Consider the following 121,896-nt stretch of genomic DNA (forward strand, 5'->3'; position numbering starts at 1 on the left):
TGTTTGTCAATGCCGACAGCTAGTGCCTCCCATGATCTTGCCGTCAACATACAGGCAAATATCCCATACATGTCCCCGGCACCCAGTGCCTTGCTGTAGTGCTTGATGCCTTCTAAGTCAGCTGCTATGATGGACTGCCACAGGTGAGAATAATCCAGCCGAAAGTCATCCGTAAGCATCTGAAAAAATGAATTTTACAGGAAACCCAAAGGTTTGCAACACCTGACATAGCAACACCAACCAATGTTTTCTCACTAATTGCAGTAATAAAAAAAAAACACGTCATTTCCACGAACACAATCTCTGTTGATCTTAACAATATTTTTTTTTTTCTTGAAATCAAGCTGTTCCTTTGCCTTATGATCTAGCTAAAAATATAGTCTATTCATTTGCCCTACAATGCATCAAGAACATATCAACACGTCATTTCCACGAACACAATCTCTGTTGATCTTAACAATATTTTTTTTTTTCTTGAAATCAAGCTGTTCCTTTGCCTTATAATCTAGCTAAAAATATAGTCTATTCATTTGCCCTACAATGCATCAAGAACATATCAACTTTGGTGAAGAAGAGGGTTTTTTTTTTTTTTTGCATCAGACAGTGAAACTCCAGAATTTTAGGCAACGGGTATAACACACTATGCGATTGCTTTGTCATACTAAATCCAAGAGCAGTCTTGTGCAAAAGGCTAACACATTCTACCACTACTCTTCCACTTTGTAATGATAATCTAGAAGAGATGCAGTAAATGTGGCAATCATATGTGACCGTGCACCACAAAACAAACCAAAAGTCGCACCCCTTGATTTTACGTGAAGACTCAAGAAAGGTGAAATGGGTGAACCGAGTCAATTTTGAGTTTTCCATATTTTCTGAAAGAGCTTTTCTTCTTCTACATTTTTCTTGAGTTTGGGATCATAAATTGAATGAGAAAGTGCATTTTCTGAAGTTTTTCTACAACCCCTGTTTTGCTAGAGTATTGTGATCAGGTTTATCTAAGAGGCCCCTTTCATTTCATGAAAATCCTTTGCACCCTCTTCAGTTTCAACTCTAATAACTTATGAAAGGATGATGCTATTGCTCTGAAAGTTGACATTGATCATTGTCAGAATGTCGTAATAGACCATGCTCAATTTCAGCTTAATCTGATAATCCCTTAATTGTTGGTGCTTCAGTGGTTAACATCATGTTTTTGTCCCTTTCATGGCACAGGTAGCACGGCTTAGTAAAGATTAAACACTTGAATAGACTCTGTACTTCAGAGCCTCTTTTCTCAGTTAACACTTTTCAGAGTGTGTGCTTTCTTTCCAGTATTAACTCTTTATGTGCCACGTTCGCACCTCCGACTCAGTCGACAGCGTGCCAACTTCGCATATTCTGCTCAACAAACAAAGCCACCAAGACTGATCGATAAACCGCTAATTACTGCTAATCCGCGGCACTATGAAAGCGTTTCTCGTGCGTTTGTTCCTCTCATATACGGCTTGCATTCTATGTGGTGATCGACTATCAAGCGATGTTCCCAACTAGATTTACTCGTACATTCTATGTTTCTGTCACGGCTTAATGTGCAAAAGTCATGCCTTTATAGTAATGTAGCAACTGGTCATTAAAAGAAAAAATTGAAAATAGAGTCGGCATACAATTTATATCGAAACAAAGCTTGGCATTCCTCTTTAACTTTGCTTACTATTCTTAACAGAAATTTGTAGAAGTTATACAAATTGGAAAAACAGAATTCTTTCTCAAAGCATGACTACCTTCGTGTCTCAGAATAACGTGGCACACAGGGGGTTTCCACCATGGCACATAAAGAGTTAATACAGGTTAGGAAAATCCATTGAATTTAGCTATAGATAATTTTAAAGCTTAGAGTCTGCTCTCTCAGAATCTGCCCCTAACTAAAAATCCACATCTGGCGACTTTTTGTTTGCTTTGTGGTGCAGGGTCACATATGGTCACTGCTGGTCAATTCCCACATGCACACGGTAAGGAGAGACCACATAACACTAGCTGACCAGTGTCCAGCATACCTGATATAAGCCATGGTCGAGGAGTACGATCTCCACTTCCATCTTGTCATTGTGCCTCACAAGGACATTGCCAGGATGGGGGTCACAGTGGACATACCCGTGGACGAAAATCATTTCGCTGTACATTTTGCCCAAATTTTGTGTAATCTACAAGGAGAGAGAGAGAAAATAGGAGAAAAGAAAACATGTAACCGCAAATATGGAAATAAGCTCCTTCACATATCTACAGCCTGATCCTGCAAAAAAAGAAAAAAAAATGCAACATGTTAGTGGTTAAATGTAGCAGCTCAAACTCGTGTAAAAATGACAGCCTATATCGCAAGTGATATACAGTTGTACAGTGCACTCCCGTTAATAAAACCTGTTCAACAACACGATTATAACGAAATTCTGGTTGTAATAAAGTAAAAATTCAAGCTGCATCATTATCAACTCTATGTGTTTCATTGTTTATTTCAGTGTTTGGTTATAATGAAATTTTGATATAATGAAAGAAATCTGCCAGTCCTGAGGACTTCGTTATAACGAGTGTCCACTTAGTCGATACTCTTATGAAGTCATTAATTTACAAGCATAATTCACTGCCTGTGATTCCTTCTAATGCATGTTTATCACTGCACTATGAAACTTCAATCATAACCTGGCCCATTCAGGGAGATATAGAGACAATGAATACCAGACACAACCAGAATGGTTCGATTATAGATATTTGAGCAAATTTTTTACAATCATTTAAATTGATATAAATTCAATTTTAGCATGGCGTATGGACATGAATTAGGAATGTGCAATTGTTGTTCAAATCCTGGAACCAAGTGGAATTTTTTATCCAACATTCCACAGCACAAATACTCTAAAATATTTTTTACAGATATTTCCTTCACACAACTCTGCCATAAGACAGGGCTGCACACTAATCCATTTTTGTTTTCTACTGGTCCGAGCTGTCTGTTGGACCAATAGGTATACAGTTTTTTCATGGTTTACTGGTCCATTCCTGAAAAAGTTACTAGTCCGACAGTGATTTTTACTGGTCAGGGACCGTCGGACCAGTGCCAGTGTGCTGCATTGCATAAGAGCACACTTCCAAAGACTTTAAAAGGACCTTTTCTTCATTCGTACATCACACTCTGTGACAACAGAACTTGCCTCATTCACATTGATGCCCATCTGGTCCATGAACTGCTTGCTGTCCACCTTACCACCATCGCAATATTCCATCATCAGCACCCTGGGCGAAGAATGCTGCCAGTAAACCTGTGGCACCTGAATTGGGATGACCAAGCATTGGGACCAGCGAAATGAAGGTTAACAAAAGATTTTGAATTGGGAGAATAGCTTAAAGTACATAGTATATAATTTCAGGGGAACTTTTGTAGGAGGCACTAACTCTTTGACAAACAAAAGACTAAGTGTCAAAAGGCATAATATATGATATGCATAATCTTGTTTTTTACTGTTATTATTATGTTACTAGCAGCACCCGTGGAAATCCACGGGTCTGAGGGATTTTATTTTTTTTCTCATAATACGATTTTGCACATTTTTATTGAAGAAATAAAAAGAAAAGTCTTCTCATTCTTTCGTTAATGAGCTGTCTTCTAAATGACCACCCTTCCCAGAAATTTTATAATACATTTTTGTAGTATATGCGCGGCGATCCGGTCCATTGGTAGGGATCATTCCCGCCACTACTTGCTTTTATTATAGAACTTGAGTTTCGAGGGGTTATTTGCACCCGTTGAAGTCCAACAGTTGTCTTGTTGCCCCTCACCCCTCCCCCCCCCCCCTCACGCACACACACATTTCCACCTCCGCAGGGCAAAAAACAAAAACATTCAGGGAAAATTACCAAAAACGCAAATGAGATTCCCCGAAAGTTCTGCCCACAGGTTGTTCCCGTCGAAACGGGAAGATATTAACACTATGACTTTGATTACCCCCTGCTCTTGCATCCACGTGGGCACCCGCGGGAATCCACGGCTGGTCTCAAGGCCTCGGTTTGTTTTGTGTGTTTTTTTTTTTTCATGTTTCTTTTCCCCACGTTATGAGAGAAAAATAAGATATTTTCGTCTTCATAATTTCGCTCCCTCCTTTTTGTTTTTAATCACTAAAACTTGGCTTGATATATCATATAGAACTACATCTGCTTCAGACTGTACATTATCATAATTAATATTAGGCCTACAATCATTGCTCCTATTATTGTTATTATTATATTATTATTATCATTATCCTTATTATTATTATTATTATTATTATTATTATTATTATTATCATTGTTATTATTATTATTATTATTATTATCATTATCACTGTTATTATTTGGGGAGGGGGAGATCATAGTCATCAGGTTTAATAGGTACCCGTGGGAGTAGGGTCTCACGACCTCGTATTTTTTTTCTTTAATATTTTTCCCATGTTATGGAAGAAAGACGAATATATACATCACTGCATTCGTCTTCATTTGCTCCCTCTTTTTTTTGTCACCAAAACTTGGTTTGATAGACCATAGAACCACACATTCTATTTTCACTTGCAATTTTAAAAATAGGCGGTCGGCAAAGCGAGGTTTTCCTCTACGTCCGCTCATCTTATGAATATGTATGATTACAGCAGCTCTGCAGTAAACGAATGGACACAGCTGCGCGTGTAATCTGATATAGAAGGGTACGATCGGCAAATATATTTAGCCGCGTCCTAAACAGTCTGCGTACAATGACATCGGACTTGAGAGCAAACGGCGAGCAAACTAAATGACGTACCTGAGCTGCATATAGTATTCTGCAGTTGTGCAAAATACAATTAAATAACAACGTTCGTTGTTTTCATTTGGGGACGCCGAACTGTACGTAAATGCCCTTGCAGTCCATATCACGCACACACAGATTCGTGTAACCATCGTCAATACATTACATACAGTACACGTAACAGGCGGAGGCAAAGGTACATCACAGAACTATACACACAGTGTAGAGTGTGTAGAGTTCTGCGAGGTACATTGTGTGTGTGCGTGCGCGTCCGCCGGAAGATGTCAGAGATTTCGCTGCACCATCATCTTTAGTATCCCCCAGTGTCTCTGCAAGCTAAAAGATGGGAGATCGAGAAAGCAGGAGGCCAGCGCAGGTTCCGTGAATATTGAAACGCTCGGCTCTTTCGTCACGCACAAAAATGCATTATGCATATAGCTAATTAATTTTTCTTTTTCGTCCTCGACGTCGACACGGAGGCGGAGAGGAGACAAAACCCGCGCCATTCGATGTAGGATACTCTCCTGCGGCCGACGGCACCGGTCGCAGCTGCCCGGAGCCGACGGCTCGGGAGGAGATAGACAAACCAGCAACGCCGGAATAAAACAGGAAATACATAAGGCCGCGACAACAACAACAACTTCGAGTATTATAGTATAGGATTCCATGCACAGCTGATTATCTTTGTTTTACAGACACCAGTTATAATACTTGTGTTTTCAAAAGCACTCTATCCAAGATGATACCAAGTCCTTTCATTCACTCATCATACACTATCCCTTTAAGAAAGTTTCAGTTCAAGGAAAACAAACTAACAATCAAACTTGTGCGGGAATTTACATGCAAGGACAAGAACCATTGTGCCTGCTGTCATCATTCATCACATCACCTTCAAAAACTTGAAGTGTTGCAGCATTTTGGCAACCTTTTCTGCATTCTTGCCCTCTTTGTGGAAGTCCAGCTCTAGTGGCAGTTTCTCCCGCATTTCCTCCGCCAGCCAAAGAAACTCAAACTCTGGGAAGATCCTTGCCACGGCATTGAGAAGAAACTGCAAAATGATTACCAATGAATAAAGTCAAATAGATTAGATTTGCCTATCTCTTTCCATCTCTTTTTAAGTGGGTCAGAGAAGGTAGCCACACACATACACATGCATAAAAATTCATTCAATGCTCAATATGGACTGTTGAGCATATAGTCAATATATATATATATATATATATATATATATATATATATATATATATATATATATATATATATACAGGGTTCGACACTAACGGTGGCCCAGGGCCACCAAAAACGCACATCGGGCCACCAAAATTTCAGAAATGATGCATTTGGTGGCCATCAAAAAAGGTAGGATGTTTGCCTTTGGGCCACCAAAAATAAAAGTTAGTGTGGAGCCCTGATAAGTATAATATATATATAAAATATATATATCTATTAATTGAATGCACAAACATTTTTGACAGTATTGGCACAACTGATCGCTACTTACGCCTTAACTCCGCAAGGAACAGTTGGGTACAGTTTGGTATCAGGGTGAAAATCTTTTTGATTTGGTGCCACACTTTCGTGAGAGCAAACTTTCTTCCTACCTTACATAGAACAGGTTGCATGATAGCCAATACAAAATAATATTATACAGTAACAAATAGCATAATAAAGTAGCTTAACTGCATCCAATGACATTGGGAGCACTGAAAGATCTGCTAAATTTTGCTTTTTGCCCTAACAGAGTGACTGGTCAAAGGAGTCAATCACATACCTCGACTGTTTGCATATCCACCTCTGAGTAGGCCTTGACATTTGGGTGCTGGACTTTGACGGCTACTGGGGTTCCATCTTTCAAGACTGCCGTGTGGACCTGAGCCAATGAGGCAGTTCCAACAGGCTCTGGGGAAAACTCGTTGAACACATCACCAACCTAATGATGTGAAATAGAGCACAACAACAACTTGACTATAGTTGCTAAATCACTGACAAAAAGACAACAAACACATGATTTTTAAACTATTTGTGACCCGCGACAACGGTTTCAGGCAAAAGTCGCAAGAGCAAATTCCCTCCTCGGCGGGGTACAAAGATTTTGACCATTATTTTTGTCAATTTCGGTTTTTTGCAGAAATCGAATATTTGATATGTTTTCTACATCTACACAAAATTTCATAGCATAAGACTAAGTTTTTCCTATCGAAAATGGAATTTTAAGCACCCTATATTGGATCGCACTCGTCAGTTTCGAGCTTCTTTCGAACGCCGCGCCAATATCCCCAGTGTTGCTACGGCGCAGGGTCTGCATGCGATTGGCTGGTGCGTCGCATACATTTACATAATTCGGCTTTCGGAGACACCAGTCGCAGCGTTTGGGGAATGCTTTGTCCACGCCTGCACGATTACATGCTCCATTGTTCTTGCTATAGTGGTTTATATACGCTCGCTCTGATGTAGTGCGTGCTCTTCGTTTGGTTTTCTATCCAAACTATTCTAACGCAATGTTCGACAACGGAAGTGAAACAAAAACCATGTAGCATGACATAATCGTGTGAAAAGAAAACTAAATATTCTCAAATTTGTATACTTGTACATGTCGTAAAAATTATGACAGCAGACTGACTCAATGGAAGGTACAAAGTAGATAAGAGGAAAGGAGCAGTCACATGTGACCAATTACATTCAAATACTACATGTCAAGATCGCATCAAACTAACGAGTCGTGTTTGTTTGTTTTAATTTAATTAGCACCACCAAACAAAGCAACATATATGCATGTCTTGTAAAGGTAAAACAAACAGGAAGCGTGACCCTTGCCAGCACTAGCAATTTTCTGCCTTCAAATCAACCACAATGAAAACGCGATGTACATATGTGGATTCGCCACCGCTCCTGTTACATGCACACAGCACACGTGTGGATGCCATTGCGTAATGCGTGCACCATACACGTCATGTACATGTACACTATACATGCAATTATCGTATTCCCCATCCTGAAAGACGTACTGGTAAACAAACCCGAGCGAAACGCATTGTTTTTCGGCTCCATACGCTGAGCTCCGAGGAAGGTGCCCGGGAAATTTGACTCTCTCAGTGAGCCAATCAGAAGGCGATGTGGTTGCTAAAGGCGGGGCTTAACATCGATTGGCACCATCATACGGATGGGTGATTTTCCCCTCGCATCGCCGCTCGGACATTGTCTTTGAGAAAGAGGTGAATCTTCAAAGCCTGTTTTCTCGCAATTTTGTCAGGCTAACAACTTAAAAAGTGCATTTTATTTCTCTTTCTATGCCCACTTATGGTGCCGAAGAATACAAGTGTTTTATATCAATGCAAAGCTTAGGAAATGGGCAATGTGATTCAGTGAAAAAATGAATTTTCAAAATTCCCGACTTTTGCCTGAAACCGTTGTCGCCGGTCACATTTATTCTTTTGATATTGTTGAAAAACCCTCCAGCCTCAGAGTTGTGAGGTAGCTTTATCGTTGCTTCACATTATTTGCCAATGTAGTTGCACATGGTATCATTAAAAAAAAAAACATGTAAAACTTTACGATTACACATTCTTTAATCTTCTGCCCAGTACAATGCAACATTTACAATTCTGTTTGTTCACTGTATTTTTTAAAGTTAACTTTAATATAGAGTGGTTATTCCTTATGGCCAGTCTTCAGGGCCAGTCTAATTCACAGTTTGAGCTTTGTTGTGTCTAATTCACAGTTTGAGCTTTGTTGTGATCCATTCTCTTTTGCTTGCAATCGGCGAATTTGGCAAATGTAGTGGGGAATGTAAAAGACAACTTCTGGCTTTTCATCGTCTTTTTGAAGGCAGAATACTGACATTTTCGTTCTTACCTTGACACCCAAGTCTTCCTCAACCACCCTCGTGATTTCCTTGAATGAAGACTGCGGGGCATTGTTGTGGAGGACCTTCATGGTTTCAACATACTCCTTGGGTAACAGGTAGTCCAGTGCACCGACATGCTGGCCAAGCTTGATGAAGACCCCACCATTAGAGCAGCACAGTCTGCACAGTCTCTCTGCTGACCGCTGGTGAACCTAAAGTTTAAAAGGGCAGGTTACATGGACATGAATAAAAAGTCATGGGATATGATGACAATGGTTTTTGACAGTGGATACTGATACCATCACTTGGAAAGAGTAGATGACAACTATAATTCGTGTGATTTCTATGCAAATATCAAATTTTAAAGGAGAAAAGTTAAGACTTGTGCACCGATGTGTAGCTTTAAGTACATTTGGTAGTTTCTTTTAGTAAATTAGAGTAAATGATGATGGGTTTTATCTTAACCTTTAAATGTGCAGCATACACAAAATAGGATTGAACAGTAATTTCCAGGTGAAAAATGACACTTGCCTGTTTATGAACTTGTAAAAAAATAATTGAGTATGTTTGATATTATGAAGCTTTTGCATGAATTACAAAATGGTAAAGCTGTCGTAGAATATCCATCATAATGACTCACCTTTGACATGCAATCTTGATAGACATCAGACCCTTTCTCCTTTCCCATTAAACTCAATTTGTAGTCAACCACAATTGCTCCTGCCTGGGAATCAATATAAACAAGAAAAAACAAAATTCGAGTACTTAGATAGTTGAAAATAATTCTTTATGTGCTTGCATTGAATGAAACTTACTGGTTTTATTGGATCATGTTGCATAAGATAGAGGAACTTTACATGAGTGATGACATGGAAAGTTAAGATATTCATGATCCTAACCATTTCAACATTGTCATCATCATTTATACTTTTATGCCTACTTTTATCTATCTGAAGTAGTGATGGCCAGAATAACTTATTCTATTACACATGTCATCAATCTTTATAGACATCACCACATGGATTTACAGATACAAGATTACTCAGGTCCTTTAGCTGTGACACCAACAGGATGTATGCAAACGCTACTACAAATGCCATTATATTGCCTCTTAGTAACTGCCTGCAATGTGCAGTCAGTGTCAGCTGCAATTGACCAACATCATTAGAAACTAATGGTTCTGTCACTACAGTCACCTCACTGCAAACTTACCGCAAAGAAGGCTCGACCAAATCTGACAATGCCAACAGATGACCAATCAATATAGCCCTGTTTTGTTGCCACTGTTACACCTATCCCACCAGTCACACCTAGAAGGGACCCAGTTACCCATGGGTTGCGAAGGCTGGATCTTATTAGCTTGGCAGCCATCTCCCTACATTAAGTTGTATGCACCTGCAGGAGAGAAAGAAATAACTTTCAAAAGTAATGTAGCTAAACATTTGAACAATTCATCAGGATCTGTGCTGTTTTATAGAAGCCACTCCACAATACTTTCCTTGGAAAAAACAGAATTTGAAGTTACTTGATACTGCACCTAAATTTCTGAAAGTTTTACCACATTAAATTAATTGCATTATGCATGAGTATGAGATATATATACCACCTCAAAGAATTTAAGTAAATTCTTGTTATGTATATTGCAATGCATCAAATTTGGTGGTTGCAAAATTTTTTACATAATTGCACACTTTATTTAGGTGAGCACAAGAACAATTTCATTAACTTTTATATCTATATTCTTACTGATACATAAGTGACTATAGATACCTACTATCAAAAACTCATTTCAATAGTGTTTATCATTCTAGTTTCAATACTTTCAGTCTGTCACTTAAAAAAATCTGATGTCTGCCCGGGCTGGCTTAAACTTAAGTCTTCAAACGGAGAGAGGTAAAGTGATAAAGTAGAACTTAGAATATCTCTAGAATCAAGAGAAGAACTCTGTGCTAGATCTTGAAGGGGCACTCCAGCTGATTTTCGTAATTTCACACCAACAAGTACATAAAAAATAAATACTGCAATAGATTTGCAGAATTTATTGTGATCCTTGAGCAGACAAAACAATATTCTGAAGTTCTAAGAAAAAAAAACACAATGAATCATACTGAACAAGGATAGCAAAATAGGACTTAGGAGACCAATTTCTAGATCACGTAGATGTTCAAATGCATTAAAAGTCTTAGAATCATCCAGAGTTCCCCTCTAACGAAGAAAGATTCAACAGTAACACTATTAACATAAAAATTGCATAACATGTCTCAGTCCATCCCACAAAATCTTGAATTTATTCACCCTCTCAAGCCTCCATGTTCATACTTGGTTATCATCCTGTGAAGGTGAGAGCAGCGGGTACAAAAACCACGAAAAGGTGACAGTCGGATCCAGTCATAGAATCTACATTATAATATTATCAACCAAAAAATAGATCTGTATCTAGTCGTCGGGAATACTGTATGTTCTGCAGAGACTGCATCTGCATCTGGCTTCATGGATCGCCTCGAGAGTCGATAAAGTAAAAAATTTGATGATCAAAAGACTCCTCCAGACAGTTCAAGAGAACCATAGAAGCCACCTAAAGACTACAAGTAGACTCCTAGTGTAGTCCTATATGACAGAGATCTTTTTAAATTCACTTGCACAATGAATGAGCACATCAGTTCGGGAAACCCACTCACAAGGGGGGCCCCTCCTTATAAGTAACCCGTCCCCCTTATAAGTAACCCCGTCCCCCTTATAAGTAACCCCCGGGGCACCCCTTATAAGGAGTCTCCACGCTTCTTTGCAATGCAACGCGAAAATGAAAGGACTGCGGCAATTCGCTTGATTATGTCCATAAAGCTTCACAAGTTTCCTAGTTACTCACGAAATTTGAGCAAAATCGGTTTGAGGCATCATATCTAAAATCATGGATTTAAATGCGATGTCAAACGACCCCTGCGAATGCTGAAATGCGAGCGATTACTGGCGTGAGTGTCGCCAGGCGCGGCGGCGCGGCAATGCTTGAGTGCAGACGTGGCGACTGAGTACGTACTCAGTCGCCACGTCTGCGGATGATCTGCACTCAAGCATTGCCGCGCCGCCGCGCCTGGCGACACTCACGCCAGTAATCGCTCGCATTTCAGCATTCGCAGGGGTCGTTTGACATCGCATTTAAATCCATGATTTTAGATATGATGCCTCAAACCGATTTTGCTCAAATTTCGTGAGTAACTAGGAAACTTGTGAAGCTTTATGGACATAATCAAGCGAATTGCCGCAGTCCTTTCATTTTCGCGTTGCATTGCAAAAAAGCGTGGAGACTCCTTATAAGGGGTGCCCCGGGGGTTACTTATAAGGGGGACGGGGTTACTTATAAGGGGGACGGGTTACTTATAAGGAGGGGCCCCCCTTGTGAGTGGGTTTCCCGAACTGACATGCACATTGCCCGCATTTGTGTAATTATGTAAGCTTCTTATTTTACACTCGAAACAGCACTAAAGGCTTGCAGCACAAGCAAATTACATCCACTGTCAGACACACCACACCACAACCAAACCTTCATCCAGTTGCTGAACAGGCTTTGATGAGAAGCACCGTAGAGGTAAAAGTAGAAGACAGATTTTCTGTCTAACATTATTATTGCATAATTTCAATAAGCAGAACTGTCACGATACGTCGATTAGCATAAGTGGGACTATTCACCTTGAGCCGGGCGTCGAGTCTGGTTCGAACACGATCTCAAAATCATTGCCATTTCTTTTGACGCAACAAGAAATAACTCAAGGTTAGCCTCTCATGGCATTCTGAAAGCGTAATGTCAGCTTAAACAAAGGCAGAACTTACACTGAAAATGGTAAAATACGGCATCACGATGAAAATTGTTGCCAGGTGCTACTTCTGTTACTCAGCATGTCAGCGCACGTAATCGTTACGCAATAGAAAAATTGTTTATAGTCTTTCGTCAAGCCGTTTTATGTATTATCATAACGTTTACTAATATTCTACTGACATAGAAATATCAGAGAGGTAAACAAGTACACTGTATCACGATACACGTACCATCCTCCGCTTGGACAGACCATGGAGCTGTATAGGCCTATCTCCACGGACAGACTGACACCATCATCAAAGGACCACGGAACATTTTTTAGTGTTTGTGTGTGTACATTTCTTTTCATTAAGGGGATGGTACTCACTGGTTTCCGTCTTGACGATCATGATTTTGAGATGAGCTAGAATATCCTTTGTAATATGAAAGAGTGTATAATTTTATAGAGGAATTCAGTTTATTCTATGAAAATACGTATGCAACTTTGTTTATTGTATCATTTTTTTTTTTTACAATTGACAATCTCATCATTTTCGTTTCTGCATCGTGTATATTTTCTAACTTCATTCATATGATTATATTTCAAGGAATTTGTTGGAATGCTCCAGCATTTAATGAAACAAATGAACGATATGTAAAGAGACAGAACCTATGTATCGTAATTGATTATGTTTATGATCCTCTTTTTTTTTTTCTTTTACACGGACTCCCACTTTCAATTTCCTTCTCTTTCTCTCGATCCCACCCTCATTTCTGCCTCTCTAAACCCCTTTTGTCTTTCTTCTCTTCCTCCCTTCGTCTCTATAAACTTTAATAAAACTTAAGGGGGGGGGGCGTGCCCGGTGTGCCCCCGCCTGGATCCGCCACTGCTTGAAACAACATTAGGCCTACTCTATCCCCCATACCCCCCCCCCCAACCGTTGCATTCTGCTTCTCCTATTTTGCTATAATGGGTTCCATGGTCCATTAAATTTGTCTTGTTTGGCTTCTTTTGTTTTGATCTCCTCCAAGACTACACTAATTCCTTTGACCATCAGGATATCGAGAGCAAAATTGATACACTCCATCGTCAGGGGCCGCGGCACATTTTTTTTTTTTGGGGGGGGAGTGGGGTGCAGGACCAAGGGGGGTCAAGGTCAATAGCCATGTCAGTCCCTGCATGATCGATGAGTCAATTCCATGGAGTAGTAGTACAATTATTGTATTTATAGCGGAATATAGTAGTAGTGGTAGTGACAGTCGTATAGTCGTACAGTTGTAGTAGTAGTAGTATACGGTAATAATGTCCCCCCCCCCCCAAAAAAAAAAAAAAACCAACAACAACAAACAAACAAACAGATTTTCGCATTGATAACACCCAATTTGATTAAACTGTCTAAATGCTACGCCAGGGTGTTAAAATATAACATCTTATAAATAAGCTCTATTTTGCAGAAAACCCCATTTTAAGCGGTAACGGAGAAATGTGAATTAGTTGTAAAGCATGCCATGAGTCTGATTCTTCCAAGTTTAGCACTTCGATGCTCTTGTGTGTGAATACAATAGACAGAACTTGGAGGGAAGAGATTCCTGACATGCTTTACAAAATTCCTCATATCTCTTTGACACCGAAGCAAATCGAATTATATAGTTTCATACCCTAGCTGAATCTGTATTTAGATTGATTCACTGTTTTTAAAGATATCATTGCGGAAGGTCCCGTTGTATTTGGGGGGGGGGGGGGGGGGCATACGGTAGTATAGGAGCTATAATTATACTGTAGACAGAAGGATCCGTCTGTCCGGAGGAGTCTTTAATATTTTTTTGACGTTTTCGCTCTCGAGGGTCTCCGTGAAGCCAGACGCAGTTTCCCCGGAACATATTATCCCCGACGACCAGATACAGACCGATTTTTCGGTCAAAGCTATAATAGTATAGTATGCTAGTAGTATATATACCAAGGAGGTACTAGGCGAGCTCGCCTAGTACCTCCTTGCTCATAGTGGCAGCGTCCAGCACAAACACGGCACGTCCTCCGGAGGACGTGCCGTGTTTGTGCTAGACGGTCTAGCACGAACTTCACGCCATGTCATCCACTGTTCATGATGTGTTCACGCCGAGTCTAGCTTTCATACTGCAGTGGTCTGAGATGAACACGACACGTCCTCCGGAGGACGTGTCGTGTTTTTGGCCAATATGAAAAGGGTATTGATTTAGGCTGCCAACTCTCTATACCGGTATACCGGTAACGACTTTTTAGGTCGAGCCAATAATGATAATTAAAAACGTCTGAAACACAGACTACTATGGCTTGCGAGGTGCTGGGCTTATAAGTATCGTATTTCGAGTGGAGCTCGGCCAACTCGGAGGTCAGTGGCTACCCTCGTCAAGAGTACGAGTGTACTCAAATACCCATGCACAGTGCAATGTATGTGACAGTGGTGGTGAAACATAATGTCAATATCCCTTGCACGCTGCTATGGTTGGTGCGTTTCGTAAACATAAAAGGAGTGAACCTGCAGCTTACGAAGCGGAATGACAGCGTTCATCCCTGTTGCTCGTCTAGAGGTGCGACAACTAGCTCTGACCCTCTGAATTTATAACTGGCGCCCTCTGGGGCTTCGAGCTTCATCTTGAGTCAAGTTCAAGGCAAGGTTAGTCTCCGGTAAATTAACAGCATGCACCAGGGGCCCGTTGCATAAAACTCCAACCGGATTTTTTTCCGGTTGAAATCACAAAATTCCGGTTGGAAGCTCCCAACCAGAGTTTTTATGCAACGGATTTTACATCCTTATGTTAGCAACCTTAAAAAATTCAGGTTGGGCAAATCCCAACCTGAATTTTTTTAAGGTTGCTAAAAAGTTTTATGCAACGGGACCCAGCTGATTTTGCTAGTTGCTGTCGGCAGGCGCCAGGCCCAGCCAGGGAAGGTGCAGGCAGGGAGGTGTGCTCCGGGATCCCTGGTATGAGAGCATAGCTAGAGCTAGAGAGACTTTCACACCTCCCTGCCTGCGTATTGCCCCTGCCCTGGCCCGTGGAGCTCCAACGGATAGCTTCGCTTTGCGTACTGCTAGTATACCATGGCCGCCCACCGTGCTGTGTGGTACATTGCCATTGGGCACTGGACGGGGTTATGTAACATCCTATCCCTGGCCAGTAGGGCTTGTGTGTGTGTGTGTGTGTGTGGGTAGGAGTTGTTCCAAGGCAAGGGGCATTGGACGCCATGTTCATTCAATCAGTGGTCTTGCATGCTTTGGTGTGGTTGTGGTTCGGACCCATCTGATTATATATTTGTCGTGTGTAAAATCTTGAAACTATAAAACACACAGTAAGCGAGCGCCTTGCGCTGTAAACAACACAAAGTGCGCTATAAATTCTTCACTGCATGCTGAACCGTTCGATTACCATGCATATACATTGTATCACTAAATGTTTATTTTTCTCACTATTTTAATTGAAAACTTTCTCAAAATACCTTACCACCATGAGAGTGCAACAGATCGTTGAATTTCAATTCTAAACTAATTCAAATACATCCTCGAGAAGGAGGGGCACTCCATCCTACACCTTCCCCCCGCTATGTATACACTCTAGTCATAATCTATTTACGCAGTGAAAAGACGAAAACAGCAGATATCTGATGTCATTCATGTTTGAATGGTCTCAGTTATACGTAGTTCAAGGGCGTCACCAGCTTTTTTTCAAAAGGGGGGGGGGGTGCGTTTTGACACAAAATGTAACGAGATTTTTTGGACGATAGACATTTAGAATTCAGGAAACACTCAATCCCCAGACTTTTAGGGTTTTTTAGGGAAACCAAGCAGGGAAAGGGCACCGGCGTAGCTAGGATTTCATTGCATTTCATTTTTTTTTTTTTTTTTTTTTTTTGGGGGGGGGGGGGGTATTAATATGCGAGGGAGCGAAGTGACCGAGCCCGAGCGAACAGAGCGAGCAAGGAGGGGGGGGGGGGGGGGTGGGAGGATGTGGAAGGGGGTTGTCCCCCCTCCCACGGTGAGAACTTTTTGCATTTTGATGTTGTAAATGGTACAATTTGATGCATGTTTTTGCTTGTTTTATCGACTTGAAACAGTCCCACTTGTTGAATGTAGCAGTATATTTTGATGTCGATTATTATTGAACAACTTTCCTATTAAATAGTATCATCAAAATAAACTTCCTGTTTTTATATTTACACTGAAAAGGCCTATCATGAACGCGACCATGCAAGCAAGAGCGAGAGGAGTGAGCAAGGGGGAGGGTGTGGGAGGGGGTGTCGCCCTCCCACGGTGAGGAGTTTTTGCATATTGATGTTGTAAATGGTGCAAGTTGATGCATGTTTTTGCTTGTTATATCGACTTGAAACAGTCCCACTTGTTTAAAGTAGCAGTATATTTTGATGTAGATTATTATTGAACAATTTGCCTATCATCCAAATAAACTTCTTGTTTTAATATTTACACGAAAATCATGAACGCGACCAAGCAAGAACAAGCGGAGAGAGCGAGGGGAGAGTGTTGGAGGGGGTTGTCCCCCCTCCCACGGTGAGAACTTTTTTTTTTTGGATGTTGTAAATGGTGCAATTTGATGCAGGTTTTTGCGTGTTTTATTGACTTGAAACAGACCCACTTGTTTCAGGTACCAGTACATTTTGATGTAAATTGTTATTGAACAATGTGCCTATAAATAATTATATCATTTAAATAAACTCCTTATAATGAATAATGTCATGAACGTGACCGAGCCCGAGCAAGCGGAGCGAGCGAGGGGGGAGGGGTTCGTCCCCCTAGCACGGTGAGAACTGAAATTGCATTTCGATGTTGTAAATGGTGCGATTTGATACATGTTTTTGTTTGTTTTATCGACTTGAAACAGTCCCACTTGTTCAAGGTGGCAGTATATTTTGATGTAGATTATTGTTGAACAATTGCCTATAAACTAGTATCATCAAAATAAACTTCATGTTTTAATATTTACACTGAATATCATGAACGCGACGAAACAAGAGCGAGCGGGGAGTGAGCGAGGGGGAGGGTGGGTCCCCCTCCCCTCCCACGGTGGAACTTTTTGCATTTTGATGTTGTAAATGGTGCAATTGGATGAATTTTTTGAGTGTTTTATCAACTTGAAACAGTCCCACTTGTTTAAGGTAGCAGTACATTGTGATGTAAATTGTTAATTAACAATTTGCCTGTAGAATGGTATCATTTAAATAAACCTCTAATTCTTACTCTGATGTCATGAACGCGACCGAACCCGAGCAAGCGGAGCGAGCGAGGGTTTAGGGTGTGGGAGGGGGAGAACTTTCTGCATTTTGATGTTGTAAATGGTGCAATTTGATGCAGGTTTTTGCGTGTTTTATCGACTTGAAACAGTCCCACTAAGGTAGCAGTATATTTTGATGTAAATCAGTATTAAACAATTTGCCTATAAAATGGTGTAATTTGAATAACCTTCTTGTATTAATTCTTACACTGAATATTATGTATGAACGTTGTCTGTTAAGCAATCAAACAGGAAAAAAAAAAAACGTGCACACGAGGGTGTACATAAGGGGCATTTCTCCTCCCAAACGAAGATGATTTTGTATTTTCAGACCTGAAATTCAGTGATCTGGTGCAAACTTTTGGTACAATACAACTGTACTTGAATTTTTTGCAGCCCCCTCCCAAAAATGATAATTTAAACAAATAGTTTTTTGGGTTTTTTCCCGGTGAAATGTTAATGGCTCTTATTCCGAATGTGCATCAACTCTATGTATGTACAAAGTATAGTGAGGTACAGCATAGTGGGAGGATGTGGGAGGGGGATACCCCCTCCCGCTCGACGGAGCTTTCGAGTTCTTAGAATTGAAATAAAGTGATCTGAAGCACACTTTTTGTGGAAAATCCGGAAATTGTCATTCCCCATATTGTACAAAGTCTATAGAAGGGACAAGGCAATGGGAGGGTGGTAAGATACCTCACCCATATTCGATTATATTTTTTCCGCCTTCCAAATCCCCGGTCAAAATCTTGGGGGGGGGGGGGCGACTGCCCCATGCCCCCCTCCCCCACTTGGCTACGCCATTTGGAAAGGGTTAATGTTAATTGAACGGAGATAATATCCCCTCCCCCACGACGGAACTTTTGCATTCATTTTTATTAAGTAAAGTGACAGATTTGGCGCACACTTTCGATGAAACGTTGATTTGTAAATCTGTCATTCTATGGGTGTATTAAGTCTTTTGAAAATAGACCGAATGTGGGAAGGTTTGAGAAGAGGTATCCCCCTCCCACACGAGAGAGACTTTGCTTTTTTAGAATTGAAATTCAGCAACTTGCCATCTGGTGCACACTTTGTGTGAAATAATTGGACAGATTTCTAACAACAACAAAAAAGGAAGGAAATCTTTTCATCTCGGGAATTATAATTATGTGGGGTGGGGCAGATATGGTGCGCTTGCCCCTCAAACATTTTATGGAGGCAACTTTTTTTTTCTGTCAAAAAGCAAGAAAATCTGCTCATCTCACTAATTATCAATTATGGGGTGAGGGCAAAATTATCATTATGCTTACCCTTCCTATGTTTTTATGGGGGTAAACTTTTTTTTTCTGGTAAAAAAAAGCAAGAAAATCTTCTCGTCTCGGGAATCATGGGGGGGAGGCAAAATGATATACTTTCCCGTCCTTTTTTTTTTTTTTTTTTTTTTTTTTTTTAATGAGGCTAAGGCTCGCCTTGGGCGCGCATTATCAATATGGATTGGTCAGAAGTAACGTGCTGTACATAGACCCTACATGCTTGTAAGTAGCACGCGTACAAGCAAACGTGTACGTGCTCCGTACCGTACGGATATACAGTATACGGTCGATAAATAGTAAACACTGTAGAATATACTCGTAGATAATGTATAAAATCAGTGCTGACAGAGCCCAGGATGAGAATTGTTTGTGCCCACGATTTTGTTTTGTAGCGTCCGGCGTTGAGGTCGCTCGCAGACTGAAGTGGTAATTTTTTTATTTTATTATTTTTTTTTTTTTTTTTTTTTTTGTCTGAAAGGGCGGGGGGGGGGGGGTGCGTCCGCACCCAACGCATCCCCCCCCCCCCCCGTGACGCCCATGTAGTTGTTTCTCAAGCTTTTCATGTAAGATTTTCTTTGTATTCCCCAAAATTGTTCTCCAGATCTTTAATTTTTAGTTCTATATATAAGGAGTGTTATGCAAAAGCTCCGTCGTATGGGAAGGGGTGTCGACACCCTCTTCTGACCATCTCGTAAGACTTGGTACACTATAAAAATAATGAAAAGGCGCACGCACGGAAAATTTAGCCATTTACACACCATGAATATTCAGTTATACGTGGGATTAAACATTTTCCATTTATTTCCCTAAAAGTGTGGACGTGATCGTTGAATTCCTGTTTATAAAGATGCCAAAGCTCCACACCATCCCCTTTGTTCCACGCATAAACTTAGTATACACAATGACAACACACACGCGGAAAAAGGGTGATTGCAGATACCATAATTTAGCCATTCTTCTTTTTGATTGAACATTGCATTGTTTGTACTCTCCCAAATAATTGTTCACCAGATCGCTGAATTTCAATTCGATTTGCATGCCAAATGTCCCATACGTAAGCAAACTTTAATTATATAGATGAAGGACTGTTTGAATTTCAGGACCTATAGTTTTGTTAATCAGGGGTTAAGGTGAATAAATTAGAACTTTTGAAATTATGATTGGTCAATGTAGAAAAACTTTGTAAACATACCGTACTGAAGTCTTTACTAGGCCTATATGACACACTTTATTCTGTGAAAATGCATTATTTTCATTATCAACCACCTGATCTTGTCCCATCAATTGCAAAGTGATGTCCATAAAGCTTAAAGGAACATCTTCAAAAACACATTCAACAAATTTTAACGGATTTTTTTCCCCATTGACTTAAGGTTTGTGAGTTCTTTTGTTGCATAACTTTGCATAATTCAATATTTTCTCTGTTGGAATTGAATAATTAAACTCCTTGCCTACAATATTTGGTTTGGTTTCATTTGGTTTTATTTCTGCCTTTTTCCAAATCACACATAACAAAAGAATACGCATATTTAGAAATTAACATTACACGACACATAAGCCAGCATACTGTCTTACAAATTAATTCAGAGTACATAATACACACACACTGTGAACATGACAGTATTCGATGTATGAGACGTGTAGCATAATATCATTCACAAAAATGTTCAGAAGCGAATCACAAAATAACGATTGATTATTCATTCAGAGTATGTCTTGTCGTTGAGATAAACGATATTTCAGAAAAAAAAGAGGGGGTTATTTAAATAAATTGATTTTAAAATTAAACATTTTTGGCTATAATAATAACAACAGAAAAGCAGGAGACTGCGATCATGAGCAGCAGCTTGACATGGATTGAGGCCTCGGGGTAAAATTCGAGACTTAACCCTTTCCATGATCCGGGAAACTGGTGGCCTGTGTATTAAGGCTATGGGGAATCCGGAATTCAGTATGGAACGGGTTAAATTAGATTATAGATTTACATAACTGTATGACGGACGTGTCTACAAAATAGAATCAATAATCAAATCCAAAATATCTTAGTAATTTGTGAGATCAAAAATAAAGGGAAATTTAAAATAGTTATCGTTTATTTGTTTTCAATCGGCATTCTTTACTGTAATAGGGCCCTATTACTGAGCTGAGGTGGGTGCTGTGCTGTGCTGTGCTGTGCTGTGCATGCCTGAAGTACAATTTGTATTAATTCAACATTTGGGTATATAATACATGATTGGGTTTGTTTCTAGTGTATTTTTGTGTCACATGTATGTCTGTATACTTCTGTATACAATATCAACAATTTTTATATGCAGCAAATTACTAAGCTTATAATATACCGATATAAACTGTTTATGAGTGCACGTAAAAACCCCAAAATTTCTTATCACTCATACATCACTATATTTCGATAAAAGATAATTCTTCATAGTTTAAGTGCCTTAAAAGAATATGATTTAGTGGTTTTCTTGATTTGCTCTGGGAGATTATTCCAAACGTGTGGTCCATGGTGTCTAATTGACTTGTTAGCTGTAACCATTTGCCTGGGACTGTGGGGGTGATAATCTTTAGAATGTCGAGTTAGGTAAGCGTGGACGCTGGAGTTCACATTGAATATACAGGCTGTGGTTAACGAGGAAGGGAGGGTGTTGGATGTGTATTTGTACATGAATATTGCGCATTGTAAAGCATGAATATCGTTTATATTCAGGGTTTTCAATTCAATTCAATAGGATATCAATATACTATGATATCAATAATACATGTTTACTACTCTTGAATCAAATCATGATTAATTTGAGCATCTTAGGGGACATTATCCTGGACTTGCCCTTGAACATGAATTCCAGACATTGTTAGTGGGGCAAGCTTATGCTATACCTAACCAAATGAGATTTTAAAAAAAAAAAGGTATTTTGTACTAATGTGCATAAATTATGAGCTATTATTGTGAAGAGGCTTATAACAGGATAGAAATTTGTCTCAATGCAAATTATGCACACATCTATATTAAAGGGATGGTGCAGTATTGGTGGAGATGAGAATTGGGATTTTAACTTTTTGCGAGATACCAAGAAAACACTTATGATATAGTACAGAGCATACCATTTTAAGAGGAATTCAGAGTTTATTTTATGAAAATCAGGTTTGGAATGACTTAAACATCAAAAAAAAAAAAAAAAACCACAAAGTAAAACAAAGCGATTGTAATAAAGTGTGGGCCCCACACTTTATTAGAATCGCTCTTTTTTGGATGTCTCAGCCATTTCGAAACCAATTTTCGTCAAATAAACGTTGAATTCCTCATAGAATTTAGAGGTTTCTCATTATCTCACCGAAAAATCTTAGAAACCTGAAATTAGGACCCCGTTTACAGTGAGCAAAAAGGCTGGGCTCGGCCGCGGCCGAACCCGGCCTTCATTTCAGTGTAAACGCACAAAAGGCCAAATGCAGGGCTAAAATTGGCCGCGCATTTGGCCACGCTCTTGAGGTGGTCTCGGCCGCGGCCGAGCCGCGGCCGAGCCCGGCCTTTTCTCAGTGTAAAACGCAAACTGGGCCAAATGCGGTAACAAATTTAATCTGGCTTCCAGACCCTCTGTCCGTACTAATCGCTATTTCGCTATTCAGGATATTAAGGCCCTCAACGTCGAAAACTAATATAGTTTAAGGTGGTTTTGTCCTGCAAAGAATTTTTCCTTCGGCAAAGGCGGCGACTTCGTCGCCGCCGCGGAGTCCAGTTGGCAAAGGGTCTGGAAACCAGTCTATACCAAATTGCGTGTTTTTGTTTTTGTTTTTTTTTACAAGCAGAGCGCCACTACGACAAAATATTGAAAGGTTTGAATTAAAAGCCGGGGCCGAGCCCGACAGTGTAAACGGACAAAATTGCGGGGCTCGGCCCCGCGATTGAGGCCTGGCTCTGCCGCGGCTCGGCCGCGGCTCGGCCCAGCCCGCACTGTAAACGGGGTCCAGGTCTCAACCAAAACTATATGATCCCTTTAAAGGCGTTATTTACTATTTGTAGATGAAACAAAAACCCAGCTTTCGTGCTTCAAAATAGTTCTAAAATGTGAGTTAGGCATAAAAACAACCATTGTAAAAATTTTAATCAGGATAATGTTAAGCATTATTGAATATACAAAATGTGAACAATAGTTATGATAAAATTGTTTCTAGACTAAACCGTCTACAGTAACTGTTATGGTTTGATGAGAAAAACAGTGATATCTCCATATATTTCAGGTTTTATTGCAAAATTTTTATATGATAGGATGTTTTGTGATACAACTGACCTACACATACGCATCAAATGTGATAATTCAAAAAATTTAAAAATCACTGCTTCCAAATGTAAACTGTACCTTTAAGCCTCATGTCGTGTTCAGATATTTGGCTTTCGGCTTTGTTATTGTTATTCGGATGCTGCTATGTCCTCCTTTGTGTTGTACTAGTTTTGTTTGTGTGTGTGTGTGTGTGTGTGTGCGCGCGCGTATCAATGTCATATAACACTGACATTGATATGAGCAATAGCTGAATAGAGTACAATTTTGTTGGAGGCAATTTCAAAATGACAGCATAATTAAGTTTCTTTAAATTAAACATTAATTTTTCAGTAAGGTTTCAGATTTTGCTCTATTTTCAACCCTCTAAATTACAAAACTTTAACTTTGCACAGAAGTCAATTGGTGTGTATGGGAGTGTGTACTTGACACCCAGACAATTATGGTCCTGGACAATGACCAAGATTTGAATGCTCCATTATTTATTCATGAGAAATTCCACTATCACAGCTAGTCTTTATTCATTCTGAAATGAGGTGTATGCAAGCACGTGGAAACATGTGCTTACTTTTTCATGTGCATGCATTTCATCCTTTTGCTAGGAATTCAGACTATATCAGTGCCCAGGCAATCCATCATGAATAAGTAATAAAGCATTCATGTACCTTGGAGCAGAGCTCTGAACAGGTGGTATCCAGGTCCATTGTTCAGGGTCATTGTAAGTACACACTCACATACACATCATTAGTTCCTGTGTAAAGTTCAGGTTTTGTACAGAGGGTCAAAATTTGACCAAAACCTGGAACCTAACTTTGAAATTAATCATGGATTTCATGAAACTGATCGAGGTTTTCATATTCAAATCACCTCCAACCAAATTGTACACTATTCAGTTATTACTCATATCAATGACAGTTTTATCTGATATATAGTTTTCCAGCTATAAGCATCAAAAGTGGGACATGTTTTTTGTAACACCTAGTAGTTAAGAATTTCAACTTAAGAATTTCACCAATTACCACAAATGTATATAAAGATTATTATCTATGGGCCTATGCTTTGCTGTTGGTTTGTAAATAATGTAAGTAGTTGTAAATTGCATACATTTTTTTTTCAATTTTTGTTATTACACTGTACCTTGATTTGATTTTCTCCAATACCCTACATTTGGGTGACATGGAAAAAAATGCCAGTGTTATTGTCATCTGGGTAGACAGGGACAAGAATTATCGGTTCATGATTTGATTACATGTAGTTAGTTCTTGTTTTAAAGACACCAGTGGCGGATCCATGGGGGAGCGCACCGGGCGCTCGCCCCCCCCCCCCCCCCACCTAACTTTTTGTTAAAACAGAAGAAATAAAAAGGAAAAATGGGGGGGGGGAGGTGCGTGTGCCCCCTTTAATTTTGAAAAGCTACCCCCTCTTTACGGAATTCCTGTATCCGCCCCTGTATACAAGTCATGTACATCACTGAAACATCTATAATAATCCCGGATAATAAACAAAGTTTAAAAGATCACATACACTGTATTGCATTTTTTTTTTCAGCTCTCTGCATATTCATTAGTCATCAAGTAGTTTCCCTGACCGGTGTTTACTTTAATAGTCCACTGCCTGGACTGCCTTCGTGTACGGTGTATACTAGCATGGTCTATTGTACAGTGTACTAGCAATATCGCACACGGAAGTACCGTCGTTGAGGGCGTGCAGTATAAGGAGAGACCCCCGAATTCGGGGGCAGCAATTTGTGGACTCGCGCGATGCGTGGACTGTCGCGATCGAGAAGACTTCGCGCTACCGCCAATGAGGGCGTATGAGAGAGTGAGAAAAAAGAAAAGAGTCCCGTATCGGGACTAGTGTTTACTTTGTACCGGGACTACATATCACCCCACCACCCAAACAGTTTGTGATATATCCCCAGCTGGCCCAGTCCTGCGGTAAAAGCTGGATACGACAGCGATCATACAGTATGCTACAATGGTACTCATGTTAAACGCATATCTCATATCGTACACCAAATCGAACTTTGCTCCTCATACTTCATAAGTTTGTGGCGACGAGATAGAGCACTCGCGTGTGGAAGGAGTGAATTTTTAACACTGCATCGTTTTATGACATTGTACTTGCTTAGATTCCGTCGTGAAATCGACAGCTCCTGATACTGTACTGGATGGGCGCATAACAACCGGTCATGGCAGACTCGAATAACCACCTTGTGTTCTTTTGCAATGGGAAACGGGTTAGTAACTTATCAGCATGTGATGTCATGAAACAACTATTTTCTGTTGTATCGTATACAGATCGTTATCACTTCAGTCGTCTTATAGCTGCACATATCTTGTTCAATGTATATACATAGTTTTCTACATGAATGATTCGGCTGAAGTTATAGCAAAATGTGTAAAGTCCATCATTAGGAAAAAGTATATTTCAACGTGATGTATAGCGTATTAGTTTCAAAGCGGTGTCCCGAAATTGGCAAAAGCCCTTCTGTGCCTATTTTAATGTTTATTGCTATAAGAGTCTAATTGTTTCTATACTTGTTAATAAATGCGTAAAAAAATATCCGTGTATATATACAACATTTAGGACACTGCGGGATGTCGGCTAATTTTTAATTGTCACATGTGTATTCGATCGACCTCGGAAGAGAGAGAGAGAGAGAGAGAGAGAGCAATACAACAATGAATGTAACCTCAGTTAATATTCAGTATACCAGTGACGAGAACACGAATGAAATCGAGCTATATCAACATGTTTAACTGTCTATAGAACTAGCAAGTATATCCTGTTATATAATTATATATATATTATGTCAATACAGTGCATCTCTTTTTCAATCTGAGAAGTCGTTGTCATTGCCTTCCTAACTGTCTGCACAATACGTAATTCAAATATTCTCCTTACAGGTAGTTGAGAAAAACCCAGGTCCAGATATGAATCTTCTCACCTTCCTGCGAAATCGCCGTATCCTTATTTGTAATTATGTTTTTGTTGTTTTTGTTGTTGTTGTTGTTATTGTTGTTTTTGTTTTTAGTATTCTGCCCGTTACTTTCGAACACAGAATGTGCCTTATTTATGGCCTGCTTGGGAATATTATATCGGAGACAAAACTCATTCATCTTGCATTGTGTAATGATGTGATTAATGTGTAACTTGGCGGCAGTTGCACATTATAAATTGTTACGTTCTTGCTCAAAATGACTCCTTTTGATTAGCAGTCTCCATAACTTCAAGTCAGTCACTCAACGTGTTAGTTATAATAGATGTATATGCCTGAGCGTTTTCCTGTTTGTGTGTTGTGTGTGTGTGTGTGTGTGTGTGCTTATGTATGTGCAATTTAAGTTGAGAATTTCATGTCACTTTCATGAGAGACTGCTTATGATGTTCCATGACGAGAAAACTACAAACATAGTCGGTCTGAAAGGCAGCAAACTGGGGTGCGCAGAAGGAGGATGCGGATCGTGTACGGTTATGATCTCGTCTTGTGACAGCTCATCGCCGGGAAATGTCAGGTAAGAAATTCAATATTGCATCTATGAATGATAAATGTTATGTATATGTAGCACAACATTTTTTCCCCTAGCATATTGAAAGAGTACTTGACTTACCTCTTTCAGAAAGCAGGAGGAAGAATGTTGCCTTTAACACGTGTCTGTTACAACCCAAGGGAATGTACGCTTTTCATGTTTTAAAAAAATCATTTTGAAGATTTCTCTTAAATATTTTCTACACATCATTGTCCTGTAGTAATTAGATAGTGTTGTAGTCCTCTCATCAAGCCGAAACTCACCGAAACTTTTCAAAACTATTCATAATTTGTAAATTTATAATAAGTGTTGAACGGATTGTCCGATTTTCGTCAAACTTCACTGGTGTGTTCCATCTAGTATCAATATTGCTGCATTCACTCAATCCACGTTTATATTTTGGAACCTTTTCCATTACCGAGTCATCAATAAAAACACCCATTTCGTGTATGTTCTGTAGGCACCGAGCGGTGAATGCATGCCTCGTTCCAGTGTGTTCTGTCCACGGTGCTGCCGTTACCACCGTGGAAGGGATTGGAAGTGTGGAGACCAAACTACATCCCGTTCAGGTATATGTTGCTCATCACTAAATCGTCCCCATTATATTGTGATCCAAATCCCAGTTCCACTGATTCCACACTATTCTGAAGTGCAACTCGTAGTTACGTTGACGTTGATGAATAACATTCAATTATAGGGAGAAACAGTACAATTCTCAACAATCTAAAAGTCGGAGCTGAAATGAGATAATCACAGAATGTGACAGTTTGACACGTTGATAGAGAGTAAATCGCGCACTTTCGAGCTCGTCAGGGCATTTTGTGTGTGTGTGTGTGTGTGTGTGTGTGTGTGTGTGTGTGTTGTTCACATAGATCATCAGATATATACCTACCAAGTTTCACTGTAAAATGCCAAGTAGAAATGGAAATGGAGGTATGTATACAATAAAGTGATTTCAGAAAATTGACGTCGCGGTTGAGTGATCACAAAAGAAGAAAGGCTATGCAATTCATGTGTTGAAATCATGACAAATAAGCAGAGGTGGATCCAGGGAGAGTGCACCGGGCGTGCACCCACTCTTTACTTTTTGTTAAGACAAAAGAAATAAAAAGAAAAAATTGGGGGAGGGGTGCGTGCGCCCCCCTTTAATTTTGTAAAGGCGCCCCCTCTTTACGGAATTCCTGGATCCGCCCCTGAATAAGTGATGTAAGTTTCAAATGATAGGAAATCAAACTTTTTGAGATAATCGATAAAAGAAAATCATTTACATAAAGAAAGAAAGAAAGAAAGGAAAAATCAAAAATTCGGACAAAAAGAGGTGATCGGGGAGCATTAACGGATCACCTAATAAAATGATTATATGTATCAATTACATTGCCTCACAAGTCTACCGAATACCAATAACCTGTATAATACTTCTTCAGAAATTAGTGGTCTTCTTGAAGTGAACATGAAAAATAGTAAGTTTTATTCGTAACGCTATATGTTTGCAAAATTTTGATAACCTAACGGTGAGGTGGAAGGATTGTACGCGCTGAATTTTTGTCCGATACATATTTTTTTTTTTTTTTTGGGGGGGGGGGAGGGGTGGTACCAATGACCCTATGATGTGTCTTTATTCATTTCTTGTTCTATTGGAATTTTTTACCTCAGGAGCGCATAGCCAAGGCTCACGGAACCCAGTGTGGTTTTTGCACCCCTGGTATGGTGATGTCTATGTACGCCCTTCTGAGAAACAATCCTCGGCCGACGATGGAAGAGGTTCAAGCAGCGCTTGAAGGAAATCTGTGTCGCTGTACGGGCTACCGACCCATCCTTCAGGGATATAAGACATTTACGGAGGTAGTATTAGATTAGTTACATAGTTGCGTTATTGTAACAGCCACTATATCGTTTCAAAAGTGTCGCAGAATTGGTAATGATAGAGGTTCGATTCATACAAGGGAACTGTCTCATTGGTCTGAAAATGTTATGATATTACATATTGATGTACAGTTATATAGTTAAATCTTGATAATTGCTGAAGAAACTGTTTGGGAAACATTATACTCTGACGGATACAGTATGTAACTGTCAACATGATTTTACTTTTCAACTTCAAGAGTCAAAAGACATTTGTTATACTTGTATTAATGGTCTGTTAATGGCTGATAAGTACAACTAATGCAAACATGATTTTATCTACAATATCCAAAGAGGAGTCACTTAACTTCCATGTTATCAGACAATAAACTTTTGAAGGTACATCAAACTACGCAGTCTGCACGTTGCTAAGAATATGATATGTTTACTGCATAGGACTTCTGTTGCGGAGGAAAATGCAGAAGTGACCAAGATCTACAATATGGAGGCAAGGGTGACAACAGAAATGACGAAGACACGGTGAGAAAGATTGAAGTATACAGAATTCGAAAATGTGAAATATCAAGGGGGTCAAAGTCGCGCAGCTTTATGAATTATTTACAGATAATCCTTGTTAATCAACGAATGGGTGATTACAGTACGATGATTATCTACACAGTATAGAGTTTCCACGTTGAGTTCGTCCTCGTGGTGAGTCAGAAGACGCTTAAAGGCCACCACACACTATACGACTTTCGGTCGCACGACTGACCGATTTGGGATCTGAAATAAATCACAGAAGCCTCAGAATGAACGCGTTTGTTTATTTCAGATCAAAAGTCTGTCAGTCGTACGACCGAAAGTCGTCTAGTGTGAGGTGGCTTGAAGATTCACCTCCCCACCGTAAGCACGCGTGTGAGTTGGTTTGTACACAATTTATCTTTATAAGCAAAGATTTATTTTAGTGTGTTTTTATGATTATTATTTTGAGCCCGGGGGGTTGGCTGAAGATAGTGAATGATGAATGGATGATAACATCTAATGCATTCTCTTCCAGCTTTTCAACATTTTTAGATACACTGTATACCTTTTTCCCCATGCAGCCTGCTGTTCTTTTCGACCCGAATGACTTGGCAAAGTATGACCCCACCCAAGATATCATTTTCCCGCCAGAGCTAATGGTAAGATAAGATTACAAGTACCTTATATTAGAAATGATAACCAGTTTGCTTGTATTAATGTTTACTATAGAAGGGGTTTTAACTCTGTCCCTCATTTACAAACACGAGCAACATTTGTGAAGACAGATTAAAATACAAAGTAAATTCTACCCGAGCATGTGTAAAATTTATCAGTATTTCTCCCCCGTTTGGTTATCCATAGACACATGAAAAGGCAGTGCTGTATTATTTGTCAAGTCAAGTTAAACGTTTTGAAACATTGACGCGATTGGTAAGTTCAAATTATCAATCGCTAAAGCGTCAGCACTTTTTTATACCATCAGGAATATATCTTCTTCTTTTTTTCATACACATCGATAAGTCCACCGTAGTGCGTATCAGCATGGCACAGAATGGCGAACATGAAATGCATTTACGTTTAAGATAAAATATGATGTACATACTCTTATGACACCAAAATAAAATGCATTTCAGATTTCATGTAATTACCATATGACGCAGTTAAGTTACCTCGATTTGTTTGAAGATTTCGTCATTGCGGTTCTTCAAAAGACGTATTTTGTATATAAACTGGCTGAATTCCTGTTAATTTAAACAAAATAGAAAAAAGAGTTCCCGCAGAGCACACTTGTGTGTTAAAGGATTTGTGACACAGTGGTACTACACCATGGATAATACCTTGACGATCTTTTCTCTATAACATGATTAGCAACAATAATTGTTAGGATCATTTGCTTTTCTATAGTTTACACATTCCGTCTTATCTGATTCAATGATCATGAAAGTTGTCTTTCCAACTTAGATCATTTGAAATAACTATAATGTCCCTTATTATGTTCAGCTTGCGTCAAACGACATCCAGAAATCGCTCGTCTTTCGAGGAGAACGCGTGACGTGGTACAGACCAGTCAGCCTACAAGAGGTGCTGGAACTCAAAACAAAGTTCCCGGATGCCAGGCTGGTGGCGGGAAACACCGAGATCGGTAATGATGCACACAACAGCCATACTTTATACCACCGGACTTAGTTTGCATTTTTACCTTGCATTGAGGAAAAGAGGATATATTCATTTTCATTTTAATGTCACTGCAGTATGAGGCCAAACAAAAACAAAACACATAAAAAAGAGAGAAAAAGGAAAGAAAGAAAGAAAGAAGGAAAACACAAACACACACGAAATTGAAGAACTGATAACCCACATCCAGGTTGTCAAGGATCATGTTATATAAAATGAGTTGTTGAATCCCGAAGATTCCAAAGATGTATGTGCAGACATGATGTCCTCACTGGAAACTGAAGGCATTGCTTGTCATTAACACTTCTGTACCACTTTGTCCGGACTACCTTGCTGAACCGCCGATTAACATCCTTTACCCCTGACATTTGTCCTAAGTATTTTTTTTTTTTGGTTTATTTTTGTTATGCGCACTCGTATCATGATATTGACAATAATTTCATTTCTTCCATATACCGAAGGTATCGAAATGAAGTTTGGCAACCGAGTGTATTCCACGCTCGTCTCCATTTCACACGTACCGGAACTTACCTCGATGGAGGTCAGCGATGACGGGGTCGTGATCGGGTCGTCTGTCACTCTCTCTCGGCTGGAGCAATTCCTGAAGCCTATCATCCACAACCACCCAGGTGTGATAGTAGGATAACACTGTTGTTCATTAACCAGTAGACTTCATAAAAATGCGTCTGTCTTCCAAGATTTATGTTCAGATAAGAAATACGAGCTTTCACTTATCAATTGACTCAGTCAGGCGGTGCAGTTTGATTTCAGAAAATGAGTTCCGTTCTACTCATAGTTTCCTATATGATTTTCTTGATAAGTGTTCCACGTCTTAACAGAATTAGGTGAGGCAATGGATTTACATAATCAAAGAACCCTCAGAAAGGTAGGATATTACATCTCCCCAAGGTATGCCAAACGCTTCATGCTTGTTATAAAATTTTGTTTAAAAACATTTTACATTGCTTTGGATATTTTTTCTGTAAGGTTAAGGAAATTCAATACAGCAATGATACAAGATTTGTTTATATGTCTGGAGATACAATGTAATGGTAGGAATCTGATGAACGCATTGATGTGATTATGAATAATGTTTGTTTGATTGTCTTATTTTGTTGTGAATTCAAGTGTCACTCTCTTTGCGTCAATATCACTTTGATTAGGAATGCTATTATCCCACTAATTATCTTCATTGCCATCGAATTTTACCTCGTAGTTTTTCGATGCCGCTCTTTTTTCCCCTATTGACGGAAGATATAAATATCCAGTTCCTAGCCTAATTGTTATCATGTTTGTTCCCGATCCTAATACGCAATGTTATAGTAAGGAGGAAAGTCTGAATAATATTTCCGTTTTCTCCGTCACTTTCTGGTAAACGACTGCTAATCACTACTCCTTTCTCAGGGCACAAGACTAGAGTGTTCTCTGCTATTGTGGAGATGCTTCGTTGGTTTGCTGGTTCGCAGATTAGAAACATGGCGGTAAGCGTGGTGTCAATAAGTTTCCGTCGTTAAGTCAGCTGATGACTCTTAGTTATAAGCATTGCATGTAAGACGCCGTTTAATCTAAGGGCGCGTGCATGCTGTAGTTGAAATTACGAGACATGTTCATGTGTGCAAAGTTCCATTAACTATGTCAGTGCCATAACAGGGACTGCATAACGTTATAATGTGTGTGTGGAGGTGGGGGCGGTTGTCAGGGGTTGTGATAAATGATTCTTGGTCAGCGACCCCCTGAACAATAATTACCTTCTGGATAACTTTCCCCTCCCATCAACTACCTCCCAAGGACAATTACCCTAAATACAACTAGACCTAAAACCATCAGTACCAAGACAGAAAGAGAAGGTAGGCCTACATAAAATTATAGAAAGATAGAGGTAAAAGTGAATGGAAAAATAAAGGGAAAATGAAGAAACGGTGTGGGAATAAAGGGAAATGATAACAACAAGAAGCAATATGTCTTCTGAATAGGGTCTTCTAAGCTGCAAAAGGTACATGGAGTTAAAATTATGGTCCAATTTACAGAGCAGAGTATGCCAGTCAATTTGTTGGAACATATTTCATTGAACCCGTAACACTGTTTGTTTCATCGTCTCACTCTGAAAGGCTGTCGGAGGAAATATTGTGACTGGTAGTCCAATCTCAGACCTGAACCCCATCTTTCTGGCAGCAAGATGTAAACTGGAGCTGGTATCACAGTCGAGAGGTATGTGTAACTGTATTATCCAGTGGTGTTACTTTTTTGGTGACAGTGCCAATATAAGATCTTATGTAATGTGCGTCGATTTTACTGATACCATCCGATGTTGGTTGGCTTCCACGTTTTCATGTTCAACTAGGATAGCTAATCGTTTTATCGCATTATTATTTGCAACGTCCTTGTTGCACAAGGAACTACTGGTACACTGCCAAAGAGACAGCATGATTGCATGAAAGAAAACATTGATAGACGCTCACAAAGCAAAGATTTGATGCACAGAAATAAATCCAATCACAATATGTCATATCGGGACAAACAGCATAACGAACGCCATAAACCCGGAGGTCCGGCAAAGGTCACATGCTGATTTGCATTGCACACAATGATTAAGTTGAAGGATGGGAAGATATGTAGAAAACAAATTAAAGAGAAATTAACAAACATATAAATCTTGCTTCACCCAGAAAATAAAACAATTTCCTCTTCATAGCGCAATAAAAAAGAGAAGTTGGGGTAGACTGAGAGGAGATGGGTGAGAAGGAAGAGATAATGAGCGAGGAGTGAGAGGGAGAAGAAAAGTGGGAATGACGGATAATGAAGGTGGGAAGAATAAAGTAAGGACGGGTGTGGAGTGGAAATAGGAGTCAGAGAAAGATAAGAGCGGGAGGGTGTTGATAGATTTATATGGAATGGAGAGAGAGAGAGGGAGAGATAGGACGGGATCAAGGAACGGGTTGATGGAGTGTGGAGGAAATGAGGAAAAAGAAGGGGGCAAGCTATACAGAGAAGAGGATGAGAAGAATAAGATAGAGCGAAAAAATCTGTCAGTATAGCGTCAGGAGAGAAAGAAAAAGGGAAGCGTATTGCCCAATGCTGCAAAACATTTGTCAATCATTTAAGCAATCATTCTGTTTATATGAAGTCGTTAATGTCAAGGTGAATTCTTTTTGATATGTAATGAGGTTCTCGCTATGTGACGATGGACGAGAATTTCTTCACTGGTTACCGCCAAAACATCTTGATGCCGGACGAGATTCTCCGAGCAATAACCATCCCATACACCCATCAGGTTAGCATTTATCCACAACTTATCTGTATACAGAGCTGCCAAGTAGTATTCTTACCGTGTTTAGTATGTTTGTACTCATCAATCTGAAATCATATGCTTCCTTTTCCGAAAGATTGATGGTGCGTTCTTTTTTAAATTTGATGTCTTGTGTGTGCATTTCTCCCATTTATTTACCAAAATAAAATTTTTGTATTCAAAAGTGATATTATTGTAATGCGCATCAGTACCTGTATGCGTCATGATAATGATTCATGAACTTTTGCTGCAATGCTGACAAGACTGCTTGAGTGGTTCACAGACATGTTTTAGTTCCTTCCAATTTACTAGCAAATAAATCATAAGTACATTTAAGAGAAATTGTAAAGCTTCATACAAGCTTCAAATAATGACAAAACCACTCAGATATGAGTGGCGATACATTTCACTTGCAATATCTATCTGACGTTGAAAAAGAAATGTTCACAGAACTCCATTGTTATGACCATTATACCTCGAGTGATATCGTAGCAACTTCAACATCTGGGGAGATGAACACACCACCGTCGTATAAATTACACGCTATATTGAAGGAAAGCAGCATGGCCATTTACGTCCCTACAATCAGTGAAGAAATGTTTTTATCCTGTTTGAACACAAAGAACGAACATTTCTTCGCCTTCAAACAATCCCCACGCCGTGAAGACGACATCGCGATCGTCAATGCCGGGATGAGAGTTGTCTTCGGAGGAGGTGAGAACGCGGTCGTTGACGATGTCAGTCTGGCGTTTGGTGGCATGGCCGCCACCACGGTGATGGCCCTGAAGACGATGGCATTGATGAAAGGGAGGTGAGGAATCGATTTCTGGAACACACAACAGGAACATACGCATGCGAGTTGTGTTCACAGAAAGACACATTTTTATTCCATCATCTTAAAATATCAAACTGGCTGAAATCAATATTTCAGCAGACGGGTTGGTTTACAAAACATAAAACTATGATTTCTGCGTTGTCCGCCACCCCTGCGCTATTTTTACAATCATTAATGTCCAGGGTTGATCTCTCTTGTTTTCATCATTATTCGTTCTGAATATGAATCGAAGAGGAAAAACCTCATGGCTCATTCAAAACGGGATGTTTAAGAAGTACATTCTTTTTGAACTTTTGAAACTTTTAAAGATATGTTCAGCGAAATAATGCAAAGCTACCCGATATTTTTTTCCCTCAACGTTATCCGTAGGTCATGGGACAACAGCATGCTAGAAGCCGCACTGTCTTCACTGGAGAACGATCTACCGCTCCCTGCCGGAGCGCCCGGGGGTATGGAGACGTACAGAAAGTCTCTCACCCTGAGCTTCTTTTTCAAGTTCTATCTCATGGTCCTGGACCAGCTTGGTACTGATCAGGTTAGTACTAGAAATTGTTGTTCACTTGTGTAAGTCCTGAAATAACGTTTTAAAAGAACACATGAAGTCCTAGTATATCGACATAATTATAATGAAGGAATGAGGACGGGGGTGGAGGAGGAGAACCCCCGGAAAGACGCGAAGGTGTCAAATAATGTCGTTGTGTCCACTTGTGCAAGCTGGAGGCTACGCAATCCACATCGTGACTCACGTTACATAACTGCCAAACTTACATTTGTGCTTGTTTTTGTTTCTATATTTCTCGGGTGGTGGTTGAGGGTGAAACCAAACTGATGACCTAAACCACACGCGTAGTGGTCTAGTGTCAACCAGTGAACAACGAATTTCCGTAGTGGACAAAAAAAAAAAAATGTAGTTCAATTTTATTCTTGAGTGACGGTAGCGTTGTCCCCTCTCTTTCGTAAGCCCATTCTTGAAAATAAAAAAAACCCAACAAAAACACACCCTATTCTGTGATTTCAGAGTTTAGTGTTCATTCATATTTATTTTTTGAGTGATGACAATGTAAGTGATTATTGTGTCTGCACGAAACATATTGTGACTATCTATGGTGTAGCAGTAAACAGCATGTTTCATTCATTCCATAATCAGCCATCTCACCGCCACCCTTCCACCACACTTGTCCACTGTTAAGTTCTTATCGTTCTCTGGTTTCTTTCTCTCTTCATGATCTTTGATACGCCGACAGCTACTTTCTGTTCCTACTTCCTTTCCGCTCTCCCCGTCATTCATCATCACCTCATCACACCATATCAGCAATATATTGTAAACAACACCGGAAAGTCACCGGGTCATGTTTTGTAGATATAGTGTACAGTGATACATCAAATGTACATGTGTTGGATTGATATACTGGAGAGCAATGAATAAAGCACACTTGCGTTTTGACTCCAGAGCAAAGCAGTCATGCCTCCTTCATTTTCTCACTGAGTCTTAGAGTCCGACTTCATCCTCACACACATAAAAACATAAAAAATGGCGACGAGGATGCTTACTCCGCCTGCTCCCTTCGATATTTCGGCCAGAGCATCGCATGCTTGGTCGAAGTGGAAGATGGCATTCGAGTACTACATTGCCGCTACGGGAGTCACAGAAGATGCAGCAAAACGGGCAATTCTTCTTCACTGCGTCGGACCAGATGTGCAGCAGCTTTTTGCCACGCTGAATGGGGGAACATCTTACAACTCTGCTATGTCAGCCTTGACTGGCTATTTTGTGCCAAAGAAAAACGTTGCATTCGAGAGACACTCATTCCGCCAATGTGAGCAACGTGACAGCGAGTCTGTTGATGAGTACTACATGAGGCTTAAGACGCTCTCCTCCACGTGCGAATTCGGTGCCAACGAGGACGACCACATTCGAGATCAGTTCATTGACAAATGCAACTCCAAGTCGCTACGCCGTCGACTGCTGAGAGAGCCGGACCTTAAGCTGACTGGTCTTCTCTCTATCGCTCGTGCTGCGGAAGCAGCCGATCGCCAAGCCTCGGCGATGGAGATGAAGAACTCGACCCCCTCCACTGAACACGTAGACGAAGTGACTACTAGACAGAGCTATCGAGCGCCTAATGACAGGCGTGGTCGGCGGTTCTCAAATCGCGGTCGACACCGCAAAGGAGGAGGAAGAGGATTATACGCGCCACAATACTCGCGCCAATCCAACTTTGGACCGTGTTCTAACTGTGGGATCAACGGACATCAACCTCCAGATCAACAGTGCCCAGCTAGAGGACAGGAGTGCAGAAAGTGTCATAAAATCGGACACTATTCTCGAGTTTGTCGCAGCAGCAGCTCGAAAGGCGTGAATTCAGTGGCTGAAGAACTCAGTAATTTCCAGCCATTCGACGACGAGATCGCCAACCACCACGACAACGGTAGTGAGACTGGTGAAACGCCTGCCACGGACACCCACCGTCTCTTCACCATTGGGCAGTCGCGAAACAAGACCCGCGTCAAAATAGCGGACATCGAAATCGACATGCTGGTCGACACCGGAGCGTCGGTAAATATAATAGACGCCCGCACATATGAGTGGATGAGAGGCCGCGCATCACCGACTGATCTGCGGTTGACCCCCACTCATATTCGCCTGTTTCCGTACGGTGCTACAACCCCATTGCCAGTGATTGGGGAATTCAGCGCTAGGACTTCGTGCTCGACTCAACTTTCCACGACAGCACGATTCGTTGTCGTGCACGGAAGCAGTGGATGTCTTCTTGGGCGAGACACAGCCGCAGCGCTACAGCTAATTCGAGTCGCAGACGAGAGTGTACAAGAGACAAATCACAACGCCAGCGCCGTTCACATTGACGCTCATCTTGCCAGCCACCACGTCGATGACCTCCAGCGTCAATATCCAGAAGTTTTTGCCGGTTTCGGCAAGCTCACCGAATACAAGGTGCGTGTACATGTTGATCCGGACATAGCCCCTATTGCTCAGCCAGCCCGTCGGATACCGTTTCACCTCCGTGAAAAGGTGGACCAAAAACTTCAAGAGCTAATCGACATGGACATCATCGAGCCTGTGTCAGGCCCGACATCGTGGGCGAGCCCGCTTGTGGTAGTTCCAAAGCCAAATGGGGACATACGAGTCTGTGTAGATATGCGAAAAGCCAATCTAGCGGTGAAAAGAGAGCGCCACCCGATCCCCACCCTAGACGAGACCCTTACCGCACTCAACGGTGCCGCGGTATTCTCTAAGCTGGATCTAAAGTGGGGATATCACCAAATTGAACTCGAAGAGACCTCACGAGATATAACGACATTCGTGACGCATCGTGGTGTGATGCGTTATAAGAGACTGATTTTCGGATTGTCATCAGCAAGCGAGGCATATCAGTATGCCATACAGACCGCATTGCAAGGACTGGAAGGCGTAAAGAACATCTCGGACGACATCGTGGTGTTCGGGAGGGACATCGCCGAGCACGATGCCCGCCTCCACGCCGTGCTGAGACGACTCAGCGACCGTCACCTCACCGTGAATCCGGAGAAGTGCATCTTCCGGGTGCCGAAAATCAAATTCTTCGGCTTCGTGATTTCGAGAGACGGCATCGCAGCCGATGACGCTCGAATAGCGGCCATCAAAGAAGCTCGACAACCGACAAACTCCTCAGAAGTTCGCTCGTTCTTGGGATTAGTGAATTATTGTGCGCGACTGATCCCAAATCTTGCCACCATTGCCGAGCCCCTTCGCCGACTCACTCGCGCGGACCAGGCATGGATTTGGGGTCGTGAGCAGCAGCAATCATTCGACCGACTTCGACATGCCCTGACGAGCGAGGACGTCATGGCACATTTCGTCACGAGAGCACCGACCGAGCTACGAGTCGATGCCAGCCCCGTCGGTCTCGGTGCTGTTCTTACGCAGACGATCAACGGGAAAACACGCCCAGTCGCGTATGCTAGTCGCACGCTCTCTGATGTGGAACGTCGGTATTCGCAAATCGAACGAGAAGCGTTAGCTGTCGTGTGGGGTTGTGAGAGATTTCATCTCTACTTGTACGGAATTGAGTTTGTTCTCCACACCGACCACAAGCCGCTCCTATACATCTACGGACCGCATGGTCGACCACACGCACGCATTGAACGATGGGCCCTACGCCTACAGCAATATCGCTTCACGATTAGGCATATGCCAGGGAAGACAAATCCAGCTGATGTTTTGTCACGTCTACCGATTGATCAACCTCATCGCGATCGAAATATCGCAGAAGAGTACATTGACGCAATTCTGACGCACGCAATACCACGAGCACTTTCGCGACAACAAATCACCGCAGCCTCCCTAGCCGACTCCGAAATCCAACAGGTGATCGATGCGGTGAATACAGGCAAGTGGCCCGACAACCCGCGATTATCCGCGTATCAACGAGTTCGCGACGAGCTATCAACGAAGAATGGTCTTCTTCTTCGCGGAACTCGCATCGTCATCCCTACTGTGCTGCGAAAGCAAACGCTCGACATCGCACACGAGCCGCATCAGGGCATTGTGAGACTGAAGCAGGCCCTACGCACAAAAGTTTGGTGGCCGAGAATCGATGTCGATGCAGAGACACTAGTTCGAAACTGCTCAGCCTGCCAAGCTGAGATGCCAGCTCCTCCCTCTGTGCCTCTCCAGCCATCGCCCATGCCTTGCGCTCCGTGGAGCAGACTCCACATCGACTTGTGTGGACCTCTACCGACTGGAGAAACGCTTCTAGTCGTCGTAGATGCTGCTACGCGGTGGCCAGAAGTTGAAATCCTCAGATCAACGACATCGCAAGTGATCACGTCGCGGCTAGATAAAATCTTCGCGCAGCATGGATTTCCAGACGAAATCGTGACGGACAACGGACCGCAGTTTATTTCGCAGGAGTTCGCGGAATACATGAAAGCGATCGCTGTCGAACACCGCCGCGTCACAACCTACCATCCACAAGCAAACGCAGAAGTTGAGAGATTCAACGCTACTCTCATGAAAGCGATCAGAACAGCGAGGAATAGCAACCGTGATTGGCATCGAGCTATGCTAGCTTTTCTGCTCATCTATCGCTCAACGCCTCATCCGGCAACACTGGCGACACCGGCAAAGCTCCTATACAATCGAGAGCTTCGCACGAAGTTGCCGTCAACGCCAACGCCAACTCGCAGAGCGTACGCCAGTGCGAGACGACACGATCAGCGATACAAAGCGAACATGAAGGCGTATCACGACAACAAGAAACGCTCGCGACCACGGAATGTCAACCCGGGGGATCATGTTATCATCACGCAGAGAAAGCGAGACAAATTCTCCTCGCGATTCGACCCCAAACCGTGGGTAGTTATCGCGAGAAAAGGTGGAAGCGTAAAACTTCGCAGGGGAAACGAGACAGCGATGAGATACATGTCGCAAATACGCCAAATCCCCGCTCCACAAAAGCCAGATTCGCGAGAACGCGACGTCCACACCGGCTTCGACCTTCACGATGACACGCAGCTAGACCGTCAGACCGCTCCGCAGCAGAACGGAGCAGAGCTTCGACGATCGCACAGACAATCGCGACCACCAGACAGACTTACATACTTCAGGTCAGGTGTAATCATGTGAACACTCATGTAAACCATAGTGAATTCCTGAGTCGTTAAAAAAAAAAAGTGGACTGATTGAAGTGAAGAACACTCAGCGGAGAACTATCAGTGTCACACGAACTGTAAATAACTGTAAATAACTGTAAATATATGAATGAGAAGTCTGACTGTTCAATCATGATGTGTGATCGAAATGTAACCCTTAACCATGTTTATCAATGTTTATAAGTTGTGTATTCGCAGACTAAGTTAAGACAACTCATTATGAACCCTGATTATATACTTGTAATGAAATTCACATTACATTGCTCGTATGACATTTCATTCGTGTATTGTCGTATTATCAGAAGTATTCACAAATGTATAAAAAAAAATATTTGTATTCATGGTGAATAACAGACATCAGATTTGCCTTACTTCTGTCTTCCTTTTACTCTCTATAACCTATCTCCTGTTTCTATGGTTAAAATACGATGTATATTCATGTTTGCGATACAACTTTGTTGGTAAACCAAAATTCAAGCTTGCAGAGTACACATATCAAGATCATAAAGTACATTTTAATGTATTAATTTCTACCTTCACGAGTTGATATGTTAAATATCGTTACATGCAAGTACATAACACAACAGTGCATGGATTCATATTCCACTGAAGTTTGACATGCAAAACATAATTTGTTCCAGTTTATCATGACCGTATTTTGCTTGAAAATCACTCGTAACTGTATTCCGTATATTCCTATGTCTATTGCTCTTCCTTAACTCTTGGCTATCCTTTCACTCACAGACAACATTAGTGATGTGTTTCTTTTCCAAGAAGGGAAGGGATATTGTGTCTGCACGAAACATATTGTGACTATCTATGGTGTAGCAGTAAACAGCATGTTTCATTCATTCCATAATCAGCCATCTCACCGCCACCCTTCCACCACACTTGTCCACTGTTAAGTTCTTATCGTTCTCTGGTTTCTTTCTCTCTTCATGATCTTTGATACGCCGACAGCTACTTTCTGTTCCTACTTCCTTTCCGCTCTCCCCGTCATTCATCATCACCTCATCACACCATATCAGCAATATATTGTAATCAACACCGGAAAGTCACCGGGTCATGTTTTGTAGATATAGTGTACAGTGATACATCAAATGTACATGTGTTGGATTGATATACTGGAGAGCAATGAATAAAGCACACTTGCGTTTTGACTCCAGAGCAAAGCAGTCATGCCTCCTTCATTTTCTCACTGAGTCTTAGAGTCCGACTTCATCCTCACACACATAAAAACATAAAAGTGATGTCTTGTAATACCTGTTAAATGCCCAATACGCTAAATGTAGGACAAGTAAAACATTCTGATCAGATAGTTGTTTTGATAGTGATCTAGAAATTTGTTTCATTGATTGGTAATCATCTAAATTGGTAGTTTTCTCATTTCATTAAATTTATTATACATCTTTCTTCTTAGAATCTAATTACAAACTGTTATATCCACCTTTTCACACTCCATAAGTTTCAATCATTGGAATCCAGTGTGCATGCAGTACTTAGTAATTGTTCCTACCTTGAGCAAAACTCTTCAAGGTTTGTCTGGAGGTCAGGAATATCCTTTGTTCATGGAGGTATTCGTAAAATTTGAATGTCTTAGTAAAAAGACCTGTATCAATCGAATCTTTCCATCAGCCTGCCCAGAATGCTTCTGTGTCGTCTCGGGAGAGAAGTGCTATTTCTCCTTACCAGGCCCTGCCAGTCGACGCTGCCCAGGTTTTCGAGGTAAGCACTACTTCCATCAATTTCCTGCAATCGATACTTCACGTTTGACAAAATGAATCCTTGAGATAAAATGTGTAGTAAATGAAACGGAATTAAAACCAAACTAACAACATTCACGTAGTGGAATGACCGTACAGCTCACCGCGAGGGAGCGGAAAGCTGCCTTTAGACATTGGCCACACTACGCAGTGCTCTGTAGGATAAACTCCTTGAAAACCTTACTGATTGCTATGACCAACACACACACCAGTCGACTGTATGCAGCAGATGTTTTTTTTTTCAGTCATATAAAATATAATGGCCACCTTTCAGAGTAAAAATACAGTAAAATTAAGTACAATACTATATAGTTTAGACACCTCATTATGCGTATATTTTATATTTCATATTGATGGATCATATTGTGACACTGTACAGGGCATGTGCCGGTAACACAAGCAGCAGGAATTCAAAATGTTGATCTCTGGAGCAGCTGTGTCAAGAGTCCTTCGTTGATAGTGATCATCATGGTGACAATGATGACAATAATATTCAGAATAACAATAATAGGCCTAGATTATCATTTGATATTACAAACATATACTCTGGCTTAGACTGGTAAGTTTTACGGCAAACTGCGCGTCGGTAATGTGGCGTCATTTATTTCTCTCTTCATTTCTATCTCTCTTCTGTTGTTATCAACCTTTAAGAAACCTGCTCCTGGACAGCCGAGCCGGGATCCTGTCGGCCGACCAGTTGTACACAAGGCCGCCCTTCAGCACGCCACGGGAGAGGCTGTCTACATAGATGACATCCCGGATGTATGGGGTTAGCAGACATGATTTATTTCTTTTCAGTAATAATTTGCCGCCGTCATATACATCCGCTGTCAATTTGGCCTGTCAATGAGCGAGTAGGAATATCAATCATCGAAAAAAATTGCGATAATGAGCTTTATGTATACTCTGATTCAATCCTCCAATTACCTCTAACTTCAAAATCCCATTGTTGCTGTACACAATTGTCTTGCCTTCTCATGTAATATGGAATCTAATGAAGACGCTTAGGTTGTCGCCATTAATACAGCTTGTAATGATACCAAATGCAGTTAATGACGGTGATATAATGCAAAACGATTTATGAAAATGAAACATTATACAAACATCAAGTTCAAGTTCAAACATCATCTTCTTCCAAGTCCCAAGAACTTCCAACTCTCAAGTCCAAGAACATGATTACCACTACGCTCGCTGTCCCATGTTCCATCTATTACAATATGTAGTACATTCGGTCATACTGTACTTCTAACAGAGATTACATAGGTAGGCCTTCTGTTGTTTCTTCTGTTTGTGACCTAATTTGATTCCCTGTAGAGTAACGCAGTCGGGGTTTTCTCGCTCATCCACCCCAGCAGATTTCCTTCAGTCAATGTGATCACTCTTCCTCGATCTTTCCCTTGGTTTGCCACAGATAACTTTAATTTGGTCGGCGATGACTGTAGATCACAAAATTATATCAGCTTTTACCTTATCCTCCTTTTGTACAACAGGTCAGCTCTACATGTCATTTGTTTACAGTCGGCGGGCACATGCGAAAATCATGTGAGTACCATATTATATTGGGTATAATGACTTCCGTAATCAGGTATGAGCAGTTACAAAATTAGATATATGTGCAGTATGTATGTATGTGTGTGTGTATGTGTGTGTGTGTGTGTGTGTGTGGATGTATAAAGATTAAAGGCCACTGCACGACTTTCGGTTAAAGGCTGACCGACCTTGGATCCGAAATAAATCACAAAAGCATCAGAATAAATACGCTTGTTTATTCCAGATCCATAATCTTTCAGTCGTGCGACCGAAAGTCATATAGTGTGCGGTGGCCTTAACATGCAACGCTGCGTACTTTATGTAGACCAGGACTTTGGGAATGGAGGCTTTTTATATTGATTGACTGAATTTCGACAATGTAATAAACTGAAAACTGACCTAAAGAAGAATAACTTTTGATTTTTCTTCAGCTCTCTGGATCCGTCAGAAGCTTTGTCCCTAGAGGGCGTTCACGAGTTCGTGTCGGCAAGCGATGTTCCCGCCAGTAACATTGTCGGTGCGCTCTTCCCCGAAGAAGAATTGTTTGCGTCAGAAGAGGTAACTAGGATATGACATTTGGTACCACAACACCAAACGACTTTGGAGTCTTTTTGTGAGATACCCCATAGGCCTACCCGTTTTCATTTTGAAAACCAAAAACGCGATGTGGCATGCGTAATGTGTGTGTTGTTGTTGTTGTTGTTGTTGTTGTTGTTGTTGTTGTGGAGTTGTTATTTTTTAAAGGGGGATCTGGAAACTTTATGTTTCCTCACTCAGTTAGTTGTTGTTTTAAAAACTTGTTTTAAAAACCGTGGGACTTGTAGATGCAGGATACATGCAATGACTACAAAGAGTGTCAGATGAACATCAAAGTTATTGAATATATTGCTGTATGAAATACCTTATACACGTATTTTGTGTAGCCCTGCATATTTTACTTTTTTTTCTCACTTAATTCAAGTCTATACTGGTATTCATCTATCATGTCTTATTCTGGGATATTATACTGTAGATGATGCAGCATACAAGCTTAAGACAGGAGTACTAAATCGAATAATCGATTTCAATTGATTTGTTGTCGTCACTCTCGTAGGTATTCCATGTTGGACAGCCAATCGGAGCCATCTTAGCAGAATCGCAAGCCCTAGCACGACGAGCCGCCAATCTTGTGAAAGTTGAATACGAAGATCTTGACGCCGTAATCACGATCGAGGTGAGGATTACTCTGATATGTCATCCAGGCGTGTAGTTAGAATGACGTGGCTGTGTTTCAACCTCCGGTTATACTGCCAAACTTGCAGACAATTTCAAAGAGTTGTACATTTTTCACTCGGAATTAATCAACAAACATGACCATTGGATATGGACTAATTATTGGTGTACCGTTAGGATTTAAGTCTTTCAAGTGATCAAACGAACATTTTAGGGAACAAGGGATTTTGTCACTGTGTGAACGTGAAGACGCTTTACTTTTGTTTTCCGTTTTGTGCATTAAACCACCCGTTCGAATAATGTGTGTATAAATTTGCATTTGTGTTTATTTATTTATTTTTTTTTTGATGGCATATGCCTACGTTTGATTCTGTGATTTGCAAGGAACTTGCCATGCGGAATAGAAAAAATGCCAACAATAAATACAAACAGGTATCAGGAGCCCTTTTCTCTCGAGTTTTGTGAAACGCGTTTGTATTTCAGGAAGCAATCGAAAAGGAGTCGTTCATGGGAGAACCGATTATCGCTGAGCAAGGTGACCCTGTGGAGTCTCTTAAAACCTGTGATCACGTGATCGAAGGTGAGGTGAAGGTCGGAGGTGAAGAACATTTCTACCTCGAGACGCAGTGTGCATTTGTCATTCCGAAAGGAGAAGACAAAGAAGTGGAAGTGTTTTCCTCGACCCAACATCCCACCAATGTTCAAGTGAGTGGAATCATTACAATATAAGTAAAAAATTTCAGTTAAGACACGCTAACAACAAACACTTAAACAAGATTACGACCATACATAGTCATCGGAAATTAAAACAAAACTTCGTTGGTCAAGATTTGCGTTTCTGCTTTCAAAGAAGAGAGTAAGATATTTTGTCAAGAAACCATGTTTGCACGTGTATTATTATCATTATTATTATTATTATTATTATTATTATTATCATTAGTATTATCGTTATTGTTATTGTTATTGTTATTATTATTATTATCATTTATTCGGCTTTCAATCACACATATCAATATTACATTTTTCGAAATCAGAACATATACTTTTTCAAATCTTTTTTGTCAGTCAGTCCATTTTTTTCGTGTTTCTTCAGAATGTTATGATAGAGCCCACTTCTCCCTTACCCGTTAGAAGGAAATTCCTGCCTTGTAATTCTGAAAGTTATCTTCCGATTAAACTACAGTGATCGTTGTACAGACATGATCTGCCGCTCTCTACAGACATGTCAATTTAATTACAGTTCACAAGAGTTAGTCCTTATCTCTCTCCACCCCCCCCCCTTTTTTTTTTCTCGCTCCCTCTTATTTCGCGTTTCTAACATTCTAGAGCATGGTGTCCAGTGTACTTGGCATTCCGGCAAATCGGATCACGTGCCGAGTGAAGCGTTTGGGCGGCGGGTTCGGAGGGAAAGAATTGAGATCTTCTCCCTTAGCTGCCGCATGTGCGGTAGCAGCAAACAAGTAAGATCATCTTTCCTGAACTATTGCTGCTGCTGATGAGGAGGATGAGGAGATGATGAGGAGGATGAGGATGATGTTGGTGGTGCTTGTGGTAGTTATGAAGAAGATGATGATGATGATGGTAAAAAAGTGATAATAGTCACTGGGAGGCAGAGGAGATAAGGACGATAGAGGAGAAAGAAGATAAAATTTATGTTAACAGCAAGAATATCCTGTCTTATTCATGAAAGCAACTGAATCAAGTCTTCGTCTTTTTCTGTATCTACCTTGTAACAAATAATTCCCAAATATTTCCCATTGCCAACAAATGATCTTGTTAATTCATTTGGAATATAAAAGCAGGAATTTGGGTTTCACTCACAGTGTTTATGACATTACTTCAAGGAAATTATTCTGAATACCATGCAGGGTGGGTCGACCAGTGCGATTCATGATGGACCGTGACGAAGATATGCAATCTACCGGAGGACGTCACCCTTTTGTAGGGCGCTACAAGGTTGGATTCACCACAGAAGGCCGGCTGCAGGCCTTTGATGTCAAGTTGTTCTCAAACGGCGGCTTCAGTTTCGACGTGTCACCGATTGTACGTACTCATATGCATGTATCTATGTATGTAGGCCTATTATATATATATATATATATATATATATATATATATATATATATTGTAATTGTGGTGAATATAGTATATGTGGGAAACGAGTAATAAACTTGTATTATGGTATATCATGGAATTCAGTCTGTGAGGATGTTCTTTTGGTATTATTTTCATAGATCCTGATGAAGGACGTATTAATAGGCCGAAAGCTTGAATGAAGGAAGCACAAGTTTAAAGTAACGTCCGGCTCACGCCTCTTTTTTCTTTTCTTTCTTCATGATTTAGTTTATAGAACAGATGACGAAGTAGGGTAATAATGCATTTCAGTGAGTCCAACAGTACTATTCATTCAAACCAAATTTTCGACGCATATACATTTTTTTTTTTTTTTTTTTGCGCGCAGGAGAATATATGTTCATATATGTTGCACGTGATAAATTGATATATACATATATATAAACGGACATACTTACACACGCATAATGGGTTATACATATGAATTTGCATTTAAATATGCATTTAAAACGAGTCCTTATGAACTCGAGGGAGAAAAAGTATAACATAGTGTACGTTTGGAAATGAATTGTCAGTTTTGGTATAAACGAGCATTATCTGTGGACACTCAAAGGGAAAACTATTGCGTGCAATCATGTGAACTAAATGGTCTCATGCTTTGCCTTCTGTGGTTGTGATTTTTTGCTTATCCTGGAGGAACAAAAAACGGTGACAGTTCGTTATTCCGAAGGTTCGTTAGTCTAAAAATTGAAAATGAAAAGCTTCGTTATTCTGAAGGTTTGTTCTTTCAAAAACGAAATGTGATTCGTATTTTCGAAGATTCGTCATTTAGCTTTTTTTTTTTTCATTCTCGGATTAACAAACAACTTTCGGAATAACGAACCTTATTTCGTTTTCGGAGTAACGAACCTTTAGAATAACGAAACTTCAGAATAACGACATAAAAATGCAGATAAACGAACCCTATTTCATTTCCAGGTTAAGGAACGTCTAAGTTTACGGAATTGTGTGTTCCAGAATGACGAGCCTTCGGAATAACGAGTATCATCCGGAAATCAATGCGTTTTTCTCTTCATTTTAAAGGTGATGAGTGTAGCTACGAAATTTTTCGACAATTGTTACCGGATGCCCGTTTTCCGCATTGAGGGGCGCGTGTGTCGAACCAATATCTCATCCAACACGGCCTTTCGGGGTTTTGGGGCACCGCAGGGGATGATAATCATGGAGTCGATCATGACCAAGGTGGCCATCGAATGTGGAATATCGCAGGAAAAAGTACGTCTGCAGATTCTATTATGACTGCAAAGCCGAATTTGAGTTGTTTGTTCGGTCACTTTTACCTCGTATATTTTTTTTTTCTTTGCTCAATCCCTACAACATGTTTCTCGGTTCGAGAAACTGTAAGCCCTGAAGGGTATTATGCATATCCTTTTCTTTTTCCTCACAAATTTCACAAGAATTAAACAACTATTTTCACAAGTGATTCACAATCATTATATCAACGAAAATTTGTATTTGCGATGTCCCTCCAGGACATCCATACGTATGCCATAACTGTGTCAAATTAATTCGCATATAGATACGTCAAATTCTATCATCAATCATTATATCAACGATAGTTATGTGCGATGTCTCTTCATAGCATCCATACGTATGCCATAACATCCATACGTATGCCATAACTGAAAAAGTACGTCTGAAGATTCTATTATGACTGCAAAGCCGAATTTGATAGTTTGTTCGGTCACTTTTACCTCGCATATTTTTTTTTTCTTTGCTCAATCACTACAACGTGTTTCTCGGTTTGAGAAACTGTAAGCCCTGAAGGGTATAATATGTATATCCTTTTTTTTCTCCTCACAAATTTCACAAGAATTAAACAACCATTTTCACAAGTGATTCACGATATATCAACGAGAATTTGTATTTGCGATGTCCCTTCAAAGCATCCATAAGTATGCCATAACTGCGTCAAATTAATCCGCATATACTAGTAGATACGTCAAATTCTATCAGCAATCATTACAACTCGAGAATTAAGCTGGGTTTATTTGCCTTCTGTAATGTACCTATTCCAGATCTTCGACATACACCCTTAAATATGAGATTTTCATGCTTAATGAGTGTACTGAAAAAGTTTATTCTAACATTGTTTGCTTGATAATATTGTAAGGCGTTCTTATTTTTACTTAATGTACGCACGTATTGTACTTTGGTTTGGTGACAAATGTGACACTAATAACATCGACGCATTGATATTTGCAAAGCCACGAACGAAAAAAATATATATATATCATATATATACATATATAGGGCCGAGTTTACCCACGGTCGTGTGATATTGTGTGTCAACGAGATTCTTCGTTTGATATATGTCGCGACTGATGATCGTATTCTCTTAAGTCTATCTCACGTATGCATTGCTTTTAAAATGATTTCGTACGTATTCTTTACCCTCGGTGTTGTTGTTCTTGTTATTATTGTTATTATTATTATTACCACCTCATCATTATGATTGTAATGTGAACATTAGGTTCGGGAGTTGAATTTCTACAAAGATGGCGACATCGCCATGATGAACCAGAAGATCGAGAACTGTAATATCGAGCGATGCTGGGAACAATGTCTTGAGAAGAGCAACTTTTACACCAGGAGGAGAAATGTCGACATTTTCAATAGGTGAGATTTGTTGATATAACTAAATAAATGTATATGTAGGCCTATATATCAACCATAAATGCCCTACGACAAGGCTGTTATGACGGAAGATGTCTTAGCAGCTGAGATTTATAGAGTAAATCATGTTAAGCGTATTCTACCCTGTATGTAGTCGTTGTCAAATGACCTGCACATTGAATGAAAACTTACTCCGAAAATGACATGCGGTATTCCAAGAGAAAATTTACACAGATGAGGATCAAGATTCTATTCAATTTCTCGTTTTCTCCTTTTGGATCTTTCCTTTGTAGTTTTTGATCGTATTTTATTGTTTTTATAATCATGAAGGGTTTATTTATTTATTTATTTATTTATTCATTATTCATTTACGAGCATACAATTACTTGTAACTGTGGCTTCTATCTGGCAGTCGTTCTATGGCTCATATTCAGTTCTATTCTTTCAATGCCTAAGGGAGAACCGATGGAAGAAACGAGGACTGGCCATCATTCCCGTGAAATATGGCATTGGATGCTCACCTTTGTACTTTAATCAGGTAAATCAAGTAATCGATGTATGAAAAGTCATGGCTGACATAATAATGTTTGATAAGTTTACAGAACAGGTTCAATGATGTTGTCAAATGCCAACGGGTTTTCCGACTGCATGGTTATTCAATGAATCGATATACCTTTCTGTGGCCTTTATGTAAAACAAAACAAAAATATATTTGTATAACAAGTTTGTTATGAATATCAAACATAACATATTTATGAAAATATGTTTGCTAACAATTGCTCCTGTTGCTGCAACATTTTTTTTCTGTATTGTAGTCATTAAGGCACGGGAATAAACACTTGCTTTCAGCGAAAAAGCTGGTAGTCAGCATGTCCGTATAAGTTGCAAGAGGTTACGTGTATTGAAATTGCTCCTTCAACACCAATACACTATACAGTTGTGTACATTTACGTATTTGGAAAGAACGCAAATTATGTCGAAGTTTAACGTGAGCTAACGAGGGCAAGTTTGTTCCTTGTTCTTGTTCTTGTTCTTGTTCATTTTCCATCTGTGAAGATGGCTGGATAGCCCATATTCAGCTACACTAAGCTGGTCTTCCATGGGGTCCAGTTAGATGTGTGGTGGGACCACTTCACCGGGTTAGACACCCTGCTCTTTGCGATGAATGAATGAAGCGGAATCTTTTACGTGCATGAGAGCTGTGACTCTCTCATACACGGGACCTCCATTTTATGTCCTATCCGAGGGACAGAGTGTTTTGCCTCTTGCTAGAGGGGACGGTATGTTTACACACAACATTGCTCAGTCCAGACTCGGGTTCGAACCCGGGCCGCGTGATCGTGAGGCAGACGCGCTACCGACTGAGCCAACTCACCGTTCCTTGTGTGAGTCATGACAAGTTATGTATATATTGTGAATTGCTTCTCAGGGAGCAGCCCTGGTGCACATCTACATGGACGGGTCTGTCCTGGTGACCCACGGCGGGGTGGAGATGGGGCAGGGCCTGCACACCAAGATGATACAGGTGGCCGCTAGGACTCTGGGTATCCTAGAGGACAATATTCACCTGTCGGAGACGAGCTCGAGTAAGGTGCCCAACACCCTACCCACCGCGGCCAGCCTCGGTTCGGATCTGAACGGCGGAGCGGTGCAGGTATATAAACTTTCGTAGTATTAGAGAATGGGCGGAAAGAACCCAAATTTCGGAAGCTGAAGTCAAATGTTATTGCAGGGACCATCCTCGGGAGAGTAAGGCGGATGGAGAGTGGTTGTTCCTCTTGCAAATTCCGCTACTCATTGTGTTAGGTTGTAGGGTATCATGTTCATCGATGTAATCCTATCAAAGAAGATACATCTAATAGTCAGCGAGCCTTGTTTTTACTCCCAATGTTTGACTGAAGCATTTCCAAGCTCTTGTACACTATGTATTAGCCTTTCCAGAATAGCCCATAGGCAGTCATATTTTTGACAAATAATGTAAACTGTGTAAGGTTCCCAGTGCAAACAGGCTGTTTTCAACGTTCTTAACCCAGTCGTATATCGTGATTATAATTATCGGTAATGGCATCTTTATTCATTCCATGAAAATCATTCCTTGCTGCCCAAGGCTGAATTGAAAATAATATCGAGAAATGTCTGTATCATTGCCTGAGGAAGGTTATACCTTGGTAATCAGAACAAAGTAGCCTAGATGTTTTGTGTTTGAAGAAAATATAAACTGATGGCGTATTGTCTTGGATCATCTTGTATGTTAGATGAATGGGCAACATGTCATTTTTTTATTTTAACGAGACAGACGTTACATTTCTTGAATTAGTTGATGAGCACCTATGCTCTATGAATTACTTGGTAGATTAGCAAGAACTGTAGACAACCTTTTTCATCTTTTTCCACTGTGAAGAACGCTTGTCAGATCCTGCGAGAACGTTTGGAACCCATCATGTACGCCAATCCGAAAGGAACATGGAAGGAATGGGTAAGGCTGAAGTGGAATACTTATAATTTTTAGTCAAGTGGGACTGATATATTATGAAGACAGCAGGATAGAATTACAATAGTCTATGTATACATCACCCAGTATCTTGTCCTCAACCGGAATTTCTAACTCCCTTGTATCAGATAGAACAGTTTGTTCACTCCAATAATTGTGTCAAAAGACATTGCTAGGATAAGTATTCTTTGAGTGAAATCTCTCTTGGATGATCTGCTATATGTAGCAATGTTATGATTAATGGTTTTGTACTAGAATCGTCATGCCGTCAACCTTCTATATGCATTTTATAAATCAAATATTATGTTTCAAAAACATTATGCAAAGATGATATCCATTTCAATTATGCTCATGCTATTTATTACATTATATACATTAGCTTATTATGTAATGTTATGTTCCAAAATTTGATTGTTGGACTAAATCATGTCAAGGGCGTCTCCTTGCCTTGGGTTCGGATGAATATGTCAAAATTATATTTCTTTAAATTCGGTTTCTGCTTTTCAAGTTCTTAGCCAGGACGTATCTCTGTGTTTCATTTGAAATCTCGCCCATATCTCCCACTCTTCTTTTAGGCGGAAGAAGCTTTCGCCAACAGAATTAGTCTGTCAGCAACAGGCCATTACAGGTTAGTTAAACACAATATGTGTAAAATTATATTTGTGTACAGAGAGAGGGAGGGGTTATGGATCTATTCTCTTACATCGCTATTAATTCTGAAGACAAAGAAACAAAGTCCACTACTTTGGATTTCTTCCAACGGACAGGGTTTATTGTGTCAGCAAAATGTTTCAGATGTCTTAAAGCAGGAAATACACCATGGCAATCTTGGTAAAACTCAGGTGCAGTTGTTGAAGGCAATCCATTTTATTTTCAGGAGAATGAAGTGATGCAAAGTCCCCTCAAATATATTAGTGTTACATCATCAAGTCAGGATGCAGGGACTCAAAGCCTCGAGGTGGCATTTTCGTGTGACAAAAACAACAACAACAACAACAAACAAACAAACAAACGAAAATGGAAAAACTGTCCGAGCTAGGCAAGTTATTTTCAAGCTTTCAAATACATGATGAAAGAATTTGAAGGGTATTCAGTTTCATTTTGACGCAGGTGACGCAGGCTGCTGCTTTTAATTTCAACCCACCGCGACGCCAACAGCATTCTTTCAGAAATAGAGATTACTTTCAAGAGGTTACTATCATATTCTATAGTAAAAAAATCACACTTAAAATTTCTTTTGTGTGTATGAGTTTCAGAATGATATGCCATGCAGTTACACAAAACTGAAAAACCATGGAAATGTCAACCCTTTATGAAATGTAAGCTTTTCGGTTTCTTTCTGTTATTTTGTTCAGTACACAGGGATTAGACTTCGACGAGAAGACCATGACGGGAAAGTTGTGGCACTACTTTTCTTACGGGGCCGCTGCTTCCGAGGTGGAGATCGACTGCCTGACTGGAGATCATCGAACGTTGAGAACTGACATCGTGTTTGACGTCGGACAGAGCATCAACCCGGCTGTCGATATCGGACAGGTAAAGATATCTCCGAACGGAATCGCGCACAAAAGAAGAGAAAGAAATAGATCACAAATGGTATTCGACTGTTCCGCGCGTCATGGGCGTGATTAGGGATAGCTGTAATTAGCTATGTTGATGAAATATAAGTTGTTCTTCAATGAGTCTTTTAAGCGTAAGATGATGATAGAACGCAAAAAGTCCTTTCACAAAAGTAAAACGCAACATAGTTGTGAAAATTCATTGACACTGAAGAAAAAAAAAGGTCAGGAAGTACAACTGAATTATAATTTTCCTTCTTCTTTTTTTTTTCGTAGTGAAGTAAAGTTGATTTATTCCCGTACACGTAAGGCCACATTTTTAATTAGACATTTTGAAGCACGAACCCCAATATTGCTGTTGATGGAGAATCAGGGGACGTGTCAAAGATGGTTGATGTGGTTGTATTATGATTTGTGTGTTTTGATTTTCTCTATATCTAATGAAGATTGAAGGAGCCTTCATACAAGGCTACGGTCTCTACATGCTAGAAGATCTTCGATGGACTCCAGAAGGGAAGCTGTTGACTGCTGGACCTGGTTATTACAAGATCCCTGGCTTTGGCAACATTCCAGCAGAATTCAACGTGACTCTCGTCAAGGGCGTGACCAACCCCACAAACATATGCTCCTCCAAAGTAAATCAACTCGTCGAATCATAATGTGGAATCCGTGACGATTTTTATTTTTACATTGCCTTACATTTTAGATTTACTTAAAAGGTTTTCGGAGTAATTCAGGTTTCATGTTAGTGACCATACTGCTGGAAATACTGATGGTTTGCTTATATGTGACTGGTGTAGTTTAGTAAGCACGGTCTTGGCACCCTGGAATACGCCATGCACTAAAACATGTAATTGAAATGAAGCCCAATTACGTCATCCATCGAACTGTATTACATGTGAGAATATGAATTTGATTCTAAGTATGTACCCAGCGTAACATACTCATTGAGGATTTACAGGTAATAAAATATTTTGATGATATATGTGTATATATTCATACTTTGTGTCATTTTGTATTCGTTTACTTATCCCACAGGCTATCGGCGAACCTCCCCTCTTCCTCGGCTCCTCGGTGTATTTTGCCATCAAGGACGCAATCATGGCGGCTAGGACTGAAGAGGGTTTGTCCGGTGACTTTCGTCTTGACACTCCAGCCGTGGCGGAGCGAATCAGACTGGCGTGCAGGGATCAGTTCACCAAGAGGGTGGGTCGAAAGATTAAGTACTACTCAATGTTCCAATTATCTGTGATACAAAGAGTAGAATAACAAATAAACACACAAACAAACAGTGTCAAATATTTCAGTGACATTGATGATATCAGTTGCAACCTTGTCATGCAAATTAGACAAGACGTGATAGCATTTTGAGATGTTACAAAATCTTTTCTCAGTCAGTAACTATTTACCAACCTTAAATGTCAGCATTACTACTGGAATCCCAAAGATCCTTGAATCAATGGATGCAATTCTTAGTGCTTTAAATTTCTTGTCAATAGAGTAAATTCGTTTGATTCTTCTATGATGTGATAATGCAGATGGAGCCCGTGTATAGATATTTGTATATTTTAAGAATCTGTTTGAAGCGCCATAAGATTTTCATAACCCTATATTTAGCCCCATGACGTATTATCATTTTTGTTTTCAAACTGTCTTACAGCCACTAATATTCTAATCCCTCATCCTGTTCGTGTAGTCTTTGTTTCCCCTTTTAGAAGTTGAATGGTAAATAATTACCTGTAAAGCACTATACACGGCAATTTGCAACAATATTCAATTGCTTCAAATCATAATGCTAAAAAATAAAACTAAACGGAACATTTTGAAATACTACGGTAAACACACTTTTTGAAATGCATTTATAAGGTCTTATAACGTTTTTTGGTTGTCTGCCTGTTGTTGTTTTCATTCAGTTTCAAGAGCCAGAAAATGGGACGTATCAACCGTTTTTTGTCAGACCCTAGGAGATGGACTTTGCGGACTGCCTTCTCGAAACAGATTGATCAGCAACGTAAACAAAACGCAAACTGCAAACCTCAACCAGCAGGCATGATAGCAGTAGAAAGTGCCAAAAAGCCCTGCATTTCAAGAAAACAAATTAGTGGTACAGATATCATCATTGATGCAGAGATATGCGTGTTGAATACCATTTGCTGCTCGGTATTGAACCTCTGAATTGTACTCATATTAAGACTCAGAATACATGTACAAACATTATTCTTATTTGTGCAAATGATATGGATTATGCATTTTAAGTGCACTATTGTATGTGCCTTTTGTGTTTATTACCGAATAGTGATGTAATGCCGCATAATATAATCTTGAATGATTTCTGTGTTACATCGTGTAATGTTCATATCCTTCAAAGTAACATAATCTCCTATACGACTACAAATATATCGTTTAATACCAAATGTAGAGACGTCATTGCAGTTACAGTTATTATGATTATAAGCGTATATTTCTTGATTTTAAAAGACATATACGAGAAGTGACGTCATACCTCATGTTGCTAATTCAAATGTATATGATACTGACTGGCTTTCAGGTTCATGTATACCACAAAAAAAAAAAAAGCTCGGTTTATAGGCCTATCTCACGTTAGTTGCCATTCGAAGCACCGTTCTTACTCGGTGTTTCTTACATTTGTGTGTGTGACCAAATTGAAGTGCAGTATAAAAGGAAGTTTATATATTTTCCGATAATATAGATGAAGTAATTATATCATTGGGCTTAGATACGAGAGTGATTACTCCTTTTAATAGAAGTGAACTCAGTCCATGTCATTATTTCGTCAGCGTAAATTCCAGGCTGTAACTGATGCTTTGCAACTAGGGAAATACAGAATGCCTAGTTCCTTTCAAACCTGCGATGTTGGAATAGCGTGCAGCACTAGACAGCATAAAATCAGTGACACATTTTCTAGCATAGTTAGGCTTGCCACGATAGCTGAGTTGATACACACTTCACAAAGTCTACGCTTTTATTGGTGTGCATATTACCCTTTGTGGTTATTTGTTGTGGTGAATGTATCGTAGCACAATGGTGTCGTAGCATGGTACAGGGAATATTCAAAATTATTATCTGCGTGGGTTATTGAGTGGTAAAGTATTTACGAGTACATGTTAGCGTATTACGGATTCTTCCCACAATATTTTATGTACGCAGTCCGCTTCACGTCACAGCCATCCTTGTTCAAGGAGTATTGCTGGGTACACCAACCAGTTTAGCAATAGCGGGCTCGGTTTTAGCTTGACACAGATTTTTGCGTGTGTCATCGCTCTTTAGTGTTTAGAATTGTGTTGTTTTTATGCTTACACAAAACTGCTATGTCATAGAAGGACATCCCAATACGTTTTACTGTTCTATCTTTCTACCTATGGCTAGGGATAAGAAATGGTCCGCCCCGGGGTCCACCGTCACGTGACAATGTTTCTACCATCGCTGACTGATATTTGACACATCTTGATACATAATATGTTTGCCAATTGCATTGTAGCTTGTCCAACTATATACACGTTTGTTTATATATATATATATATATATATATATATATTCATGCACACTGCATTTGAGTTATCTCCTTTTTATGAAATTCTTATCTGGGTAGTTTAATAAAATCTGTAATTTCTCACCAAATTTTGTAAGTGCGCATGGCTTGTCCTCCTCTGTGATTCTATACTTTGTAGCAAATTTCGAATTCAGAGGATCAATATCATCATCATTCTCTTCTTTTACCCCTGTTGAGAACCCAATTTATACAAAGAACATAATTACTCCGGCATGACTGGTCCCTTGATTTGAGAATTCCTTATACAATCTATAATGAAAAAGCCCCAAGCCTTTCTCTTTAGTCATTTGAAAGGAAGAACAATCTAATAAGTAAATACGAAAATGCATACACCACCTACCTACTTATGGCAAGACATTATAATGTACTTCAGGACAAAATAATAATCAGTCATTATTTTGCACAGAGACAGGAAGTAGTGTCTGCTTCACTGTATTTCTATATTTGCACTTTCGTTCGCATGCATACAATGATTTAATGTTTTAAGCTCCAGGGCTTAGTCTTCATTAAGTTTCCTCACGCTGTTTTGTTCTCTTTGACTATACATATATATATATATATATATATATATATATATATATATATATATATATACATATATATATATTTATATATATATATATACATATATATATATATATATATATATATATATATTTATATATATATATATATATATATATATATACTATATATATATATATATATTACATATATATTATATATATATATATATATATATATATATATATATATATATATATATATAGAGGTGTACCTGTGCTTTGGAGTCTTGTCCGCTACTGGCGGTTTCACGCTGTGGCGATCCTTAGGCAGACTGACTATATATATTTCCGACGGATGCTCAACGGATTCACATATGTATATATATATACACACCGTAACGTATTCTGTGTACTAGGCACAGCTGCATACATTAATCCTCCTGTGGTTGTATTATACTTCGAACAAAAGATATGCATGTTAAAGGGTGTGTACAGTTCTGGTCGAGGTGAGGATTTAGCTTTTAACGTTTTGCGAGATATTCAGAAACCACTCTATGAGATGTCAAAGAGCATGCAATTCTAAGGGGTCTCAAAAGTTTGTTTGATGAAAATATGTTTTGAAATGGCTGAGATATCCAAAACAAGGTGAAATAAAGAGATCCTAATAAAAGGCGTGGCCTGTAGTCTTTTATTATTATCACTTTTTTCGATATCTCAGCCATTTGAAAACCAATTTCATCAAATAAACGTTGAATCCTTCTTAAAATTACATGCTTTTTCATATTTCATAAGAGGTTTCTCATTATCTCACTTAGGAATGCAAAAAGCATGAATCCCCACCTCAACCAGTACTGCACAGCCTCTTTAAAGCTGTCAGAAAAGAAGGATTCACTAGCTTCTCCTACTTTGCTATCGATGGCAAATAACAACACACCACTTACATGAACTACATTGTGCAACTAAGTGCATCACACAGGCCCCATCTGTAAAATTATGCTAGTACTTTAGATTTGCAATTTTTTCGTAGTACGAAAAAGTTATTCAAATCTTAACGGTCAATCTAACTAAACAAATAAACACCCTCTTTGAGTTCAAAATTTACAGGAGGTTTCGAAATAGTGTTTTCCTTCAATACCTAAGTGTTCTCACCAATTTTTCCAAAATTTGCATGCAAAAGGGATTGGCTGTCTTTAAATTCCATCCGTAGACAAGACACAATAAAATACGGTAACATGCGTCCACAATCTCAATCGAAACTTACGTATATAACGCTTGAATAGTTCCTATTCTTAAATGCATCACTGTAATATTTACAACGATCACAATTTCAAGAAAGTAGAGAGATTACAGTTGTGTTGGTTGTCATCGTATCTCATTTATTATGTCTTCTCCTTGTCTGCCTGGCATTTCCGTACTTTTGTATCTCCCCAGTGACGTCATTGTACTCTGTCCTCAGTCGAGCGATAAACCTTGAGTGCGTCAGAGTTCATAGAAATGTGCATGCTAGACACACGCACTGCATTGTATACCAAACCGAACTTTGCGCACTTCATTTTATGGTGACGAAACGATGAGGCTCTTGCACCCGACAGGCTATAACTTTACAGAGACATTTTATGAAATTCTGCTTGCATGCTTTGATCCCGCCGTGATATCGACAGCTCCCGTTGCGTGCTGGATGCATTTTAACAACCGATCATGGCAGACTCAAAGAATTACCTTGTATTCTTCTGCAATGGAAAGCAGGTTAGTAACTTTGCTGCCGTGATGTCGTGAACCGATAGATATATATTGGTACAATCGTGTATTATCATTATTATTATAATCATTATGTTTGTTCATATCTATTACATATTAATTATTCATATTCGTTCCTATTTATTAGGCCTACATATTCCTGTCGGTGGTATATGTGGAAATGTTCACATTTATCCTTATGAATCATTATCGTTCTGTACGTCGATCATATTTTTCCTTAAAAGTGTTTGAAGTCAGAAGGCAAAATTAGGTTCCGCAGTTATTAGCTTGAAATCTGTGTCTCGAAAACAACAACAAAGAGCCCTTCTGTGTCTATTTCAAATGGTATTGCAACTTTGTTGCCATTATACTGGTACAAATTATTCATAGATATTCGTTTTCAACTTTTCAGTGGGCATTGTTGGATGTCGGCCAGTTTTCAATTTTGTTTTCGATTGACCTCGAATTCAAAGGACACAACAATGAATGCATAGACTTATTCATTCAAATTGACTTAATTTCATAAATTCTTATATATCTGAATGAGTGAGACTTTATTATGCTCTAACTTCGAGTTCTTTTTTTCCTGCTTGTCAAAATTATGAACTTCTTTTATCTATTTCGGTGAGCCACCTCATCTTGTGCTTCGCGTTGGTTCTGACCTTTGAACTCCTCTTCCTTCCCATCTTTTCCCTGTCTTTCCTGTCTTCCTTATGTTTCTTTCTATTGCTTTCTGAGCTAAAATTCCTTCTTTTTATTTCTCTCTCTTTACCAGAGAGCTTCGTCGTGTTTGTTTGTTTGTTTGCTTGCTTGTATAGGTAGGTATGTGTGCATACGTGTTTCCTATCCCCCCCCCCCCTTATCTAGGCAAATTGCCTCCATAGTGTAGTTCAGTTCAGTAACTATAGTTATATTGTCCACGAGGAGACGGCAAAATACAAACTTGTCTTTTCAGCATGTCTCCTCGATCCATTTCCAGCAATATAAATTTTAATTCAGTATCATCAGAATGTGATGCGCACTATTGTTGATTCATGTCATTTTTCTTCGTTACGACATTGTATATTGATATTGTGTTATTATGTGCATGTAAATGATTTGTACTGCTGGAAATGAAATAGAATGATATGAAAAAATGAAATGAAGATACGAATTGCATTGAGCTCTTTCATGTTGAAGAAGTGTACTACATCGATATCGATGAATTCTGTGAACAATTTTCTTTGCATACATTCATATCCTTTCTTCAGTTTAAGAAGTCATTGCCATTGCTTTCTCAATTATCTGTCTGCACATTACATACTAGTAAATCAAATTCTGTCCTTACAGGTAGTTGAGAAGACTCCAGATCCAGAGATGAATCTTCTTACTTTCCTGCGAAATCGCCGTATCCTTATATATTTTGGTGTTTGTTTTTGTTCTGTTTTAATATCAAACATGTTGCTTTCGAACAAACAGTGTGCGTTGTTATGGCCTGATTGGTACATGTATCTACCATATTATTTCGGGAGCCAGCGGGGGTCAGCCTAGCTGAAAAGTTTACCAAGTTTGAAGTACATAATAATTTTGCATTCATTCCCCTTAGAATAAAAATGAAAGTCTGGTTATTTATTGGTGATGGATGTGGCCGCGAGGGCCATGAACCCCCCCCCCCCCCCCGAAAAAAAAACCACCATCACAACAACAAACAAACAAACAAACAAACAGACAAACAAACAAACAAACAAAACAAAACAAATTGGGTTAGCCTATAGAGGTAAAAAAGCAACCTCGTAAAACCTGTGGAATATTATCAGGCGTAGCCCAAAATTCAATGCGACACCATTGCCACACTTTTTAAATGGTGTTGGTAGTCGTCATATTTTTTTTTTTAAGAGAAAACGGTACACCTTTCGACAAGGCATCGTGGCTTAGCAATGAGACACCTGAAGCGTTTAATTCATAATTTGTTGATATCGGACCTCGCGGATAGCTAACCCGTGGCAATGATCAATCGCTGTTTTTTATGCCTATACTAAAATCTGAAATTGCTGATATTATTGTTCATAATCTAGAGGCAAAAATATGTACTGATGGTATCTCGTATCATCTCTTAAGACACAGCGTACCTGACATTGATGTATCTTTCCTCATGAAAGTGTTAAATTTGTCATTAAACAACGGTGCAGTGCACGCACAGCAGAATGAATTCGTTGCTGAAGTCGCACCAAAGTAGGCCTACACTTAAGATGGGCAGGGAAGATGAATTTAGAAACAATTTTTTTCTCAATAACTTGAAAAGATTATTTATACGGGTGCACGTCACGAGTTCGACACCCATTAGTCACACAGCCCACGAGTTATAAGTGAACAATAAAGCCCACGAGCCCGACATCAACTAAAATAGGTCCACGAACTATACGGTCAATATCTAGACAATAGGTAAATAAGGCATATGAGGTCAATACTAGACAAATAACGCCCACTAGCTCGACACTAACCCCTCCCCCCCCCCTCAAAAAAAAAATAGGCCTTTTTGGCCTTTGTCGAACCCGTGGGCCTTTTTTGCCAAGTGTTTGCTCATTTGTTCATGGGCCTTCTTCTTCTTCTTCTCTTCTTCTTCGATTTTCTTCTTCTTCCCTTAAAAGTGCAGGTTCATGCCTGAAGATAAACGCACTATATTGTGTATATAGGTACACTAGGTAGATGGGACAACTTCACTGAGCTGGCACCGTATTACGTGAACATTATATTTTATTTATATTGTTGTCCACACATACGTTATAACCTCTAGAGGAGTCTCCTCATCCAGCGATTCCAACACCAAAACTTTAAAAATTCATAACTTTTGCATTGATTGTCCGATTTTCCTCAAACTTTCACTGATGTGTTCTACTAATGTTGTTGCTTTCACTCAATCCACACTTTGGGTTTGTGTTACCTTTAAAGACTCAAATATTCCGGCTTTAACCTGTGGGCTAGCATAGCTGAAATAAATACCGGTAACCTCGTGAAACCCACTACATTCTGTTCTTTGATTCAAAAGGCTGTATCTCACCAACAAAGACGTCTCCGCAACGTCTCCAACGCAGCAGTCGCAGCAGTCTCACCAAGAAGACGTCTCTGAGGCGAGTTATGGCAGGTGTCGAAAAATTTCAAATATGATGTAGCCGTTGCAGAAACACCTGACTTGATCTGGGGAGGATGTCAGCACGCAGATGGATCACGTGGTTTCTAAAGTAGGTCAGACAGCGTCAAATAGAGTCGCGGAGACGTCTCCGCAACCCCTCACCAGTTTTTCTGGTCTCCAGCAGGTCTCGGCGACGTCTCTGAGACATCTCTGAGACATCGCGGAGACATCGCGGAGACGTCTCAGCAGTCGCGGATATAGTTAGTCTCCGCGACGTCTCCGCAACTGATGGAGACGTCTCGGAGACGTCGCGGAGACTTCGCGAAAAATCAAACATGTTCTTGCGACTCCTCGGAGACTCTATAAATTTCAGGAGACGTCTCTGCAACTAGCAAAATCTAGTTTCAAGCGCGGTGAGATACCACCTAAAGTGCAAAATGACCAAATGGTGCCAGACCTTTCAAGTGGAGAGACATAGCCGCCAGACGCCCATAAATACCCAAAATGTTCAGCTATAGGCTGTAGCCTGTAAATGAGAAACCTCAAGAAACCTACTGGAATTTGTTCTTTGTATTTTATTTATTTATTTATTTATTTATTTATTCATTTATTTATTTATTTATTTATCTATCTATTTATTCAGTTTTCTTTTAACATGGTATAGCTTATTCAAACTTTGTTTGAATAAGCATTCCCTACCAGACGTTACAAGTGGTGGAGATAGGCTGTAGGATAGTCCTACCCTCCCCTTCCCCCATCTAGGGAGTTTTCACTACACAACGGGGAGACCGAGAATACGCGGAAGCAATCGCCTGTGACAGTCCCCGTACTCGGACTCACGTCCCCATAGTAAAGCAGTTTCGCTTTGGCCGAGTACCGTACTCGTTTTCCCCAAGACGGGACGTTTCTCGGATTTGCTCGTGCGCAGAAGCAAATTTTGCACACGGCATGCTCAACTCCCGGCAGCGTCGTGCTTGCGAAAACTCCCTATTACTGTACCACAACAAATATAGGCAATAGACCGGTTCTGAAATGTTTTCAGGTTTTCTGCATGCTTTGTTCACAAAAGCTGCCCTTAACAACCACAAAGCTTGCCGGAGGCTTGCCCAACCTAGCAACAACTGAGCGAATTCTTGCCTATGGAACTTGACGGGAGGGAGGAGGTGAATGAAAATACTAGAAGCTGTAGGAAATGAACATACATAAATTGTAATAAATTACAGAAACAGTCTAGCCCAAGTCACATAGGATCTTTAAACACCGATCCTCAAGGATCTACACGACGATCCCATTATCATGTCGGCGATTATCTTGGGAGTTCCGGGATAATTTTGCCCCGGATGGAGCGTTGACCAAGGAGGTTTGAGAAATGGAGTAACAATAGTCTCATTCCCTTTGATCCCATGTTTCATGCCGCCTCTCAGAAATATTTGAAGTACAATGTATGTGCTAAACTGGAGCTGCCCCACAAATAGGAAGATAATTGATCCATGTGTCATTGCATCATGACTAGTCACTCTCAAAGGAAGATATGTCTTAATGATGGTAATTACTTTTCGCTGTCCCTCCTTACAAAAATTAAGCGATACGGGGATGTGCCAATAAAAATTGTTCGAAAATTGATGAATTAAAATTCAAAATTACTCGAATTTACATGACTTTACACTAATCTAATATAAGAATAAATAAAGAGCTATATTTGAAAATTATACCATTTCAGTTTCATTTGTCGGAAGTGATAGGAAAGATGATAAAATCGGCTTCGCAGTGAGGGTACAGTTTCAAATATTTTCACGACATACAGCTCAGGTTTGCAGTTTTGCACATAATCCTGGACGGGATTTACTTTTGTTTTACTAGTATATGCTTTATCATTAAGTAAACATTCATTCTATTTAACAAAAAAAAAAGAGCAGAATATAGCCGATATTAAGTTAGAGTTTAAAATGAATCTTCAGATTGCTCAAAAAGACGATGGCATGGAACCCCGGTCATCAAAGGCACAAGAGCACCTGTGGAATTATTTTGTGCATTAATAGAAAAAATGGCAGCTGTTTGAATAATTACAGCCAGTTGGAAGTACATATCTCTTAAACCTCCTTGCGTCGACGAGCGTTGATGACTGCACACACGGTATCAACACGGCAGCTACACAGATGACGACGCGTACACCGACTTCCACGGACCACGGCAACTATACGGTCCATGCCGGCAGAGCACGGCGTCTAAATGGACCAACGCGGCAGCTATACACGGACCAACACGGCAGACGAAAATCTACAATAAAAATCGAGCTGATTTGGATTTTCATCAATCTTTTTGTCGTTCTCGTCACGTAGGGACCGTGAAGATCCGTGTTCATCTCTGTATAATACCGGGGAGGTGAGATCCCTGATAATACCGTGTTTACATAAACGTGATGGCCCTTGTAGTTGTCATGTGGTTGCCTTGTAGGTCCGTGTAGCTGCCTTGATGATCCGTGACGGTCCTTGATGTGACAAAAACCGTCACAAACTGCCAAGGATACTCACGGCACCTACACGACCGTTCCAGTCAGCCACACGGACATTTACGGCAACCACACGGCAGCCACATCACGGACCATCCCGGATTGCTCTGCCAACGCGGCAGTCCACGGATGACGCTGGATGTTTTTGACCTCCAAAAACTGCTGTGTTGGCCTCCCGGACGTCAACGGACCTACAAGGACCTCCAGGGACCTCAACTGATTCCCATGGCGTCTACACTGGTCTCTTCCCGGATCATCCCGGATCAGATCCGGGGTGATCCGCATGTATGTGACTGGGCCTTCATGAAACCGTTTGAAGAATGAGCATCTATGATAATCATTGAGGGAACTGACCATTACCAGACTCCTTTTCTCTGTGTGGTTCGCTGGTTCGCAGTCATTTTCGTTATTTTTAGCAGCAGTAATTTAATGTGTGTAAAGAGAACAGGACATGCGAACAAAAATCTTTTTTAAAAAGATGGGTGTTTTTTGTTGTTTTTCTTTAACTGGAAAATTATGAAGAGAAACATGCATTAACCAATACATAATCCGAAAGATTTCACATTCCGGTAACTTGGCGAACAAAATTATGCGCAAGGGTGCGCAAGATGGATAAATGTTGATTTTTATACGATACTAATATTCCTTTTTTTATCAGTCCTGGGGTATAGATAACAAGAAGAAATATGAGGAGAAACTGAAAGGATTTATTCCATAACAAGTCATATTAAAGAAAGTTCGGTACAGGATTTCAGTAATTCCTCTGTAATACAGCTTAAAATTGTTAAAATCAAGAACCTCTTCTTAGGTCTCTATGTCAAAAATCTATGAAAGAGCGGCTTGGAGATTGGTACACCAAATAAAGCCAGTGGCATGCTAAGCATTCAATTCTACGACAAAATGAATCTACGCATGAAGTTGCACAAATTGGAAAGAGATCCACTCCTTACGTTTGACGGCACAATAGATTTATTATATACTAGACATAATGTGCAACGATGCAGACTCCTCTATACAGCCACATTGTACCCACACAGATACTTTTATGCATATATACAACTATCATCTTAATAGAGCTGGAATGCAGTGTCCGAATGCGAATCAAAGGAATGAATACACCGAGGCTGATGGCACACAGTGAATACAAATTGAACGAACTTGCCGATGTCAATAGCATATCTCTTTGAGGAGGGGGTGTCTAGACTCAATGTGAGTGTCTGTACATAACAAATAGTGTAACACACACACACACACACACACACACACACACACACACACACAACACACACACAAAACGGCCAAACATGCATGAGATACATATTGAAAGCGTTTGTGGGTTTCTTCCAACCACATTTTTTTCTTTTTTTTTTATAGATATTATATGAATGACGTACCGTAAAGAAAAACCAAAATAAAACAAATACAGGGCCTTTGAACTGAAAGGATCATACGGCTCGGACAAGAAAGCATCTACGTAACACCTAAACAAATTAAGGTGAATTGTAGAGGGGAGGGGTGGGGTTGATGGGTACGCCCAGCCTTTTAAAATCCAGAAGTCGTTATCATCGCTTTGCTTGGGAGGTTTAGAACGATGTCGTGATTTTCAGGTTTTTTAACTCGATGATGATGATCATGGTTGTGGTGGTGGTGGTGGGGGGGGGGGGGGGGGGGTGGGGGAGAGGCATGTTGTGTCTGATATACCAACGGTTCCCTGAAATACAAATGCATATTGATTTGTGTTGATTTATGATACCCTCAACATCACGTTTGCGGTCAAACGAATATCTAGAAACATTTCATATATTTCTAACAATTTTTTTTTTCATTTTTCTTTATATTACTTGGATCGCCCACAATAAGAAAAAAAATTCCTTCCAAACCAGCATTCTTGTTGTGACCTCATCTGTCGATCATTGCTAAAGTACTGATATGTTTAACGAAAGACATTGGAACGCACCTTCCCCTCGACTCGGCATAACTTGCGTGTTCCCTCGCGATGTCTTTTGTTAGTCACATCAATATCACAGAAACATTTTACAATATATTTTATTTTTTGGCCATCTTGGCTATCTTAAAGGGGAAATCCATTCCAAATATAAGTTACTCTGAGAAGAAAGAGTAAAATATTACGAGTTCATTGGTGTGAATTTGATCAAAATCGGATGAAAAATAAGAAAGCTATGACATTTTGAAATTTTGTTTGTTTGTTTTTTTTTGGGGGGGGGGACCGCTCTTGAACAGTCAATATGAATATGCAAATGGAAAGTGGGCATGTCATTCTCTCACAACTTACCATTTATAAAATACAGTAAGTGAAATAGAATAAAGTACATAAAATTCTGAAATTTCAAGCTTTTCATTCGAACGCAATTATGCCCGAGACTAAAATCCTTCTAACTGATCACTATTCTGAAGTTATTCAAAGAAAAACAATGTTATGTTTCAGACTTCAGTTACAGAAACATTGAATTTTCGTCATTTATTTGTACACGATCAATGGTTAGCTCAATTATTTGAATATTCATATCCACTGTACAAGAAGTGTTTTGCAGAAATTAGCAAAACTTCAAAATGTTATAACTTCTTTATTTTTCATCCCATCTCAGTCAAATGTTTAGCTTTGAACTCGTAAGATTTTACTCTTTTTTTACCGGACTAACTTATATTTGGACTGGATTTCCTCTTTAATGCAGCCTATCCATTTGACCAAGGACTTGTGCCTGTAAGGCTTGGAAAATGCACTACTTAGTAACTGCGAACGCTCGATGTGACGAGTTCGTCTCATTCCTCAGCAAACGAAGCCTTGTCAAAAGGCGTGACCTTTTCATGGTCCTCCTAGCCACACCCACCCATCACCAGTGATGAGACAGACTTTCGTTTTCATTCTCAAGGAGCAAGCATGAATACAAAATTGTTACGTGCATGAATATTGGTAACCTTTTCAGCCAGGCTCAGGGCCCCGCTGACTCCCGGACGAGGCCAACATTTGGGAGATAAAATCAAGTCCTTCTGCATTGTATGATAATAATAATGTTTAAATGGCGTCAGCAGCACGATGTTCTTGCTCCAAGTGACTCCTTTTACTTTCAAGTCTCTATTTCTTTCAAGTCATCCATTTTAAAGTATTAATTAGGTGTATGTGCCTGAACGTTTTTCTGTCTGCGTTGCGTCTTAAACATTGTGTTCTTACACGATTGTGTCCCATTTACTAGTATATGTAAATTTCACGGTTTTTTTTTTTTTTTTTTTGAGAGAGAGAGAGAGAGACTTCTTATGTTCCATGACGAGAAAATTACACACATCTGATAGTCGGTCTGAAAGGCAGCAAACTAGGGTGCGCAGAAGGAGGATGCGGATCATGTACGGTCATGATTTCGTCTTGTGACAGCTCGTCGCCGGGTAATATCAGGTAAGAAGCTCAATTTTCAATACATTATGATATATACAATGTTTAGATGTCCGCTGACAGAAACGCACATATACATGGTCATGCAAACACATTCTCTCTCCCTGTCTCTACATTTATTTACAGTCTTTTTTTTCTGCTGTAACATAGAAAAGAAACAACACAGAAAAACTGTGTCATTATTATTGCTTTTGACGTACACACATATTCAAAACATGGAATGCATCATAACTATATTTCTGTGAGAACCGAAAAGGGGGATTTAATCGCCTGTTTTTCGAGTTTCACTAAGCACCGGCTTGTACCGAAAAAGGTGGTTAGTGTATCGCGTTGCGTCGCGTAAATTGAAACCCTAACGTACATTAGTCCATCGGTTTTGTAGCAAGGTTATGTTGGGAGCGTGCCGACTCTCAAATGTTTTTCTTGTTGATATCTACCACAACAGCAATCATATCTGAATCTGATTGACAAATTGCCCTATACATCGACGTAAATAAGCACCGAGTTGATCCATGTGTTAGTAATGACTAAGAAATCATGAACATTGTCATGAATATGCATTTGTACAAAGTGGGTGTGTCCTGTTCGGTCCGTGCTGGGGAAAAGCAGATGGATCGAGACTGGGACTACGCCGTTTGAGGTGAGGGAAGAATAAAGTTTTGTTGCTGTAAGTTTGATATCACTGGTGGCGGTGATTTGTTTTTGTTGTCAGAATGTGTGACATGTTGTTTGGCCACCAGTATTTCCCTCCGTTCCGTAATAGCATACACGGCATACATACTCGAGCAAGATTCAAACCTACCACTTCCTGGATGATCACCAGGTTCGAATCCTGCTCTTTTGCCATGGCTACTACTAAAACACTGATCATTATTCAGTGCTTGTTTACGTCGCTGTAGGGGCAATTTGTCAATCAGTTGCAATGAAAACGACTAGACGCAAGAATTTCATCAATTTGAACAATATTATAACATCTAAAATTATACTGGGAAAGAAGAAAGGAAGCGAAGGAAGAATAGAAGGATATGACGAAAGAAAAAGAACATGATCAGTGATGCAGTAGAAAAAGAAGAAAATCCGTTTTTCATTACGATTTATTATTGCAAGTTACTTAAAGTTATATGAACTACGTTAGTTTTATAATAAAACTGTACCCATTGAGGGATTTCTGTTTCCTCTTTAGGGGCCTACTTAAAAATGCACTGAAAGTAACTATATGAAGTCAAACACAGAAAGACACACGTACTTTGCTAGTCTAATTGACAACTTGTTTTGCAATGTTTTACCTCTTCCCGATTCTTTTAGAATTCTTCCAGATGTGAGTGATCACTTTCCAATCATGGCTTATTACTGTTGTTTATATACTCTGTTCATTTCACATGCATTATTTCTGTCACTACAGGAAGCTAGTGAGATGTATATTTTGTTACTATGGAAACACGGAAATAAGTTTGAACTTGAACTTGAACGTGAATTTTTTTGTTTGTGTCAATCTTTTATTTTTCTTTATTTTTCTTATAAACAATATACAATGAACACCGACGTGGACACACACAAACACGCACACATACAAACATATACCCACATATAGGGGCACGCACAGTTGGTAGGTAGTAAGCCTACTCTCTGAAAACATGTACATGAGGAATAAGCCCCCCCCCCCCCGTGTCTCGTATGTGGCAGTGTATAAATCGTTGCAGCAAAACCAGGGGGCTTTGGACAAAATGGTAGGGTTGCAGTCAACGCGACGCTACCCACCCATTTGATATTGACGCCTTGAACCCAATCACCCTCATTTATACGATTTGGCCCGTCAAATAATCTCGTCCAATTCCTATGTACAGGTGTAGGTCTATAGTTGCGCTTGATGATTTGCAATGATTAACTCATAAATGAAAGAGACCATTTCGTTTTTGTTCTGTATAGACACAGAGCGGTGAATGCATGTCTCGTTCCAGTGTGTTCTGTCCACGGTGCTGCCGTCACCACCGTGGAAGGGATTGGAAGTGTGGAGACCAAACTACATCCCGTTCAGGTATGATTGTTTGTCACTGTTTCGACCTTATTCCAGTCTAAATCTCAGTTTGGCTGATAGCGCAATTTCCATATAGGAGCCTACACTGAAATGCCACTCTATAGATATGTCCGAGTAAAATGGAGTAAAGTCAAACATAAAAAGACAACGCTGTCATGTTTCAACAAAATCTGGGATGAAATTTTAACATAGTTATTGCATATCATAATAGGCCCAGCTGTGCGGTCCGCGAGCTCGATACTCGAGGAAAACAAGGCCCATGGTACGAGATTAATATATGTATTTCAGAGAGCTTAATCTATTCAGTGTAGGTCTTGTGGACCCCCTCCCCCTCCCAGATGTGTCGGACTCTTATGGGCCTGGTTTGCCTAAGTGTCAAGCTCATGGGCAATGCTACCTAGTTTCGAGCTGGCGGGCCTGTGTTGGCCAGTGTCAAACTCGTGGGCTGTGTGGTTCCAATGAATGACTCATGGTCCTGGAGCACACAGTGACGTCATGGACCATCTTGAAAACAACATAGGCCTACTGTGAGGCCTAACATGCATTCCACATGAAGCAATCCTGTGTCTTGCAACTTGCTATGTCATCCAGTTAAGTTTAGGTCATTAAGTCAGGCAACTTGGGGCATTTTTCTTTTGATGACATCTTTAGCTGGTACCTTACTTCCAAATAGGAGTGGAACTACTATTTGCTCTAATTGTTTTCTTTACACTCGATACTCCTTAACATTATTGGGCCTGGTCAAGAGTTGTGCCCCCATACCGAAATATTGGTTGTTTCCAACATGGCCGCCATCCGGTTTGCATCCAATGTGTGAATTATAATCAGGGTACGCTGGCAACGGGTAATATCACCTGAATGATCCGATTAAAACTCTCTGCCAGCAAGTGATGTTTCAGTATAACCTCCTGCTGAAATTGGTCTAGATCTATACCCTCGATCTCTTTCAAGACAGGGCAGCATCTGCGTCTTCAGTGAAGCACGCAACTGAGCTTACAGATCTTCACACAGAATTCCACCACGACTAAACTGGATCAAGGAGCTTCAAACACAGCTCCTTGACTGGATAGACATCCTGAGGTCAGACCAGCGTTCTCCAGGTGCACAGCCACTGTATGCGATCATCAGTCTTCCAATGGCAATATCTAAACAGTTTTCTTCCAATGGCAATATCTAAACAGTTTGTTAAGGCAAGCTTGTCTCTCATGATGGGTGCATTGCACATAGAGTACCGGATGCACGAGCTGGGAAGAAAGATTCCTTTTGACTCGCGGGATAGCCTACAATCCTTTCTCAGGCATGTAGAGGTTCTGAATTATCGGGTCGTGCTCAGTCTGCACACAGTGAGCTGTGCAATGATTGTGTGTAATAATATGGGAAAATGCATGGAGAAATCAAAATACATGTTTATGTATTTTACGTGGAATCAGTTCCCGCCTGTTTTCTTGGCAGAAATGCATCAATCTTGCAATGTTGTTGTTTATTATTTTCCCTCTCCATCACGAGCATATATGGAACGTGTTGATCATTTTACGTGAAGTTGTTGTGATATGTCGGAAAATGCGAGGCTGTATTGCAGGTGGCCTATTGCAGTTGGCCTTCAATTTGTTTTTCACATTGTATTGACATGTTTAACAGACTGTAACTCACCAAGATGCCTCTTGAAATTTTTTGAAAAAGTTCTGCTTGATTTCACATGAACGGATGATTATCAGTTGTCTTTATGCTATCATCTTGTGTAAAACAAAATATTGTTTCTCTTCAAAAGATAGCGTGCCAAGTAATCTGCACTTACTGTTGGTGCTCTAGACAGTATGTCTAAAAAAAATACAATAAGATTTTCGCATTGATAACACCCAATATGATTAAACCGTCTAAATGCTACTTCAGGGTCTTAAAATATAACATCTTAGCTCTATTTTGCAGAAAACTCCATTCAATTTGGTTAAGCGGTCACAGGGAAATGTGGATTGTTATAAAGCATGTCATGAGTCTGATTCTTCCAAGTTTATCACTTGCATGCTCTTGTGCGTGAACACAATAGACAGAACTTGGAGGGAAGAGATTCCTGACATGCTCAACAAAATTCCTCATTTCTCTTTGACTACTTGAAGCAAATGGAATGGAGTTTTCAGTAAGATGTGGGCGATGAGTTCTAGTTTCATACCCTGAAACTGTATTTGGATTGATTCACTATTTTTAAAGTTATCATTGCGGAGCCTCCCGTTGTATCTTTTTTTTTTTTTTTTTGTTGACATATAGTTTTACGGTATAGGACATTCCAACCCACCTCCGGCCTAGACATCCGTAGGCGTTGTGGTGTAAGGCGGAATCTGAGCATCTCTCATGAAGCGAAACTTCTCTTTTCTTTTCTTTTCGCGATTAACAATGTGAAACGAAGTATTGTTTCTCTTCAAAAGATAGCGTGCCAATTAATATGTATACTTACGGTTGGTGCTCTAAACAAGACATTCTAACTCACATCCAGCTTAGATATCCGTATAGGTGTTGTGGTGTAGACATGGTAGAGCGAGACTTCTCTTTTCTTTTCTTTTCCCCACTAACAAGTTTAGCCGGAAATATAGAAGCATTCGCCCATACTGTTTACATTTCCCATCACATGCTTTTAATATCGGAATTTTCATATACTAGTAGGACCTACACATTTTCCCTGGAATTTTGCCAAGAACTTTTCAACACAATATATGTTCAAAAGAAACCATTTGGTTCATACATAATTTACTCGACAGAGTGATTGATATGGGCCTACTTATCACCGTCCGCGTACTCAAACAGTTTTCGCTAAAGATGCAGGTATGTTTACAAGACTGTAAACAGTAGAATGATTTGCCCCTTAAACAAATTAATCAGACTACATCTCTTGAAATGTCTTCAAACGTAAATTAAAGTCATTCCTCGGAGCCCGGAGCCGACGACTTGGGAGGAGATAGATAATCCAGCAACGCCGGAATAAAACAGGAAAAACATAAGGCCGTTACAACAACAAGAACTTAGCGTTTTACTGTATAAGTTATATGTATATAATATATATATATATATATGAATATATATATATATATATATATATATATATGAATATATATATATATATATATATATATATATATGAATATATATATATATATATATATATGTAAATATATATATACATATATATATATATATATATATATATGAATATAAATAAATAAATAAATATATATATATATATATATATATATATATATATCATATACCTACTGTCCTACTTTAGGGGGAGGGTTCGACAAATTACTAAAATCCGATTTATTGATTTTTTTTTTCATGGAAAAAAATATGGCGTAGAAATTAATCCTATGTCATTGGAATCGCCAGCGCAATATTTTGGTTTTTTTTTGTGTCATTTAAATAAGAAATATGTCGCATTTGTCACTTGCTGCCTTTTACCAGGGTGGGGCGGTAAAGGTTTGACAGATCTGCGAGTGCATTATACAGTGTAATTTCTTTCCCGGGGACATGGTGACATGCACTTCACAATTCCATATTCAATTTTCCTAAAGAGTACACCTAAACAGGGGCGCCGGAATTTGTGTGCGTGTGTGTGTTTTCTAAGCGTGGGGTGGGGGTGGGGCCTCCGGGACAGTGTTTTTGGCAAGGGTCAATGGTCGATTTTTTTATTACAATGTATGCTTTTTCCGTTTTCAGTGTGCACCAGACATAATAAATAGGGCCCACCAATGCTCTCTATAAGATATAATCATGTTTACTATTAATCTGCAATGATGCCAAACATCAATTTTCTGATAATTTGAAGTCATTGAACAGTCAAGGTCATCCGGTAAGGTAAGACCGGTGCAGTTTCAGTTATTCAATTCAATTCAATTCGATCAGAGGTCAAAGGTAGAAACCTGACTGTGTTCTTTGGAATGCAAATTTATGTTTGTTTTGTACATCCTCTAAAGATCACCAGAGGTCAAAGATAGAGCCCTGTCTGTGCTCTTTGGAATATGAAGACAATTTCATTGTAAAACAGATATGCTTGTTTTGTACACCTTAACCATGTTTATCATTAACTAATGACACCGCAGATCAATATTCTGATATTTTGAGGTCATTGACCTCTAAAGATCACCAAAGGTCAGAGGTAGAAACCTGTCTTTGCTCTTTGGAATATGAAGACAATTTCACTGTAAAACAGAGATGCTTGTTTTGCACATCTTAACCATGTTTATCATTAACTAATAACATCACAGATCAATATTATGGTATTTTGAGGTCATTGACCTCTAAAGGTCATCAGAGGTCAAAGGTAGAAACCTGTCAATGCCCTGTGGAATCGGAAGATTTGTAGTACAAATGCATATTTAGTGCAGCGTAACCAAGATCTAGGCCTATAGGATCATTCACAAATGCCTCCAAACCTCAATATTCTAATATCTAAAGTTCATTGACCTCTGGAGGTCATCAGAGGTCAAATCAGACTTACCTCCCGATCTTTAAATGTTATGGTATGTGCTAACACTGGTGAAAGTTTCATGCCTTAGTCAAATTTTGCACAATTCTCTCTTCTTTTTTTTAGGGCTTAACTGCTCTACTACTGCTATCAAGGGGTGGATAATCAGGTGACCATCGTTCTTTTTTCGCCATTGATAGCAGGAATCAGTGAAGTAATGGAGCGATGCTGTTGGAGACTCGGCGTTGTGTCAGATAATTTATAAAATAATTTTTCAGTCCCCTTTTGTGTTCATGTTTTGCCATGATAAAAGAACCACAGTCAGGGACGCTAACTTACTTTATCTCTTACCAGCTATCGTTACTATTTTAAAATGTGAATTTTATGAAAGGTTAAAGGTGATCGCAAAATCAGTTCTTCTGCGTGGCACCAGGCTTTTTCTGTAATAGTATGCCAAGCTTAAATCGTTTACCTGTATAGAAAGGGCAGGAATACACACTTATTGCAATCATCCGGATTTGATAACAGAGTGATACACTTAACTCCTTTTCTTCATCTTTCCCCCGACCAAGACCATGGTAATTCAAAACAAACAAACAAACAGTTTCATTACATCAGAACGTACATAATGTTTTGTGTTTCATGTACAGTATGTATAGGTCATCACTTGATGTGTGCATTTGTTGTCGTTTTTATAGCGTTTCTTAATAAATACCTTTAGCGAAAACCAAACACAAAGGGAAGGGAACTTAAAATTAAATATAACTAGTTTCCAGAAATCAGACATGTAAATGAAGCAATCATATACATCCGCATGGCCGAATGTAATCTCTTACTTTGAATATTTAACATGATCACCTGTATTTACGTGATTTTCCTCTTTTCTTGAACTTTGCCTCATTTTCTCTTTCTTTCTTTTTTTTAACAATTGCTCGCAACATTTAAAAATCGTAAAACAGTCTGCTATCCCACAATATAATGTTTTGATTACAATATTTGATTCGTCACTTATTGTCTGTCGGGTGACACCAAATGTTTGAAACTCGAGCGATGAGGATGGTACATGACATTTTGTTTGTTGGTTTTCATCTTATCGCTCAAAAGAATTTTGACTACGATTACATCACGGCTAATCGAACTACGACATTGTTGAGGTAACTGCGCCTTTTTACTTTCATAGTTCAAACTCATTCTAGACATAATCAAACAAATAATTCTTTATACAATTTCTCAAAATGCTCAAAAGATGGCCTGAGTCAAAACTTTCTATACAAAGATTGCATACGGCAATCTTTACTGACCTAAACAAGTTTTCTAGAGCTATCAGTTCCCCCTATGACGGCATTCTTATAACTTCGATTGCGTTTTGAACTTGAACCGAGCTTATACTTCAAAAACAGCTATTACTTTTATAGTTCGATTAATGAACTATTCTTTTGGATTAATAAACAAACATTCGTAATCGTAACCACGCAGTAACATACTGTCAATAACAGGTGAAAAATGTCAATGCTATAATAGCAATTATTATAGCGCAAAATAAATGAGTAACGATTATCTTCATACGTTCTGATTCCAATGTGATGTCACTACGAAAATGACAGGGGTTTGACTACTGCTTCAAGCAAATTAAAGTAAAAAGGAATGGGATATACAGTTGTCCTCAAAATTATTCATACCCCATGACAAATAACACTCTTTTTAAAATTCTTAATCTGGGAAAGTTATTATGTTGGTATACCCTGCGTATCTTTTGTGTACTTAATGGTATGCACAAATCCAGAAGACATGCATGAAGCTATTGAACTTGTACAGGAATCATCTAAAAGTAGCCATAAAAAACAAGGAATACGATATTGACTACTAAAGAAAGACATTGGACTCAGTAAGCCTACGGTATGAATAGTTTTGAACATGGCAATTCTTGAAAATCCATGAATAGAAGATCCCTGAAGTGAAGAATTTCCGGAACTGTGTATTGTTGTTATTCTGTCACTTGTTGGTCACATAAATAACTCATGAACAAACTTGGCAAATGCATTCATTTCATTACAAAAATAAAAGATAACAGAAATTAACAAGAGTATAAATAATTTTGAGGACAACTGTACTTCTAATGATAGTACCATGCCATGCAATGCATTTCACTGTATTTGGCAATGTTTGGTTGGAGTACTGAGACATAGTACGAAACAAAAACGAGCCTTTTATCACTCTTGGCAACGCACAACATTGATATGAAGCTTTTTCTTGGGGGGGGGGGGTGGAGGTTGATACAATTGATTATTCTGAAGGTTCGTTAATCAAACAATGAAATATGGTTCGCTGTTCCCGTGGGTTCGTTAACCAAAAAACAAAATGCGGGTCGTTTTCCGGTGGTTCCTTTACCCGAAAGTAATCAAAAAAATACTTTTTTTTTCGTAAGGTTTGCGAATTCAAAACGAAATGAGGAAGGCCTACGTATCAATTCCGAATATTTGTCAGCACATCTATACTCAACTTCTCAAATGCAGAAAAATTGTAACTGTAAATGTGATGTAAAAAAAGGCATTAAGTTTGCTACAAGTTCATGGTTCTTTATATGCTTTGGTATTACAAAAGTGACCGAGTATAAGAAGTATAATTATGATGCAATTTTATAAACCCAACGTGAAGCTGTCAGGCCTACATCAACCTTTGCTTCTGATACGCATAGTATGTGCAGCATGAACAAGCGCGATAAGCGATAGTTACTGCGGACGCAACGACTATAAAGGACATTGTGCAGAGACTCCAACTCTCCCGTTTTCGACGGGAGATCTCCCGCAGAAAACCCATTTTTTGCGAAATCTCCCGTTCTCCCGCTTGAGATTTAATTTCTCCCGCCCTGGCTCTGTGTCTCCCGTTGGAAAGGATTTCTTACTTATTGCTATCGTATGTTGAAAAAATAAGCCTTAGATAGCACCAGAGAGCATCTAGAACCTATAGGATCTTCGCGCTTCGCACACATCAACTTCGAGTCTCCCGTTTTCTAGGGGTTTCGGGCGGGAGAATCTCCAGATCAGAAGGTGCTTGGGATTGGAGTCTCTGCATTGTGTCTAATATGGGGGGAATTCAGAATGTTACGGCTGTATACAGCTGCAGCAGAACAGACGCGAAAGCAGTCTTTGATGCCCTGCAACATTATGACCATGTGCGTAATTTGAGGGTTTTTAGTACGAGCAAAGAACACGATCTCAAAAGACGACTATCGTTAACTTCATTAACTTTCTCTATCGATACTGTCTATTGAACCCCCGCCTACAATGGGTTCCTCAGGTTCCATTTAGGTATTGGTACTTGCTAAACGCATCCTCTTTAGTTTCCACTGACAACAACATGGGAGGAAAATGGAAGCGATCAACGCCCTTGCTAAAAGACGCTTTTCGTAATACGCATTGCGTACTGCGTGCCTTTTTTCTTTCTACTGTTTCCTATTACTTGCGGTAAACTACACCGCAGCCGACACGCAACGCGTACCGACTCATTCATGCGGCAGCGGCGGCACGGACACAAACGCACCGAAGTTTACATTCGGGCTGCCGTATTGGTCAGAATCGTTGATAATAGACCTGTCCTGCTATTGGTTAATTATCTTAAACACCCAAGCTGTCGTGCGATGGAGCGTAAACGCGGTCGCTATGCAGGACTGCTGTATTGTTTTGTCCCGTGAAAGAAACAGGTTGTGAGCTTGAACATAGCCTGAACATAGCCTGAGAGCGATTTTCTCCGTTATTTAGAAAATGGACTGACATCAGTGGCGTAGTTTATATTCGTTTTTAAGATCCATAGGGACGTCGAAATGGGTTGTATACATATCATTGTAAAGCTTAGAGTCTGTAGAATTCAAATATAGGCATAACTACAATTTCATTTTTTTTGCGACTTTTGACTCATTTCGACGGAGCGCATCACATATTTTGATATGTATACATGAAAAGGAAAATCAATTAATCACCGGGAGGTAAAGTTTCATTATGCAAGATTAGGACTTGAATGAAAAATAAAAATTATGGTATCAAAATAAAAACTGAACTGAACTGAACTGAACTGAAAATCGTTTCAAATGTTTTGTCGAAACGACGAAATTGATGACAAATAAAGCGGGGTAAATAAGAAGAGGTATTGATATCATTGCATCACAAGTCTACCAATAACCTGCAAATGATTTCTTCACTAATTATTGGTCTTCTAGAAATGAACATGATAAGGAGTAACATCCTAAACGCCATATGATTGCAGAGTTTCAGTAATCTAACCGTTTAGTTTCTTGTTTTGTTTATGTTATATTAACAATGTATATTTTGCCTTCGCTTTTGTTTTTTTGTTTTGTTTTGTTTTTTGTTTTTGTTTTGTTTTTGTTTTTGTTTTGTTTTTGTTTTTGTTTTTTGCTGTGCTATGTATAAGATGCATTTTTGTAAATATATGATTTTGTTCAGACTGCAAAATCTCACAGAAGAACAGCAATCGGTTAAAGTGATTAAACCGGTTGCACGACACCCATGAGTCACACAGCTCGACACTATAAGGCAAATAAGGCTCATGATTTCGACACTATAGGCAAGCAGGGTCCACGAGTCTGACAGTAGGCAAAAAAGGCCCATAAATCCGACACTTATTACATAACCGGGCTTAATTTACGCTACCTCGTGGGCCCTGTTTGCCAATAGTCGGACTCAAGTTTGCCTATAGTGTCAAGCTCATGGGCTGTGAGACTCGTGAGTTGCATGACTCGTGGGTGTCGGGCTCGTGGGATGATCCTTGTAAACCCGTGGAGAAAAAGAATAAATTCAAGTCGACAGTCAAAGTCAAACTAAGACTTATCAACTGAAGGGTTGTGAGGATATGATGTGAATTTATCCCCCTTTTTTGGATTAACTTTCCTTTAACCTATTTATAGGAGCGCATCGCCAAGGCTCACGGAAGCCAGTGTGGTTTTTGCACCCCTGGTATGGTGATGTCCATGTACGCCCTTCTGAGAAACAATCCTCGGCCGACAATGGAAGAGGTTCAAGCAGCTCTTGAGGGAAACCTGTGTCGCTGTACGGGCTACCGACCCATCCTACAGGGATATAAGACATTTACTGAGGTAGTAGATCAGTATCTGAATTATCATTACAGCCCAATATCATATTGTCATGTACTACATTGCGGTAAGAATAGATTAGTCATTATGAGGTTCGGTCCATGCAAGGGAATTGCTGCTTTGTTTTGAGAATGCTTAGTTGTTGCGTATTGATTCATGTAATTAGATTTTGATGATTGCTCAAGAAAACTGTTCTTTCAACATATACTCTGTCAGTTACATCACTGTCAGCATTATACCTGCATATACTCGAAACGTCAAGACAGGTTTTGTTATACTGGTACAGCTCCCTGGGAACGATTTTGTCACAGGAGTGCTGAGCACCTTAGCCACCGTTAGGGTGCAGAACGAAATATTTGGAAAATTTCCAGGCAAAAAGAAATAATCTTATAATTTGGTTAATCTATCATTACAGTTGCAAGACAAGAAACATAGGCCTACGAAACAAATTTAGCAGTTTATTTATCATTTTTCAATCAATATATTATTTGAAGATCTAACGTATAAGTGCAGAAGCCGTGCCGTTGGAGGGGGTATCTCGAACCCTCCCAAGCGTGGGAACTTTTGCATGCAGTTTTAGAATTGAAATGCAACGGTATATGATGCATACTTTGGGAGGAATCTTTGTAGATTTGTGTGTGTGTGTGTGTGTGTGTGTGTGTGTGTGTGTGTGTGTGTGTTCAAAAGGGAAGACGATTATGTTAGTTGATCACTTAAGTTGCAAGGGAAAAATCCAGCCGACTAAATTCTGTAAGTGTTGCAATTTTTAAAACCTGATATCTACCAAAGGGTGGAGAATTTGGGAGCTCCCTTCTCACACGAGGGGCTATTTCATTTTCAGAACTGAAAGTCAACGACGTGGTACACACTTTCGTTGGATTTTTTCCCCATTTATCCAAAAAGTTAAAAAATAGATATTAAGGGGAAATATAAGAGTTGGCTGAATCGTAGTAGCTGTCAGGTCTAGTTCGGCATGTGTGTATTCACGGTGTGTTACGCTGCGGAAGTGGGGGGGGGGGGGTATGCCGACTCCTTCTGCCACGAGGGAGCGTTTGCATTTTTAAAAGTAAAGTTCGGCAATGAAGTACACACTTTTCTTGGAAAGTAATATTGAATATATATATATATATATATATATATACATATATATATATATTCTACTCAAAATACAAAATGAAAGGGGAATTGATTGCCTAAACCGTGGTATCTGTCAGCTCTTGATCCGGGTGTGCATCTTTACCCTATTCTAAGCCTGGTAATAGACTTTGTACATTTTTACATTAAAATGTAATATCCATATCTAAAAAAAAAAAAAGGCGTATTTGAATACTAGTAGTTCGGGGAGGGGGCAATGTCAGATTTTCAAATGAATGACAGATATTTTCAGGACTACAATGATAAAATACATTGCGGAATTAACATACGTAATCTATGGTTCAACTACAGTAATACATTTACTTTACACACAGTTACAGTGGGGTGCTCCTTACTTTTCTTTTTAACAGAGATGCTACGTACCCATCCCAAAAAGTCAGGGATGCTGCAGCTCTTAGGGACCTGTACTGGTATCTTTCGTCTGTTTACAATACCCCCCCCCCCCCCCCCGTCTGTCTACAAATATAATGAGTGTTATGTGAATACATTACATTGTGCATCTATATGCGTAAATACCCCAAGGGGGTCACTCGGCAGACATGTCAGACAATATTGGAGGGGTATCAAACTGTGTCATGTGCATCATGATGTTTTCACGGATTAGGACTTCTGTTGCGGAGGAAAATGCCGAAGTGATCAGGATCTTCAAAGTGGAGGCAAAGGTGACAACCGAAATGACGAAGACACGGTGAGATTTATCCTCCTGTTAAGTCTGGAATATGACTTATCTTGCATGCACTCTTTAAAAAAAAAAAAAAAAAAAAAAAAATCCGGGTCAGAACTGACCCGGAAAGGGTCCGTCCGTTGGAGTCACACCCCATTCCGAGTCAGAAATAACAAGGAATGGGGTCACATATGACTCCATTCAGAGTCATAAAATGGGTCAGGGTGACCCCATTCCGCGTCTTCATGACCAAAATTACAATTCAATTTTGACCCGGAATGGGGTCACCCTGACCCCATTCCGAGTCAGAAATAACAAGGAATGGGGTCACATATGACCCCATTCAGAGTCATAAAATGGGTCAGGGTGACCCCATTCCGCGTCTTCATGACCAAAATTACAATTCAATTTTGACCCGGAACGGTGTGTGACCCCAACGGACCCGGTTCCGGGTCAGTTCTGACCCGGATTTTTTTAGAGTGGGGAGGCTAAAGTATGTAGCACAATATTAAAATGAGGTCCTATGGCATGAAGTGGCAGTCACTTTGCACGCGGCTATTTCAAACCTTGCTATGACGATTTCTTGTCTTTGTTTCACCATGTAATACCACAGTGCATTATCATTCTTTTCGTTTTACTTGATATAGCAGGACAACCCAATTAGTCACCATGCTCTACTAAGGGATCGTAAGTCACACAATACAGGAAGCATGCTGCATAAGTAAACACATTAAGATATAACATATAATCGTGTACTTTGGTATCACCCGGAATCCGTCTATAGTGATGAGTCAAGGGACACCTCTCTCCCCACCCCCACAGAAAACACGTGTTAGTGGCTTTGTACGTTATTTTTTAAAGTAAAGCTTTGTTGTAATTCTTATTTATGGTTTTTAGAGGAGGGGCTAAGATATAATAGGATACCGACTGTGAAGGAGAACATTGTTGAGATATGAATGGATGATAACACCTGATATATCCCCTTCCAACTCGTCAACATTTTATGTCATTTCTTTTCATGCGCAGCCTGCTGTCCTTTTTGACCAGAAAGACCTTGCAATGTACGACCCGTCCCAAGATATCATTTTTCCACCAGAGCTGATGGTAAGATCATAAGACTCTCTTACAATACCAGTTTAAGCGCATGGATGTTTACTATATGAAGAGCTTGCTTCCAAACAACGGCGTAGCCAGGATTTCATCTTAGGGGGGCGGTTAGTCTGCGAGGGAGCGAAGCGACCGAGCCCGAGCGAGCGGAGCGAGCGAGAGTGGGGAGGGTGTGGGAGGGGGGTGTCCCCCCCCCCTCCCAGGGTGAGAACTTTTTGCATTTTGATGTTGCAAATGGTGCAATTTGATGCATGTTTTTGGGCGTTTCATCGACGTGAAACAGTCCCACTTGTTTAAGGTAGCAGTTTATTTTGATGTAGATTATTATTGAACAATTTGCCTATAAAATGGTATAATTTAAATACACTTCTTGTATTGATTCTTTTCACTGAATATCATGAACGCCACTGAACCCGAGCGAGCGGAGCGAGCGAGGGGAGAGGGGAGGGTGTGGGAGGGGGGTGTCCCCCCTCCCACGGTAAGAACTTTTTGCATTTTGATGTTGCAAATGGTGCGATTTGATGCATGTTTTTGCGCGTTTTGTTGACGTGAAACAGTCCCACTTCTTTAAGGTATAGTATATTTTAGTGCAGATTATTATTGAACAATCTGCCTATAAAATGGTATAATTTAGATACACTTCTTGTATTAATTATTTTCACTGAATATCATGAACGCGACTGAACCCGAGCGAGCGGAGCGAGCGAAGGGGGAGGGGAGGGTGTGGGAGGGGGGTGTCCCCCTCCCACGGTGAGAACTTTTTGCATTTTGATGTTGCAAATGGTGCAATTTGATGCATGTTTTTGCGTGTTTTAACGAGTTGAAACAGTTCCACTTGTTTAAGGTTGCAGTATATTTTAGTGTAGATTATTATTGAACAATTTGCCTATAAAATGGTATTATTTAAATAATCTTCTTGTATTTATTCTTACACTGAATATCATTTATATCATTTATATCATTTATCGAAGTGTTAAAATCACGGAATTTAGCTCTTATTCCGAATGTGCACCATCTGTGTGTATGTATAAAGTCTAGTGAGGTAGAGCTTAGGGGAAGGGGGATTCCCCCGTTTTTAGAATTGAAATAAAGCGATCTGGGTATAGCCACAGTCTACTTCTATGTGTGGCGGAAGGGGGGGGGGGCGGGCGAGCAGGGAGAAGGCGTGGGCGAGTGTTATCTCCACCCTTCCCTTCCGATGGAGCTTTTGCCTTTTTTAGGTTGAAATTGAGGTATCTCGTATACGCATATTTGATGGAATCAACATTTGGGAAATCACAAAAAAAAAAAAAAAAAAAACTGATGGGGGAGGGGGACTGAGGGAGGAGAGGGTTGATTAAAAGGGGAAATTCCCCTTATACATGAGGGAACCTTCAGTTTTCGGAATATAAGTGCTAAGTCTTGTGCACTCAGAATTATTCATAATTTTTTTTTGTAAATCTAAAAAGTGTACTAAGCTAGGGAAAGTGGCACAGAGGGGGAGGGTTTGGGAGGGGGATACCCCCTCCCAAGCACGAGAGATTTTGCATATTTTGAATTGAAATTCAACAATCTGGTGCACACTTTGAGTGAAATATTCAAAAAAATATCTTATTTGATGAAAGGTTGCTAAGGAGACCCGCTTCATGTGCATGCATACAGTATACACGCATTTTTTTTCCGCCTCCCAAATCCCCGGTCCAAATCTTAGGCCCCCCCCCCCCCCCCCTGGCTACGCCAGTGCTTCCAAAAGGCGCTAAATCCACCATTTTCAATGGATTTAGCGCCTTTTGGTTGCAAGCTCTTCATATCTTGCTTACAAGGATATGAACTTTGTCCCTAATCTAGAAACACAAACATCATTTAATACGGCAGATTCACGAGCATGACTGTGTAATATATAAAAATCAATCATCCGACAAGTCAGCTTGTCGAACGTTTTGAAGCGTTCAAAGTTTAAGTTATCAATCGTTCAAGGGTCAGCCCTATTGTGTACATTTTGCCATGTCTACATAATTATCTCATATTCAATGATATCATCTGTAGTCCACAGTGCTTATCAAGATGACACAGGAAGGAGAACAAGAAACGCATTTACATTAACGGGAATCAAGAATGGAACGACTCTTATCATCATACCAAAAGACGTGTATATATCTTTTAATTAGTTGACTTCCGGTTGATTAAAGCACCGTAAAAAAAAAAGGTTACTCGACAGAACACGTGTGTTTTAAGGGTGTGCGGTACGGTGGTACTACAATCTTTCTTCACAGTGATTGACAGCGTCCTCGCCAAAAGTGAAGTACGCATGGCGGAAAAGTGTTGTCCAGCCTCATTGGCAACATTAATTTGTAGGATTTCTTTATGCAGTTACACATGCCGTGTTAACCTCATGTAGTACTGATTCAATAGTTCATTTGAAATGTCCCTTATATGTTCAGCTTGCGTCAAGCGACATGCAGAAATCGCTCGTCTTTCGAGGAGAACGCGTGACGTGGTACAGACCAGTCAGCCTACAAGAGGTGCTGGAACTCAAAACAAAGTTCCCGGATGCCAGACTGGTAGCGGGAAACACCGAAATCGGTAATGATACACACTACAACCACAAGTTTGTGTAGGGCCTCCCTCGTTTGGAATCAATAAGGAAACGATAAATAAAACATCTTCAAGGATTAATATATATATATATTTTTAATTTCTGCATTCGAAAATTAAAATGCAAGAATACATTACTGAGTCAATTGAACAAAATTATTGAATAATACTTGAACAGAGGAAATTATTATAGAAACAGGTATAATAAATGCACAGAACTATTTTTCTTGATAATATAAAATGAAGTCGAGGCTCTGTCGAGCAGGTGTCATACATTTAGCCCATAAGAAACATAATGATTTCACGTACATGCTGTTCAAGAGACAAATTAGGCAACATTAAGTGTTATGGAAATGCAGGACACCATTGTCATATCCAGGTGCTTGACGAGGATAATGTCCTCAGAACAATACCATCATAAATAATCTGATCCGAGGGTGACCGAGCAGATGCTGAGCGTGTAAACAAATACGTAATGTGGTGCATAGTGCAAAAGTGTATTAGAGCGTTTGTGCAGAGAAGTGTTGTGTGTATACAATGTAGAACCTACATGATAGAGAATGCATGTTTTATGATCATATTCGTTCTGCTCGGAAAGTTCGACGCCCTTCCTTGAATGATAAGAGGGAATAGGAGATATGAACGATTAACGACACGCTCTAATTATTAACCTTGTATTGGTTTAATATTGTATCTCTAAACTGCTCTTTGAATAGATGAATAAATTTACATTGATCATCAAAAGATTTTCGGGTATTGTCTTCAAGACGTCAGGCCCATGATATTTTAGGATTTTTTGCGCTTTTTATAGAACATCTCTTGGGTTGGAATGATAATCAGACAAACGGCGGTTTGGATGGAGGAATAGAATGTTGGAGTTAAGGATTAACAAGTCATTGAACACTGAGGAGAGATGGTTATAAGTATTTATGCTAAAAAGAATTTCTATTTTGAAAGTGTGCATATCATCATTTTTTTCGTATTAAGTTGATGGAACAGTTGATCTGAGGGAGATACGAAGTAGGAGGTCGTGATCAACGATGAATAGTTTATGTCAAAGTAATATTGGGCTTGTTTTCGTTGAAACACAATTTCCCAACACTATGCTACAGGACGTATATCTCCGGCAGTATTAGGGCATGGTATAGAATAGTCAAGGACTTCGGAGAGACAACGATTTTCAGATGACATATTATAATCTCCAATACCTCAGCACATTGGGTAGTATCAAATTTTATTGAACTGAAGAACGAAACGGATTTTTTAAAATAATTTTAATAATCGATGATCCATGATAAAGCAATATACCTCCTGATACCATATCTCATTTATCTATATATCAAACTGTCATGATCGATGTAGCAAATGCCTTTGATAAATCCACAAAAATTCCAGTCATGTGTTCTGTCATCTAATATGATCTACTAGATGAACAGAAAAGAATAATCAGCAGAATCTATAATATTTTCTAAATCAAATTGACTTGGAGTAAACAAATTATTGATGTTCTTATTATTTTGATTGATTCAAGGATGAGGACGTTAGAAATGCTGGGTGATATACAGAAATCGGTCGATAATTTGTTGAAAAGAAGAAGAAATTGAATGAGTTATCGGATCCCAAAGATTCCTTCGAATTCATGTGCAGGCATAATGTTATCTGAAGACTTTGGTCATCATTAAGCATGCGTTAACCCTCCCACTTCATCAGGACTACCTCGATGAGCCGTCAAATTTCAACCCTTCCCCTTATAATTTCTCTAATAGTTTTGGGTTGTTTGTTTATTTTTTGTTGTAAGCACACACTGAATTGTGTCGTGGAGTTGATCAAGTGTTGATAGTAATTTCATTTCTTTCATACCGGCGAAGGTATCGAAATGAAGTTTGGCAACCGACTGTATCCCACGCTCGTCTCCATTTCACACGTACCGGAACTTACCTCGATGGAGGTCAAAGATGATGGTGTCGTGATCGGGTCATCGGTAACTCTCTCTCGGCTGGAACAATTCCTGAAGACTATCATTCACGATCTCCCAGGTGTGACTGTTATTCACGAACAAGTATACACGTATAATGAAATGAGTCCATCATAAACATATGCCTCGATCTTCCTAGATATTTTACTCAAATACATGTATAACAAGTATGAGCATGCATTTATCCATTTACTCAGACGGTGCAGTTTGATTTCAGAAGCTGAATTCTGTTCTGTTCATAGTTTACTGTGATTTTGATAAACGTTCCCTAGCCGTTCAAAACGGAAGTAGATTTCTTTTCTTTAAAGTTTATGAAACAGAATGTAACAACGACAAAATTTCATTGTGATAGGGAGATAAAACAGACTCATAATGGCGGGAGTGTAATGAGCGCACTGATATTATGACGAATAATTTTGTTATTTTGTTGAGCATTCAAATTATAGCTTTCAATTTTGCGTAAATATGAATTTTCATTAAGAATGCTATCGTCCTACATACTATTATCTTGAATGCCATTATATTGTCTCCACATAGTATTATGACATCACTTTACAATGTTTACCATTCTTTTCCTATCTAAAGAAGACATGAAAAGCCAGTTCCTCGGCTTAAATCTTATAAATGCAGTGCTACTAGTAAAAAAAAAGTCTAAATGATCTGACGGTTGTTGTTGTTTCTTTCCTTCACACTCTGGTGGATAATTGTAAACCACTACTTCTTTCTCAGGGCACAGGACTAGAGTGTTCTCTGCTATTGTGGAGATGCTTCGATGGTTTGCTGGTTCACAGATTAGAAACATGGCGGTAAGCGCGTATGTCAGGGGTCATACTTTTTCCTTTTTTAAGTTTTTTTTTTAAAGGGCGTCTAACTTCCCAAATTGTATAGGACGAAGCAAGATAGATGATTTCTTCTGTGAAAGTTAATTACTTTCGTATCCAAGGCCATTGCCATTTTCAAGCGTATGAATGTTCCTTTATCAATAACTGGAAAAGATATTGCATACATTTTACGTTTTGCTTTTCGGTTTAAGAAATGCGAGAAACTATAAGTGAGCAGGTAGTTTAGAGCAAAATGAAATTGAAAAAAAAAACAACAACTGTGAAATATGTTTGAACAAAGCTAATGATAGTTCAACAAACTAATTCTGTCAAAGTTTTCTATATTCCTTACATATAATCTGCATCAAGCTTATATGGAATATCATTTCGACATTATTCAAATATAAGTTCTGCAGAAGGTACGCTTGTGTCTCCTTAACTGGGTTTTACTTACAAAAGTTATATATTGGGTTAATACGTGGTCTATTAATTGAGGAAAGCATGTCGGTCAGTTTGTGTGAACAAATTTCAGTAAACCCATAACACTCCGTGTGTTTCATCGTATCACTTTGAAAGGCTGTCGGAGGAAATATTGTGACTGGAAGTCCAATCTCAGACCTGAACCCCATCTTTCTGGCAGCAAGATGTAAACTGGAACTGGTATCACAGTCAAGAGGTAGTAACTTTATCACTAATATTGGTATTAACATTTGGCCACATTGTCAACATAGTGTGAGATTTTATTCAATATGCTTAGTTTGTATCATATATATATCATATATATATTATATATAACGTTATTTCCAGCCATAAGGGGAAATGCGGAATAAATGATAGTTTGGGGGAATTTTGATAAAAAGCGCGAAGATATTCAGAAAAATGCAAATATTGCCCTTTTTGAAAAATTATGCATTAATATGGGCTCAATGCAGAATTGAACTGACAAGAGCACAAAATGCATCTTATACCACTAAATTCTGTATGCTAATGAGAAAATACAACTCTTTTTTTAGAAAAAGCAGACATACCTAAATTCATCCATGGCCAGTTTTCTATGCACATCCAATACATACACCCATTCTTTTCTTCTTATTTTTTTTTTTGCATCCCTGCCAATCTCCCCTAAATTGTATTGATGGTACAGTCCTCAATCTATACACACTATGCCATCTGTGCCCTACTGTCAGGTAGTCTTGAGATCCCAGATCAATGATAAGGCTTTAAAAACGTTGTGAAAACATTTACGGGAATCAAAAATTTCCCCTTCGGAACGAATTCCCCTTGAGATCTCTCGTTTTCAGACGTATATTAATCCCCCCCCCCCCCCTCTATGGACGCTTTTATAGTCCAGATTCCACGAACTCCTGTACATCAATTTTCACTTAAGTTTGTCATTATGACACAACACTCTTGTCAGGCTATCAGAAAATGAAATTTGATGACTTTGGTGGTTTTCAAGGGCCAGCATAAAAAAGAAATAGTGTCAAGCGTTATATATCCCTATTGTATTATACACAGTGTATTCACAGACGTAATAACATCAGTATGAATTTCCTTTGAATTGAAAATGAGGTTCTCGCTATGTGACGATGGACGAGAATTTCTTCACTGGTTACCGCCAAAACATCTTGATGCCTGACGAGATTCTTCGAGCAATAACCATCCCATGCACCCATCAGGTTAGCATTCATCTTGAACAAATATAATTACATGCAGAGCCGCCGAGCAGTAGTTTAGCAGTATATTAATTTTGTCCTCATCAAAGTGAGAAAATACTTTTTTTGAACGAAACATGATTTATTATACGGTTTGTGTTTTTCGCTAAAATTTTATTACTTATGGTTTGTACATGCCATTCTCACATTTTTAAACCAAAATGAGATCAATTCATTAACAATGTGTTTGTTAATGTGCATCAGTATAATATCTGGTATGCAATTGGTATTAGCCCTTCCTACGCTGTAATAATAATACATTTAGCAATGCTGCAACGCCGATAAGACTATCTTAGTGGTTGAGACATTACTTCATTGGTCTCATTTTTACTCTCTCTCCTCTTTCCTTAAACACAACCACATTACTTCGGTTTCCTCGAAATTCCAGTTTATCATTTGGTTTCTCAAGTACAGAACAAAGGAGAAATCAGAACGCTTCACCATGCAAAATAATGACACACCTTCTTTAAACAGGGGCGGATCCAGGGAGGACCGCAACCGGCGCACGCCCCCCCCCCCCCTTTACCCCTTTATTTTTTTGTTGAAACAAAAGAAATAAAAAGAAAAAATGGGGGAGGGGTGCGTGCGCCCCCCCTTTAATTTTGTAAACGCGCCCCCTCTTTACGGAATTCCTGGATCCGCCCCTGCTTTAAAGATATATATGACTGGATGTGAATTTCACTTCAATAAGTGATGTGATCATTAGATAGCATTAAGTAATCTCGTAGCAACTTCAAGATCTTACAAGTTGCACACTGTATTGTAGGCGTTGTCCTCAGGCATGGAACTCAAGTTAGCCATGCTCGTCTCTACATTCACTGAAGTAGTACTTTTATTCGGTTTGAACACACAGAATGAATATTTCTTCGCCTTCAAACAATCGCCACGCCGTGAAGACGACATCGCGATCGTCAATGCCGGGATGAGAGTTGTCTTCGGAGGAGGTGACACCGCGGTCGTTGACGATGTCAGTCTGGCGTTTGGTGGCATGGCCGCCACCACGGTGATGGCCTCAAAGACGATGACATTGATGAAAGGGAGGTAAGAAATCGATTTATGGGATACGCAATACCGAGTACGAGCAAGTAGACGTGAAATTTTTAAAGAGGATTATTGGTAGTATAGGGCACGTCAATGTGCCCCAAATCCATTCTTCATTAGAAGCATTATTTCCTCAACGTAGTTGCTTAAAGGAATTTATCTGCACGTTGTACACGTGCTGTATTCACAGAAAGACAAATTATAATTCCTTCGTAAAATGTCAAAAGTCACTGGCTAAAGTCACTATTTCAGCAGACGGGTTAGTTTACAGAACATAAAAACTACAACTGAGAGTTGTCCGCCATCCTTTCGCTATTGTTACAATCGTTATGTCAGGGTTGATTTTTTTTTCTCTCTTCTCTCTCTCTTTTTGTTTATTTATTTATTTTTTTTATTTTTTATTTTTTTTTTGGGGGGGGGGGGGTTGAAATTTTGAAAATGAATAGAAGAGAGGATAAAGCATTACCTTCACAGAAAACGTCATACAAATAGGAATATGTAAAAAAGAAGTATTTCTTTTTGAACATAGGTTCATGGAAATGATGCAAAGCTAAAAGATATTTTCCCTCAACGTTATCCGTAGGTCATGGGACAACAGCATGTTAGAAGCCGCACTGTCTTCACTGGAGAACGATCTACCACTCCCTGCTGGAGCGCCCGGGGGTATGGAGACGTACAGAAAGTCTCTCACCCTGAGCTTTTTCTTCAAGTTCTATCTCATGGTCTTGGACCAGCTTGGTACTAATCAGGTTAGTACAAGAATGTGATCGTTCCGTCAAGTCCCAGTGCAAACACTTTGAAACCAGATGAATTCATATAGAATAGATTTATGATGAGGAAAGGAGAGACCACATAGGGAAAGGCGAGGAAGAGCATTTTTTTTTTTTGCGTCCATTAGCAGGGGATTAGAGGAAGCTAAAGTCTACACAATCCACGAGTCACCTTTAATAATGACTGAAACATTGTAACTATATAATAATTTGGTCGTGCGTCGTGAGTAAGCGTTGTACATTTTAAGCATCTTTTTGAAAACCCTTTCACGAATTTTCAGCAAACTTGGCAAGTTACATCCCTAGGATAAAAGGACTTTATTGTGTTCAAATGGGTACAATTCTCCCCCTTTTTTCGTGGAGGGGGGGGGGAGGGGCATTATGAACCAGAAGTAATTGAGCTGAGTGTTGCGAGTCAGTACATTGGTGACATTTATTTCAGTTTTGTTATATCAGTAATCTTAATCGTTAGTTAGTTATTTAGTTATTTCATCAAATTTACAATCATATTAATTGTTCTTCTTAGAATCTTATAACTAACTATTCTATCTACCTGTTCACACTCCATAAACGAGTTCTTAGAATGCAATGCGCATACACTATTTTATTTTTCAATTTTAGTTTTACTTGATTTCTAATGGGTTTTGTTGACATACGTACAAAGGAAAGTACAGCAATAACAGAAATATCGGTTGAGTATAATTTTCTACGAAAAAATTCAGCTTTACAAATAAATTCAATAAATACAAAATAAGATAAACTATTGCATCTTCTCTTCCGATAATGACATGGTCTACGTTGCGGAGACCGTCACAGTACACATGCATAATGATGCTTGATGAGATAACAATATTAACCCTTTCCTTGCGACAAAATGACAATAACAGTTCTCAAATATCTATAGAAAAAATGGGGAAAGTGCGGGAAACCTCGGCAAACTCTGCTAGGTTGTTAGGAATATCCTTTGTTTATAGAGGTATACGTAAAATTTGAATATGAAAGTTGGTAAAAACAGACCTGTATTGATGGAATCCTTCTATCAGCCTGCCCAGAATATTTCGGTGTCGTCGAGGGAGAGAAGCGCGATTTCTGCGTACCAGGCCCTGCCCGTCAACGCTGCCCAGGTTTTCCAGGTAATCACCAATTCCATCTTTTTTTGTTGCAACCTACATCGTGTTGGTAAAAAATGAATCTTCATACTAAAAAGAAAATGTATTCATGAATACATAAAGAAATATAACCAAAACAGCAAAATATTGCCAATTAATGGCCATACAGCTCATCGCCAGCGAGCAGAAAACTGATATGTAACATTGGCTTTAGTGCACTGAGCAATGTGGGATGAAATATTCGGATATATCTGACTATGATCGTTACGACTAACCCCCATTTCAATCGCTTCATCCCCAAGGTACTTATTTTTGTTTTTCTTACAGTCTTATTGAATATATGGCTACATTACGCTCACATGTATTCAGTATTCCTCTCGTAAGGACACCAGCGTGAGCAACTACACACTACTTATAGTTCAAACGCCGCTTTGCTATTTGAATTCCTCTACTTCCTATTCCTCTTTCAAGACTCTACCAAAACCATCGACGAATCAAACTGTTCAGCTGTAATGAATTATTCTAACAAGAATGATGATAATAACGTTACTAATGATAGTAATGATTTCAATGAACATAATGATGAAAATGATAATGTTACTGATGATAATGACAACAATTTTGATACTGATGAAACTCACTGATAAAAATGATAACAACAGCAACAACAACAAATTATCAAAATTCTTAACTCACAATCTAGATAGGTTTTACACAAAACTTCCTCGGTAATTTGACGTCATTTCTTTCTTTCTATCTCATTGTGATTATTTTTGATTGACCCTCCCATGTAGAAAGTTGCTCCCGGACAGCCGATCCATGACCCTGTCGGCCGACCAGTTGTACACAAGGCCGCCCTTCAGCACGCCACGGGAGAAGCGGTCTACGTAGATGACATGCCGGATGTATGGGGTTAGCAGAGCACTATTTTCTATTCCGTAAAGATTTGCATCCCTTGTACACACCCTCAGTCAAATTGGCCTGTCAATATAGTCCAGTCAATCTAGCGCTTTTTAGGGGGTAACCCACCACTAATTGCAACAGTAGGAATTTCACTGCAGTGCAAGTCGTTGAGGCCTCCTGAACACCATACTAAAAGTCCCAAAAAATCCAGTGGGGCAAAATAGTAAAATTTGCATAATATGCAAATTAGCACCTGTAATGAGAGAAAATTGACAGATCTTAGCTTCCCGTTATCCAATTTTAAAGATTTAAATGTGTAAACTTATATTTTGTAGGTCAATGAACACGATGGATGCCTTTTCGAATTGGTCATACAAAAATAATTTACATAAAATGCAAATTAGCGGTAGCTGTAAGAGTACATTCATAACAACAGTACTCACGTTGGCATAACGCGCGTTTTGCATATGGGGACGCGGGGTTGAGGGGGTAACTTAGGGCGCCTCACAAGGGGCCGCTTTTAATGTGCACCCCTTTTTACTATGTAAGTATTGTAAAGCAATGTATCCTGCATTGATTACATTGCATTTCTTGGAAACAAAAGTACCCTTGCTATAAGGCACGATCGAATTTTGATAGCATGTACGTTTGGAACATATATATTTGCGCTATATGATATTATATGTTTTCTATATTGCCAAGTGAATAAAGGGCACTTTGGGGGCACACGCCACAGGATTGCCCTTCAATAAGCACCCTCTTTATTGCGTACATCTTATAAAGCAAATCTTCTTCTATCATTTTCGTGACTTTTCATTTATATAAGAGTGTATTTTCTGCATTGCCGGACCTACTTTTAAAACCGCTCACGCTAGAACAAATGTATTTGGGTTGCTAATATCTGTATTTCGTAATAAAGGGGTGTGCGTAGGCGTGCATTTAGACACCTCCCCAGAGATTACCTTTGATTGTTCACCTCTTTGACAATGTAGTTATTGTAGAGCAATTTTTCCTCTATTTATTAGTTGCATTTTTTGGAAACAAAAGTGCCTTTGCTATAAGGCATTTCGAATTTCGAAAACATGTACGTTTGGAACATATTATTCGCATTATTATGATATTATATGTTTTCTATATTGCTGTGAGGGTGGGTTGTTTTTTGGCACATCCCACAGGGTTGCCGTTTAATGCGCACCCTCTTCACTGTATAGATCTTGTAAAGTTAAGTCTCTTCTATCATTTCCATTACTTGTCATCGATGAAAATTGTATTTGCTGTATTGCCGGGACTACTTTTACAACCATTCACGCTAGAACAACAGTATACGCGTTGCTAATATCTGTGTTTTGCACTAAGGGGACGTGAGCGTAGGTGTAAATTTGGACACTTCCCAATGGATTTCTTTTGAATGTTCATCCTCTTGACAATAAAGTTATTGTAGAGTAATGTCTTCTCTATTAATTAGTTGCATTTCTTGGAAACAAAAGTGCCTTCGATATACGGCACGATGGAATTTTAGAAACATGTACGTTTGGAACATATATATATTCCCGTTGTTATGACAATAAGTTTTCTATATTGCCGTGATGGTGGAATATTATTTGACACATCCACAGGGTTGTCGTCTAATGTGCATCCTCTTCTCTCTATGGATCTTGTAAAGTTAAGCCTCTTCTATCATTTCCATGAATTTTCATTGATAAAAAGTGCATTTGCTGTATTGCCGGGACTACTTTTAAAACCATACATGCTTTATAGAACAATGGTGTTTGCGTTGCTAATATCTGTGTTTTGTCTTAAGGGGGCATGAGCGTAGATGTAACTTTGGACCATTCCCAAGGGATTGTCTTTTGATGTTCACCCTTTTAACAATATGGATATTGTAGAGCGATGTCTCCTCTATTAACTAAAACATATTTTTGAAAACAAAAGTGCCCTTAATGTACGGCGCGATCGAAATTTGAAAACATGTACGTTTGGTACACATAGTATTCGCGTTAATGATATTCAATGTTTTCTATATTGCCACGAGGGTGGTGTACTTTGGGGCACATCCCACAGGATTGACATTTAATGTGCATCCTCTCACTGCATAGATATTGTGAAGCAATGCTTTTTCTATCATTTCCACGACAGTAACTGACATAAAAGTGTGTAACTGTAACAGTATTGCCGGAACTACTTCATGCACGAAAGAACGTCAGTATTTGCGTTCATAGTATCCTTGCGTTGTAATTACGAGGCTTGAGCGGAGGTGCAATGTTGGAACACTTCTTAAGGGATTGCTTTGGATAATTGTTCACCCTTTTGACAATAATAGTTAATGTAGAGCAATTTTTCTTCTTGTAATTAAATTGCATTTCTTGAAAACAAAAGGGCAATTGCTGTACAACCGTAACGACTATATGAAGGCATGGTATATTGGAACATATTCGTGCTATGTGGTAGTGCATGTTTCCTATATTGCCCTGGGGATTAAATGACTTTAAACACATCCCACTCTGTTGCCTTTGAATGTGCATCCCTTTGACTATATGATTATTGTAAAGCAGTGTCTCTACCATTCAAAAATCATGAAAAGTAAAGTGTCTTATTTACCACCCGGCAAAACGACTTTCTATATGCATGTTCAACTGAGTTTGATTTGGCATATAATGCATGTTTTGTTAACCTGTTTTGGGACCACGACGGTCAGGGTAGGAGTATCTGGGCACTTCCCAAGGGCTTGCGTTTGAATGTCCACCTTTTTGACAAAATAGATATTGTACAGCAACGTCCCCTATTACCTTAATTGCATTTTAACGAAAATAAAAGCGTATGTGCTATACAGGCGGAAGAACTTTTCAGAGGCATGTACCCATGGAACATTTTTCGCGGTTGAATATTGTACCACGTTTTTCACTGCCTTTAGGATGCACGGGGTTACTTTGAGCACCTCCCACAAGGTGGTCTCTGCAAGTGAACCCTTTGTACTGTATAGATATTGTAGATCAATGTTGTTATTTTATCTTTACCCCGGCAATTTTTATAGAAATAAAAGTGTCTTGATATGGCAGGAATTAAATTCAATACAATAAATTATTCAATTCAATTTTTATTTCATTTTTCGACAATAGACATCACTTTTTTTGGAACAGAAAATGAGGTGCGTAAAACTATGTAGGATGAAAAGAATGTACAATGATTGTATAGCACCTTATAAATATTTATACATAGTCATAAAACTCAAGTGATAGTCATAAAACTTTTTGAGACATGCACTTTTTGAACGACTGTAATTGCGTTGGTATTTGCGTTATAAGGTCATGTATAGAGGCAATTAATGTGGGCACTTCCCATATAGGAGGCTCCCTTCGAATGATCACCACTTTAACTATGCCAGTGTAAGTCAAAATTGCAGAGCAATATATCTTCTGTTAACCTCATTGAATTTCATTAAATAAAAGTTTCTTTGCTAGAGGACCAGAAGGACTGTTGAAAGGCATGTACTTTTAGAACATAATTATGTATTTGCGTCGGTACATGATCATTGCATGTCTTAGACTGCCTTCGGAAGGGGTAACTTTGGGTACCCTCCACGTGGTTGCCCTCGTATGTGAACTATTTTTACCTTATAGATATTGTGAAACAATAATTCTTCTATAACTTTCACTGAATTTTAATGGATAAATGAAACAAAAAGGACGTTATAGAGTTTTTTTCGCTTCAAACAGCTGTATTCACGTGCGTATGATTATGTTTTGTACCGGGCCGTGAGGGTATAGGGATAAATTTGGGTACCTCCCTGCGAGTCGCTTTGACTGTGCACCACCTTTTATTCAAAAAGATATACACATTGTAGAAAAATATCTCCGCTGTCAGTGCCAATTCTATTTCATGGAAATAAAAGAGTCTTTGCTAGACGGCCGAACGACTTTAAAAAAAAATGTACGCTTAGAACAACCGAAATCGCGTTGGTTGATGCATGTTCTGTAATTGGTCGTGTCGATAATTATCGATAGGGGTAACTTTGGGCACTACCCACAGGGTTTCCCAAAGTTGACTGGCCATCTTCAATATCTCAAAACCCTCAAGGATGCAAGAGCTGAATCATCAAGATTCGAATAAATCACCCTCCAAATAGAGTTCATTCATTACAAAATTGGAGTTATAGATGTTGACACTTGTTTAATTTCGTACTTTGATTCTACGTTATTGATGGATTAGCTATCATTATCTGTCTGATGACAAAATTGTAATTTGCGTAATATTATTCATGCTAGGTTACTAATGCTGTAGAGTTTATTTTTGGTGAAGAGAAACTGAAATATCACATTTGAACACTCTTAATATGCTCATATCGGGCGCTTTGAAGCATTTGAATAGTCCGTTGGCTCGGTACCCTTTCCATATCATGCAAACGAGGCCCAGATTATGTACATGGAAATATTTGCAGCGCACTAACTGACATTGTAAACATAGGTTTCAACACTTTCGGTGTTCCAATTTGAAACCTAGAAGCGTAGTTTTCATGAAAACACTGTATTTTTATCATTATGGGAGCTAATTTGCATATTATGCAAATGAGGTCCAGATTATGTACATGGAAATGTTTGCATCGCACTAACTGAGGTTTCGACACTTTTGGTGTTCCAATCTGAAACCTAGTAGCATAGTTTTCTTGGAAACACTATTTTAATCGTTATGGGAGCTAATTTGCATATTATGCAAATGAGGGTCTGATTGTGTACATGGAAATGTTTGCATCGCACTAACTGACATTGTAAACATAGGTTCCAACACTTTCGGTGTTCCAATCTGAAATCTAGAAGCATAGTTTTCATGGAAACACTGTATTTTTATCATTTTGGGAGCTAATTTGCATATTATGCAAATGAAGCCCAGACTATGTACATAGAAATGTTTGCATCGCACTAACTGACATTGTTAACATAGGTTTCAACACTTTCCGTGTTCCAATCTGAAACCTAGAAGCCTAATTTCCATGGAAACATTGTATTTTTTATCGTTATGGGAGCTAATTTGCATATTATGCAAATGAGGTCCAGACAATGTGCATGGAAATGTTTGCATCACACTAACTGACATTACAAACATAGGTTTCAACACTTTCGGTGTTCCAATCTGAATCCTAAAAGCCTAGTTTTCATGGAAACACTGCATCTTTATAACTATGTGAGCTAATTTGCATATTATGCAAATTTAGCCGATTTGCCCCACTGGATTTCTTGGGACTTTTAGTATGGTGTTTCGGAGCCCATAACAAGATGCACTGCAGTGGAATTCCTACTGTTGCAATTAGTGGTGGGTGAAACCCTATTTTGACTGGACTAATAAGCAAGAGTAGAAATATCGGCCATTGTAAGAAATCATTAGGATAATGAGATTAATGTGAACACCGATTTAATTTTCTGAGGACCTCTGTCTTAAAAACAGACAAACATTTGTTGCTGGACACGATGGTCTTGCCTATAGGGGTGTAAAAATCTGATGAAGATGTTGATATGTTGTCACTAATATCGCATGCGATGATGTCAAATGCTGGTACGGTAATAATGAAATATCATCTATGAACATGAAATGTGTTTAAAAAGCAAAGCCTTCTTCGGAGACCAATAACTTACAACTTACACGTCCAAGAGCATGATTATATACCACCTTATACTCACTGTTCCTTGGACATCCTAATTTTATTCTACATTGTGTACAGCAATACTTCCGACAAGTATTTCGTATGTTTTTACGTCTGCTTGTGACCTTGTATTGCCTGTAGAGTATAAAAAGAATGGCGAATTTTCTATGTGCGCCTTGGCTCATCCAAAATAGCATTGAATGTATATTGGTCGACGACGATTGTTGACCACAATTGCTGTAACAGCTTCCTTCATAACCTGGTTTTACGGTTTACCGTCTACGGAGAATCAAGATCAGTGGTAGAAATGAGCTGCTTGGCAGAGGTCTGCGCTCTCAGAGTGCTTTTTTAGTGTGGGTTTTTTTTGGGGGGGGGGGGGAGGGTGGAGGAGAGAGGGTTGTTTTTTTTATAACTTAACAGGAAGCGAGCGTCCTGAGCCTGAATCTCGATGATGCAACTTTTGCTTTCTTGAGGATTTTAATGGTCTCCAGAATCTGAAATTCGTTTATATCTCCTTCTACAGGTTGTAAAATTAGAAATAAGTATGAAGTTTTTACCCTACTTTGAGGCTGCTGAATCCGATTCTGACTGCTGCAACTCTTGCATTCTTGAAATCTTGAGATTTTTTTTTAAAGCCCGCCAACATCTGAATTTCATATGAATTTATTTCCTTGTGAATAATGAATAATGGAAACAAAAATTAAGGATTTAGCTTATTCCAAGGGTTCTTAATCCGAATCTAAATATAGATATTTTTTTTCTTCTTGAGGATTTCACGTATTTGAGATGGCCTCAAAGATTGTAAGTTCAACATAAGTATTTCCTGAATATTGAAAATTAAAAAAAAATATATTCTATGGTTTTACCCACCTATTTTTAGAGTGCTGAATCTGAATCTCGTTGGTGCAACTCTTGCTTTCTCGAGGGTTTGACATATTCAACATGGCCACACACATATGCACTCGCACACGCACACGCACGCACACACACATACACACACACACACACCCACAAACAAACACAAAAAAGAAGCAATCCGTAAATATCTAAACGCCCTCAAGGAAGTAAGTGTTGCATCAGTCAGATTGGGATTCAGCGCCGTTCAAATACAATGCTACCATTAATTTATTTTCTATTTATCAACCACCTATAAGAAAATACTTACATCAAGACTTATATCAATATAATTTTTGTGCAACAGGTCAGCTCTACTTGTCATTTGTGCGCAGTCGGCGAGCACATGCAAAAATCATGTGAGTATTATTCTAAATTGCATAATGACTCCTTTGTTAAAGTTTGAGAAATTGCACAGAACAAAAGATGTGAACAAAATGGACTGAAGTTATACAATAATCATATATTATGTGCGAGGGTGTGTACCGTAATGTGTTTAAATTGTAAAGATATTTATGTAGACTGCGTGCAAATGCTTTGGACACTTCTATACGTAATGGGAGCAGCATCTTGCGATACAATACTGCGACTGAAGAAATAAAGAGCCAGCGGGACGTCATTGTTCACTTTTGCCTTTATTTGCCGGGCTTTCGACAGTTCTAGGGGTCTTCTTCAGGGATTAGGAAAATACAGTGTAACACGAAGCAACCATTTGCAATGAATGCGAATAACATCATGGAGAAACGAAAACAGCAATATGACATCAATTAACTTTTGATAACGGCGGGTTTCTTTTTAAGTCGCAAATGCATTATAAGTAGATCACAGATTACGTAACGTTTAGTTCATGTAGATCTGGTCATTGGCAATTAGTTTGTTTGTTTCATGCTTTTTTTGGGGGGGGGTCTGTATTTTCTTTTTTCTATTTCTCTTTTATTTTTTTTTTAACTGGATTGACTGATTTATGGCAAGGGAATAAACAGAATACTTAGCTAAAAAAGAATAAATTTTTTCTCCAGCTCTCTGGATCCGTCAGAAGCGTTGTCCCTAGAGGGCGTTCACGAGTTTGTGTCGGCAAGCGATGTTCCCGCCAGCAACATAGTCGGTTTTGTCTTCTTTGACGAAGAGTTATTTGCGTCAGAAGAGGTAACTAAGTTGTGACATTTTGGTATCATGCTTGGAAGATCACCACTACATCGAAAATTGCTTTCCTCCCTTCTAAGTAAGACGCCACACACTTTTTCTTTTTGGCAACTGAAAACACGTTCCTGTGTGCTTTGTGGTGTTTTGTTTTGTTTTGTTTTGTTTTGTTTTGTTTCCTACACTCAGTTTTGATGTGCACTCTTTTATTACTGTGGGAGTTGCAGATAAAGATACATTGAATGATTATACATGCAAAGATTGCAAGATGAGCGTCAATGATGTTGAATATGTCGCTGTGGATGTGTTATCTAGCCTTGTATATCATTCTTTGTTTCTCACCAAGGAGAGTCTACTGTGGTTTTCATGGTACTATTCGTTTATCTACTTTTATCTGTTGGATAAGTGCTGCAGATGAAGTAATAGCATTAAAACCTAAAAAGCCAAATCAAAACAAAACAAAACAAAACCTCAACAGGAATACTGTTAAAGGGATGGTACAGTATTGGTGGAGACGAGAATTGGGCTTTAACTTTTTGCGAGATACCAAGAAAACACTTATAAAATAGTGACAGAGCATACCATTTTAAGAGGAACTCAAAGTTTATTTGATGAAAATAAGTTTTTTGGAATGGCTGAAACATTCAAAAACAAAGTAAAACAAAACAATCGTAGTAAAAGATGGGCCCCGCCTTTTATTAGAATCGCTCTGTTTTGGAAATCTCAGCCATTTCAAGACCAATTTTCTTCAAATAAATGTTGAATTCTTCATGGAATTACATGCCCTTTCATATTTTACAAGAGGTTTGCTATTATCTCACCAAAAACTGTTAGAAACCTGAAGTTATGCCTCAACCAAAACTATACAATCCCCCCCCTTTTTTTTAAAGTCGAATACTTGATGTTATATTGATTTGTTGTCGTCACTTTCGTAGGTATTCCATGTTGGACAGGCAATCGGAGCCATCTTAGCAGAAACACAAGCCCTAGCACGACGAGCCGCTAACCTTGTGAAAGTTGAATACGAAGATCTGGACTCCATAATCACTATCGAGGTGTGGAATACCTGTAACAGTTTACAGACCTTGGTCTTTAACATACCTCCTTTGAGGCATTCAGCTGAAATGACATGGCTATGTTTCAAACCCTAGACTGCTCATGTAGCGAGATAGAGTGCTACTATATAGAGAACACAATAGGCCCTACTGGGATCAGCAAAATACAAATGTATACACAATCTAAAATAGTTATGTTTTTGTTTGTTTGTTTGTTTGTTTGTTTGTTGGTTGGTTGGTTGTTGTTTTTTGTTTTTTGTTTTTGTTTTTGTTTGTTTGCTCGTGGATATAAATTAGATATGGATGTATCTTTGGGAAATAAATCTTTCGAATGATCATATACGAACATTGGTGAAAATTACACGGAGCATCGCCACTGTGTAAATCATGACTGTTAACGCAATTTGTGCGTGCGTTGACACACTTCTCAATTTGCGTGTGAATTCATTTGCTTCAGTTTTTTTTTTCCATGGCATGCATTTTGGTTATAATTGCTATGCAAGAAACTTGGCTTACAATAAAGGAAAAATTAAGAAAAAAAAAGTTTCCCAAACAGGTATCAAGAGCCTTTTTCTTGGAGTGTCTTGAAACCCGTTTATTTTCTTTTATTTTTTAAAGGATGCAATTGAAAAGGAGTCGTTCATGGGAGAACCGATTGTCGTTGAGCAAGGTGACCATGTGGAGTCTCTTAAAAGCTGTGACCACGTGATCGAAGGTGAGGTCAAGGTCGGAGGTGAAGAACATTTCTACCTGGAGACGCAGTGTGCATTTGTCATTCCGAAAGGAGAAGACAAAGAATTTGAAGTGTTTTCCTCAACCCAAAATCCCACCGATGCTCAGGTGAGTGGAATATGTTACAACATAAGTAAAAACTTGCGTTACATTACAATATACACTAAGGCATGCACTGATCATGGTAACAATATATACACTTGTAAGACTACATTACCATAATGATTTATAGTATGTCATCGGGAACTGAAAGAAAATAAAATGTCTGCTCAAGTTTTGATTTTTTTTTCTTCAGATGAGAAGTAAATATGTTGTTAGGAAAGCATGGTTGCTTGTTAAAGTCTATCGTAATTCTTGTCAGTCATGTCTCTAATACAACTATGTGCTTCAGATACTTATATCAGGGTAGTATCGAAGTGAGGATATTCCTGTCTTTTATCCTGCAAATTTTCTTTCGATCAAATTACACTAGTCGTTGTACAGATGATTATAATTCATCTGTCGCTGTCGACAATCAAGGTATATAAGTCATTATATTCTCTCTCACTCTCTCCCTCACACACACACACACACACACACACACACACACACTCTCTCTCTCTCTCTCTCTCTCTCCCTCTCTCTCCCACTCTCTCCATCCCTCTCCACATGTCTCTCTGTCTCTCTCCTTCCCACCCCCCCACCCCTTCCTGTTATTTGGAGTTAACATTTCTGTAGAAAATGGTGTCCATTGTACTTGGCATTCCGAGAAATCGGGTCACCTGCCGGGTGAAGCGTTTGGGCGGAGGCTTCGGAGGGAAAGAAGTGAGATCATCTCTCTTTGCTGCGGCGTGTGCGGTAGCAGCTAAAAAGTATGATCATCTTTCTTCAATGACTGATGATAATGATGATGGTGATTAAGATGTTAGTGATGGTGATGATGATTATGATGATGAAGATGATAAGGAAGAGGGAGCAGAGATGAAGAAATGTAAAAAAAAAAAAAAAAAGCCAGGGCAAAAAAAAAAAAATCTGTAGAGTTTGTCGCCTTATATCGTTGTTTTTTTTAAACACAAATTCAAAAAAAAAACTCGAAAGGTTGGGTTATACGCACTACAATTAAGTTCCTGTGTCGAATTCCTTGTAATTCCCTATTTCGCTTTAGGAAAAATCACAGCACAATTCACAATCTACAGAAACACAGGTTTTTAATTTTGCATATATATGAGATTAAAACCTAAAATGGCACTAGTGTTAAAACGCTTTATCCTGGCGAGGAAATTAAGCGCATGTTTTAGAAACAAGGCACCAAACAGGTTAGTCATCGCATTCTTCATCAGCGACCAGGATGCGATGTGATGTTAGATTAAAAATCCGTTTCTGAAGCAGAACATACAAAATATACATATATATATATATATATATATATATATATATACATATATATATATATATATATATATATATATATATATATGTGTGTGTGTGTGTGTGTGTGTATGTATATATAGTCACGAATATATATATATATATATATATATATATACATTCGCTTTTATCTTCTTTGTAAAAGTATTAGTACATTTTCATCCGCTCTCCTTGTTTCACAATCGACTATTCGGGGGTTATAGGTAAAGAAGCTTCTAAAATATTAATCGTGATTTTGATATTGACCAGTTACCATGATTACTGTGGACCCCTATGGAAACCAGCTCTGCTGATCAGGGTGTTCCACCCCATGAAGAGGAAATAAATTCAATTCAATTCAACTATCGTGTACATTTTTTTTTCGTTTATTTTTAGTCTGTTTTGTAATTGACAGCGCAAAATGATACGTGCTTGTTTTATTTTCAAAATAACCCATTTAGAGAAATATGAGGAATAAATTGATATTGAATTGATTGGAATAAAAAAAGGGAAAAATAATAACCTGATAATCTGATATGCTAAGCGCAGCAAGGATATTAATGTTCTTCATGGAATCGATGGTAAGAACAAGGACATTATATTTGATAATAATATCTAATAATAAGTAATGACATTGATTGGCATGCATTCATTACAATATCGATTGTTGTCTGGTTTACTCAATGAATCATGTCTTCCCCTTGCCTTTACCTTTAACAAAGGATGTGATAGTGCCAACAAATTGCACTTGTTCAATCATTCAGAATTTAAAAAAAAAACCGAATCTGGGATTCTTTCACATAGTCAAATGACAAGTTCACCCAAATAGAATGTGTGGATCGAGTGAATGGAGCGATATTAGAAAACATCAGGGAAAGTTTGAAAAAAAATCGGACAATTTTAGAGTTTTTGTGCAGCCATCGCTGAATAAGAAGACTTCTACAGTTTCGGATGTCACGTTTGAAGAACGATATGAAGAAATATAGAGAAATTTCAACATGTTTTCATTTTCTAGCATAATAGAACAGCACTTTATTTGCCTCTCTCAGAAGGGAGGGGCAATAATTTTAGTAACAAGTCGAGGTAATGTGTACTTTTTAAACAAAAATGAAATTTTGTGAAATTCTGTTTATATTTTCTTTATATCGTTCTTTTGCACGGATTGCCCGATTTTCCTCATACTTTCTTTCACTGACGTGTTCTACTAACAATGCTGCATTCACGCAATCTCATTGTGGGTGACGTTGTCCTTTAATGACGTTATGTCAATGAAATTATTCTGACTACCATCCATAGGGTGGGACGACCAGTGCGATTTATGCTGGACCGTGACGAAGATATGCAATCTACCGGAGGACGTCACCCTTTTGTAGGGCGCTACAAGGTCGGATTTACCACAGAAGGCCGGCTGCAGGCTCTTGATGTCAAGCTGTTCTCAAACGGCGGCTTCAGTTTAGACATGTCACCATTCGTACGTAAAATAATCATACTTGCATATAAGCATCCGTACATTTCCTTATATTTTTATTCATTCATTTATATTTTTTTCTTATGATAAGTATATTCATACATATTATATGACATACCTCTACCTCCATAAGAGAGATATTTAATTCAATTACTGTATCTGATACACACGTTTTTGTTTTGTTTTTGTTTTTTAATGTCGATCAAAAAAGTAAGGGAATTATGAATGACTCAATTAAGGTTTGTATCGCTTCTCGTTCGGAGTATGCATCCTCGTTTATGGATGTGCATATCGCTCACTGTGATGACAATGACAAAATAAACGACAGTAAGTTGAGAGGTGACAAATACCACGATAATTCCATGTGTACTCTCTCACTGGGATAAAGAGAAATATCATACTTAGCAATCACAACACACGCACTGTATACGAGACCCGTACACGTGAATCGTGCTTATAGGAATTAAGATGTTCCGACTGTAAGGTTCGCCAACTTCTCTGACAAAATGTTGGCGAAAATCGAGGATTGCCTCTATTGATAGCGGCACATAGCGACTTTCACACACACTTGTGGCAACATTCGTGCGAATGTTTGCAAAGTGTTTGCAAAATGCAATTGGCAACTTTTACGATTGTAAGCAAAATGTTAGCGACAGTTTTTGTGAGATTAGGAACTGTTAACCAATCATTTGCCACTGTGTGCTACTGTGAATATTTTGTACCGTTTGCCCAACCATATAAAAAGAGTGAGCGAAGAGTGAGTCAGCATTAAAAGTTCTTCTGACCACCGTCGGATATTTTTCTGAGATTTTTTTTTCTGCCAGAGAGAGAGAGAGAGAGAGATAGATTAAGAAAACAAAGAAGGAAGAAAACCTTGCAGCAATTACATGATGGAGATGTCAAAAACTTACAAAACTTTCTCAGAGTGAATCCTGACCCCTGTCATGGGCTTCTTGAGAAGTTAACGCTCTGGAGCCTAATCTAAAGTTGGCATTGATGATGATGATGATGATGATGATGATGATCCACAGCATTTGTATAACGCCATATGTGCATGGCATTGAGACACACGACCAATAATTGATTTGATTCGATTTTTATTTTATTTCTGAATTTCTTTTCCATACATAAATGAAATACAAAGTCAATTGAACAAACTAATTCAGCACGGCATAATTTGAATCTGACAGTTAAAATAGATAAATGGTTAATCAAAATATCCAACATTTTCTGACACAATGCAAAATGAAAACAAATAGGCATTATTTTATGCGTATATTTATGCAAACATAGGATCCTGTATATTTATCGTTCAAAAACAAACTAAGAAACTCTTGATGTAACAGAAATACAAGAGACCATCATCACAAGCAAACGCTTAACGAGGATAATGGCCTCAGAAATGATTGTTTAAAATGATGATAGACCCTAGTTATAAGTCCATGTCGTCTGGATTTCTTGTTGCACTACCCAACACGATGGCGACCATTGTGCCAGCTAGAAGTCTGCAAAGTCAGCATACGACTAACTGGCTTCATGGTGAAGAGATAGGCATCAAGCTCCCTACAACCTAGGAAGACTAAGTCATTCAAAGCTTTTCAGACGGATGATGGAACTTCCACCAAACGCTGGGAACCATTTCACCTTCATTAGAGGGTGATGAGGTGGTTCAGCAGCACGCTCCTGGAGGGGAAGGAGTTCCTTCGCAAAGATCCCCTGGGTCGGGTCTTTACTTACCTTTTAGTACCTTGTTTCCTGTGCGCATGGTTATGGCCTTTCCATGCTTATCATTCTCGCAAAGTCATGAAAGCGGATACCAATTATAAGTGTCTAGATTTAACGCAAAGCCAGTGACTTTTAAAACCGACTCCATGCTGATTCTTGCTTTTCATTATTTTTTGTTGAGTGTGTGTTTGTTTACCTGGAGGAAGAAAAATAATGTATTTTCCTCTTTATATCATAGGTGACGAGTGTAGCTACGAGATTTTTCGACAACTGTTACCGGATGCCCGTATTCCGCATTGAGGGGCGCGTGTGTCGAACCAATATCTCGTCCAATACCGCTTTTCGAGGCTTTGGGTCACCGCAGGGGATGTTGATCATGGAGTCGATCATGACCAAGATAGCCATCGAGTGCGGGATATCGCAGGAAAAGGTTTATCTCTGAATTCTGTTATAATTATAAAACCACATTTAATGGTTTATCCGGAAATTTCCCCCTTTTATGTTCCTTTTCCTAATCTCAGTCCTAAAGGTCATATTTTTTTTTTCTCCATACCGTAACCGAAAGCCCTAAAGGAACATCACAGGTATTTTTTTTTATTTTCTCACACAAGGATTGTACAACATTTAATGCACATGTTCGCCGTATTCTTGTGTAAAATTGATCTGTATCTATCATTATCATTACAAGTCAAAGAATTTTTCAAAAAAGACCCAACGTAACCAAGCTGCGCTTATTTGCCTTCTACATTCCAGTTTTACATACTATCTCCAAAATATACTCTTCACATGTTATTTCACAATAAATCTTCAAAAAGATATTTGCACATTGCTTGTTTACAGTCTCATAACGTAGTTATATTTTACTTCTTTTATGCAAATATCGCTCTTTGGTTTAGGAACGTACTTGACATTGCTACCATCGATATATTTGGGAAGTAAAGAACGATAATGAAAGGGCCGAGCTTGTCTAAGGTAGTCTAAGGTTGTGTTGGCGTCATCATACAAGGTTAAGAGATTCTTCGTTTATGTGGCAGATTTTTTGTTTGTTTGTTTGGAAAGCCGTATTCTCTCAAACCTATTTACGTATGCATGCATTGCCTTGAAAGGTGATTGCTTACGTATCCACGATAATTGTCCCACATCTCCTCGTTATTATCATTTGCACGATCAGTATGTCATCATAAACATGCATTATTTATTTATGATTTGTCATCATAAGTATACATTATGATTTTAATGTGAACATTAGGTTCGGGAGTTGAATTTCTACAAAGATGGCGACATCGCCTTGATGAACCAGAAGATCGAGAACTGCAATATCGAGCGATGCTGGGAACAATGTCTTGAGAAGAGCAACTTTTACACCAGGAGGAGAAATGTCGACATTTTCAATAGGTGACATTTATTGATATACAATGTGTTTTGCCCAATCAAGTGATATTACGACTCGGGTAATCCGAAACATACTCGATGGCAAGGCTGTTATGACGTAGGATATCTCAAAGGGGAATCTGATAAGTCTGACAAGAAAGAGTAAAATATTACGAGTTCACCGGTAAAATTTTGATCGAAATCGGATGAAAAATAAGGAAATTGTGACGTTTTGAATTTTCGCTCATTTTTGAGGAAACAGTTCTTGAGCGGTCAATATGAATATGCAAATGGCAAAGTAAGCTTGTCATCCCCTCACAACTTGCCATATAGTTTGCACATAAAATTTTGAAACTTCCAGGTTTGCATTCAAACGCAATTGTGCCCGAGGCTCAAATCCTGATATATCTAACTGATCACTATTTTTGAAGTTATTCAAGCAGGAATAACATCTTGTTTCAGACTTCAATGCCAGAAACACTGAATTTTTGTCATTTTTGTGTACATGATTAATGGAAAATTGTGAGGTTATGACATGGTCAGCCCAGTCATTTGCATATTAATATCCACTGTACAAGAACTCTTTTGCAGAAATTAGCAAAACTTCAAAATTTCATAACTTCCTTATCTTTCATCCGATTTCAGTCAAATTTTTACCGTTGAACTCGTTGGATTTTACTCTTTTTTTCTCAGACTAACTTATTTTGGGACTGGATTTCCCCTTTAACAGCAGATATTCATACAGAAAATCATGTTAAGCTCAAATTACCCTGCAGTCATTGATAATTTCTAGAGGCCTGCACACTGATTAACTTGTTAACCCGTGTGTCACACACTTTATCTTATGGTATCTCGACACAGATAAGGATCAAGATTCTTTTAAACTTCGGGTTTTTTTAAAAAAATTTTCGTTGTATTAGCCTCCAGTTCAAGTCGTTGTGTTCACGGAAATTCCTCTCACTGCCGTTCACGGAAATTCCTGTCACTGCTGTTTACGCATAAAACTTCCTTAAATATCTTTGATGAGAACAAGGACAGATGTACACAACATGTAAAAACGGATATAACATATATACATATATTTTTGTTTAGAAACCTTATCTTTATATATATTTTTTCAATGCCAAAGGGAGAACCGATGGAAGAAACGAGGATTGGCCATCATTCCGGTGAAATACGGTATCGGATTGACACCTGTGCACTGTAATCAGGTAAATTGATAAGTAAAACATCATGGATACGCAATTGTCAAGTTTATTGATAACGGGTTCAAGAGTAATATCCAAAGGACAACGCGAATTCAGGGCACGTAGAGACGTGGTGGGTAATAACATTTACAATGATTTAGTGCAACATACATTTTGACTTGTGATGTTTGTTACTTGCTCCCACAACATCTGTGCATGTACATTAACGTATTTGGAAAGATCACAACTTATGTTGAAGTTTAACGTCAGCTTAACAGAGAGAGAGAGTGAGAAGAGAAGATAAGAGAAGGCAAGTTCTTTGTGTTATAGGACGAGGTGTGCGTATCAGCCTTTAAACATGTTTATTGTGAATTTCTCCTCAGGGAGCAGCCCTGGTGCACATCTACACAGACGGGTCTGTCCTGGTGACCCACGGCGGGGTGGAGATGGGGCAGGGCCTGCACACCAAGATGATACAGGTGGCCGCTAGGACTCTGGGTATCCCAGAGGACAAAATTCACCTGTCGGAGACCAGCTCGAGCAAGGTGCCCAACACCCTGGCCACCGCGGCCAGCCTCGGTTCGGATATCAACGGCGGAGCGGTGCAGGTATAAAAGCATAAGAGAATTGGCAGTAGAGTCCAAATTTTGGAAGGTAGGAGCAATGTTACAAGTATGCGGGAGAGGCAGGCTGATGGAGAGTGTCTATTTGTGTTTTAGCTGCCACTTGTATTGATGCTGAATGTGTTATTTACCGGTACTTCCTATATAGCGTAATACTACAGTAGGCCTGTACACTCTCCACTAAGTATGGATTCATGTCAAATGTATTGATGAAATTCTTTCAAAGAAAGATTCCACTTCTCCCATCAATAAACCAGACTATATTTCACTCCTAATGTTGTAACCCATATAACTTAAAAAAAGAATGTTTTTGACAAATAGTGTAGATTGTCTAAGATTCTTGGTGTGATGAGACACGCTAAATAATATCATGTTTTCCTTTTTTCTGTCATACGTGCTCTGGGTTCTAGTTGATTTTTTGAGTCACTTATTTGAAACTTTGCCCAAATTTCCCCGAAGAATACGGAAAATGTGTGTACTTTGGAGGAAGGTCATACGGTGGTAATCAGAACGAATTAGCCTGGATGTCTTGTGTGTGAAGTGAATTTTAATGGCCTGTTGCCTGGGTCATCTTGTATGTTGGATGGATGGGCAACATGCCATTTTTAAGCGACAGAGGTTATGATTCATAATTTTATGAGCACCTTCGGTACGCGCTCAAATTGTCCGTTGTGATCCAGTAATAGCGGTAGACAATTCTTTTCATGTTTCCCTTCCATGAAGAATGCATGCCAGAAACTCCGAGAGCGCTTGGAGCCCATCATGTACGCCAATCCGAAAGGAACATGGGAGGAATGGGTAAGGCTGAAGTGGAATATGCGTATTTCCAACTTTTACAAGCTGGATACAACTATAGACAATAGTCTATGTATACTCATCTGGTAATTCATCTTATAATGAAATGTTCAACTCTCGTATCTGAGAGACCATTGTTCAATCCAGTAATATGTGTCAAAAAAACGTTGTCTGGATATGAGTTCGTTTAGTAAAAGCTCTCTTGGACGAATTGCTGTATGCAGCAATGTTTATGCTAGTTGGTTTTGTTTCAGTGTCATCATGCCTCCATCCTTTCATATGCTTTATATTCGTCAAATTCGTTTTAGAAGTGTCACGATACGATATAATTATGTTCATTTCAATTACGCTCATTATATATATTTGTAAACTGTATATACCCTTTTATCATACAATGTATGCTTTTATGCTCCATTAACGCTGGACCAAGTCACGTCAATGCATCACCTTGCCCTTGAAATCGGATGAATATGTCGAAATCATAATTCTTAGAATTCGGTTTCTGTTTTCCAAGTTCTTAACTAAAACGTATCTCATGTTCCATTGTGTATAGGTTCTCATACTGTTTCATTTCAATCTCCGCCTACATTATTTCCCACTTCTCTTTTAGGCAGCGGAAGCTTTTACGAAGAGAATTAGTATGTCAGCAACAGGTTATTACAGGTAAGTAACGAATACATACACACACACACACACACACACACACACACACATATATATATATATATATATATATATATATATATATATATGCATACAGAGAGAGAGAGAGAGAGAGAGAGAGCGAGCGAGCGCGAGAGGAAGAAAAGTAAAGTTTTGATCCATTCCCTTATTATTGTATCCTATGAAATCCGAAGACATCAATTTTCAATTTCAACCCAAAGCGACGTCAACGTGATTGTTCCCAACACAGGTTACTTTTCGAAAGTTGCTAGAACTGCCACTGTAGAAATGATACTTGAAATATCTATGCCTCCGCCACTACGTCACTATCGCCGGAGTCATTTGTATTCGGTTTGTTAGTCCGTCCGTCAGTCCGTTTGTCTGTAATTGACTTTGAGGAAGATGTAACTTGAAGAACCGTTCGAGGTCTCCAGCTTGAACTTGGTGTGTATGAGCGGATGAAGCTGTGTCTATCTACCTTTGGACGCACACGCTCAATGTTAAAAGTTCAAGGTCATTATGCTAAATGTAATCTGTTTAGCCCTTTTATCAAAGCAATTTCTTCATGATGATAATTTGGCAACCATCATGTATTGTCGCCTCACATTGGCAAGATGTATACACATAGGACCTACTGTATAGACCTCTTGGGAGAATAATGCAATATGGCGGAGACACCAGTCGCCATTCTAGATTGTGTTTATAAGAGTTGTCGAATGATTGTACCTTGCAAGAATGAAAAAAAAAAATAAAAAGCCATCAAGATCCCAACCCTTTAATGAAATACAAGTACTAGCTTTTCGGTTTCTTCCTGTTATTGTTTTCCGCAGGACACCAGGATTAGACTTCGACGAGAAGACCATGACGGGAAAGTTGTGGCACTACTATTCTTACGGGGCCGCTGCTTCCGAGGTGGAGATCGACTGCCTAACTGGAGATCATCGAACGTTGAGAACTGACATCGTGTTTGACGTTGGACAGAGCATCAACCCGGCTGTCGACATCGGACAGGTAAAAATGTTTATTTCCGAATGAAATCACACACATGAAAGACAAAGAAAGGATCGGCAGAAAATGTATACTCGTCTGTTCGTTGGCGTGACGGCAGGAATAGCTGCATTTCGCTGTATCTCGTTGTATTGATGAAATACATGCAGGTGTTCTTCCATACATCTAGGTCCTTTGGTTTAAAGCAGAAGACGCAGAAAATCACGTGAAAACCTAAAGTAGCAATGAAAATCAAAACACAATAAGAAAGTGGCAAGACCAAACATAGATACGCATGGTGAAAATAAAATACATGAAGCACACTGAATTATCATTGTCTATATTGATAATGTCAGTGAAATAAAGTTTTGCTCTTTACGGATCAAGGGCTCGTATGTAATTTCACATTTTGAAATACAAAATCATGATGTGACTATGGATGGAGAATCAGAGGGAATCTTAAATTTGATGCTGAGGTTTTGATATGATTTCTTTGACCTCTGATAGGCCAAGGGCCTTTGTCGTTCCCTCACATCTGCTGCATTTTTGTATACTATTTTACTTTTTCGTACTATATTGCAACAGTCTTTGTATTATTTGTGCTTTGAAATGGTTTTGTGTATATTTTCCATGTCACGTTCTGTATCTGTATATACATTATATGTCTAGGTTTGTGCATTTTAAGAGATGTGAAATGAATTGAATTGAATTGACAATTTATTACCTACTTCTCCACATCTTATGAAGATCGAAGGAGCCTTCATACAAGGTTACGGTCTCTATATCCTAGAAGATCTTCGATGGACTCCAGAAGGGAAGCTGTTGACTGCAGGACCTGGCTATTACAAGATCCCTGGCTTTGGCAATATTCCAGCAGAATTCAACGTGACTCTCATCAAGGGTGTGACCAACCCAACAAACATATGCTCCTCCAAAGTAAATCAACTCGTCAAATCATGATGTGGAATTCGTGACGATTTTCGTCTTTGCAATGCTTCCATTCCGATTTCCTTGACTGGCTTTCTTGATTATCAAACGCAAACAGAAGGAAATTGACCAGAAATGAACATAGGTGGAATCCCATTTTCTTTGCTCAATTTTCCACTAATAATTATTATCAAATTTCATTTTAGTGCTGCAAATACTGATGATTTCAGCACATGTGACTGGTGTTCAAGGCCTACTTGGTAGTACTGCTATGGTACGCTTACAGGGAATACTAAAACATGTGAAGTGGAAACAAACCCATTTACAGATGTACTTCATCCATCGTCATGAACTGTATTATAATGTTGTGAGAATGTGAATTTGATTTAAAGTATACGGAACAGCGTAATTCTCATTTAGGATTCAAAATAAATACATATATCCCTTCATTTATTATTCATTTCTGATACCCATTCACTTATCCCACAGGCTATCGGCGAACCTCCTCTCTTCCTCGGCTCCTCGGTGTATTTTGCCATCAAGGACGCAATCATGGCGGCTAGGACTGAAGAGGGTTTGTTCGGTGATTTTCGTCTTGACACTCCAGCCGTGGCGGAGCGAATCAGACTGGCGTGCAGGGACCAGTTCACCAAGAGGGTGGGTCGAAAATACTGCTTGAAAAATGAAATGTCACTCAATGTTTCAATCATCCTTGACACAAAGAGTACAATAACAAACAAAACACAATGCTTACAGTTTCAATAGGCGTTTTCACATCAGCCCGATAAAAATCCAAGCTCGAGATATTTTTTAATGTCCCAAGTCAGAAAAATAGCGCGCTATTTCGAAACATCGGGCTGATGTGAAAACGCCTATTGAGATTGCAGCCGTTCCACGATAAAAGGGTCTATCTTGAGAAATATTACTTCGGAGAAAAACGGGTTTAAAGTTTGGTGTATTTTTTATATTTTCATAATACATAACACTCACAAGCCATTCTCTTTACAAACACAAGAGGCAGACATACAAATACACCAAATTTTAAACCCGTTTTTCTCCGAAGTAACATTTCTCAAGATAGACCCTTTTACCGTGGAACGGCCGATTTTGGTGATATCGGTTGCAACCTCGAATGCAAATAAGACGATGCGATAATAGCATAAGTTGGGAGTTACCTCATGCGCATATTGGTACATAATGACCTTTCTTTTTTTCTCACCTGGTTAGGCACTTCACTCGTTTTCAAAGAGGCATTATGCATAAGCATGCCCGACGTGACAATTTAAGGAATTCATTTTCAATCAAAGAATAAACTTGGGTAGACGATAGGCATTTTCACACGTACCGAGTTGCTTAATTGCAAACTTTGATTACAAACTTGTTTGCAATCAAATTTCAAATCGCCGTCCGTTCACACGCAGGAAAAAGCTTCCCGGATTCTGTTTTTAATATCAGAGCGAGGAGGGGAGGTTTGGCTTCTTTCCATGTTCTCGTCAATCACTCTTGTAGCCTGTGTAGTAGTGCTGGTTTTCTCCGGAAGTGATTGAAGGGTCATAATAAGCTCCGACTTTAACACCTTGCAAAGCATGATCTTACGGTTCTTTTTTTGTTTTTTGCTTGCTTTTGTTGTTTTCATCTATAGTTTCAAGAGCCAGAAAATGGGACATATCAACCGTATTTTGTCAGACCCTAGGAGATCGACTTTGCGGATTGCCGTTCCCGAAACAGCTGGATCAACAATGTAAACACAACCAAGTGACAACGCACAAAGTAAACCTCACTTGCCGGTATGATAGCATTAAAAAATAGAAATAAAACGCTGAATTTTAAGAAATAATTTATTGGTATACAATACTTTTACCAATGATACAGAAGTATACGATTTGCTGCTGGGTATGAACCTTTGAATTATAGACATTAGATGACTTCTTTTTTCATATTCGTGATTATTGCAAAATACTGATTGTCCAATATTGTATCTCATGCCTTTCAGTGTTTATTACCGAGTAATGGGTTTATGCCGCAGAATACAATCTTTAATGATTTCCGTGTTCCATCACATAATATTGATCGTGTCTTTTGCTATATGTTCAATGGCCTTATTGCCGAGTAGGAATCCGAAACGCATATTATTTCATGATTTAGAGTACATCATGTGAAGTGATATTACAATGTTTTAAATTAACTAGCTTACAAGTACAATGTATGTTTACAAGACAGCTCGACATATTCCTCATGTCACCTACTGTTTGTAGCACAAATTGCACTCGTGTTTCTTACCCTAGTGAATGTGACTAAATTTAGGTGCGGTACAAAATTAAGTTCATGTATTTTACGATGATAGATAAAGTAATTCTGTCATTGGGCCTAGACGAGGGAGTGCTTATTCCTTTCTGTAAAAGTGAATACAGATCAGCATGACATTATATCGTTGGTGTATATATTCTAGACTGTGTAGGTTATGCTTTGTTGCATTCAGTAAAACACGAAATCCTTAGTAAGTTCCCTTCAAACTTTCGATGTTGGAGTGAAGGTATGAAGTGCAGCACTAAACGGCATAATTTCTTACATATCTTTGGCATACGCTTGCCAAGAGTGCATACACACTTCACAAAGTTTTCCTTTTTATCTGTGCGCATATCACCTTATGTGGTTATCTGCTGAATGTATTGTATAGCGTCGTAGTGAATGTCCCCAATATAGGGAACATCCATGCATTATTATTTAAGTGGAATGTTTTAGTGGTAAAATATTTCTGAGTACATGCGTATTATAAATTTTCTTACATGCTTACATAAAAATGTTCTTCAATGCAAGGGCATCCCAATATGTTGTAATGTTCGAACTTTCTATTATACCTATATCATGTGGGAGTAAAATGGTCGATTATCAAGTGACAATGGCTATCCAGTCATTTACTGATACAGGTTATTTGATTCATCTTTATGTTTATCGTCATTTGTATTTCAGCTCGTACAACTATATATAAATTATATATATATATATATATATATATATATATACACACAATATATATATGTATATATATATATATACACATATATTATATATATATATATATATATATATATACATATATAAATACACACCTAAAATCAAATTCATGAATTACTCCTTCCATCAAGTTTTTGTTCTGATAGTTTCAATAAAAATCTGTAATTTCTCACCAAAGACAAAACGTGTACCTGTTCACTCCTTTCCAGTTGAGTTGAGTTGTGTGAATTTATTAACATATTTTTACATATTTACATGTGAATATGATAACATGAAATTACATAATATTCACAACATGAAATTTTATGAAAATACATTGATATACAAGGTATACTTACAGCTATACATGCATATTTTACATACTTATATTTATCTTACATAAGAATAGCAAATTGTGCTGCAGTTTGATCCAGTTTCATGATGCTGATAACTGAAAAGACAAAAACACGAATAAGTATGTATAGACATGTGCATGGACAAAGATTTCTGAAAAAACAAACAGAAAAGAATGTTGTTAAAGGGAGAAACCAAAAGTTAGAAGTGCTAGTCGAGAAAGGTTCTCACATCATACCTACATTCCAAATGCTCATTGAAAGGTCTACTCTTCTAAAGTAACTCTTCTTAAAAAGTAGATCATACTAAACATAAGTATTCTATTATACTTAACCTAAGTATTCTTCATTAAATTTTATTTATAACAAGTGAGGACACATGACTTGTTATATTGATGATTATATTCTGTAATTCGTTGGTTCAGAGCAAATTTCAAATTCTGTGATATCATATGCATTTCAAGAGTTACTCGCGATCTAACCTCAATATGATAATTGCAAATGGCTTTTTGTATGTGCGTACTCTCATGATCGGACATCCGGGTATTTTAATAGCAGCGGCTGGGAGTGAAAAACAAACCCATGCACGATCAGTGTATGTTTAGTCGAAATTTTTATCTACCTTTCTTTCATAATTGGCTTTGAAATATAAACAACTTTTACAGAGCAATCATATCAATGCGATATATAAACATCAAAGATTAAATGGAAATAGTTTTATTATAAGTTGTGAAACACTAACAATGAATAGTGAAAGTACACGTATAACGATACAAGCAAATCAGTAAATGATGGCTCAACAGTAAATTCATGGATGATTCATGCACAGTATATGTACACTGTTACTATATATTTGAATGTGCATAGACTGCTTACAAAATAAGATATAGAACAAATTATAAATACCAAAATCAAATTAGGAATGTGGGTTGGGTTTATAGATTTCCAGGGCCAATTTCGCTTTTTTGCGAGTCCATTCAACGTAGCAAAAAAATCCTCGTTATTGCACATTCTGTGTTTAAAAATTGCAACTTGAACGTTCAATTTGTAGCATTTCCATATATGAAATTTGCACATATGCCTTTTGAATTCGTAAAAAAAGTGTTTAAATTGTCACGAGCTCTAGACTCATCAAAATTCACCAGCACTGGCCGAAAGGGGTAATTCAGACATTCAATTTCGTGGACGGGTAGTTAAATCCCAAACATATTCATTCAAATTTACGTAATGATATTTCAATTTTGAAAAGGTAAGAACATTATCTTAAGAAAGTGTATTTTGTATGTGACTTTTTTATTTCATCCACACATTGTTAAGCAGTAAAAGTATCATATCTTTGAGCCTAAAATCCATTACGAATAACTCGAGTTTGTTGTTCTGTAACGCCCCTCTTCTTTCATACATGTCACATGGCCTACATGTACCCAGTACCAAAGATTTATTTCATCTTCTTACAGCCATGGTAGCACGAGTTAGATACAGGCATATATCTCAAGACAGAGAAAGTATTATTGAAGCAATTGAGGATCAAAACTCAAAATTTGAACACATTATAGATAATTGAAATTGAATGAATAATTTTAGGTCAGCTAAAAATAAGGGACATCTCCTTTCTGGCTGCTACCTACCATAGCATAACTCGTCGGGGGTTTCACGAACCGACGCTTTTCGATTTTGGTCAAATTTTTCAAAATTGAGATATTAGTACCAAATGAAAGTGCTTTCAAAACTCTACCAAATCACAAAATTTTAGATCAAAAAAAAAATAATATCAAGCTAGATATCAAAGAAAGAAAAAAAAAAGACGGTACCCGAAATTGTCGATATTTGAAAAAAAAAAAAAAAAAACCGGGTTTCACGAACCGACGCAGCAATGCTGCGTCGGTTCGGAAGACCAGATCCAAAGGGAAAGGCCCTGTTACAGCGCGGGTCTCACGAACCGGCGTAATACAACTTTCATATGTCAGTTCATGAGACCCGCGCTTAAGTACATAACCTATGGTGCGCGCAAGAAACGATGAGTTTACGAACCGACGCAGTGAGTTTGAAGACAGAAATATCGTAGATTTTTTTAATTCACACTAAAATTACACTATGGATAGGAAGAACAATTTCCACTCTCATCACCCTGTCAAAATTTTCACACACAAGACAGGAAAAGTCATTGAAAACGTTGTCTAAAAGAAACTATGAAAGCTTGAAGCCTGTGTTTGATAAGACAGGTTCATTTGATTTGGCAACATGATGTTTCACCTTTTATTTGAGCCTTAAAGAGTAGAGCACTATATTAGATTAGTGTACAGTTAACAATTAAGATCTGCTACAAAGTAGAAAAATTTCAAATGTGGTTCTTCAGGCAAGTTAAAGTTGACAAGACCTGTAAAGAGAAAATATTTAGAGTTGAAAAGCCTGTGTTAAGGCAAGTTAAACTGTTTGGCAACAGCATGTTGCAGACTTCTATTTAAACCTCTAAAAATAAGAGCATTATATAACATGTTTGTACGATATTACATTCTTGTACAGTTGACTAGACCTGCAAAGAGAAAAACACGAAGACTTAAAGAGCCTTTGTTAAGGCAACTTCCACAGATTAAACAGTAGGATGTTGCAGACTTTTGTCGAATTAGAGCATATAGTCATACGGGTATTCGTGTGTAGTTGAACAGACCTATGTAGAGAAAGTATGAAGACTTGAAGAGCCTTTGTTAAGGCAAGCTCAACTGATTCAGCAACAGGATGTTGCAGACTTTTGTTGAATTAGAACATGTAATTATAGTCGTGTAGAGTTGAACAGACCTATACTGAGAAAGTATGAAGATTCGAAGAGCCTGTTGTAGACTTATGATTGAACTTTCAAAAATTAGAGCATGTCATAGGATTATTGTATATATGAAAAGACCTGCTAACAGAAAGTATAAAGACTTGAACAGCATTTCAAATTTTGTATAGGCAAGTTAAATTTACATATTTAGCAACAGGATGTTGCAGAATTTTATTTGAACCACAAAAAATACGAACATGATATTAGAGTCTTGTATCATTGACAAGACCTGCATGGAGAAACTATGAAAGCTTGAAAAGCCTGTGTTTGATAAGGCAAGTTCATTTGATTTGAAAACATGATGTTTCACCTTTTATTTGAGCCTTAAAGAGTAGAGAACTATATTAGATTAGTGTACAATTAACAATTAAGATCTGCTAAGAGAAAGTAGAAAAACTTCAAATGTGGTTCTTAAGGCAAGTTAAAGTTGACAAGACCTGGAAAGAGAAAATATTTAGAGTTGAAAAGCCTGTGTTAAGGCAAGTTAAACTGTTGGGCAACAGCATGTTGCAGACTTCTATTTAAACCTTTGAAAATAAGAGCATTATATTACATTCTTGTACGATATTACATTCTTGTACAGTTGATTAGACATGCAAAGAGAAAACATGAAGACTTGAAGAGCCTTTGTTAAGGCAACTTCAACAGATTAAACAGCAGGATGTTGCAGACTTTTGTCGAATTAGAGCATATAATCATACGGTTACTCGTGTATAGTTGAACAGACCTATGTACAGTGTGTATCTAAAAAAAGTAAACCCAACTTCGACAGCAAATTTTGAGAAAACTATGAAATATTTGCACATTATTTTTTCATGGTTAGATAGTCCAATAAGTCTTCTATCCAATGATACCACATAGGTTATGTAACTCTCATGCATGACTGAGCATGACTCAACTTAGTGATTGGGTGTGAAATCATCACTGTGGCAAGTTATTTCTTGCTATTGTCATGCATTCAGGGCATATTTGAAGTTAAA

At 39.0% G+C, this 121,896-nt stretch overlaps 3 protein-coding genes across 3 annotated transcripts in view; 2 read left to right on the forward strand and 1 right to left on the reverse strand.

Moving 5' to 3' along the window:
* Positions 1-10,001, reverse strand: part of LOC139734561 (aarF domain-containing protein kinase 1-like) — an 11,689-nt gene extending 1,688 nt beyond the window's left edge. Inside the window, exons 1-8 of the mRNA XM_071645336.1 lie at positions 9,843-10,001; positions 9,271-9,354; positions 8,639-8,842; positions 6,558-6,716; positions 5,676-5,834; positions 3,186-3,302; positions 2,037-2,183; positions 1-179 (exon numbers count right to left, since the gene is read on the reverse strand). The exon at positions 1-179 is cut by the window's left edge and continues 19 nt beyond it. Of these exons, the coding sequence (XP_071501437.1) occupies positions 1-179; positions 2,037-2,183; positions 3,186-3,302; positions 5,676-5,834; positions 6,558-6,716; positions 8,639-8,842; positions 9,271-9,354; positions 9,843-10,001 (1,208 nt within the window). The remainder of the gene's footprint in view (positions 180-2,036; positions 2,184-3,185; positions 3,303-5,675; positions 5,835-6,557; positions 6,717-8,638; positions 8,843-9,270; positions 9,355-9,842) is intronic.
* Positions 10,002-25,277: 15,276 nt separating this feature from the next.
* Positions 25,278-55,995, forward strand: LOC139734582 (xanthine dehydrogenase/oxidase-like). The gene is made up of 32 exons (XM_071645365.1): positions 25,278-25,493; positions 26,164-26,221; positions 26,670-26,769; positions 27,245-27,353; positions 28,438-28,626; positions 29,083-29,110; positions 29,701-29,807; positions 30,649-30,790; positions 31,284-31,451; positions 32,227-32,303; positions 32,931-33,030; positions 33,987-34,093; positions 34,732-34,919; positions 35,313-35,478; positions 42,231-42,320; positions 43,010-43,127; positions 43,849-43,900; positions 44,320-44,446; positions 44,982-45,101; positions 45,584-45,805; positions 46,427-46,560; positions 46,969-47,143; positions 48,257-48,448; positions 49,707-49,852; positions 50,306-50,387; positions 51,279-51,503; positions 52,251-52,325; positions 52,916-52,968; positions 53,696-53,876; positions 54,346-54,534; positions 54,938-55,105; positions 55,813-55,995. Exons 1-32 carry the CDS (start codon positions 25,446-25,448, stop codon positions 55,861-55,863), a joined length of 3,987 nt encoding a protein of 1,328 aa, XP_071501466.1. The 5' UTR covers positions 25,278-25,445; the 3' UTR covers positions 55,864-55,995.
* A 3,586-nt stretch (positions 55,996-59,581) lies between these two features.
* Positions 59,582-116,441, forward strand: LOC139734598 (xanthine dehydrogenase/oxidase-like). The gene is made up of 32 exons (XM_071645382.1): positions 59,582-59,722; positions 61,043-61,100; positions 68,641-68,740; positions 70,664-70,772; positions 80,144-80,332; positions 82,089-82,172; positions 83,175-83,252; positions 85,676-85,817; positions 87,698-87,865; positions 88,534-88,610; positions 89,202-89,301; positions 90,198-90,304; positions 91,194-91,381; positions 91,965-92,130; positions 93,195-93,284; positions 94,055-94,172; positions 100,997-101,048; positions 101,709-101,835; positions 102,765-102,884; positions 103,503-103,724; positions 104,334-104,467; positions 106,299-106,473; positions 108,434-108,625; positions 109,445-109,590; positions 110,696-110,777; positions 111,137-111,361; positions 112,100-112,174; positions 112,782-112,834; positions 113,665-113,845; positions 114,569-114,757; positions 115,238-115,405; positions 116,391-116,441. Exons 1-32 carry the CDS (start codon positions 59,675-59,677, stop codon positions 116,439-116,441), a joined length of 4,014 nt encoding a protein of 1,337 aa, XP_071501483.1. The 5' UTR covers positions 59,582-59,674.
* The last annotated feature ends 5,455 nt before the right edge of the window (positions 116,442-121,896 follow it).

The sequence above is a fragment of the Diadema antillarum genome, unplaced genomic scaffold (genome assembly GCF_040938485.1).
Source record: "Diadema antillarum isolate AM-2024a unplaced genomic scaffold, OU_Dant_1.0 seq00000533_RagTag, whole genome shotgun sequence".
NCBI classification, from domain to species: domain Eukaryota; kingdom Metazoa; phylum Echinodermata; class Echinoidea; order Diadematoida; family Diadematidae; genus Diadema; species Diadema antillarum.

Excerpts from the sequence above, each read along its gene's own strand:
- LOC139734598 (XM_071645382.1), top strand. The coding sequence starts at position 59,675 with ATGGCAGACTCAAAGAATTACCTTGTATTCTTCTGCAATGGAAAGCAG. Across the intron at positions 92,131-93,194 it reads ACCAGCTTGGTACTAATCAG|CCTGCCCAGAATATTTCGGT; the intron begins GTTAGTACAAGA and ends TCCTTCTATCAG. Across the intron at positions 113,846-114,568 it reads CGGCTGTCGACATCGGACAG|ATCGAAGGAGCCTTCATACA; the intron begins GTAAAAATGTTT and ends CATCTTATGAAG.
- LOC139734582 (XM_071645365.1), top strand. The coding sequence starts at position 25,446 with ATGGCAGACTCGAATAACCACCTTGTGTTCTTTTGCAATGGGAAACGG. Across the intron at positions 26,770-27,244 it reads TCATCGCCGGGAAATGTCAG|GCACCGAGCGGTGAATGCAT; the intron begins GTAAGAAATTCA and ends TATGTTCTGTAG. Across the intron at positions 33,031-33,986 it reads GCTGGTATCACAGTCGAGAG|GTTCTCGCTATGTGACGATG; the intron begins GTATGTGTAACT and ends ATATGTAATGAG.